General features: G+C 35.5%; 2 protein-coding genes across 2 annotated transcripts; both read right to left on the reverse strand.

Moving 5' to 3' along the window:
• Nucleotides 1-3,513: 3,513 nt before the first annotated feature.
• LOC149567702 (ferric reduction oxidase 6-like) lies at nt 3,514-119,612 on the reverse strand. The gene is made up of 9 exons (XM_089820962.1): nt 119,333-119,612; nt 118,223-118,313; nt 117,680-117,877; nt 66,942-67,176; nt 41,804-42,131; nt 41,177-41,450; nt 33,361-33,616; nt 32,779-33,226; nt 3,514-3,970 (listed from the first exon to the last, which is right to left on the reverse strand). The coding sequence occupies exons 1-9, from the start codon at nt 119,550-119,552 to the stop codon at nt 3,801-3,803; spliced, it is 2,220 nt and encodes a 739-aa protein (XP_089677088.1). The 5' UTR covers nt 119,553-119,612; the 3' UTR covers nt 3,514-3,800.
• On the reverse strand, nt 80,868-81,748 carry LOC149567703 (uncharacterized). The gene is made up of 2 exons (XM_089820963.1): nt 81,448-81,748; nt 80,868-81,329 (listed from the first exon to the last, which is right to left on the reverse strand). Exons 1-2 carry the CDS (start codon nt 81,611-81,613, stop codon nt 81,016-81,018), a joined length of 480 nt encoding a protein of 159 aa, XP_089677089.1. The 5' UTR covers nt 81,614-81,748; the 3' UTR covers nt 80,868-81,015.
• Nucleotides 119,613-144,179: the final 24,567 nt, after the last annotated feature.

Below are 144,179 nucleotides of genomic sequence, written 5' to 3' on the forward strand. Positions count from 1 at the left end.
AACAGGTCACAAAGTACTAAGTTACTGCCATTTGATTCTAGTTTTTTGTATTGTTTGTTTGTTTTGGTTCCTGTCGAATTTTGTGAATGTCTAGTTGTTTTTACCTTATTTGAAATTTTGTTTGAGAAGCAAATTTTATTCACTGAAAAAGGACAACAGGTGTTGAGCGATGTATGTCAAAAATGCGTTCTTTCTTAAGCATATATTAATGAACTTCAGCTAACTATTTAGTATTTGGTGGATACTTTCTAAATTGGGGGCTTTTCTAAATGCATATGTTGGGGAAAATATCTTGTTTTATTATGAATTTAGAATTTTAATTTTATACAAGTAGCTATAAATTACAAAGAAAACAAAATCAGATACAGTGGAATTAAGATTGAATAAGGCAGAAAAGATACGTTTTTCATTATGCGGGGCCAAATGTAGTTGTCTGTTTGGAAAGAGGTGAAATAATTTCAAGGAGCCATGGTTAATAAACATATTAGAGCTATACATACAGCCATATGCACATCTAAATGCTCTTTTCCAATCTATTAAATGTGTAGTTTTTTATGTTTATATTTTACAACAGTGTTTTGGATCAATCTGGTTTAGCCTGATATCTATTACACAAATACTACTGATATATAATTTTAACTTTTAGCTTTGTTGGTTTTATGGTTTATTCCGAGGTTGGGCAAGTGTGTATTTTGGCAATATGCCAATTGTGACTCTTGCCAACATTAACAAAAACACAAGCACAAATACTGAATTAAAATGCATACAATCAAGTAAACAAATGGTGCAACGATTGCTACTAGTAGAATGTCAATCTATTTCTTAACATTAGGAATTGGTCAAGGTAGATTTCTTGCAGCTACGCAGAGCTGAGATACATAACAGAATCATATTATTATCATTATTATTCTGTAAGGGAGTGAATTAAATTCACATTACTCAGAGATGCTTGTCAAGGGTGGGTTGCGACTGAACCATCTTTGTAATTCAACATTCAACACTACGAATTAAAAGTATTTTGCAGGACAAACTAATTTCCACAAAACCAATATTTGGAAGTTGATTGACACAATAATTTTAGCTAGAACGGAAAGCCCAGTTTAATGCCATGAGGTGCTAAAAGTTTGACCAATTTTCTAGCCAAATGGAGGCACATTATAGGAGGTAACTACCCTTCCATTGGTAGTGACGTTGAATAAAAAGCTCTTTTCACTGAGTTAACTAGTTCCCTTCAGAGTTGACCCCTTGGTTTTTATATATTTTATGTCAATATCAACCTAGAAACTTGACCTGGTGTAGCTACTCATCTAAAAGTCATTTCAGCTCATTTCAGCTCTAAATGCAGCAGTGAATGAGTATTTTAGTTATTGATCAAAAACCTCGCATTAAATCATAATATGTACATAGTGTTGCAGTGCTAAAAATATCATTGCCTGGCACAATTTAATTGACTCTATTTTATACTATGCTACTTTCCAAGATGTTTCTAATTCAGAGACACTTTTTAAATTTTGTGCTTTTGAGGTGACTTTTGACGATATTTATATTTCTCTGGATTCATGCACAATAGAGTTAAGAGGCTACTTCTAAACTCTTAATTGTTTTTAAAGATTTGACTCATGTGCAACACATTTTTCTTTTTCGTTTTTGTTGTAGTGGTTTGCACTGGAAAAAACTCTTGGTTTTGAAGTGTCTGATGATCACTTCACCCATGATTGAAGACATAAAGGAGTTGCTTAATTTTCTTGATCTCACATCTCAATTATGACCTTTGCTAACTAATTTAGTCTCAATATGTACTCTTATGCGATATTTGTTCAAAGTTGAGTATTTTATTTTACTCTTCCTTGGAATCCTCTTCAAATAATTATTTTGTTTTTATACTTTTGATTTTTTGTATTTCTATTCCTACTGAAATATGACTCCTTGTGTATTAAAAAGTCGATCGTAAGCATCATAATTCTGTTTCAGGGAATCATGTTCTTTTTGTTTTAGTCTATTTATGTGAGTTGTTCCCATATTACTCTCATGCATATTGAAAATGTCGTGAGTGTTTAATTTTATAAGTACTGTTGGTTCATTTGAATTAATGAGAACTGGATTTTCTGATAGGAAGATGGTTGTAAAGGAGAATCCTATTTCGTTAAGACACTATAATCATTTCTTATTAATCACTCATACTCATTCAAATTGAACTTTGCACCATGTTACATCCACATCTCATGCATTAGGCAGGGACTCAAGCTGATTACAGCTCTTGTTATATAAAGGAATCAACTATACAAGGATAGATGACATGCTTGAGATAGAAGAGCATAGTTGGAATGTGACGTATAATGAGCACTTTTAACAACAAATCTTTGTAGCCTCTACTCCTAAAAATGTACACAATGAGCCCATCAAAGTAGTTTACAAGGTTTATGATATGATTTTAAGGACATGAAATCTAGATGCTCGTTGATAGCTTTCCTAGAGTTGGTCTAAAAGATGCAATTACCTCTTTCAGAGCTTATTTCTATTATGAATCTATCGAAAAATTGGATGTAGAGGAAGACACATAATTGGCAAGGATATCAAGGGGCCTGTAATTGCTGGCTGGCTACTTCTTTGAGATGAAGCAACATGTTACTAGTGATGATAGTCCTGGTACTTCTGATGTGACAAAATAGAGTCCTGGTTCAATTGTTGATTTTTGTATTGATAATGAGAAAGACAGTTTACTCATTCTAAAGGAAAAATGAACTTTTAATGCTACCGATCCATGACAGAAATATTTATTTTATAAAGCTAAATACAGTTCAATGTCTTTATTTCTTATCAACACTTCTAGTGACTTGTGCTCCTTTGAGGCTGGAACCAAGCTTAGGTGATATGCTCTTTGGAGCTGATCTTTATCCATGTCTTGGTATTTTTTGACACTCATTTGGAAGACGCAAACTTATATTAACTTGATTCAATAGATTTTTAAAAAATTATGATGATCATTTAGAATCAACTTATGTCTGTTAGTCAACTCATTCGACATCTCCCCTTGGTAAGATTTACGCTTTAGCCAATATCTTCGACAAAAAGCTCTCTTTGCACAAAAACTTGTTTTCTGAATTTGTATCTTAATATGAAAGAGTTTTGAATGTTCACTTTGACCATGAAATTCAGTACTACTTAACTGTGTTCACCTTATGGACAAGCCATCTTTTCACCCATGTGCACTGTCAAAGTCCTAGCCTAGAAGACATTTCTAGATGGATTATGTTAAAGATCTTCCCTTCGGAAACAGAAAAGGCCTTCAAATTTAATCATTGATTCCCATATCTTGTGGAGATTCAAGACAAACTAAATATTCCTTAAAATAAAGGTGCACTACTATCCTCCTAAAGAAACTAATCTATCCTACAACTATTGCCAACTCTCCTATATCTTAAATATATCATGAGCGAGGACTTCAAGCATGCATATTTTTCAGTATTACCTTGACATAGATCCCTAGTGTCCTCTAATGGGGATTTGCTAAGATGAACAAAATGAGAATTATATTATAAATATATACACAGTTATTATGTCAATATTTTATTGTCACTGATATCTTTACATAGAGAGTGGCATTTATAGATAATATCCAAGCAATTTGATTTTCTTGAATTTAATACCTAACAGAACTATTTGGCATAAATAGAACTAAGAAATTAAGTCCGGAACGGTGCCCTAGGAAATAAGTCTATGGGGTAGATACACAATATAGATTCTAGACAACAATAATAGAGGTATAGAACACAAGAAATCAAATGCTCTTAGTTATAGAATCACAGATCAAAGCTATGACTGTTGAAATGAAACACAACTCTATTTTCAGAATTTTTCAAGTTATATGATCTGCATTCCCTTGCCACGCTTGCTTCCAAACTTTGTGGTCCACATACCATAACACCAACATCTACATTTTTCCACTGCTCTGAAACTTTTCCAAATATTTCTGCATTCAAAAGAGCATGAATAATTAGATCTTTCTGGAGATCAGTGATCCCTTGCAGTTTCATATTATATCAAAAAAATGAACTATCAGAAATATATGGTTTTTCGTGCTTAATTTATGCTGTAATAGTCTTAAGTTTGGCCACACAGACACCTCTAAAATACCAGCTATCTTAAGTCTGCTATAGGATAAAGTGGTATGGTAGTTGAGGAATAAAAGTACAAGAGTTGCTTTTAAAAAAATTTACCCTTTTAAAATATTAAAACATGTTTTGTGGCTTGTACAACAGCATAACTACACCTAACTTTCTTAAAATTTATCAATTGAATTGAAGCTACGATGCATTGTCCTTATCACTTTTGATCACCCACTTCCTAAGATGGGAAACAAGAGAGGGTACTGTGTATAGGAACCTACCAACTATCTACAATACAACAACTTGCAAGAAACACACTTGACAACAATAGTGGCTAAAACTTCACTCCTTCAGTGGAGTGTATAAGTATTAAGAACAGAAAAGAAACAATTTCATGCTTATTCAACGTAGTATGCAATTAAACTAAGCTTAGTTACTAGTTCGAGTTCAATTCGAAGAACCAATTCACTAGTACGACAAAATTTTGGAAAGGTGAGTTCATTTGTATAACATGTAAAAATTATAAATGTACATATTTATGAAGCCAAGAAGCATAAGTTAAATTAGAATGTCGCATAGCATCATTTAAACAACAAAAACACCATAGGCATAAACTTTAAACTTGTAATCATAGCATCATGAATCGTGATCATACCATAATATAATTCAAGTTCAACATCAAAGATTCAAAACATTAAAATTAAATCATGATTCATGAATTATACCAGCAAGTTCAAGTATCATTGTTTCAAGTTCAAGTTTCAACTAATGCATTAGAAATGTATTACTATTCTTCTTCTTCTTTTGCTTCTTCATCTTCTTCTTCTCCTCCTCCTAGTTCTTCAACATTAGTTGACTCGGCAACAGTGCTTGTAGTCGGCAGATTATGTATTTTGCAGCCGACAGGATGTTGTCGTCGGTAAAGATTTTGTTGTTGACGGGCCGACGGGTAGATTAGGATTGTTCTGTAGCCGACGGACCTCTTCTAGAGGTTTCGGCAAAAAGTATTTATGCCTTGTCTAATATCATTGTAAATCATTTTATCTTATCACCAGTTATGTAATCTATTGGCATATGCGAATAAAGGAGTACTGCTGTTCGTGTTCATTGTCTGTGTGCATTCCTTAATTAACCTATGCAGTAAACATTTGGCGGATTGTGTATTTTGTAGCCAACAGGGTGTTGTCGTCAGTAATGATTTTGTTGCCGACGGGCCGACGAGTAGATTAGGATTGTTTTGTAGCCGACGGACCTCTTCTGGAAAGTTCGGCGAAAAGTATTTATACCCCGTCTGGGATCATTGTAAATCATCTTATCTTATCACCAGTTATGTAATCTATTGGCATATGCAAATAAAAGAGTACTGCTGTTCGTGTTCATTGTCTGTGTGCATTCTTTAATTAACCTATTCGGTAAACAGAGCTAAGGCCAATTGGATCAGCAGCAGCAATAATAGTATGGGTATGAAAATCTTCAATTGTAAGCCATTTATGTTCACTTTATAGGGTTTTGGAGCTCAAAACTATAAAATAATTTCAAAACAACAATTTAAATGCCGTCTGCAGGGCCGAATTTGACGGGCTTCACTGCAAATTCGACCTGTTTATGACACATTCGCCCGGGTTCGTTTTTGCTTGGGACACATTCGCCCAGGTTCAAACCATGTTCCTAGAGATTGAACCCTGCAAGTATTTTTGGCGTATTGGATGAAACCAGGTACTCATTTGAACCCAAACCTGGTTCGGAGGGCAAAGTGACGAACTAGGTTAACTAAGACAATAACCATAGACACTCAGCACTTATTCAGCGGAGTGCGATCAAAGTCCACAAGAACTTCTTGCTTATTCAATGGAATGCAATCACAAAGCATAAGCACCTCTCACTTATGCACATGTACCTCTCTCTTATTCAATGAAGTGCAATTACAAACACAGACACTTCACAGTTATTCAACAGAGTGCAATCACAAAGCATCGTCACTTCCACTGATTCAGTGGTGAGTGAAATTACGACAAAATGCAAAGTTGAGATCACTGGTGATACTAACATCCAAAGTGTTACAACTTAGATCAAATGCATTACAAACATCGTATAGAAAAATTAACTGTCGATATGTACAGGCATAAAGTGTCAACTGTAAACGAAGTCTACTGCAATAACACCAAAGTGAACCATGTACCATGAATAAATCAGCTTAACAATGAAACAATAGAAGAATAGCTTGTATAAATGAGGCATAGTGCAAGTCTGAAAGCACTCAATTCTATTCATAAACTATCAAATCAAAATTTAAAAACCCAGAGCACACTGAAAACTGCTGATGATTGAAATTTGACTGGTTAAAAAATTATGAGATTCTTCAAAAACTAGAATTCACATTACAACGCAAAAGGTTTGAAAACCATCTAAAACATCCTAGACCTTATGCATGATATATAACTTCAAGTATGTACTTAAATGTTTATTGCACGCCTCAAAATGCACAGTATTAGACTAATAAATTCTAAGATGAGGATGCACAGCAGCAGGCTGCACACTGGATGTGAATGCGCTCCAGTCCAGGTGTACTAACTGGATGAGGTCTGGATGAGGTCCGTGTGGGCATCCATAGTAATACGCACCAAGCACATTTGAAGTGTATCCACAAGTGCAGATCTGCATTTTGGGTTCATGCAAAGCACATCTGGAAGCATCTGCACTCGGTGATGTTTTATTGACTTAAAAAACATTGCATAAAGTGCTTTTTAATTATTTTTTCCCCTGAAACCCTAAAACAGCCCTTTATGAGGCCATCCATAGTAAAAACATAATATTTAGTTTGCTATTTTGCTCTCATCTCATTCAGACTCCATATTGGCATTTCAAAGGGCAGGTGATTATTTTTGAAGGCATTCACTCATGGGTGCCAAATAGCTCCCACAAAGGAGATCTAAGCGCCTAATGTAAGCATCTGAACCTATTCTTGAGTTTTATAAGGATTTTTTAAAGATTTTGATGAATGTTTTCAAGTATGTGATGAACTTTTTCAGAAAAATTCAAAAAAAATATTAAAGAAAAAGAGAAACAAGTTTAGCTCTTTGTTATAATGTGTTTGCATCTTTATTTGCACTCGTATGCTTGCCTCTCTTTTTTTTTGTAATTTAAATTTATGTAACTTCTTATAATAGCAAGAAATCAGATTGCAAGAACGGCCAGTAGTCAAAGTAAAGTGGGTGGGAAAAGAAACCAAAAATTCAAAATTGATCAAGTATCCCCTTCATGGAGAAATGCCACAAGGATTTCACAAATAGCAGGAGATGGGGGATATATTTACGAGTGTAATTTATGTAAAATATAGAACAATTGCTCATATTCTCAAGTGAAACTTACACTTTATAAGCCCTGTTGGTAAGGGGATGGGAATATGTGCAGATCCAGATGAGAAGGGGTCTCCCACACAAATAGCGGCATTCGTGAAAGAACAAGCTGCTGATAAAATCGTTGCAAGAGCAAAACAAGTTGCTTATCCTGTCATAAAGAAAAAAAACATGAATTTATACATTGATACAGTAGTAGCCTCCATACATCCTTTCTTGCATGTCCCCTCCACAAAAGACGAAGATGAAATTCCCACATGTTAGAGTGGTCCATTGGACAAGGCATTTAAAATGGAGGTAAGAGACATTGCTGAACAAGAAATTGCACATTGCATCGATCCAATGGTCTTCCATTCAACTTGGTAAGATCACCATATTGGCATGGTGTCACCAATAAATAGTGCTGCGTGCACCTCTTGGTTTCACAAATCCTAGGTTTGAAAAGGTGTGTACCACCTTATTGCAAAGTGAGGAATTTTGCAGAGACCTCATTGAAACCAATTAGAGATTCTTCAATTGAAAAAGGCAATTCTATTATTTTGGAAGGATGGCAAGATAGAAAAAACCGTCCATTAATAAATGTTTTCACAATGTTCCCCAAAGGAGGAACATTTTTTAGGGTGATTGATTGTGAAGGGGAAGTGAAAGATGCAAAGTTTATTTTCAGAATCTTTATTGAATCCATATAGATGGTGGGTAATGCGAATGTGGTCTAGGCAATTATGAACAATATAAAAAATAGTAGGGGTGTAAGGCCTTTAGTTGAGGCAAGATATTGTAATAACCCTATACTGACAAATGATTAATATAAATGTATTCAAATATATATTATTTCATTCCTTATCTTAACATATTTAATAATATTCATCAATACAATAAAAATTGACTAATGAATAATAATGATATATCATATAATGAATAAAAATAAATATTTCATATGTTCAAAAATATTGACTTTCAACATCAATTACATTGACTAATTAATGTAAATAAAATTAGTTATCAACCATTTTCATTAATTGATTAATATATAAATTATCATAGATCAATACGCATTTACTATAATAAAGAGAATAATATTAGATAAGGGTAAAACTTATTATTAAATCATAGTTATTTTTAAATAATCAAATAAATAGGGGCTTAAGAAGTCATCGGCTTTAGAAAAGCCACGTCCCATAATTAGGCCACATAAGTTATACAAAGGATGGAGAAAATTATAAAGGAGGAATACATATAAATGCAAATTATGAATAATGCGGGATAATAACAAAACAAAAAGTGTTTCCATTAAATAGAACAAGTAGGGGGGGACCCACGCAATAAACAAAGGGATTACCTAAAATGGATTATTATGGGAGAAGCAAAAGGGCTAAAGAGGATAAGAAGGGAGTTGAATAACTAGCACGTGGATGGTATAATTAAGAGGATAAGGCATCTTAAGCTCTCTTTCTTCATATTATTATATGATATATGACAATAATATTTTATATATATTAATGTTTATGTATAATAGCATTTGAAGTATATACTCATTCAAAATGATATTTAGTTAATTTGATATTATGTTTGTTAAATATAAAGAATCAAATGATATTAATATAATTCTTTATGGATCTAAGTAATTGATTTAAATTTTCATAGTGCAAGTATAGAGTCTACAATCATCTCTATATGAATGGTTACGTGTTGGTGTAGAGTTTGAGGACATCTCTATATGAATAACTAGATGGAATCTCAATTTGCCAATGCAAGAGGTTAGTGCAATCCTCATATGAATAGACATCCTGCCAGTGCGAGAGATTAGTACACCCCGTATGAATTGCTAGATGAGTGATTGATAGAATCTCATAGTGTCAGTGCAAGAAGTTAGTACAATCCTCGTATGAATGGCTATCATGCCAGTATGAGCAATTAGTACAACCTTGAATGAATGGTTAGATGAGTGATAAATCAAATCTCATAGTGCCAATGGAGGTTAGTATGATCTGTTGTATGAATGACTATCATGTCAATGCAAGAGATTAGTACAACCCAGTATGAATAGCTAGATGAGAATTAAATAATGGCCACAATATTTTGATGATGTCAACATATGCGTATGTGATTAGCCTTGCATAGAGGATGTCTCATCCATAAAGAACCTTAAGGGGTGCACTCTAGAGAAGACAATGGAATAACCAAGGATTAGGAAACCCGATCTGCAGACGTCTTTAAGGCTGGGATTAAGATAGAGGGTATAATAGTTATTGTATAAATTTTGAAATTTGTTTTGCAGGTATTACTTGTGCTAGCTAGTGACGACTTTACAATGGTATCAGAGCATGATCTTGCCATCTTGTAGGGTAAAATGATAACAACGAAAAAGCTATTCTAAAGACTCTAAATTTATCAATTACAATATATAATTATAAGAATAAATCAATTATATAATACTTTTTTATCCTACAAACATGGTTTTGGGGTGAACTCAAATAAGCACCATTAGGCAATAGTCTAAATGCTGTGAGAACTTTTCTAAAGTTTATTTTTGGCAAAAACATATATCAAATTCAATATCAATAACACTATCACAATTTGGATCTTTGTGAAAAATATATCCTACTTATCAATATTGAAATAGAATAGTTGAATATAATAAATAAGTCTCTCCAATCATTTAATATTTGCTTGAGGACAAGCAGAATTGGGAAGGGCGAACTGTAATAACCTTATATTAACAAATGATTAATATAAATGTTTTTAAATATATATTATTTAATTCCTTATCTAAACATATTTAATAATAATATTCATCAATACAATAAAAATTGACTAATAAATAAAAATAATGATATATAATATATAATATATTCAACGAATAAAAATAAATATTTCACATGTTCAAAGATATTGACTATCCACATCAATTACATTGAGTAATTAATGATGATAAAATTAGTTAACCATTTTCATTAATTGATTAATATAAAAATTATCATAGATCAATGCACATTTACTATAATAAAGTGAATAATATTAGATAGGGGTAAAACATATTATTAAATCATAGTTATTAATAAATAATTAAATAAATAAGGGCGTAAGAAGTCATTAGCTTTAAAAAAGGCACGTCCCATAACAAGGCCACATAAGTTATAAAAAGGACAGTGGAAGTTTTAATGGAGGAATACATATAAATACAAGCTATGCATAATGAGGAGGATAATAACAAAAAAAAATACATTTTTCCATTCGATGGAACAAGAAGTGGGGGGCGACCCATGCAATAAACAAAGGGAAAATATTACATAAAGTGGATTATTATGGGAGCAGCAAGAAGGCTAAAGAGGATAAGAAGGGAGTTGAATAACTAGCACGTCGATGGTATAATTAAGATGATAAGGTATATTAAGTTCTCTTTCTTTGCATTATTGTATGATATATGACAATAATATGTTATATGTATGTATATTAGTATTTGTTTATGTATAATAACATTTAAAATATGTACGAGCATCCAAAAGATATTTAATAATTTGATATTTTGGTTGTTAAATATAAAAAATCAATTGATATTAGTATAATTCTTTATGGATCTAAGTAATTGATTGAAATCTCCATAGTGTCAGTATAGAGTCTACAATCATCTCTATATGAATGGCTATGTGCTAGTGCAGTGTTTGAGGACATCACTATATGAATGGCTAGATGGAATCTCATAGTACCACTGTGAGAGGTTAATGCAATCCTCGTATAAATGGTTGTCATGCCAGTGCGAGAGATTAGTACTGATGGAGCTCTAAATTTTTGCTTCCATTTATGACATTATGGAATGGGTCTTTTTTATGTCTTGATGAAGCAACAATGTGGAAAGAAAGCAAGTTAGATACTGAGTTCCAGATCAACCACCTATATGAGTACCATACATGGAAAATGTAATAGGGACACTCATTTCACCGTCTTAAAAGTCTCAAGCAGGTTCTGATTGTTCATGTATTTGATGATTCTTCCAATATCAAAATATTCGATGATCTTATTTAGCAGCAGTGAGGACAAAGATCATTACAAAGCATAAGAGCAAGTATACACAAGTGGGAGTATGAGGTCATGGAGGGAGTAAGTTTTAAAAGCCATGTACTTAATCATTTTTGACTCTGCACCCATAACTGATGCAGATTATAGTCATATTGGGTAGATTCAATCATCATATCAGGTTCAGCAATGCGTATGACCTCTGAGTTAATTTTGGATTGTATTAGGGAGTGTATGAATTTCAATTATCATTTTGAAGTGCCTAAGTGAAGAAGGTGTCAGCAGTTTGCTGTTTGTGCTCATAATTTTGGTCTTGATTCAGAAAATTCTTTCAAAGTATCATATTTACACACAGATGTTTTCCAAGCCTTGAATTGATACAGATCGCAGGCCTATCGTTAGTCATATTAAGGATATAGCAGAAAGAAATCGTTGAATATCTCCAGGCATCTAGTGTCCACGCTAGCATGAATAAATAGAATTAATTCTGAGAGATTCGAAGGATTTCCAGTTAGATATCAGGAGCAAGAGACATTTGAAACTAATACTTATTATTATGGAGAAACAAAGACTTGGAACGATTTGCTTAGGAAAGGAGTTCTAAATCATTCCTCCTTTTTTATTTCCGACTTTGCTTTCTTTGTTTGCAGGAAGCGTAAACGTTGTATAGAGCACTAGGGGCGGATGGAGTATGTTGACGAAGATCATGTATTGGCATCTGAAGTCGCGCTATTCCCGTGGAGCCCTTTCATTTAGAATTACGGCGCATACCAGAGGAGAACAGAGGAGAAGCTCATGCGGGTCTGGAGTGTGGAGTCTGCAAGCATAATACAGTCATTCTAGAGGGCTGAATATATGTAACGTATGGAATGATAGAATCCGGCATCGGATGCATCTGAAGAAAATGTTGATATTCGAAGAGATCTGGAGATATACAGCGGAAGAAAAGAGCAATATAAACGTGCTCTTGGCAAATACAGGTGTTCTCAGCACTTACGTGATACATCACATAAGCTTAGCACAGGGTTTTATTATATATATAAAATTATATTAAGGAAGTTTTATATCTTAATTCCTTCACTTTATCGGGTAGTTTTAAGGATTAGGCGCCTGAGTGGTTGTGTTCTTTCACTCACACCTTAGTCTATAAATGTATGGTCAATTCATTCTTGAAAAACAATCAATATAAGTCATATTCATTTTTAAATTTTTACATATACTATATGCACTTGATATATTTTATTTTTTCAATGGTAAATAAATGAAATTTTGAACTAAGCCTGTGGGTTCTGGATTGTCGAGCAAATTTATATGTGATTCCGGAATTGAAGTGCAATAGATAGATCATCTATAAGGAGTGTCTTTGTTGCGATTTTATTTCTAGCATAATTATTTATTTTACATTTTGGAGTTTTAAATGATTATTAAGTTGTCGTTTATAAATTTTTTTTTAATTAATTTCTATTAATATTTTAATATTCGGATAAGTGGACTAGGTCATTATTGCATTTTAAATTTGATAAACATAATAACTATTGTGAAATATTTAATTATTTTTGGATTTTTGTCTAGTTTGTCTCTGCAGGAGTTAAAGTGCATCCTAGACTAGTTTAAAATTGCATTCATGTACTTGATCCGTCACGTCTGAATTATTAAAATTGTTTATAATATATTGAACTTTATAAAGTTGTATGTTTCAACTAATAATATTGACTCTGATTGCCCATTTAAATAAGCACTGGTCTTTTACTCTTGATTCATGATCCATATGTTGGCAACTATTTCATTTCTTTCCTTTGAAAAATTAATATATTCATTTGTTACATTATTTTATAATTATTTTTTATTTTAAAATATTATCACATTTATTTATTAATTCATAATCTTCAAGTTTAAAGTTTTTCTATAGTTCTTGCCATTAGAAAAAATTCCAATACATTTGCGTTCTAATCAATTTGCTATAAGCGTCTTGGATCTAAGTGTTTTGTCCTGGATCAAGTACACTTGCCTTGGTTTTGCACAGCCGAAAGCGTAGGGAATTTCGATCAAGTCGACCAATCCCGTCAAGTTGGCCTTAACCGGTTGGATATCCCAACATCGAGCAAGCAAGGCTCATAGAATTCCAATCTACGGTTTTGGTAACCAACAAGTACAACTTCATATGAATGGCTAGATGAGTGATAGATACAATCTCGTACTGAGAGTGCAAGATGTTAGTGCAATCCTCTTATGAATATGGCTATCATGCCAATGCGAGAGATTAGTACAACCCCATATGAATGGCTAGATGAGTGATAAATGGAATCTCATAGTGCCAATGCAGGAGGTTAGTGTGATCCTTGTATGAATGGCTATTGTGTTAGTGCGAGAGATTAGTACAACACTATATGAATGGAGAGATGAGAATAAAATAAAGGCCAGAATATTCTGATGATGTCAACATATGCATATGTGATTAGCCTTGGATAGAGGATGTCCCATCCAAGAAGAACCTTAAGGGGTGCACTCCAAAGAAGACAGTGGAATATCTAAGGATTAGGAAACCCAATCTAGAGACATCTTTAAGGTTGAGGTTAGGATAGAGGGTAAAATAGTAAAGTTAGATTTATTATTATATAATTTTTGACATTTGTTTTGTAGGTATTACTCGTCCGAGCTAGTGGGGACATTATAGATATGAGCACATTTTTTGGACACCATGCATCGTACACTACCTCAACTTGGTGATGCAACAATTTGGCACTCAAATAGAGTGGGTGAAAGAAATACACAAGAGGGTGAGGAGATCCAGATGTATGCGACAAACCAACAAATGTCAGAAACAATATTCAGATCTTTCTCGAGATTGTTGTTGAAGGTAAATTTCATTTATTTATTTAATTTTATGTCATGTTCAATGTCAATTTGTATGTAAATATTCTTAATATTTATTGTTTTTTAATGTGTTATTACGTAATATGTATTGTATTAACTTACTATTTGTTGATGATTACAGCTACAATAGAGATCTTTATCTCTGATTTTTCTATATATTGATATTGAGATAATACCTATGTATTATGTTTACAGTTGGAGAAGATATTTATGATAATATTTGAGAAAATATTATATGAAAGGGACATTTGTCATGCAAAGAGGCATGTGTCTAGAAATATGAAGACTTGTTTTTGGAAATTGAAGGGACCTTCAATTGTGATATGAAGAGTCTCTCGATTCTATATATACATGAGTTTTCTTTGTGTGTAGGTACAATTGTATGAAGTGAAAAGCATTGTACTCGAACATTGATTATATCAATAAAAGAAGTATTTTCTAGCGTGGCTAGGTTTTCCCTTTCTAGCTAAGGAGTTTTCTCAAGATAAGTTCTTGTGCCTATTATTTTTATTATATTTTTCTTTACTATTGTATCTTTATTTATGGGCATTACTTTTAACACTATTAACATGATCCTAGGTTGTTGAGACTCAATTAGCACCTCATACAAGTGTTATGAGATGACTTTTGAAGGTGTGAGAGGCCTTGTCTCAAATGGTGTAATGTCCCCTTTTAGGGTCCATTATTATAGATGATTATTTAATCGATCAAAAGGTTCATATTAGTTATTTTAATTATCAAATGATAATATTATTTGGATTTACAATTGAAGGTTATAGATGTTATTCAAGTTGCCTAAACACCATCTATGGACTCCCTCAAAGTTTACAAGTCCAAGCCCGTTTCATGAAGATTTACGAAAAGCTGACCCCCACCCTCTATTGGGATAAGATCCAAAGATTGGATTCATACAAGCCCCTCCTTGGTACATTATATTCTTTTAGATAATGATAACATTTGGGTTTTATCTTTATGTTTTAATAAGGAGGCTTCAAATGTAATCAAGTTGCTTAGACACTAATCCTCAATAGATGTTCCCTCAAAGTTTACAAGTCAAAGACCGTTTTACAAATATTTACAAAATATTGATCCCCACCCTCTGTTGGCATACACCCATTGGTTGGAATTTATTCGACCCTCTCCTTTTGATTACATCAAAGCCTACATTTCTCAATACCAATTAATAATCATATAGAAAATAAATACTTATAATGACAATATTATAAATCAATGTTATTAACCTTCTTACCAAAATATATATATATATATATATATATATATATATATATATATTCTAAATATAAATATGGTTTATATATCATTATAATACAACTCTTCACTTTATGTATTTAATAATAATTATTCTCCTTCATACAAAATAACATGATACTTTATTTAATATAGAAAATAAAATAATAAAATTAATGTATAGAAAATTAAGATGTATCCATACCTTGGGTATAGAAAATCAGAATTGCATTGGACTTCATATTTGAGTTTCATATTGTCATCTATCTCTTAGATTGGTAGTGTTATAATCTGGAATTGTTGTTCATACATTATTGGCATCATATATTGAGGTTTCGTTGTACAACAATTAGTAATATTTCAGCCTTATTCGGTTACATGCCAACTGCTTGACAAAATTCCTAAGTTCAGTTTGAGGGTTTCATGGCCTTTATAGTAAGGGTCTTTACAGTGGTTTTATCTAAGAGATAGATGACAATATGAAACTCAAATATGAAGTCCAATGCAATTCTGATTTTATGACAGCAAATAGAACTGATTACAATGAGAGACTATCACAACTATGCACTTCTAATACATCAAGCTCTTGACAATGCAATGTTATGACATGAACAATAATCCAGTTCAGATTTGGAATGCAAATGACGAAACTTTTACAACAGTTATTAATGACTGGAAATAACTATTTATGCAATGACAGTGCTGACTGTTCTAATCCTTAACATGCAATATTTTGGCAATCAATATTTTGTGCACCTGGAATAGCTCCAATTTTGCCGGATATGAATGTTGGATTAATGCCACACGAAGACCTCACAATCTGCCCCAAACCGACTCACAAAATTGCTGTTGCTGCCCAACTGACAGGGCCGTACAGGTACGGCCTAGTACGGCTGCTAGATAAAAATATTGCAGCGTTTTTTGTCACTCCAAAAGCAATAAATCTGGGCGCCTAGGGTTGCTGAATAACCCCCTAAAATATGAAATTCATCTGTCAAGCCAATTAGGAGTTATGAGCAAAAACGTGGGTCCAAACCCTGGACTGGCAGTCTGAAAATAATGCACAACTGTGTCTTCAAACCCTGTTAATCAATCCACAAATGCTAGGGCACAACTGAAACCCTTATTCCAACCGAAGTAAACCCTTATAACTGAATCTCAATGAAGTCCAAATGAGATGGCTGCATTACCAACTCCTCAAATGCAACAATTCAGGTGATATTTCACACCCTCAAAGTCGCCAATCCAAGGGAATGATTCGTTCCCAAAGATTAAATAATAATTTGCAGACCCAAGAGACTACAAATTTGCTCCACAATGGAAGAAGTAGAAGAAATCTCAAATCCAAGCCTGTCCAAATGAGAGGCCCAGCCCTCTATTTATTCACTTTTCTAAGAAGTTGCTAGAACTTCTAGAAACATCCTTTATAAAATCTCATTATAATGCACTTTTTATGATAAAGTAATTTTATAAAATAAAAAGTGCAACTCAACTTAAAATTATAACATGTAGGCCCCAATAACACATAATAATAAAATATAACCTCTTAACACTTCTTCAAGAGCAAGATATGACCATCTGATCCGCAGAATTGACTCTCTCTCCACACCATTTGCCTACGAGAGTCTGGAATAGGCAAATCCATGATCAATGCCATGTCGAACTAAAGAGGGGACATTACAAGTACAAATATGACAACAGCTTTTATGAAACCTCAACCCTTTTTAAATGTTATAGCCTATCTTTAGTTTGTCTTGTGCCTCTCATAATAAGGTCAGCCTTCTAAAGATGTGTGGTGGTCCACTACTAGATACTAAATAATATAATCAGTGAAAACGATATGATTTCCTTCACTAAGATATGACATTAATAAATATTGGTATGGTTTTGCAATATTAATATCAAATAAAATCTATGTTGCCGATTCGGTTTCGGGGATGGATTCGGGTTCGAGTTCAGGTTCGTGGATTTGGGCCCAAAAAAATTCTCATTTGTGTCCGTGGGTGGGTTTATATATATATATATATATATATATAACAAAGAGAGAAATGCGCATAATTGCAAAACTAAAACATTTCATAGTATGAATATATTAGAAAAAATATTTAAAAATTGATTATTTAATGTTTTTAAGTTCACTTTTTTGGCCCCACGGGTCGTGGGTCCTCCTAGATTTGCGATGGGCCAAGCGTGGACCCGGGTGGACCCACAGTCCCAAGCAAGGACCTTGCATGGACCCATAGAGGACCCGGGCTCAAATCCGAACTTGGACCTGAGCTCCAAGGTCCAAACCCAACTTTCTAGAATAAAATATAATACTCTAAAAATCCTCCACAAATATGAGTTATTTTAAAATCTACAACAAAATAATTAACCTAAGCACAAAACTGAAACTCAAGTACCCATAACCTTTCAACGTAGTTGTGATCCCTAGGTGTAAGCACCTCAGATGAACAAAAGGGTTTTCATCCCCCACTATGAAATGGATACCATGAGGATGTTTATCCTCTAAATTGTTATGCTAACTTCACCCTTAGCCTTCAAGTAATAAGAAATAGGCTATAGATGGGAAGAATTTAAAGTTGGCAGATGACAAATCTAGAAAGAAGACTACAATGTTGGGATCGCTCAATCATACCTTCTTGGCCTTAATTCCCGAGAAGAGGAATGCCCAAGCGATGGGTGACTATAGGCTAATATCTCTTAGCAACACTATGTATACGATTGTCACCGAAGTCATGACCAATAGGTTGAAAGAGGTGATTTCGAGCATCATCTCAATCGTGCAAAGAGGGTTCTTGCATATGAGATTGATTAAGGAATTATAGTTCTTCATTAAGTCGTTCATTCGACACCAAAGACAAGGGAGGCAAGCATGATAAACTAACTAAACATCCTAGAAGTATAAAATTTAATTGGCAGAACTAAAAGTGTTAAGGACATATAGTTTTGGAGAAAAGTGGGTAAAGTGGATAAAAGAATACATTTCTAACCCTAGATTTTCAACGCTAATTAAAAAGGGCACTACAAGGATTCTTTTTTTGCCTTAGGGGGGCTAACGCAGGGGGATCCAATCTCTCCCATTTTGTTTATCACGAGGGCTGAAGCTCTAGGAAGGAGTAAGGCCTGCCGACTGTAGAAAGGAAATTGGATCAGCATGAATGTTGCCCCTAATCACACGTCAACAATTTGTAAGCAACGCAATGTTATTTGGGCACGCAAGCAGGTTGGAGGCAAGGGGGGTTAGAATGCTTTTGGAATCATACAGAAATGCGTCTAGATGAGAAATCAATTAGAAAAAATCAAATGTTTATTTTCTAATATTCAACCTAGCCTTCATATAGATATTGCCAAAATTCTGGGCTTACAGATTGCTGCTTTCCCTAGGAAATTTTTGGGGATGTTTCTGTTCACTAGAGTGAATAAAAAATGTTATTGGAAACACCAGATAAATAGTTGCAATAGTACAATGGAGTCTTGGAAGGGAAATGGCTAATGTCTACAGGGAGAATTTTGATGCAAAAGTTGTTTTGTCAGTGATACCTATATATTCAACGTCAAGTATGAGAATCCCCATATCAGTTGAGGATATTCTTATCCAAGAAATGAGGAAAAAAAATTGGAATGGGATGCGGGAGCAAGGAAAATTCCCATTAATTAGATGGACTAAGATTCTTTCAACCAAAAGAAGCTAGGGGAACTGATATTAGACAGATCACTCTGATGAGCTTAGCAATGGGAGAAAAACCAGTATGGAATACATACAAGCAAGGAGAACAGAAAAGGGTCAGAATATCAAGAAAGAAATATTTGGACTTGGATCATCCAAATAGGATTTTCACTATTACGGAAATTTTGCAGGGATTGGCCATTTGGAATTTCCATTGGAGAGCAAAGATATCATCGTAAGGCACATTAATTGGGAAATCAAGAATGGAGAAAGTGCCTCATTTTGGAAAGACTCATGGGAAGTTTCGGCAATCTTCATAGAGATTTGAACCTAGAAGACATATGAAAGGAGACTAACAGAGTCTAGGGCAACAAAGTGAGCAATTACAGAGGGATTGTCAATATTGGATGCCACAAAGAGTTGAGCTGGAAATCCTTATAGATAAATAATGCTCAGAAGAATCAGTAGGAGGCTATTCACAAAATTTTGCAAGCCAAGAAAATAATCCCTTCCAGGGAAGATGACATAATTCAGTGGTGCTGTTTTAAGAATGGTAGCTACAAGGTAAAGCTTGGTTATTGAGTAAAAGAAGCGTTGGCATGACAGAATTGGCCAACTTTACCTGTGGTTGGCTATTCAGAAAAAAATATCTTACCAATGACAGGTTGTAGAGGGTTGGAATCTAGGGACGAGGTTGGTGTGTAATTTGGAAGGAGACAGAGGAATGTGTGTATCAACTACTATTGAGTATCCAGATTGCAAATTACTGTTGGAAAACCTTAATGAAGAAACTGAACTGGTAGTGCCCATTGGTTCAAGACCTAGGGGATTGGCTAGTAATCTGGGCGACAAACAAGAAGGCCCTCTTTAACAATATTTCGGAGATTGTGCCTTTGTGTATATTGTGGGAAGGGTGGAAAGAAACTAACAAGAGGATTTTTTAGGATAAGGAATTTAAGGAATTGACAAAGGGAGAAATGGCAGACAAGATTAAAAGAATGGTGACTGAACTTGCAACCACTGCTGCCATGAACCAGAAGCTGAGAAGAATTGGGATGATGCGATGATCAAGCTATGCAAGGCTCTCAGAGTGCCCCCCCACCATTAATGGGGTTATAAAAGATGATCTTTCTATTTACCCACAGGAGAATCTGAAATGAGAAAGGGCGGAAATTGGTTGTATAAAAGTGAACATTGATTCCACTTCAAGGGGAAACCAAGGGCCAAGTGGGGCTGTCTTCATTGCGAGTGATCACAAAAACAGAATCATAAAAGAAATGTCTGAGCACTTGTAATGTCCCCTTTTTGGCTAACTTAGAAAATCAGGACAATTACTCCAACTTCTCACACTAATTCTATTAAATACTTGCACTCCGACTAAGCAATGGAGATTAATGATATACCAACTGATATTTCTGATGTAATCAATATAAAAAATATGCAAATGATACATATACATATCGATACACACACACACATACTGTTACGTCCAATATGCTGTTATGCGACATACAATGCGAAAGATGTTTCTATCACTTATAGTGATAGATCGATTTCACTATATTTGATATACAGTAAGACTACACAATTGATATTTATTGCTTTCAACAATGGTAACGTATCTGATTTGCTGATAATAATATGCAACTTGTAGATAAACTTGCTAGAAGTGATATGTGCTGTCTCTGATTATCGATTTGATACTTGCACTCAAGAATGGGCACTGTTTAGGATATATGATCTTCAAAATATGCAATCCCTTAGGTATTGTTTCTGATCTGTGCTCTTTATACTTGCGCCAGTAATGCCGTTAGGCAGTTTGCTCCAAACAGAGCAGATCCGATGAGGAAAAGTAAACAAGATAAGATGTATTCGATGACTATCGAAATGATGATCTCTATTCTTATATATATATCATTGAATTGTCACACCAGCCCATCCCTTTGCAAAGGATCACACCTCCTCATAATGATAACTGATTTTAGTGTGGGATAAGTATTAACTTCTTGTTAGTTTCTTCATAGTCGGTGCCCAACAAGCGTAATCCGAACATGCCTCTTCATATCGATTAGTAGACAGATATTATCTTACTTTATTTGATATCTATTGTTGGTTTGACTAATAGACTCCCTTATCACTGTAGCTTACATGGCTGCTCAGTAGCTCTTAATTGCTGCCTTAAAACTTTGCTTCCTTTATGGTATTTGTGCCATTAATCTGTTTTTCATTGATATATACCTTAGTTACCGATTCGGGATACGAATTCGATTCGGGCACGTGAATCGGATCCGTGGATTCGTGATTTTTTTTTTTTCCCGATTAGGATTCGTGGAGGATTCGTGAATATATATATATATATATATATATATATTTTTTTTAATATTACTGATCTTGCCCAAGCCCCGACTAGTAACAGATATATATATTTATTTATTTGTTTCTCTCATTTATTAGTATATATAATGCATTAAAAGGTCATTTTAGCACTAGAAAGCAAAAATATATATTTAAAAAAGTCATATTAAATAACTTAGACTCACTTAAACCTGTCGATCCTTGAGGATTCATGCTGGATCCTTGAGGATTCGTGCCTGGATTCGTGCAGATCCGGGCAAGATCCTTGTTTTACACAGTGGATTCGTCAGGATTCGTGGGCCACGAATCCTGACGAATCCACTGTGTAAAACAAGGATCCTGCCCGGATCTGCACGAATCCAGGCACGAATCTGGATCCGGATCGGACCCGAATCCGGATCCGGCCTCTAGGGCACGAATCCGGTAACTAAGATATATACTGATATTATGCTCACAAGATTATCATTAAGCAGTGTTTTCATTGCTTGGATGATATCTAACAATGTTTTCTGCCATCTAATACTTCCGTATTACTGCCAACAAATGGCATAGGCTCTTCAGTTTCAGTCTTCAATTAAAACTTATGAATTCACTTATCAACTTTTACGTCCCAAATTTGGGGACATTACAGAACTTAGGGGAACTACAAATAATGAAGCAAAATTTAGACCCGTTGTGCTTAGTTTAAAATGTGGACTTTAGATAGGAGCATGAAAACTTCATCTGGAAGGTGACTCCTTATTAATGATTAATGCTATTAGACAAAACCACACTCCACGTCAGGAACTAGATCGATGGTTGAGGTCAATCAGACAACTCAAGAATAATTTCAATGAAGTTAATATAACGCATGCTTATAGGGAAGGTAATCACAAGCCAAATAAAACTGCCAACAAAGAAAATGAGGTGGAGGATGAGGTTGATTAGATGGTGAAGTAGTGATTTGTACAACGGGTGGAAAGGTAATATCAACATTAGATGATGACAAAATCTCACACTTAGTGCACTGATGGGTCAATTCCCCTTTTGAGTATGATATGACCTTTATTAATGGGAATTGCATTTATGATTAATTGTGAATGCCTCTGAGGAGATTATTAGGCAGCACAATAACTATAAGGGAATGAGGTCGAAGTGATGGTGATGCCATTGAGACAAAGGCATATAAATATCCGGTTTGTCCCATGTGAGATAGCGATGACAATAGATTGTTACACATTTAGAGGGCCAAAATGGCACTTGACAGAAGGTTGTCACATGATTGCTAAAGGTCTTTTGGGATGGTAGGTTAAATAGAGCCATAGTGCTGTTTGTTTCATTAAGGTGCAAGGGAAAACTGACATTATGCTATGTTAAATGAATACACCTGCGAGATTAAGGTGTGGGAAGAGGCAAATGTCCTTGTGTTAAGTTTTTAAAAGGACCTTGACGAGTGTCTTTCATGCTGGTCATGGCTCGGTGGTGCATGTTGTTTAGAGACTTTGGGGTAATGAGTTTCTGGAATCTGAACATAGACAATTGGTTATTGCTGCCATGTTCATTCCATGTCTGCTTGATTCTAGGGAGGCAGTTTGCACCATGACTTTGGTTGTGAGAATACAAGAAAAGTGGTCAAACCACCTCTACAAAGAAATTGTGGTGTTGGAAGAAATATTATTGTACCAGAAGAGAAGTTGCATAGAGGGTTTCAGCCAAAAAGAAGGGATGAAAGTGAAAATGAAATTGAAGAACAAGATGAAGAAGAAAATTCTAAGCAATTCAGATTATCTGTAGTTTATCACCAAACTCTTGAAATGGATTAAAAACTTAGAAGAAAAGGCCTTGGGATCTTATTTTGTGTGGCCTACCTAAATGAGAATGAAATAATATTTTATAATTAACGAGTATCCTCATGTGTGCCCTAATCAATTCAAGATATTGGGTTGATTCCAATCTTGTGTAATGCTACTATGATTACTTAGCGAAATCCAAATCTGTTTTAAAAATCAAAATCTGCAATATAAAATGAGGTTTTGATAATTTAATAAAAGCACACATTTTATAGTCCAACCAAAATAATATTTTTCACAAATAAACCATGGTAATTGTTCTTTGGTTATTATTTAATCACATGCTTGTGGAACAATTTGACATAAATACAACATTGTCATGAACTTCCTTCAATTATTGCAAAGTAAATTAATCTAATATCAATAAGTTGGTAAAGTAGCTCCCTTAAAGTTTTATAGACCATGTGCTCTAGTATATGATATGTCTTTAAGTAATGATCCTTTTTAAACAATTGAGAATTACTGGAGGGTGAAATCCCAAAAGCAACCTACAAAGTACAATGTCTTAAATACTTATGTGTTCGAAGAATACAACTTCAATGTGGAATATTATGGTAAACCAATTTATGCTAAGCATCCTCAACAAACCCATGTGAAATAAAATATTCATTAACAAGCAGTGCTATAAAGAAAAGTAAATGGGACTGTAGTTCTAGTACCTAATTGACAAGGACAAGTGAACATTTTGCTCAAGGTTAAGTGACCATTTGTTGTCTTCCTACTCTTAGTACTTGTACTTAATTGACAAGAACAAGTGAGCAATTTGCTCAAGGTTAAGTGACCATTTGTGTTCTTGTTTGATAGCTTCAGTTGCATACAACTATTATATGTGTTCTTTATATTTGAGATATAAGGTTATTGTTAAATGAGAAAAATTAATATATAATATATATGATTAAATTTATTATTATTTTATTTTATCTAGGATACTGATTCGTATGGAAAGGTGGAGGCTTCCACATCGGATGCGGATGGATGCGGGATGCTTTCGGAAGCCCTATGGATGCTAGCCGGAAGCTAGCCGCAAGCTCTCGGATGCATCTGGAACTGGCTTCCAGGCACATCCGAGAGCCTGCGTTTTGGCCAGCATCCACAAGGCTTCTGGACACATCTAGGAGCATCTACAAGCCCAGCAAATGGAAAAGTGAACAAAAAACATTTTAAAACACTTAAGTTGCCCATTAAACATGTGTTGTAATTGCACTTTCAGGTTTTTTTTTGCCATGAAACCCTAAAATGACCCTAAATGTGAATATTGAAGCATTCACAACTCATTTTGAAACTTTGTTTGCACCTACAGCCACTTCTCATTTGGTCTCTAGTTTTCATTGTCATTGTGAAGCCAAGTTCAATATTTTCTAAGAGGGAGAGATAGCTTTCTCAAAGGAGTTTAAATCATTCAAGGTAAGTAATCAATCCTATTTCTGAGTATTTTGATGAATTTTTTAGAGTTTTTGATGATTTTTTTCAAGTTCTTGAAGATGTTTTTCAATTTTTTTGTTTTTTTGAAAGATTTGTATAAGCAACTTTAGGTATCTATTTTAGTAGTTTTTTTTCACTTCTTTCCACTTGTATGCATGATGTTCATAGTTGTTAGGAACTAATTAAAATTTATTTATTTTCTTATAGAATAGGTTGCAAAAAACTAGGCAAGAATGGATACCGGTGGTAGTGCTAGTCAAAGTTTAGTGGGGGCCCAAGAAGGGGAAGGTACTGATAATTTCAAAATTGATATAGGTTCTTCTTTGTGGAGACATACAACACGGATATCACAGGTTTCAGGAAGTGGCTCATACTATTGGAAGTGCAATTATTGTCAAAGTAACAAAGGAAAACCTTTCAATAGCTCATATTCACGAGTGAAGCTTCATTTTATGGGCCTTGCTAGCAAAGGATTTGGAATGTGCAAAGAAAAAAATAGTATTGGGATGACTAGTGCAGAAATAATTTCATTTGTAAGAGAACAAGAAGTTGTTGATGCATTGATCAATAAATCAAAAAAAAGCTACTGTCAAGGTCATTCCTCAAAGAGCAAGTTGAATGCACCCACTGAACCAATTGCATCCTCCCAACACCCATTCTTGGAAGTACCTATGCTAGGAGAGAATGAGGAAGAAGTGGGAATTTCAACCCGCAAAAGAGGCCCATTGCACACCGCATTTAAATTGGAGGCAAGAGACTGTGCTAATAAAGCTATTGCATGTTGCCTCTATGTGAATGGGTTTCCTTTCAACTTGGTGAGATCGCCATATTGGAAGGAAATGGTAGCAACAATCAAAGAATCAGCAGCTGACTACACAAGCCCAGGGTATGAAAAGTTGTGTACAACTCTATTGCAACAAGAGAAAACACATACAGAGAAAGACCTTCAACCAATCAAAAAATCTTGGAAAATTTTGGGTCCACCTATTGTGTCAGATGGTTGGAAGGATACAAGAAATCAGCCATTGATTAATGTTATTGCAGTTTCCGCCAAAGGGCAATGTTTTTGAAGGCTATTGATTGTGAGGGGCAAGTGAAGGATTCCAAATTCATTTCTAGAATTCTCATCGAGGCCATCAAGATGGTGGGTAGTGAGAATGTGGTACAGATGGTCACGAACAATGCCAAAAATTGCAGGGGTGCGAGTGCTTTAGTTGAGAATTGGTATGAGCATATTTTTTGGACCCCATGCACTGTTCACTCTCTTAACTTGATCATGCAGAGGATTGGCACTGAAGTAGAGTGGGTGAAGAAAATATGCGAAGAGGGGGAGGACATACAGATGTTTGTGACCAACTACCACATGTCACAATCCATTTTTAGAACATACTCCAAATTGGAGTTGTTGAAGGTAAATTGATTTTTTTAAATTACTAAGTTTCATGGATTTGTAATTTAGTTAAAAATTAAAATTTATAATTATATTGTCAATTGACATATTGTTAACTTTCTTAGGTTGGTGAGACCCGTTTTGCATCTCATACAATTGTTATGAGAGGTAAAAGCTACATTAAACCAAATGGTCATCGGTAATCAATGGGGTGTATGGAAGATCTCAAATTCAGAAAGAGCACAAAGGATCAGGGATTTGATCTTGAGTGAGAGTTGGTGGGCTCGTGTGGCATATGTATTGGATTTCACCGAGCCCATCATGACTATGCTCCGTTTTGCTAATACAGATACACCTTGCTTGGGGGATGTGTATGATGGCATGGACACCATGGTTGAAAGGTAAAACATTTTATACAAGCACATGAGAGTGACCCCACACAATGGAAAGCCTTATGCAAAAAAGTGCAAGCAATTATCCACCATCACTGGAATAAGATGACTACCCCATTGCACCTCCCTGCATATGCCTAATCTCCTAGGTACTATAGTGAGGAGGTAGTTGGTATGCCAGGTAGAGTTGCACCATTTGCGGATGAAGAGGTTGCTAAGGGGTGTCACAAAGCTCTTACAAGACTCTTCCCACTGGAAGAAATGCATGAAAAGGTGAGGCAAGAATTCGGGTTGTTTGCTTCAGGCTTAAGGCATTCTCCATTTGCACTAAAGAACCAAAATAGAATGGGAGCTATCACATGGTGGTACATGTATGGTCAACCTTTCAAGCATCTTCAACCTCTTGCAATCAAGTTCCTATCAAAAATAGTCTTTTTTATTTTGTTTAGTAAATTTGTTTTAAACTTTTATGTTTACACTTGTATTCTAGAATTTAGTGTTTCACACATTCTTTAAAATTAATTTTCTTTTCATTTGTATGTTTTGTGACAATTATCTACGTTGCTAGTTCTTCTAATGCTGAAAGGAATTGGAGTAAATACTCCTTTATCCATTCAGTGAAACGCAATTGGTTGGGCTCCAAGAAAGCAGAGGACTTGGTCTTTGTCCACACCAACTTGCGTCTTTTGTCACATAAGAATGATCATTACAAGGAAGGGGCAACAAAGCTTTGGGATGTAGCCCCTAAGTGTGCAGATTTGGATGCAACACTTCATGATCTTATTACAGTCGGAGATGGTGATGATGATAGTGTGGAACGTGGTGCATTGAGCATAAGTGGAACCATGTTTGGTTCAAATGATCTTTCAGCAATTGGAGATGATGATGAGAATTTGGATTTTCTTGCGAATCCCTATGATTCAAAGTCAAACTCTGATTGATTGAATCTTCAATCATTAACTATGTTTTTATTTTGTTGGAATCTTGAACATGACCTATTTGAACTTATTGTCTAAAACAACGCTAATGTTGGACAAGCACATATTGATATTCATATATCATATGAATTTTGAAATATCTTGAATTTTGATAAAGGGTCAAATATCATAGATTCATAGTCATACTATCAAATGATTTGTTTTGTATATTTCTTGCATTTCTTTGCATATATTAGTATATTTATTGCATTTCTTTTCATATATTATATATAATATATATATATACACACACGTTTCCTCCCGCATCTGCATCCAAAAAAAAAAAATCCCCAAATCTCGTATCCACTTTCGGAATCCGCTTCAAAATCCGCATTTGAATCGGTAGCTTAGTATTTTATTTATGAATAGACATGTCCTATGAAGAGACACGTCTATCCATGGCCTATTTGCTATATATATAAATCTAAGAGTATGTTGCATTAGAAACACACATACCAAGAGCATGGCGGTGCTTAGTAGATTTGTAGTGATCCTCAGAAAACTAACATGGTATTAGAGCCATGTTGCAAATGTAATATGAATATTGATTAACAATAGACATGGAAGTGGTTATATAGAGAAATATACAATTAAAAATATAACTTATTATCTCCTTATATTAAAAAGTGATCAGTAAAGCATAAGAAGATTGCGAATTACAGAGGAAAAAGTGTGGGTCAGAGCACATTTGTCGTACTCGCAAGGTGGACAAACTTAATAAGAGGCATTGACTATACAGAGAACTCTTTACTTACGAAAGAAGGTATGGATGATGGATAAACCAGATGAAGAAAAGGAATCTATTGGGGTTATCAAAGAAGAAGATCCAAAACCTTGTGAAATCAGCAATCTGTCGATACAAAAGGCAGACAGTAATCATCTTCTAATAAACAATGAAAGAAGTAGAAGAAGGCCAAGCAAATGTGAAAGAAACAACTCATACAACAAGAAGAACATGAGGGGAAATGCCAGCTCTCATGTGTATTGGTCTTATTGACTACTATCTATAAGGGTGCTTTAGTCCCTCTCATCATACATTGTCGATCGATAAAGATAGAAGTGCCCACAAGATTGAGCATGAAAATGGTCAATTACGAAGGACCCACAACATCGGATAAGGTGCGAACTGAACAGTCCAAAGCAATAGCGCATGGTCTTGCATTGTAGAGATAATAACCTGAATACATAATACTCTGCCTTGAGATGCGTGTCAACCGAGGTGTAAGGAGAGTAAATTAAGGACATCCACCCCTTATGGATCGAACAATATGGCCAACATCACCATGGGGAAAAACACATAACTCCTGATTAGCTTGACCCTTTTTTTTTCATACAAACTTATATGATGGGCAAACCAATTAAACCAGCCACTATACCCTATGAAGGATGTGAACAAAGTTAATAATATTAGTAGAAAAGAGGGAATACAAAAGAAATTATATATTACTTGATAGCCCTTGCTCCACATAGGAATAACTAACCCTACATCATCCATGGAATGGAGGAGAGACTACATAATTAGGTGGTAGTAAGACTTATTGTCCCCTTCCTACATATAACATAAGAAAAGTCAATCGAATGTGCAAGGGGAAAAGACGTAAGGTAAGCATAATAAAGGTATATTCTATTCATAATATTTATTTATTTCATAAATGCTCATGTTTGATATTATATAATACAATTAAAATATATAAATGCTGATATGTGTGTGTGCACACATATATAGAATATTATGATTTTTTCAAAATAAATAAGTTATATAAATAATGTTTATTGTAGATATAATTTAGATTTGGTTTTTTTTTAAAGTCATCACTATAATATGAAAAGTTGGAATAAAGATGTAAACATATAAGTGAATCAAAAGGAAGTGAGAAATATAAAAGTATGTGAAGTGCGGTTGTGATGAGGAACTCTCTTACACTAAAATCAGTCTCAAATCCTAATGGAATTCACCATTCTAGCATCATTCCTTGACTACATGAAAAAAGTATTCTTTTTGGCACAATTTTAATATTTAATAATGTAAGTCTCTCCCATTTGTTTTTCTATACGAGCATTTGCCCTGATCTTTTCCTTCAAGAATGTTATTGCACAAAAAATAGGAAGATTGAGAGGGAGACTGACATTTCATTAAAGGCAACCTTGAAAAGAGGGAACGGATAGAGAATATAATTCAGTGAACCTTTGGTGATCGCAATCATATTGATTTAGAGGGAGTAAAACATGTTGAGATGGTTTCTCTGGTGATCAATAAATTGTAGCAGTCTGTGATTCATGAATATACCTTGTGACTATGTGATTTTAATGGGCCTACTACCCCCTATGTACATCACGAGAAAGTGATGACTTCCAAATAATGTCATTTGTATATGCAGAAGTTACTGTAAGGTGATGATCTTACAATAACTTGTATTATGAGATTAAACAAATTGAGTACATGGTAAATGTTTTGCATCTCAACATTCTGAAAGGCCATTACTCAGAGTATTTGGTGAATACCATTGATATTGTGGGAGGCCAATACTTTTGATATCAGATGTGATATCAAACCTTATTTTGAGTATTTGATGGATATCATTAATATTCTAAGAAGCCAATACTCTTGCTATCAAATGTGATATCAAACCTTATTTTGGGTATCTAATGAATATCATTGATATTCTGGGAGGCCAATACTCTTGATATCAGATGTGATATCAAACCTTATTTTGAGTATTTGGTGAATATCATTGATATTCTGGGAGACCAATACTCTTGATATCAGATGTGATATCAAAAAAACCTTTTGAGTACTTGGTGAATATCATGTTTTGATATTCTGGAAGACCAATACTCATGATATCAAATGTAATATCAAATGGTGAGAATCTTCTAGGTTATCAAATAAGATATCCTTAAAATTGTTATTTGTAATATTACATTGAAGTTATATTTATTCTTATATGGTTATCCTTCTAAGCTAAGAGGGAGTGTTCATGTTTGATAGCTTCGGTCGGATAAACCTATTATATATGTATTCATTATATTTGAGAGATAAGGTTATTGTTAAATGAGAAAAATTTATATATATTATGATTAAATTTGTTCTTATATTATCTTATTAATGAATAGACATGTCCTATGAAGAGACATGTCTATTCATGGCCTATTCTCCATATATATAAGTCTAAGAGGATGTGCATTTGGAACACACATACCAAGAACATGGTAGTGCTTAGTACATTTGCAAAAATCCTCAAAAAACTAACAATTTGTTGTCTTCCTAGTCCTAATTCTAGTACTTAATTGACAAGTGAGCATTCCACTCAAGGTTAAGTGACCATTTGTTGTCTTTCTACTCCTAAGAATTTTGATCCATTTATCCTTCCATTACGACAGGTATCAGGGTTTCATTAATATTCATGTGTGAACACATCCACAATAAAACCTACACATATAACAGACAGAAAGGAAGTTTGTTCTTCCTGTTGAAAAAACCTTAATTGAAATGTATAATTGAATGCCCTTATCAAAATATATTTAGGTATAAATATTCATAAGGACGTATGGTTTAGACAAGCTTTAAAAAAAACACTCTAAAAACCTCAAATCTCAAGATCAGACTTTCTCCAATGCAGATATGTATACTTAAGCCAATGTTAAATTGCATTTGAACACAAATTGACCCCAAAAATATAATTCAACCTGTAATGTCCCCGTTTTGGCAGTAATTTGATTTAATTAACTTAATTAATTAAGTTGTCCAAAATAATGAATATTTTATGAGGATGACTAATTAATTATTTTTTAAATAAATAAGTGGTATTAAGTTAATTATTTATAAAGTTATCAAATAAATAAATATTAAAAAGGTAACTTTATATTTAATTAATTTAATAAAGTGACTTGAAAATATCTTATAAAGTCACTTAATAAATAAAATAAAAATAATGTTCTAGAAGTTTCTAGAAAAAGTGGAGAAAAAGAATAAATAGGCATCCTGGGCTCCATTCTCATCATCCAGTTTTTATCATTTCTCTTGACATCAAATTGTGAATACAATCACATGGTCTATTGTGAAGCCAAGGGTTTCAGATAGTCTATTGGTCTTTGGGAATGATACTTCCCAGTAGATCGCATAACTGAAGAAGTGAAAGATCTTCTGAAGGGTTGCACATTGGAAGTGGTATTCAACCATTTCATGTTGAGCCTCATTGAGTTTCCAGACTAGGGTTGAAAGTGAACATTTCTGGAGTCATTTTGGTGAAAAGATTGCATCATATTTGTTAGAAGGGTTTTGCAAAGAGTGGGACAATATTTATGCACAAATCCGATGCAGAACTAGTCATTTTCAAAGATCAGATTGGAAGCATATTTGGAGTCATAAATTCATCATACCTGGTTCGAAATTCAAGTTGCCAATTTCTTTGCATTCCTAAGACCTGGGCGATTCAGACTATGCATGATTTAGCACTGTTTTGAGAAGGAAATAATTTATACTAAAATCGAACAAGGCCGTACAGGTACGGCTGTACCTACAGACCGTACAGTTGCTGGATTTGGGACAGATTAAGGTCGCAGTCTGATCATTGTATCTTCAGCATATAGATAACATTATTGCATCATTTCCAGGTTCTTCTTTTCAATTACAATTATCTGAATACATGTTGTATATGAGAGTTTAATGAATAAAGTCACTGCTGTATATGCTAGATGCATTTCTAAATGTCAATTGTTGTTCATGTGACAAGAAAGATTATGAATTTAGTCTCTGTTTGTACCCAGCTGCATAGGACATTGGTATATCTTGGATAGTGATACAAAAGCATGTTTAATCCTTTGTAATCAGTCTTGTCAGTGCATTGTTTATTTAGTAGAAGACCATAAATTACTGGTAATCTGAAGTTGTGATTGATTGTAAGAGCGGCAACATCTTAATTGAATGTATATATATATATATATATATATTTTGGCACTGTTTGGGTATCATGGAGTAGTGTGGAATTGTAGCTCAACAAATATTTCCTTCAGCATATTATATTTCAGCAGTGTAGTTGATTGCTTGCCAAGTGTTTGACGTAATTACATAGTTCAGTATTAGTAGTTTTTAGTGACTTTTGAGTAAGGATCATTACACAACCATAAAGGGAGAATTCAAATTACCTTTGAAGTTGGGTCTATGGCCATATTGTGTGTTACTGGAGTTCACCAATTTCTCCAATCCTTCAGCAGCAACTAGCTTTTGATGACTATAAATTTGAAAGGTTTCTTTTGACTCTTCGTTATGATCAGCTTTCCTCTGGTACTTTGAAATTTTATTCTCCCTTGAGTTCCACAGAAGAACTGCCAAAGAACCAAAGATTGTGGTGCCCAGAAGCATGCATAAAATGACAGAGAGTCCTCTTGACCACCAAGAGGTACTCTCATTACGGTCAATGTAATATAATTTTGTTAGCGCCATTGTTACGACAAAACCAATTATGGATGAAATCATATAGATGCCGGCCCATATATTATTGCCACTGCCAGTGCCAACTAAATTTGACATTGGTTTTGTTTTTGTATCAGGATTATGGACAAATTGTACAATATTTGCATGGTTGCCATCTTCCTGCATGCAAAACAATAAGTTATGTACATATTCATCAATCCAAATAATGTAAATGGAAAGGTTTTGTAATCAGAATAAATATACAGAAAAATAAAGAACATATGGATTATGAATTTCCCGTTAAGTGAACTTACCAATTCAGGTTGTAATTGCTGTGTCACATATACTTGGACCTTTAGGGATATCTTGTTTGCGAAACCTGGACAAATGCATTCTGCATCGACTAAATCAAGAATGTAAAGCTCTTTTGAGTTTTTCACTACCCAAATTAGCAGCACGTTTCTTGGTAAACCAATCTGGCACTGTTTGATACGATGAAGAAGGTCCCGCAATATAGCAACAAAAGGTGAAATTCCAATGCCACCGGCAACCAGAATAAGATTATTGTAACTACATTAGCATGCAAGGAAATTTCAGTTGAAGTGATTAATTGAATTCAATGCACTGGAGATATGCAAACAAAATGTGCTAGGAAAAGAAAACGAGAAAACTAAAATGATAAGATCAGATCACAAGGTAGATTATATAATGTCCCAAAGATATAAGTTCCCTATGCTCAAATGAATTGGCTTCTCATGTAATGATTAGCATCCATGAGTGCCTAACATATTTCAAAACATTTAATTTTTTAATTGACAAACAATAAATCTATGGAGGAAATTATCGAAGAAGGAATTCTTAGAAAACATTTAAATGATATATCAACCACCAGGCTTTTAAAAAAGCCGAAAAGTTCAAATCTTAGATTTGGGTTCCCAATTCCTATCCATAAATGGTCCACCTCGGAGAATAAATTTAGAGCAAATTGATTGACTTTATTTAGTAATTCACCAAGTTGGATAATTCTAAGAAAGCTGGAGAATGATATATGTCAAGTCACATGATGGTGGTAGATAATGATGCTGATGGTTCTTCTTCTAGCATTAATACAGAAACAGACAGCACAGATTTCTAGCCTTGGTATTCTGTTTTGGTCTTCTGCTTTTTCTTTCTTTGTTGGTACTACTATTTACCCACTGTGGGCTTACCTCCTCTTCTTTAGATTTCGTAGGTTTTGAGTGAATCAGATTAATTGTAATCAATCGTTTTGTTATATGCATCTTGATTCTCAATATGAGTGGTGTTCTTAACTATTTTGCTTCGTATGGTTAAGCATCTTGACAATCATGGTATAGCTGATACACATCTCTGTTGATGAAACTATCTGTAGATGATGGTCTAGGAGGCAGGCTCTCACATGATCATTTTCTCATTGTACCACACTTGTTAAATGTACACTACATTTTATCAAGAAAGTAGAAGTTATCAAATTCTATGTTCTGTGCAATTTCTAGAATGCTTATTCTTCTGAAGTACATTTCTCCTCTATCACTTATCGGCACAACAATCCTAGCATCATTGCCACTAAGAAATTAGATCAAATAGAATCTACAATTGACAATAATCTTTAATGACACAACAGTATGGAAGTATAATTAAGAGTCAATAGACCAACTAGTTAAAGAAAAAAAAGAAACCAACCAGAAGAGGAGAAAAATTAACCTAGGACTTCACATTTCTTTAGAAGATTTTAAGAGAACATAGGAGAGGAGTCCCAATAAACACAAGTCCTTTATGTTCAAGTCCTTTATGTCAATAAACTTGATAAGTTTGATGGTTGCTTTCCTGATAACAAGGAAACCTAGTTACTACAAGTTACAAACACAACTTATAGACTCAGCTGAGTTTTTTTGCCAACACTACTAATCTGAAAAAGCTTGCAAGTCTTGTCGTCAACTCCTTTTTTACTTGCCTAGATTTAATAGACATAACATGTTTTGAGGGTGGCGTATAACATCAAATTACAACCTTGAACTCTATAGCACAGACAATTTGGATGCAAGACTACCACCAACTACATTAATTTCTACAATTTGGCAGTGTTTCTTTAAATCTGTGAAGTCTCCATTGGAAACAAATTTGCAGGGAATGTGGAACCAAGATAATAGTCATGTATGCCTTGCCAAAAGCCTTTATTATGGAGATTGGAAGAAATTGTTTTGTGAAAATAAATATTATTGGCGCTAGACTATGAATTCATTTGAATATATTTCATGTTTGCAAAGCTTTCTAGAATTGTGCAGCTTACGTGGAATAATATTTTAGTAACTAAAGATTAAAGCAGTACAAGGAAATAGATTTGGCGTCAAATTATTTTATGGTCGCTATATCTTATGTCTAGCATGTATAATTCAAGAAGCATCTCCTTCTGTTATTCATTCTAACTTTCTCCTGAACAGATATCTTTATCCATCGAAAGATCGATTTCAGAGGTGAATGAACACATTAACATTGGGATGGTGTGAAGATTAGAACCATGGTCCATTTCCTTGAACTACCACAGCCTCTTCTGAAGCCAAGAGTTATATCTGAGCATGTGTGGATGTCAAGAAAGGTGTATTGCAGTCAGGAAGATCGTCTTTCAAATTTGTGGTCATTAGCAAATTCACCATCGTTATCTCTCCAGGTGTGAATGTTCAGGTGGTTGCTGAGTGAAGCTTGGGAACAAAGAGGAAGGAGTTAATGAAGACCATGCAGAAATCTGCATGTTATTGTTTTCTTGTTCATTGCTGTTAGTGATACAAATATATTAATGCTAACGCCCTCTGCGCTAAAGCATTAATACGTCTAATATCGATTGGAATCAGTAGCTGATCTCCTTGCAATTTCTGTACAAGTCATTTGCTGATAATATAGGTCAAGTTGCCTTATTCTGAAATATCTTTTTGTTTCTGTGATAGGGTGTATTCATATATTTGTTGCTCTTCTTGTTTAACTGTACTATATAAATATTTCATGGCCTTCACATCAAACGAGAAAAGTACATAAACTGGTAAATCTGGAAAGCATTGAACAGCAATATCGAAAACTTAAGCTTTCAGAAATAAGAATAACAGAGGAGGAAAAATTTGAAGCTCTCTTGGAAAGACATCTTTACAGTAACGGGGGATGCAATTAAAGGCTTATTCATTCCTTTCTCCTCTCTTTAAGGAGAAAGGAGTTAATGAAGACCATGCAGAAATCTGCATGTTATTTTTTTTTTGTTCATTGCTGTTAGTGATACAAATATATTAATGCTAACGCCCTCTGCGCTAAAGCATTAATACATCTAATATCGATTGGAATACAGAGGAGGAAAAATTTGAAGCTCTCTTGGAAAGACATCTTTACAGTAACAGGGGATGCATTTAAAGCCTTATTCATTCCTTTCTCCTCTCTTTAAGGAGAAAGGAGTTAATGAAGACCATGCAGAAATCTGCATGTTATTGTTTTTTTGTTCATTGCTGTTAGTGATACAAATATATTAATGCTAACGCCCTCTGCGCTAAAGCATTAATACGTCTAATATCAATTGGAATCAGTAGCTGATCTCCTTGCAATTTCTGTACAAGTCATTTGCTGATAATATAGGTCAAGTTGCCTTATTCTGAAATATCTTTTTGTTTCTGTGATAGGGTGTATTCATACATTTGTTGCTCTTCTTGTTTAACTGTACTATATAAATATTTCGTGGCCTTCACATCAAACGAGAAAAGTATATAAACTGGTAAATCTGGAAATCATTGAACAGCAATATTGAAAACTTAAGCTTTCAGAAATAAGAATAACAAAGAGGGAAAAATTTGAAGCTCTCTTGGAAAGACATCTTTACAGTAACGGGGGATGCATTCAAAGGCTTATTCATTCCTTTCTCCTCTCTTTCACTCCTAACATCTGAATCCAACTTCAAGCAAGCCAAATGAAATTCTTCCTCATCTCTTCAAGAATATGTTGGAGAAGTTAGGGAACTTCTATGTTAGGAGAATGGAGATTTGCGATTTAATCAAAGAAAGACAGGAGATGCTGTAGCAGTTCTCTCGCTTAAGTCAGTTCTTTTAGTCAAATTAAATTGTAATAGTGCTTATAAGTAAAAGGAGTAGAATTCATTTTATGAGAGATTGATTGATGGATTGGATACCTTGGCTTGAGGTTGACTTAGACTAGGTTAGGGGGGCAAGGATGCATAAAATTAATTATTTTATAGTATTCAATTATTCCTTAAGTCCCATGTAAACCTTGTATTGCACACTTCTTAGGTGTTCCTTTTAAATATTTGTAGGAACCTTAGTGAGTAGAGGTTGAATTTATTTTATATTTAATGGAACTCAATCCACCTGGGCAAAATCAGTGGTGCAAATCTGATTTTGAGGTGTGATGTTTGTCATGGAATGAGTCACTTTGTCAAACCTAGTGTGTTCACTAAACAATTCATGAATTCAATAATTGGGATAATTATTTAATTAGCATCCCTTGTCCCTTTTATGCTGTGATGGCCTATTATACTCAACATTGCTCGCATTTTCATACACATCGTTATTGTGTTAGCCTATTTTCCAGATTATTTCATTTAGTATCACCATTGATCTCCTTGGGAACATCGTTGTATAAACTATGAATTGCATATGTTTAAAATTTCTTTAAAATTAGATACGCCTTTCAACAGATATTCTCCATGAACATATTGCAATCATGGTATGCTTGAGCCCATGTTTCTCTTGTGACCTTTTGTTAAACACTTCCATTGTGTTTCCTATGATTACATATCTTGCATGCAAAAATTATTCAAATTTTAAATTTCATGTTTTGAGAATACTTCTGAGAAACTCTACCAAATAATTTTACTGCATTCTCAGTGATTCCACAGTTTGCATGCATATCTTCAGAAGGCACAAACCTTTCAATATTTTTCTGCACATATCCTTTAATCATAGCACGATATGAGATCATGTCACTCTAAGACAATATTTCAAATGGTTTATATGCCTTAGCTACACTTCTGCATTTTACATTGAGGCATTCTGTCGAGTGGTTTACACGCTATGTCTGCAGTTATCCATTTTAAAAGTATATATCTACTATACAACCACAACTACAATATTTGATCATTCTCTATTGCAGAGGCTTGCATTTAAATTTCACATCCATTCTCTATGCTCTGATGGATACTCATACCAGCTCTGCAGTTCTCATGGTACCACAGGTTGGGAGTACGTTGGCATTTGCATTCCACCATGACCTGTAACTAGTGCAAAACCTTTTTCACAAACAAATCCTCATGTATATGTCAAACACTCATGCAGCTATTGAAATAGTTTGGAAAGCCTGTTGATATGTGACAAGGATGTGCTGGAAATGGAGATGCTATTTGAATCAAGAATGTGGGGAGAGAAATAAAGTCTTGACTAGAGCAAGTTCTCAATAATGTGAAGCACTTGAAAAACAACTGAATGGCTCTAATGAGATTTCTAATGTGGACCACTTTTACATTACAATAGTGCTGCTGGATAAAATCTTCCACCTACGTAATAAATGTAAAATCAAATGGCCGTAGGCTCTTGGTTTAGCATACTTAACAATTGATACGATAAAGTATATTTTATCCGATAATATTATGTATCAAGTTCCAATTCTGGTTCTTCCATTTTCGCTCCTCTTTTGTTTTTACCATTCTATGGACATAATTCAATACTAATTAAAACCGACCACAGATAATGTCCATACATTTCAGATTTTCCAAGAATGGGTATTCAAGATGTTCTCAAAAGTGCCGGAGATACAGGTGGTTTTCTTTCAGTATTGATATCTCTCGGTCTAGGCTCTTTCGATGACTTCATATCTCCACCTATCTGATCTTTTCTGTTCAATGGAGATGTTTTCCTTCCTGCCCCATGCCTTCACTCCATCGAAGTTTGTCCTTACGTAGCTTCTGCTTGATTTGGAGTGTTGTGTCGGGCACCCTCACTTCAACTGTGGCATCTCTTCAAGGTTTTCAACTGATAGAAATCGCTATTATCAACAAACTAGATCACTTCCTTAAGTAACTTGCTAATTACTTGTATCATTGAGCGCATTCCTTAGCTGAGAATCTACTGGTCAATGGTTCTTCCCCTCATCCTTAATCTGATCGGCTAAGTTCCTTTCTATTTTGTCAACTCTTGTAATTTGTGTATTATCAATGGTTCTTCCAATGCTCCTATCAAATCATAATCATAATTATTGCTTACATCAAAAGGTTCGAGTTGAGTTCAACAAAATTCGACAAGAAAAAATTGGAAAAAATATCATTATTAAATTTGTCTGATATAATGTTATTTATATAATATATATATATGTAATAAATTAAAGTTATTAAAAATAAAATAAAATTACATTAATATAATATGTATACAAATAATAATAAATTAAAAACTTAATTTAAATATTTCAATTATTAGATTTTATATATTAATAATAAATTAAATATTTTAGAATATATTAAATTTTAATTTTTCGAACTTAGACATTTTCAAATTATTAAAAATAAAACAATGAAATAAAATTGTCTTAAATTTTAATATAGTGTTCACATTTTTAATTAAAAACCAATGTAAATACATTAATATAAACTCTATTGTTATAACTTTAAAATGCATATTCAGAAATGTATAAATAAGTAAAACTGTCGGAACAAAATATTCAGCATAAAGACCAAGGCGTTGGGCAAAGGCATCACGGGGAAATCGGCAAGGGAAGACTGCTGCTTCAGACCAAAATATGTTGTACGGAGTTTTTCAATCGCAACCTCCCAACCAGCAACTAGCAAGCAAATATTACGAATTTATTGATACCAGGGTATTAAAAAATACTTTCTTGAAAATTCTTTAAAAAACATTTTACTGCATACGAATATGTGAACGGATTTTTACGAACATTATACTTTTTTTTTATATTTGCCGAATTTCAAACTCCATGGCCAAAATCTAACAAACCCTGTGACAGGTTATTACAATGATTTATACTATATACTATATAGTATTGTTATTTTACCCTTGTAATTATATTATATTATATTTATTATTATTCTTATTTATCAAATATTTATTTAATTTTAATATTTATTATTATTTTATTATACTATGATGTAAAATATATAATATATTTACTATCATATTTCTTTATTTGTTCATTAATATATAATATTGTGTTATATTGTCAATTAAAATATTATGTGCTTTAATTAATATATTAATAATAAATTATAGTATAATTTATTATTATTTATTAAATCAATAATTTATTTTGATATTTATTATTAAATCTTATTTGAGAAAAGGGGACATCACAAGGACCTTGGATGAGAATCTGATTCAGAAGGAGCAGAACCCATGTGGTTCCACAAAATGACAGATAAATTGTAGTTTCACTGCCGTGTTCTTAATGTTTGTATGAATCAACTAAAACTTTAATTAACTCTATTGTAAAGATTTACTAATGTTGGTCCTTTATTTGGATATTATGGACAGGCACTATATCAAAATACAATAAAAGAACTGGATTTTGGAATGAAAGGTCACGTAAATGAAATGCAAAAAAAGTTCTTCAAAGGATATGCCTAGTTTTATGGGAAATCAAATTTCACTCACAAGAACATATAAGCACTCACCTTATAGAATATGTGAAGTACATAAAAATTGAAGAATGATAAGGGCAATTTCTATTCTTTTCCATCTTAAAAAATTGGTGTATTTCCATCTTCTCTATGTATCAGTCCATTAATGAGCACAAATAAGCTTGTAGAGCATACTTTTAAATTCATCTTAGAAGCAAATTTCATTATGAAAACTTGAGTTTTTTTATTCTTGACGCATTACATGATAAGCATCTTCTGTACAGTTACAAGTTTCTAATCAGATAACTGTTTCCTGAAGGAAAAAATTCTTGAAGGAGTTGGATTTGATTCTTTCTCATTGTGTTTTATTCTATCTTGTTATCTTCGTATCATATAAGATCATTCTCTGCTTGAGTACTTACTTTTGTTAATCAACAAATGATTAAATTATACACACAGAATAATAACAAAGGTGAAAATATGGTATATAAGGAGAGAGTTACCTTAAGTGATAAGGTATTTCATTCCCATAGGGGCCCTCCACTGAAGCATTCAATTTATAAGGAAGGGCTGTAGATAAATCTGTTGGATTCTGTTCCTTGGTTTTTGAAACCATATTTTTCAGTTCATTTGTCCATTTTCCAAGAGGTTTGATTAGTATTGATAAATGATTTCTACCATCATATGGGCTAGAAGACACACTAAATGGATGCCATTGCAACCAAGATAAATTCCGTATCTGAAGGAAGACAAAGCTCAGAGCATTGTAGGATAAACCTGAAAGAGAAAAGAAACCATTTCATTGAATATAAGTATAATAGCAAGAAAGTTGAAGAAATGATCACCTTAAGTTTAGAATATATTGAAGTCTACTTTCTACAAATAGGTGCATACTAAAGACATAGCATATAAAAAGATGTATTAATCCCAATATAACTTTTGCAAGGAACTTGAAATGGAATATAATCTTATGTAAGCATGTGCAACAGCATAATCACTACTCTGTTGATGCAATCAAATTCCAATCCAAATTTGTGACATGCATAGATTCTAACAAGTCACTCCAATAATATAAGTCATTTACAGAAAAATAAGGACATCCAAAACATAGAATGAGGGTGAATTCATACTTGGCGGCTTTGATATAACTAATTCTACAGTTCCACAGGGGAGGCACACTGCTGACAGTATACCAACATCTTTCCGAGATTGACAGAATCGAAGAAATCGATCAAGTAGAAAAAAGAAGACTGGTACTGCAGCCATGCAAAATATAAAGTCGCCTACATGTAATGCTAGAAATACCACAAAAACAATGTACAGCTGATGTGTGTAGAAAAAGACTTCGAAATAGTGCTTGCGCACAAATGGCAGTGAAGTTGCCCACATGGCCAAGCCAGCACAGAGACTTATCTCCCCTGGGACATTTGCAATACCAATACTATTCCATTGAACCACCTGTACAGTCAACATTCAATATACATTAGACATGAACACTCAAAAACATCTGAAAAATATCAACCTACTAAACATGAGTATTCAGAGAATGAGGTCCATTTGATCTCAACCTTCTTTTGATTCTTTTTAATTGTTGCCTAGAAAAGATGTCTTTTTAGTAATAGCATTGTCAAAGCATGTTGATTGTAAACAAAAAAATGACTACTGTAAGCTAAACAATTCTTCTATAATACATTATAACTCTGAACATTACTACAGAGAGTTGTATTTCTAACCCTCTCTGCATTCAATTTTCCCTTGCATTCAATTTCCCCTTGCAAATGCTCCACATTGAGGAAACTTCAGATGACTGACAAAAAGTGATAATATGAAGTTTTGATGATGTCCACTATGCCCCATGATATTTTTACGAGTCTTCAATTAACTTTTTTAGTATTCATTTAAACTATCATATTCTTATTAAATAACGCTTTCATCCTATGAAGCCGATGCACTTCAAACTTACCTCAACCAATTATGTACAATGAATACCCTAACTTTAATTTTTTTCTTTACATTATTACTTTTAAAATCTTATTGTGTATGCAAGATTTATTCCCTTTAAATGACCCAATGAAGCGTGAAAACCAAAATAAGTTGAGAAAGAGCAACAAAAACAGCCTTTTTTTGGAATTGCAAAAGAAATCGTGTTAGTTAAATAAGGTCAATATTAGTTTGCAAGAAAAGAAAGAAAAACCCATACTAACATGTCAGCTATTAACTAGAAGTGCAGGTCATTTTCTAATGCAAAAATGACAATGAGATCTAGAAGTGATTTTCAAATTCTATAAGTTTTGGCTAGATTCTGTGGTCTAGCACTCCTTTACAGAGTCAGAAGGTAAATGGCTTCTTTAATTAGTACAAATTGGAGAGCCTGCAATATGATACAATCCCTATACATAGACTTCAATCTTTAAAGTAACATCAGACTTGGAAAACATCATTAGATAAAGATTTTGGACAAATAAGAAGTGAACATCTGATTTTGAAAACAAAGAAGAGAGAGACGTGCTGTCCCCTTTTTGGCTATCTTGAAAAGTTGCGAAAATTGCTCCAATTTCTCACACTTTCTCTATCAGATACTTTGCACTTAGATTAAGTAATGGAGATTATATGAAATATGCTATGTATATAATGTTCACTATCGCTTATAATGATTATACAATGATGCTATGTCCAATATAAACAATAAGAGTATGCAATTGATAATACTGCTTTCAGCAACAACTGCAATAGCTGATTGACAATGTTAATATGCAACTTGCATATTATTTCTAGAAGCAATATGTGCTTCCTGAGATTATCAGTGTGATGCCTGCACCCAACAATGGATGTCATATCTGATGTGAAAGGAGAAGATATGCATGGAATTATGAGTTACCTAAGTCAAATCTTTGAGTGCCTAAGTGGGGCACACCTCCCAACAAAGTAAGGGTCTCCAGTAATCCTCTTTCAAGATCACGACAAGGAGATTTCCTGCCAACTACCAAGGTCGGAAGCATCTTTTGTCTCCCTTGTATTTGCAGAAAGTGATCTTTACATGACTAAAGATCCTAGACAATATCTCACTTTTTAAGGGTGGACTCATCATTAGAAGTCAACATATCTTACAAGGAGAAGTTTGTAGACATAGAACCTACAATAGTGCAGCAATGTGGAAAAAAACCACCTCAAACGAATCAAGAAGTGAATTACCACACGAGAGAGAAGCCAATGCAAGGAAGCAAACTGGAGAGCATGGATCTTGCCTTTTGTCGATGACCTTCCCTTCCACTCCAACAAGGAAAAGAGCATATTTGCTCCAAACATTGAAGCAGTTGTGGATCATTAATGTGGAAATGCAAAAATGGAAAACAATACAAGGATGGAGACATTTGAGCTTCCAAGGGAAATTTAGGAGATGACCGTACAAACAAAAGAAGTCATGAAGATCACAAAGAAGCAAGCCTTGGTCCAAGATATTTTTCGAAAGAAGCAAAGGAGACCCAGTTTTGGGAGAACCTTGAAGCCTTATTAATTCTTTGAGCGATAAATCCTCATCTTAGATCAAACATTTGGTAGATATAAAACCACATGGGAGATTTGCATATTGACAAAGGAAGCAGCAAACTTTTTCTCTTGGCCTACAAGTCAAGGCAAAAGATGGTGAAAATATTGAGATGAAATATCCCAAATGGATATTTGCTCTGCTGCTACTATTTGTTTAATTATATAAATTATATTTTCCTGTAGATTTTTCTTTGATCTTATAGAGCTAGACAGAAGTTGCAAAAGAAGGTTGTTTCTTTTTGTATTTTTCAAATTATAGTTATTACAATGAATAAATAACAGTAATTGATAAAATAGAAGTGATAGAAATCATATGCAGCAATACATACTATTATGGAAATGATTCTAAAACCGTACCAGTAGAGTCTAATTTATTTCAGAATAGTACCAATACAAATGTACTTCAAACAAGGTTGACGTCAGCTGAAGATGGGAACCAGCAACAGCCAAACAAGTTTAAAATGATAGAGCCCAAGTTGCTGCAATAAAACAACTCCAGTCTGCTGTAAATAAACACTCCAGAATTCCTCCTGCAAGCTACTATAAGGAAAAGCCAAGCTGAACCAAAGTGGCCACCTTCCCAACAAATCCACTGCCTGCAAAGTGTGACTGCAATACTAGAAATTGATCCTCTGCCGTGATCAAACTGTATGCATAAGAACCTTCAAATCTGATATTGTTGAGGGCTACGTCCCAACAAATCTGCTCTTAACACTAGGGTTTGTGTCCTAGGTGAGGAATATTCTTCCAGAGCAATGGCATCCAAAATAGGTTGACAAAATGATAAAGATCCTCATCTTTAGGTTGCCTTCTCCTTATATCCCCTCTCCAAGGCAATTCAAACCCTAAAAGAACCCTAAAGTGGATTTCATTTGAACTTTATAATATAACATTATTTTCCCAATAAAGGCCTCCAAATAGAAGGAAATCACTACTTCATTAATGACAAATAGCTCCAAGCATCAAATAAGTCCCGACAAGTGATAATCAAATACTAGAGACTAAGCTCTTTCCAACGAGCTATCACACATAGGCAAATCAATCCAAATGGAGCCAAAAAACTCCTTATTACTCCAAAATGGCTAAACACTTAACCTTATTTAAATTATTAAAATGCTAACTTAGGAGAATATTTAAATATATTAAAATATTTCCCAAGTAGCCAAGGAACAACCCAAACACCTCTAAATCATGAAACTGAGTTTGTCACCTGCCTGTGACTAATGCCGGACAACTTGGGCCAACTGGCAGTCACACCCTCAAATCTAGGGATATTCCTAAAATATAGGGAACATACCCAAATCTCCTGAAACTAAGACCAGGGGGTGATCTCATTGAACCTCAGTTCTGGAAACGTCACCACCTCCTAAAAGGTAGGAATCTCCTCCTACAATCAAGGAACAACCTCTTAAAATCAAAGAACTACTCTCAACTGATCTACTACTGCCTATAATACCAAATCTGAACGCTAAAAACCCTAACTGAGTCCCTGATCACCACTGCCAACGTAGGAGACTCCATAATAGGCTAACTCTCATGTCACAGCTAGAGAGAGCTAAAAAGCAGACATGACATGAGACAAACACAAGTTATGTAGAACCTACATTTTCAAGAGGATGCCCCATCTGACATCTTGCTTGGCAAGGCTTCTATAAGTCACCTTTGGTCATGTTCATGCCAAAGCATTAAGTTGCACCATAAATTGAGTCAAACTAGCCTACGCACAATACATCGAAAGGTCACTTTTCAGAAAGAATAGTACTCTTAATCCATACCTCAAGGGTTTTCATCCCAGCATCAGTCAAGCCTACAGTGTATTTCCCTTATGTTGGTAGAAAAGAAAATATTGTTAAGAAACGAGAGTTACTTCAACATGCTGTTAATGGTGTCATTTAGTTTTCCCCCCTTCCTAGTTAGTTTACTGTATATAGGTTAGGTAATTATCCTTTCCAAAAAGTGCATCTCGCACATTTTGCATCCTCCTTAAGGGGATGTAGCTTTAGACTTTTTCTTTTTTTTCTTTTTTTTTTAGGGGGGTGGGGAGGGGGGTGGAGGGGGGGCGGGGGGGGGGGGGTGGATGTTTTTGTGTTTCATATAAGGTGTTCATGTTTTTTGCGTCCTTTTGGTCTCCCTAGTTCCTTCCTAGTCAATTTTGTGATAGGCTCGCCCTGAGGGGTGTTATGGTCATTCTCACTAATTCTATATAGCACTCTTTTTCGAAGGTAGTAGTGAAGGTAACAATTAGTCACAAGGTGGTACAAGCTTTCCAACATGTCTCTCCACGTCATTTGCCTATAGGTACTTCAATTCTACCATAGTCCTTGTATTGCGATGATCGGAAACCCATTCTAAGAATTGCATTTTATATTCATAGTACTCTCAGAATAAAATGCTATAAGTGGGTTATGCTTCCAAAAAGGAAAAAAAGCTATATATGCTTAAAATGGACATGCATGTGTAAAAAACAAGAATTGTTTCCATGAAATAACTAGACATGTAATAAATTCCACAATGTTAGTGAGAAACATTTTATGACAAAAGCAAAAAAGTATATATATTTGCAACCAATTGTGTTTCTATTTACAAAATTTATATACACCTACAAAATTCACCCCATGCTGCTATCAAGTGGGGTTTATGAAAAGGGAAGCCAAAAAAATTCATATACAAAAAAGGGGGTTGTAAACAAAGGTTCGTGCACTAACAAATGGGTACAATGGGAGTAGGGTTTTCAGTCCTTAAATCTAATGTCCCATTTCATGATCACTTTCTAGTTTGTGTTTGCTCTGAAAATTTTGAATAATAATCTGTTATTGTTGCTCCTCGTTTTTGGCTTGGAATAAAATCTTCTTTATACTTTTTTGAAAAGGTCACTACCTTTCATTAGAATTTAGTCACTACTTTTCATTGTTGCCTTTGAGAGTGATATGTTATTCCCCATATTTCTATCCCTTCCTTGTCCCTCAAATGAAACATCTTTCCTTTATATCTTCCAATGTGGTGAAGAGTTACACCTCTTCATCATGTCTACCCTTTGCAATGGTCATAACATTCTTACAATTACTACTCTTTTGAAGAGTGTCAAAACTTCATCATCATTTTCCTTTGGAAGAGTCACAACCTTTCATAATTACCACCCTTTAATGGAGTCACAACCCTTCATCATTGTTTCCCTTCCAAAGAATCACAAAATTTCATTATTGTTGCCCCTTTGGAAGAGTCACAACCTTTTAGAATTACCAACTTTTAAAAGACTGACAACCCTTCATCATGGTTTCCCTTCGTAAGAGTCACAACCTTTCATCACTGTTGCCCCTTTCAAAGAGTCGCAACCATTTAGATTATGAGAATTATCACCTCTTAAAAGAGTCACACCCTTCATCAACTCCTATGCTCTTTTATTCCTTTCTTCCTTTTTATATCTCATGTTTAAGGGAGTCAAAACTTTTCCTTTCATTTGACCCTTGTTAATTTAACTAAGTTTATTTATGTTATATTCTATTTTTATTACTTTGTATTTTAACTTTATTTTTATTTTTACTCTTTTATATTTTAACTTTATTATTATTATATCAATTATATAATATTATTATATTACTATATTTATAAGATATCATATTATTATTTATTTGTTTATTCTAATTTTATATTTTAATATTATTTTAATACTATTATTTATTTATATTGTAATTATATTATATTATTATTTATCTCTTTACTAATTTATATTTAATATTATCATATATTTATTAAATCTTCTTTTGTGGATGGTACATCACATTAAAAGACTAATCTTCCTCTAGCTCCTATATTTTCACACCACGCCCAAATAGGGCTAAGTGGGGTTACATTAGGTACTAGAAGTTCTTTCATCATTCAATGCAATAGATGCACTCCACACCCATAAACTTTATTAGGAATGTTGTTGCTGGCACAAAATGCTCAACGTGTACCTCCACAATAAAAGTTTCAAAAATCAACAAGGCAAGGAAGGAACAACTACATCCCAATCCACCTACACCCTCAAGTCGGTGACATTAGGAGTCTCGACATCATATTGGGCCACATTGAGAATTTCATCAAGCCCACTAGTGTGGTCCTCCCCAAACATTATCGAAGTCAATCAAGCTTATTTTGGGCTTCGCCTTGCACACGTCCAAAATAGATGCCATGAACCTGGACACAATGTTTGTATTTACTTTTTAGCGACCCTCACAAAAAAGAAAGTTTATGCATGATAGCCATTTGAATGTTGTGGTCACCATATTGTTCTCGCTTTCAATAGGCTTTCCAAACACTTATCACTTACAAGGCGAAACTTAGTTTTTCCTTGTTGGTAGTTAGCCTAATTGGAGTACTCATGAATTTACAAGCAATTTATCTCTACACCTAAAAGCTAAATTTGAAATGATCTATTAATTGCAAATCCCCTCAATTCCTAGGAAAATGTAACCCCTTTTACACAAGCAAGTAGTAATGGGCCTCAAAATTGAGGCTTACAACCTCTTCACACTTTATACCTCAGAAAACTCAAGCAATCTACATGGGGGTATCGTACTTAGCAAGTGTTCTCATCACTCCTCTACAAGATGATAGCAAGGATCACATGAGGTAAGTTTAACTCCTTAATTGAGCCAAGAATTAATCCCTTAATTTTGGAGCTTATAACAAGAGATCCATCTGAAGATTTACAGAAATCCACTTTAATTTGTGTATGAAAACCCTTCCAACTTGTCACATCACTTCAAATCAAACTTTCCACAAATTTAAGAATTAATCATTATGTTTCTAATACCTTTGCAAGACGAAGCCTAAGACCAGCTTGAATTTGCAATAAGGTAAAAATAAAAATCTAAAGGTGTCTCCACTACCACTATGGTTTCCATCCCTCTTTGTGCCACTTTATTGTTCATTAGATACAAGATTCAATAAACTTGTAAGCCTTCTCTAAGATTCTCAATCCAAGATTAGATAGTGTGGACAACTCTACCTAGGCTATGGACACTCGACTAGCAATAGAGTAATGCCTGAAATAAATCAAAGTGATGACCTTGCTAGGTTTATGGATTGGCAAAAAGGCTTTTTGTCCTAATTGGTTCAAGAGAATGAACCCACTATACAGCCTTGATGCGAATGCAATTCCTATTAAGTTCTCTCCAAAGTGTTGGGAATATTCAAGATATGACAAGTTACTGAGAGGGGAGGGGTGAATCAGTAACTTTAAATTCTTCCTTTTAAATTTGCCACAAATCAATCTATGCTACTGCATGCATTAATACTGAAAGTTAAAACATTCATCACAGAAAAGAACACAATATTTTGGTGACCTAGAAACCTTCCGAATAGAAAGTAAAACTAGGGTGGGGATGATACTCACAAAACTTCAATACTACAGCATAAAGTTGGCCTGTTAAGCCTTACATTGACCACTTCTAGTGATCTGCCCTATTAGGAGCACAAAGGACTGCTAGGTCCACCTTGTTAGAGGTTTTACAAACATACAATGAAGTATGCACTCAGTTAAGAGATTTGTACAAAGATTGTTAAGCCTACCTTGTTAGAGGATTTAGAAACTGATTCACCTGTTAAAATGAAGCAGTGGATCTACTTACAACTAATTGTTGATAAGATCCTTTATGCACTGATCACCTTATGTGATGGATATAACGTTTTTGCCTCTGTAATGACCTTGTTGTATTCCTTGAACTATTGCTGATAATCTTTCACATGTACTTCTCAAAAACATTTCATATTGCTTCGCTATTGCTTCATACATACGATATCTTACAATACACCTTACATATATACCTTTCAAATTTACAAAATTGCAGGGTCGGCCAAAACACAAGTGAACAAATACATTACAAATTCGGCCCAATAGTAAATAACTCGGGTTCACTGAACTGACTCGGTGACCTTCTGATACACGACGTCCACTACATTACTTGGCATCATCATGCACTCGGTAGAAGTGAAGGCTCGGTCCATACTAATCACTCGATGTAGTTCTGAACTCGGTGACCACTGGTGACTCGGTAGATGTAGTGTCACTCGGTAGATACTACATATGGAGTTTACCTTGCTTCACTCGGTAAACACTACTGCTTCCAATGCTCGGTTTAAACTTTACACTGAATCTTCATGACACAAGCTTACTGCTCGGTAGACACTATGAAGCTCGGTAGACACTGCGAAGCTCGGTAGACACTGCTGATCTTCACATTGCCTGTATTCGCTCGGTAGCCAATGTCTGCTCGATGTAAACTGCTGAACTCTTCAAAGCTTGGTTAACACTAGAATGCTCGGTGAGTGTAGAAAATTAAGTGTTGAGCTCGGTAGCTATACTGATATGGATAAGTGTTGTCACTAATGGCAATACTAACTTAATGCCAACAATCTCCCCCTTTGGCATTAGTGACAAAACACTTATAAGCCAAAACATATGTACATAAACTGACTCAATGAATTTTGATTTTTCAAAATTGATCTTTGTAAAGCTGTTGCATATACATTTCTACATATATCTCCTTGATGACACATAATGTATATACAAAGATACTTATGTACATAGCTATACACATATACATGCCAACTCTATTGAGTGCTATCTCCCCCTTTCACTTATACTGATATCTCTCTTGATACATTGAATTTCCCTTTTTTTTGCTTATACTGATATCTCTCCCCCTTTTTGACAGTAATGCCAAAGGGCTACATATACTATCTATATAGTTACACCAAAATGAGAGAGAAATTCTTGATGTACCTTAAGAATGAGGGCGAATGAGGTATCCCAATTCTCTTGCAAAATTTGGCAGGTGGAGAGAGCAATCTGAACTTCTGCTGATAATTTGTTCATGTGATCAGCCACTGAGAAGTTCTAATCCTGGACCAATGTCTTGCAATGAGCAATATGTTTCTACATTGTATCCATTATTGGCAAGATCATGTTCTGAATATCAATCAAGGTTGCTCTTATTCTTGCTTCTTCTCTTAGAAGTTCTGCTTGCACTTCTGCTAGATATTTCACCTTGGTGTGATGAGAGGAGCTAGAAGAGGGGTCAGCCTGCAACTTTGATGCACTAGATTTCATGTCAGCATCAATCGTATTTAGCTTCTCCTTTATTTCATTGGTAAAACCAGTGTTACATCCCAATTTTTGACCTAGCTTGAAATATAGACGTTGAGGTTCACATGAAGTCAGTTGGTAGTTTAATTTGATATAATTTGGCAAAATGGTAAGATAGTTAGTTGTTAGGACTTCAAGTGAAAATGACATGCCAGTTATTCGCAAATTCATGGAATTTTAACTAATGTGATTATTTATAATTTATAATTTGATTATAGAGGAATTCCTTGCAGGGAGCTTGTCGAAGAGGTGGAAGCATTGTCAGAAAAGAATTAGGCAGGGCATCACCATCACTGGGCAGACAGGTAAAAGCCCTAGCCAGAATACAACTGCGGGACTTGCATGAGTTATTTAATAATTTAATTAATAAATTAAGTTTAAATATAAAACGTATCTTAAAGGTTTTTTAATTTTTCGTCATATTATTTTAATAATAATTTATATACGTGCATTTAATAAATAAAATGATTTTTGGTACCATTATAATTTAATAATTAATAAAATAATTGTTGCTTGTGCTTATAAGATTTTAATAACGTTAGAATTATAATAAAATTATTATAATTCTCGAAGTATAACTTTCCAACTCTATTCTCCCAATTTAATATTATTTGTTTTTAAATGATAACACTTGACATTATTGATTGATTTAAACATTTGGCAATTTGAGTTTTAATCTTTCCAACTTCTTTTTCTTATTTTTAAATTTGAATTTTTGTGATGTATTCGTATAGTCATCTTAGGAATTCGAATGGGTTCTTTATAACTGCTGGGTAGCCGTAAGGTCGTCTTAAGTTTATTTATGCATTCTTTGTCGTGTATCGGAAACCAGGGTAGAACCATTATCCTTCTTGCACGAGTTTATCTCTGTTTCCGGAAAACTATTTTCAGTAGTGCCGAAGGTCTGGTTACCTTGCTTCCTATTAAGTCACCGTTGCATTCAGATTTGGGAGTCGAATTAAAGCCAAGCAAGAGTCATCATTGTATACTGTGACAGTGAGTCACGTAAGACGTAATCTTCTTCTCTTCCATTTATTATCTATTTATCATGCTGAGTCGGCTTATGTAAACCAGTATAGAATTCGCTGTACCCAATGATAGATTGCAAGATTATTGTTTTCCTCTTTCAACTCAATCTGTGTTATGGACAAACGCATAGCAGTCAGTTCTCTTCTTAAATGTTAAGAGATATTAGAAGAAGCCGACTACATATCATAATCTTAATATATCTTTCCAGGGTAATAGACTGCCATGGTTTTGTTTTTAGTTATAAGATTATCACCATCATAATACCTGAACATGTTAAACTCTGTAGACTTCTTGAAAGATTTCCTATTTGATAAACATGTATTGTAAGAGAACACATCAAATAAATCTGAGTTTTCCTCAAATGTAACGTCTAAAAGGTAACCATTTGGAATAGAAGTTTGATGGGAGACATTAAAGTAGAAATGCATTCATTAACTTTGTTGAAAAAGTCAGTTAGGGATAATGGATATGATCATCCACAGCACATGTATTGTTTTGGAACGTATTTGGTAAAGATTGTCTTAATGGACATCCATTATTATTATTTTTATGTGTCCACCGGTGCTCAGTTTATATTCATCTCTCCATGTTAACACTGATGCATGTTATATGCAGTATGAATAAATTATGCTGATAGATGTTTTAATATAGCTTTCTAGTTTGCAGATAGAGATTTAAACATAGCTTCTTAGACAAAATCCTTAGGGTATGATAATCATGTCACCTGGTGATTGTTAATTGGTAGAACTATCACAGTTATGAATAAGGAAGATAGTGATAGCCATTAATTAAAGATCCTGCCGAATTTATTTCTAAACTATCTTTTATTCATCATACTGAAATGTTAATATTATCATGAATTCATCGGCAATGTTGCCCTAAAATGGTGTAAAGGTGGAGTTAAAGGGAAATCAGTTATGATTATTATTTTAATTAAATTAAATTTGAAATCTGTTAATCATAGACTGTGAGATGCTGGATGGATGTAGTCTTCATGAATAAATTGATAGAACTGGTTGTTCTAAAAATTTGTAACTCCTGGAACTCACCTAGCTGTGTAGCCAAGAAAAAGGGGTGACAAGGTGAACAGAGGAATCTAAAGTAACACGATTCAAAATCAGTAATTAGTTATGGCAATTCAATGTTTATCGTTTAATATAAATTAATTAATAACTCATGCATATTCCTGTTATGATGATCTTCTACTGCCAAGTCGTATGGCGTGTTATATATCATGATGCCCAGTGATGATAAGATCTTACCTGCCAATTTTGGGTAGGGAGAGCCTTTCTCAAATAGAGATCGTGTGGGGATATGTTGTGGTCCGAGGTTGGGTGGTTAAGCCCCTGACAATGTTTCACCTCTCTCAAGACGTCGGATATGCGTCAAACACAGATAAGCCATGCATTCAATTGTTTATCGGAAACAGGTAATATCATTTTTGTTTATGAGAAGGTAAGATTAAATTGAAGTATCTCATTGTTATCATAATTTTAACTTTCATATAAATGAATATTGAATATAAGAATTTATCTAATCTTGAGAAATTGTCACAAATAAACAATTGGAAGGAAAAGAAATCCGAAGCCCTAATTGATTGTGTGGCAACTGGAACCTATATTGATATAGTGGTATTGGAAGCCCTAACTAAATCCGTGGTATCGAAAGCCCTAGTTGAATCGGTGGTTGCGGAAGTCCTAAACTGAATCCGTCGTCACGAAAACCCTAGATAAAATCCGTCGACACGGAAGCCCTAAATTGAATCCGTGGTCGCGGAAGCCTTAAGTGGTAAAGCGGTATCAGAAGCCCTAAATGAACTAATGGTAATTGATGCCCTAATTTGTAAGATGATATATGATGCCCTAATTTAAGTTATAGTGGTATTTAGTTGTATTCATCAAATGATTTTTGAGATAGCAGTCAATTTGAGAAATTGTTATAGTGTATTTGTGGACTAACCCGGGTGGTTGCAGAAGCATACTTAGATGATTTTTTAGTCTCAGTTTTCCGAGGTATGTGATTTCAATTTCTTAAGTAATTTCATTAAAAGCTATTTCAAGTATTTAGTTATGAAATTTTTGTTTAATTGACTTTAACGGTAAATCTTTTTCACATGAACATGAATGATGTAACTACCTTCTTACGAAATCGAAAATAGTAACTATGAACCTTGAGTATGTTGAATGTTAAATTAGACCCTTACAATCTGGATGTTACAACCGGACATATCACAAAGTTTGGCAAAACGTGATGCAAAATTATTATAAGAATTTTCAAAATTACCCAAAAATGTGGGCAACTCCACTTGTTTGATTGCAATCCGCTGAGCAATATGCTCTAGCACCTTGTTATCAAACTTCCTTTCAGCCTTTTCAATTAGTTTCTCTTGTCCAGAGGAGTCCTCATTATATTTCTGTACAGCCTCTTCTAACTGAATCAAAATATGTTGAGTGGAATCCACTTCAATACCTATAGCATCTGTAATTATATTCTTGGCATTTTCAATTATTCTGTACTCCTTATCCCTTTCAGACCTTAGCTGCTTCTGTGTAGCTTTCTTCTCTATGAGTTGACTGGCTAACCTCATTTCTTCAATAGTAACAGTCTCATAGTCAATCTTAGGTATTATTATCTCTGTGTCTAAGTCAATGTCTTCTTCAATTTCCTTTCCAGTGATCAGAAGTTTTAATGGTTGCCTTTGCTTTACTTCAGTGATGACTGGTTTGACTTTTGGGACAGACACAATAGTAGAGATAGAAGGGCTAGCAATGAAAAATGGAATAGGGCTTAAGGATTGAATGCCAACAGGAGTACTAACCGAATCAAAAACTGAAACACTTCCCAAAAATGGTGCCACACTTGGTAGAATACCCATAGAAGTGTCTGAACTTACTGGAATCGAAGTAGATGCAGACAATGCTGATGAAAACAAAACTGTAGAGCTTGCTGGAATTGATGAAGACAAAATTGTAGAACTTACTAATGCACTAACTGAAGATGCAGAAGCAGAGGGAGCTAACTCACTAGCTGAAGAAGTAATAGTTAGCTCATTAGATGAAGTGCTTGACACTTCTATTGCAAACACTTCGAGCTGGGAGGTGGCTGGTGAAGATTGAGCAATTGATGTTGTTGTTGTGCTCACAATCTCACTAGTAGAAGCTATCTCCACAGATGTGACAGTATGTGGTGGAGTGTGAGGAAGAGATGCAATTGCTTCTGCTGCAATTCTGACTAAATCATCTTCATCCTTTTCTTCCTCTTCTACTTCTTCCTCCTTTCCTTCTTCATCCATTTCTTCTACTTCCTCCTCCTCTTCTTCCTTCTCTTCCATTAGAGCATGCAATTCACCTTCCGTAACTGTGATGGAAGGAGTGTTGTCATCATCATCACTATCATCATCTTTAATTATAACAGTTTCATTTGATGGCTTGTTGAGATGATATACATCTCTCCAGACGTCTGAGGCATGCTTAACCACTGATTCTATGTTATTCATTAATATAAAACATGAGTTAAGCTTTAAAATCATTCTGTCTTCATGCTCTTTTATTGCCTTCTTTACTTCTACATTAGTTAGATTAGGTATTAACTGTCTCAACTGTTGTTCAAAGATGTCTTTTACAGTTTGCACCGTGTTCTCCCATCTGACTTGGATTTTGGTAAAAAGATCTGCATGGATTTGAGGTTGAATTTGAGCAGGGGAGTATTTCCAAATACCCATCTTCTCCATGACTAAGTCCTCAATCTCTTTTTGCTCAGCTGGAGGCCGAGTCTCATATTTGAGAACTTTGAAGTTACATATTCCTGCTCCAACTCTTAGCTGTTTCATCCTTTCCTCAAATGTAGGTGGGGAGCGAATGAATACTGGTTCACTTTTACCTTTCCTACCTCTCTTGGAGAATACTGCAGTTGGTTTCTTCTGAGGTTTAGTGATAATCACTCTACCTTTCTTCCTTGTTGGTTCCTCTTTCTCTGATTCTTCTTCTTCTTCTTCATTATATTCCTCTTCTTCATCCTCACCCTTGCCCTCAGTAAGCATTAGAGGACCTTCAGCTGTCTTCAATTTGGCAATTCTCTTCTTGCCTCTACTAAGAACTTGAGGAATCTTGATACTAAGCTCTATCCTCTTCTTGGCTTCCTCATAAGTGCCAAATGCAGGAAGATTTGGATTGGCTGGCTCATTTACTAGAGCCTCAATGATGTCTCTAGCTTCATCAATGTTAATTTCATAAGGCAATGGTTTTACCCATGCCACTCTTGGTATGATTGCTTGAATGTACACTCTGTCACAGTCCACCATGAAGCATATGTCATCCTTGTAGTCTTCCACAAGCTTGGGTGGGATTTGGTATCCATTGTTCATTTTCTCCTTGAATGCCTCAAAATAATTATCCAACACCCTTTCAAAAATTTCACCCATTTCTTCAATAAATTCATTTATCTAATAAAGGACAGGTGTGTCTTTCCTCCATACGACTGTGCCCTTAGATGGAAAGAATTTTTGAACATAAAAGAATAAACAAGTAAGCAATGAACCGAACTTGAAGGAATTGTTCTTGGAAGTCTTCACACTTTCAATGTTTTTGTTCAATTGCTTCAATAATACATCTGACAAATCAAATTCAAGGTTCTTCTTTATAACCTTGTATGCTAGGTCAACTGCCTCACAAGGAACGCTATTTGACCGACTCGAGCTGTAGATCTTATGTACAATGATATGGATGCCAAACCTAAGCTCTATGTCAATGACATTGTTTAGTTTCAAACCTCTACCATACCACTCGGCTAGGGTTTTCTTCTGCAATTCCTCCCGACCTAGGGTTTTGGTTGACTTAGCTTTGCTTAGTATTGGCAGACCCGTAACCTTGTGTACCATCTTCTTTGAAATCAGAATGGGTTGCTCCAACCATACTTGACCACTGTGGAACCGGCTCAATATATATCTTATCCATTTTACTTGGAAATTTTGAGGCATGTGAGGGATATGAGTTAATCCTTTAGCTTCCAAATGTTTATGCTCGGGTTTTAAAACTCCGTCAACACACATTTCTGCTAGGGCATTATCCATTTCCAATGTCCCTAATTCTTGAACAAAACATTTAAAGTGAGTTCGTATGTCGTTAATTAGAAGTACCTTAGGCGAGATTTGCGACTGAGCATCGTAAGGATCAAGTGATTCAGCAACGGTCGGAATGATCTTGAAATTTGGTGCTTTCCATTCAACACCCTTAGCCAACATTTCGGAACCCTTCTTTGGTTTAGTGCTGCTTCCACTGGTCGACACCATCATTGCTCGGTAGATGATAAAATTCGTGAAGATCTCGCTGCTAAATCGCTTGAAAATACTACAATGCTCTTTCAAATCACTCTTCTCTTCGAATGTTGTCGATGCGATGAAAAATGAAGTCGAAATTGCCCTTTTTGTTGAGAAATTTTCATAAATGCTTGGCACCATTATGACAAAGTGCATGACAGACTGTCATCCACTAACCTAACTCGGCAAGAGTATCAACTCGGCGAACAAACCAAATTTCCTTCACTCCCGACCTCACTCGATAAGGCCTACAACCAACTTTCCTCGGTGGAGTCTAATGCAACTCGACGAAGGATAACCTTTCTGTGATTCCTAGTGTCTCTGGAATACTTATTGGATCATTTGCATTCCTTATATTTCTTGGTACTGCTTATGATTTTCTTGCTGAGTACAGCTCCAATACATTCTTAGGAATTTTAGTTTGAGGGGATAAAGTCACCCACTTCTTGAGTGACTTCACTACCATGATTCAAGCTTGTATCCTCAGTAGATTTAGGAATCCATTGCTGCCTCATTTGTTTCCTTATATTGTCAGCCCTTGCTTTCTTTTCATCTTCAACTTTGCCTATATTCATGCAATTTTTAGCTATATGACCGAGTTCAGTGCATGTGTAACACCTTATAGTAGTATCTTTCTTTCTTAGGTGATGCTTTGCACAATTTATGCCAGTGTGTCCATATTCTCCACAATAATGACATCTGCACCAGGTATTGTAGTCCCATCCAAATATTGCCTTTACAAATTGTTCAGTTGGATTGAATGATTTGGATCTGCATTGAAATGCCTTGTGACCATGCTTTTTGCATTTGCGACATTTACCTTCAAATTTTGGTTCCTCCTTGCATTCATTGGCTTTGTGACCATGCTGATTGCAATTGTAGCACTTTCCATTGAATTTTGTTTTTCCATTGCTCCAGCATTTGTTTGATGTATGACCAATTTTCTCACAATGATTGCATGAGGGTTTTTTATTCCTTTTTGCACCTTGTTTGGAAGATTCACCTTGTTCTTCATTGTATCCAAGTCCTGCTTTACCTTTTTTCCTATGAAGATTCTACTCATTTTGTTGATTCAATTGATTCATGTCTTCTTGTGATTTCAACATTCTCTCATTGATTTTTTTCAGTATTTAGGTCATTCTTCAATTTTTCAACGATTTTCTTTTCACATCTCAGTTCTTTGATTATTCTTTCATTAATTTCCCTTTCATAGTTTAGATCACTTCCTTTCATTTTGTGCTTTGAGAATCCTGATTTCTTCATTTGCTCCAGTGATTTGATCAATGAGGTCTTCATGCTAATTGGATTGATTTTGTTCTTCATTGTTTCTTGTTTCCAAGTCTTCATTTGCCTTATTCCTTTGTTCCAAAATTTCACATAGCCTGATTGATTCGATTTCTTGTTCTCTTTTGAGTTTCCTTACTTCTTCTTGCAGAGAGCCATTCTTTGCTAGGAGTTCCTTGATTGCCTCATTAGCTTCATCTAAGCTGCTTGATGGGAAAAAGTCTTCAATCTTTTCTTCAACATACTGACGGTCATCCATTTGTCTTGCAAGTTCCTTCCTTCTTTTCAGGGATTGGGAAAGATGCTCCTTTGCTTCTTTGAGTTGAGCTATGGCCATCTCCAGATCTAGCTTTTCATTTTCAATTGCCTTGTCAAGTCTGAATATCTCCATTTGTCCTTAGATCTTTGCTCAAGCTATCAAACTTTTATCCTGAGAACCACAAAGCTCTGATACCAATTGTTGGGAATATTCAAGATATGACAAGTTACTGAGAGGGGAGGGGTGAATCAATAACTTTAAATTCTTCCTTTTAAATTTGCCACAAATCAATCTATGCTACTGCATGCATTAATACTGAAAGTCAAAACATTCATCACACAAAAGAACACAATATTTTGGTGACCCAGAAACCTTCCAAATAGAAAGTAAAACTGGGGTGGGGATGATACCCACAAAACTTCAATACTACATCATAAAGTTGGCCTGTTAAACCTTACATTGACCACTTCTGGTGATCTGCTCTATTAGGAGCACAAAGGACTGCTAGGTCCACCTTGTTAGAGGATTTACAAACATACAATGAAGTATGCACTCGGTTAAGAGATTTGTACAAAGACTGTTAAGTCTACCTTGTTAGAGGATTTAGAAACTGATTCACCTGTTAAGATGAAGCAATGGATCTACTTACAACTGATTGCTGATAAGATCCTTTATGCACTGATCACCTTATGTGATGGATATAACCTTTCTGCTTCTGTAATGACCTTGCTATATTCTTTGAACTACTGCTGATAATCTTTCACATGTACTTCTCAAAAATATTTCATATTGCTTCATACATACAATATCTTACAATACACCTTACATATATACCTTTCAAATTTACAAAACTGCAAGGTCGGCCAAAACACAAGTGAACAAATACATTACAAAGTCAGTCCAATAGTAAATAACTCGAGTTCACTGAACTGACTCGGTGACCTTCTAATACACGGCGTCCACTGCATTACTCGGTTTCGTCATGCACTCGGTAGAAGTGAAGGCTCGGTCCATACTAATCACTCGATGTAGTTCTGAACTCGGTGACCACTGATGACTCAGTAGATGTAGTGTCACACGGTAGATACTACATACTGAGTTTACCTTGCTTCACTTGGTAAACACTACTGCTTCCAATGCTCGGTTTACACTGAATCTTCATGACACAAGCTTACTGCTCGATAGACACTGTGAAGCTCGGTAGACACTATTGATCTTCACATTGCTTGTATTCGCTCGGTAGCCACTGTCTGCTCAGTGTAAACTGCTGAACTCTTCAAAGCTTGGTTAACACTGGAATTCTCAATGAGTGTAGAAAATTAAGTGTTCAGCTCGGTAGCTATACTAATATGGATAAGTGTTGTCACTAATGGCAATACTAACTTAATGCCAACACAAAGAAAGTAAAGAATGAATCGCACTGAACACATGGAAGTGAAAGCTTCGCATGAGGTAGTGTAACAAGCCATTGGGTAAAGTCGTCTTAGCCAAGCAAAGCTTATCTCAATAACTCTTTTGGGAATTATCTTTTTCAAGAGCTCACAAGGTTGATGCCAGTTCTCCTCATACTTTTTGAGCAATGTTGCCTTCTACTCTACGTGTGAATTTGGACCTTGGTTTACTTCGTTGGCTTGTTGATAGCCTTTGAGATTGTCATTCCTCATTCATGCATGTTGGCATGTGCCTCCTATATTCGAGCTCCTTTCTAGTACTTTTCTTTTCTTACTGCATTTCCTAAAGCCTTGCCTTCCCTATAGCCGTTGAGATTCTATCTCGGCCTTTCTATTCTTAGTCCCTTTCAAAGGTATTTTTCACTAAATTCTAAATTTTGCTCTATTAGAGCTAATGTTCGTCTAATATGCAAAACAGGGAAATGGGTTTGAGAAACCTTTCTTGTTTTTACAAAGCCCTCGGTAATTCATCAATTTTGCATTTGTAGGTGGTAAAAGTTAGACATTCAAGCACTTTGTAGCAATTCAAAGGAACGGGGATGAAGCTTAGCATCCTCCTTACCTACTTACTTTCATGAAATTCACTAGTGTGTAGAGCCAAAGATTTAGGTTCTTCTTATGCAAATAGAGGTCCCCTTTGAGTCGCTAATTGTAGATGTCATCTTCTACAACTTAGGCCAATGTAACATTTGACCATTTATTTTGATGCTTCAACTCTCCAAATCATATCAACTCTTTAACGCTCCTTTTTATTCTATGTGCATCTTCCTTCACTTATCAGGTTCAAGAGTCATGGTTGCCACATTTTGGGCTAGCATTTGTAGTGCTTGTTTAATGTGCAACAAGGGTAGTGGATTCGCGCTATCCTTCTTGTTTTATAGAGCTCCTGATAATTCATCGCTTTTGCTTTTGCAAGTTTTGGGAGCTAGCCATTCTGGCGCTTTGTTGTGGTTCCTTGGCATGAGGGTGAGGCTTAGCATCCTCCTTGTCTTCTTTTGTTCATGAGGTTCACTAGTCTACAAAACCAGAGATTTAGGTTCTTCTTCTATAGGATGAGGCCCCCTTTGTGTTGCTAACTATAGAGGTCATCTACTGCAACTCAGAGCGACACAACAGTTAACCATTTCTTATAAGGTTTTAATTATCCAAGTCACATACGCTCTTCAACATTCCTTTTTATTTTACACAAATATTCCTTCAACTATCAAGTTTGGCATTTGTGGTTGCCAGAGGTCACACTCCACTCCTCCCCTCAAGCTCATGAGTGGTTCTCGCTTCACGGTGTTTTGTGTTGATATGTGGCAGCTTCCAAGATCCTTAGATATTGCAATCCTTCTTTAGGGAATTTGTTTTGGGGCTGCTATGTGTCTCTTATGCGCTTGCATGGGCTCCCTTTTCATTATCAAGCTATGAGGGGTATTTAAGAGGGTGCTCTTTACCTGTTCAAAAGGTTTCAAACATCCAATCTCTAGGACTACTCAAATTTCCATAACTAAGAATTTCCTTTCAAAATAAAGAACCAAAATAACACAATATGTAGGTGTAATTTTAATAACTATCACGAGCAGGGACTTGAGTCCAAAAACCCTATATCATGTTACATTCTTAATATAAATAAGTGTATTAGATTGTGCATTATAACCTCTACCATGTATTATCTTCTATTATGTAATATTCAATATACATAGTTTGTGTAAAGAAATGAGTCTATTTACTTCTCTCTCAGTTATTCAAGCTTTTGTGTTTATTATTTTATCTATGAAGAATGTATTCATAACATGGTCTCTTTCATCTCTTAACAGATATAGATCATAAACAGGCTATGCTTAACCAAGGAAAGAAACTTAAATTCTTGTAAAAGCTTGGCATTCTAGTGCATTACCTCACACAGCCTTCTTTTGCTTCTATATTTTCATATCTATCTCCCCATCTATGAAGAGTTGGCTTCTAAATCCTAGAGGTCATTTCACAGAGTGTGCCTAGTCTAGTTAATCAAGCTTTTGTGTTTATTATTTTATCTATGAAGAATCCATTCATAATGTCGTCTCTTTCATCTCTTAACAGGTATAGATCATAAACAGACTATGCTTAACCAAGGAAAGAAACTTAAATTATTGTAAAAGCTTGGCATTCTAGTGCATTATCTTACACAGCCTTCTTTTGCTTCTATATTTTCATATCTATCTCCCCATCTATGAAGAGTTGGCTTCTAAAATCCTAGAGGTCATTTCACAAAGTGTGCCTAATCTCATAGTTGCGACGCATCTATTATTGCCCTCAGAATAAGCCTAACAGCTTTGAAGGTCAACATGTACTACATGACTAACATTGTTGCATAAGTCTATCCAATTATGATGGTTATGTAGTTTCTACAATTAGAGACCCCAAGATTCATTAATAGGATATGTAATATAGAGAGACCAAGACTAAAGAAAGCCTAATCAGACAACATTGAAATGCTTTTCCAAAGGGGAGCTTCAAGAATCCACGCGATATTTGAGAAATTCCACTTGGAGGCCATGATAATCTACTACTCTACTAATACATAACTTCATAATAGACCTTCTAGTATTATCTATAAAGAAAACTCTAGAGCTTGGTTGTGAAGTGGGGACCATGGTAGTAGGTTTGTCTAGCACATAGTTTGCAAACTCTGAGTAATCCCCAAGTTGCTGAGTACACTAGTTTTTTGCTACACGAGTACTCACAAGTTTAACTCTCACATTTTTATAGACAGAAAAAACCATGGGTAAAAATGTCGATTCAGGTAAAACGTTGGTTAAAAAGTGTTTTACAGTGTTCTTTTTACTACAAAACCCATGCATTTTCTCTTTGAAGATGTCAAGTTTTTATTTAATAAATTATGTAATTGAAGTTTACATAAAAATGTTTCTTTAAGAGATTTTAATATTTAGAAGTTATTGAGTTTTTGCTGACTTTTTGTTAAGATGAAATTTTTGGGCTTGCGGAATGCTCTCCAAGTTTGAGTCTGCAAACTATGGTCTAGCACATTGTACAATGAACAAGCATAGGAAACCTACACAATGTGACCAATGTCAAAAGCTATATTTATGAGCCTTTGATGGAGAGATTCACATTCATCATTGTACAATTGGTTCATAGATCAAGATCCATGGAGGTGAGCTAACCAAGGAAAATGTGTAGTGTGGGACAAGATTCAAGGGCAACATCCTAAATGGCTTGATGAAGGAATTCAAACAGGGAATTGACAATGGGTAGAAGGGAGTAAAAATCGGTCAAGACAAGAGAGAGAGAGAGAAGAAAATAATCAAAGGTCTGCCATTATTGAAATGGATAGAATTGCACCTAAGTATAAGAGATGTGATGGGAGGAGGTGGATAAAAGGAGTGAGAATTAGCAAGAAGGGTGAAGGACGTCATGGTATGATAATCAAGTAGAAGCCAAGGGGAAATAAGTAAATCTCAAATGCAAGAGATGAAGAACCCTGTAAGTATGAAAACAGACCACAATGCGAGCACCACCACCATGAGGAAAGCAAGTGAATCTGCCCAAATCAAGGATGTAAGTGAGCTTGTTAAGAATGTGGATGCTCTAAGACTCTGCTAAGTGGAGAAGATATCTCTAGTAGGTCGTGCCAAGAGCTTAAAAATGCTCATCTGCAGTCTTGGTTTGAATGTAAAGAGTCGTCCATTAGTGTCCAAGAATTCTCAAGAGAGATATCATTCGAGTCAAAAGATTCAAGTAAGAATGCGTAAATTGCATGTAAGGGATGAACTAGTTTAGGTAGGCCACATACAGAAACGTGTGATGCCTTGATATTATGGCCCTTTTCTTCTGCAAACGTTGCTCGGGCATCCATTTTCACAAGCAGAGGTGTTTATTTGTTCAGTTCTTATGAATAGCTGTGATTTCTTGTAGAAGGTGTCCATATTGATTGGCAATCTCTGATTGCTTGTTTATAATTTATAAAACCAGTTCATTAAATTGTTGGAGGCACAGAGAATCAATTGGAGTTAGGTTTTGTCAATTGTAATAACCTGTGCTATCAAGTACACAATAATATTATCTTTCTCCCACTGGAACAACAAGATGACAGATTTCAGAAGATAAAGCCACAATTCCCCACACGCAGCCAGAAATGTTTAAATATTTCAATTTGAGAGTCAATGTCTTCTGATGGTGAAAAGTTGAACATTCCTACATAAGGGAGAGCTCTGTTCTGCATGGCACTATTCTTGATGCTGAAACATGCACAAGATGAGAAAGAGAACGCATAAACAATGCCCTAATCAAGATTATTAATGTGATCCTAGCTATCTTCAATATCAAAGATCCCATGTAATTGAAAGACCATAAAATTCCGTAAGTCGTGACGAATTATTTGAAGAACTAGCCATATATTTGTCCTAAAAAGTCCCACATGGTCTAGGAAAATCCACAAGTTATTCAGCAATTGATGCCCAAATTGTACAACCCTTTTGCCCATTATGCATGCCCTAGTAGCTGTAGAAAGGGAAGGCTTACAAAATCTGCAAACGCTCTCCCAAACCGTAAATTGTGCTTAAAACTTAACCTCGATTGGAGATAAATGTGTCTTCCTAAAGAAGTCTGTGCACAAGAAACCCTTCCTTGACGTACAGTACAGAGTATGCCTCCCGTCTTTTTATGGTATTACAATCAGGTGCATTAAAGTTCTAATTTGAAGTCTTCTGTGCATGCCTGTAGCTGCATCCCTTATAAGCCAAAAGGCCCATTGTTATAAATATTTAAAAAATAATTTGGTGCAAAATGAAAACAAAAACAGTACACTGCAGTAGGTTATGCTGAGGTTTTTCCTTGGATTGCTTAAATAATTAAATTGAAAACATCTTTTACAAGACAGTGTATTTACACTCAAATATCTGTGAAATGCATGTGTACTTTGCACGTTTGGAGATGAGAAACTTTTGTGAACCCCCTTGGTTTCTATACCACTCCAATGTATGCTTTGGTTTGGCATTTAAATTTAAAATTTTAATACTTTATATCATTGTCTATAACTTTTGTTTTGCTTTTTTAGTTTTTCATTCTTTTCATATTTAATTTTTAAAGACAAAAAATTCAATTCTAGTCATTGTTTTCACTTTAGTATTGTCAATTTTTCTTTCTATATATTTGATTGAATAAATCCATTTTAGTTCATTTTTTATCAGAGTTCCAGGACTCGAACTTGGCAAGGTTGACTTGACTTGTGACTCTGCTACAACTCGGCAATGACTTGACAAAATGAAAAAAAACCCTTCAAATTATATACATTCATAATTATATACGCAAGAAATTATATATCATATTCTGTCAACTCGGACTACCTGCACGACTCACAAAGAGTCATGGAAATCTGGTTTTCATACATTTTTTTATTTTAAGTTTTTTGCATTTAAAGTTTAAAATGTGGTAATCTTGTTTATTTATTATTTTTTATCTTTATTTTTTATTACGTAAAATATAAATTCTAATCATTACTTTCACTTTAGTGTTTCTCATTTTTGCTTTTTCAGATTTTGATAACTTTTTTATTTTAGCAAATTCTATATATATCTATATGACATCTCCGAAAACTCATCTCCCACTTTAAAGGCTACCAGTCTCCTGGTAACTATATTTGCCTAACAGCAAAATCAGAACCCAAACAAACAACAGAAAATTTTGGCCAAACAATCGTAAATGGTCAATTCATATTATTCTCTTGTGTCACTGTTCATCTTGCCAATTATGAGAGATATTTTGTGATTTTATTGATTTATTGATTTATTTCTAGCATAATTAGTTTTTCAGCTTCCAGGATTCTTTTGGGACTCATGGACATTAATATATTTTTATTCTATTCTTACTAGTAGCTATTATTTTTATCTTACTGAAGCGTATGTCATGCCTATTCAGAGATAGATAAAATAGCGGAAAATTTGGAAATTGATAACATAAAAAACAACACAAAACAAAATTTATCAAAGCAAAACTGGAAACTAGCCAATTAAAAATCATAATCTTAAAATACCCAAGCCTTTAAATACTTTCAATTCATGTAGTTGTATTTAACAGGTTCGCTTAATTTATTATGCAGAAAACAGGTTTTTATAGACAAAAGTTACTAAATATAGTCAACAATCAACAGGTTATTTTAATTTACTATGCAGAAACCAGATTTTTATATAAAAACATACTCAATAATCAACAACTAAAAGTTGAGAGCAATAATATAAAAAAACTGATTAGCATATCTTAAGACAGAACCCACCTCCTGTATTAGGCGACCTTCTAGGCTCCATGCAATGAGATAACAAAGGCCATGACCTGTGAAAAGTGCCATCATAACATGACCCAACCACACATGATATTTTGCTGCATGTTCAAAGGGGATATCTATAAGGCGTAGAAGGATTGATCCCCTTGCCACTGGAAGAAAAAGGAACCCCATACAAAAGAGCCCAACTGAACCAAGATGAAGCCCTACAAATTCCACCATCAGCAACCTGCAAAGCAAAGAAATGTTTATTACTCGACAAAATATTTTAGAAAAGTCACAGTGCTTCATGTTTTGCTACTAGATATGAAAAATACAAATACTAGCAATACATATTGTTCACATCAATCGTTTGCATGTGTGTGTGGGTGTGTATTCATGTCTACCATGGTGACATTTGCAGCTACAGTGCATGATAACAACATTTTCCATGGCCTTTAAGAGGTGTCCATGCCTCAGGATATGTAAGTGGTGAAGCAAATTACATTGCACATTTCCATTATGCTTTTTCTCATTATATGTGGGAATGGGAGTTCAATGTGCAATTTGCAATTTGCATTGGCAGTTCTTGATATTTTGCAACTAGATATGAAAAATACAAATATTAGCCAGACAGATTGTTCAAATCAAATATATGTGTGTGTGTGTGTCTTAATTTAGATTAGGTAAACCTGTATTCATGTCTACAATCGTGACTTTTGCAGCAATAGTGCATGATAACTATTAACTTTTAGAAACATAAACAATTACTAGAACTATTAACAAAATTTCTGATGCGCTTTGAGTGGAATCGATGCCTTGCAGGATACAGAAGTGGTGACAATTTACATAATTCTGCACTTGCACAAAGAGTGCACATTTCCATCATACTTTCTCTCATTATAGGTGGGTAGGGGAGTTAAGTTTGCAATTCGCAGCATTGGTATGGATAATAGCTGCAGGGGCAGGGAGGAATTCGTATGTTTTTAAGATATGTGCACATCTCAAATACACTCAGACATATTCTTTTGTTTTTACCACCTTCGCAAACTTAGGAAGGGCTGGCACATGAATATATTTTGCAAGCTTTAAAAATGTGTGCATATATAGTATAAGTCTGCATGCTCTCCTATATCTTGACCACCTTCACATACTTATAGGGCATTAAAGTGACATATTTAGAATGAAGATATTTTAAATCTTGTGACTTGCCTCTGCCAATAGTCAGCCCATAAAGGGCTATTTGAATTGCATGCATTTGCATTATACATGTTAGTTTAGTAGGATGGCAGAGACCAAGTTCCACTAGGCAAAATTTTATGATTGCTTTGAAATCCACATTCCCGTCACATTAAACAAGGAATTTGGCTTGTGACTTTTATGTTTCTCATTATAAAGTAGGCAGAAAAGAGGAAAAGGAATGCAATTCAAAAAAAAATTGCATGGTTCCATACCAGTCTAAAATCTCTAAAGTGATTAGGTTGTGAGGAGTATACCAGTCTAAAATCTCTGAAGTGATTAGGTTGTGAGGAGTGGAGGCGACAGTGAAATTAGTTATTTTGTTTTTTTGTATACTATAAGTTTTATCACCTTATATTTAGAATATGATGAGCCTTGAAAAGTATTTATCTTTTTAAGTAATGTCCCCTTTTTCTAGCCATTATTCTCTGATGCGTCATTAGTCATTTTCACCATGGTCTTGTGGACTAACCAAGACTTTACAGGGATCAGTATGAGATTTGGCCAAGGCATTTTCAAATTCAGGTGGAACGAAGTTGATACAGCAGGGGTTTCTAGATACTTACTATTTATAGTTATTAAGAGGGGGTTCTTTTTTCTGGTTTTTCAGTATGGGTCTTGGAGCATCTCACAAGAACACAAACGTAGAAGACAGTGTACCCAAACCCTTGTACAAAGGGGCAACCTAGTGAAGCCAGCAAAAAAGTAAAACAAGTGATGAGTAAGGAACGAATAACCTCCAATGGAACTGCCAGCTACGTCAATGTCATTGGAGTTAAAGAAGAACATACTTCAATAGGTGCTACAAACCCATCAAGGCGGCAAACCTTCAAACTATGCCTCAACTAAGAGTGGCAATTACCAAAATAATCGGTGGCAACACACTTGGCCAAAACCAAGGTAAGCCACAAGGCGAACTAATGACAAAGTCACCACTTAAAGCCAACCAAGCCACTAACTACATGTTGCTAGCAGTAAGCATTGGAAGGAAGCCAATTGTCATCAAGATGGAAATAATGAGGAGAAAGATGTCAAATAGCATTATCAACAGAGGTTTGAGAGTCAATGTACTACTAGAGGAAACCTGGAATTGCTTGGGGAAGCCAACACTCTGGACCAACCTTCTACCCGGTAGGTTCCTACCCATATGGCATAAGTCCTTGCGAACATTGATGGAAAAATAGGTCACAATTAGCACACGGTGCTTTTCTTTGGATTTTGTAGTTTTCCCCTTCGAAAAAAAGGCATATGATGCACTTTTTGGGAGAGGTTGGTTGATCGCCACCAAGGCAAAATACATTATACACCAAAAGTGATTGAAGCGCGTCATTGACTTGGGGAACTAGGTAGTGACCATGAAGTATTTTCGCCACTATCTAATTTTATTGAAGTTGCATGTGATGTCCCCTTTTTAGGTTGGTCATGATTGACATGTATTTAATCAATCATACTATAAGTATATATAACTCTTAAGAATATATCCATAATAATAATTTCAATTACCCAATCATGATACTATTTGGTTTGTTTCCTAGCACCAACTATGAACTCCCTCAAAATTTACAGGTTCAAGTCCGCATCTTGAAGGCTTGTGGATTGCTGGCCCCTACCCTCTATTGGGATATGATCCATTAGCTTGGATTTATACAAGCACCTCCTTCGTAACACCATACTCCTAAAGTTATCTTTAACTCTTATGTTCAGCCTTATTAATATTCCCGCTCATTACAGAAGAAGTGAGTGTTACCCAAGTTGTCTAGATACCACCATCAATGAATTCCATCAAACTTTACAGGTCCAAGTTCGTATCACAAAAGCCTACAAAACACTGACCCCTACCCTATTGTTAGTCTGAGTTTTTGAGTCGCCATTGTATGCATCTTCTCTCTTCGTCTCTCTTCAAACGCAAATTTTCTCAGCCTTATCGTCTCATCTCTTTTTCGTCTCACTTGCCAAAGTTTTCCTTTCATGAGTTATGTTGATCCCTCCAAAGGTATTGTGTCGTTCTAGGTGTATAGGATTGAATCTATTGTGAAATGCCTATGATCAAGTCTTTCGAACCACTTTGTACCAAGGTTCAAAGGAGTTCAAACCGGTTCCATTGAAGGTTTTGGATTAACACTTGTTTTGGAGGCGGGACCTACCAAATATGTTGCAGGTTGCATCCGAACCACTTTGCACCAAGGTTTGAAGAGGTTCAAATGAGTTCCAACATTGATATCATTTTGACTGGTAAGCAATTCCTTGATTGGGCTGAGTTGATAGCTAGTTCATTAAGAAACCAGCTCAAGCATTCACAAGCCACTAGGCAGGAATTCTATATGTCCTCCCATTTAACCTATTAGCTTGCATGCATGTGTAATCTCACCGCAATTCCTCAAAAACCATGGAGCGAAGACATCACAATATATCAATATTGCCCTATGCTAAGAAAAGATAGTATTGGAGGATTTCAGAAAAGTGCACGATGTTTTCTTGGGAAATTTACACATCAACCTCGCCAAAACTGCGATGCAAAGAATGTCTCCAGAAGCCCAAGTTTTAGTTCAAAAATATGGAAGTTTCTACATTCAATTCCCCATATTCACTTACATAAGAATAGGGGGTTTTGAGTAGGAACCAATCAAATTGCCAAGGCATGCGCTAGATTGTTTTGTTCTTGCCGAAGTATGCAGGCAAATGTTTTCTGTGGTCAATGACAATCTCCCCGAGGAAAAATGGGAAACCATGTTCCCCATTAAAGTAGGTTCTCTGGCTTGCAATACCATGATCAATGCCTCAACAATTGGGAGTGATTTGTTGAACTTAAATTTCGGGTTCTATCATGAAAGAAGGAATTTTGATAATAAAAACTTTGTAAAACTAGTGCTTGACCTGGGGGATCAGATTCAGTTAGTGCCTCACATTGAAGACCTATGGGAAAACTGTAGCAGTGAGCAAGAAGTCATGAAAAGAGATCATTCAAGGTTAACCATTCCTCAAATCACAATGCTAAAATTGAAACTCAAAACAGAAGGGTTTGTTGAAAACGGTTTAGAAGTCATCGAACCAAGATATGAAGAAGCATTTGAACAAGTCCTCCCTGAGATTGATTGGAGTAGAAATGAGGAAGATGGCATAAACTTTAGGTCCGGTTTCCTACTAGAATGCATGGACAATTGGTTGCAAGAGAAAAGACTCAAACCAGCCAGTTCAATGCAGATTGAGAAACCCACAAGGGTGTTTCTTTCTCACAATCTCCACCTTTAGACATTCCCATTTTATCAGATGATGCAGGTAGTATTTCCACAACTAAGAAGAAAAAGGGAGTGGCCCCGCCTAAACCGGCAACCAAGACACCCCAGTTCATCCAATGGCTCCTAGAACGAGATCTAAAACTAAGTTCGTGGCACCGATTCAGACAGTAGTTCAAGAACCTGACCTCATGGATTTAGAACTAGATAAAGAAGACAACCTTACGCTACCAGAAAATCAAGGGATGGATACAAAAATGTTGGATTGTATAAATGTGATTCAACCAAGCTTCATGACTCCTACTAAACAAGGTGAAGGGGTGACAATTGCAAGCACTATTCTTCCCTGGTTATCCAATTCAATGAACAAAAAACGTAGCTTAAGGCTTGTCTCTTTGCCAATCAAGGACATAGTCACTAAATACGCCACTCGCACTCCTAAAAACAAGAAGGTGAAAAATAATGCTCGCCTAACCAAGGATCCTACTACGGGAAAGGTGACCGCAAAATAGCCACTTATAAACAAAAAGAAGGCGTATAAGAAGTGGAAGCTGAAGATTTCAAAGTCACAACCATGGACTTGGGAGTCCTTGACCAGGATACTGGTAATCATCTTTTTAATTCTCATCTGATCACATGCTGAATCAGTATAAGAAAGAAAACCTAGAAAAGAGGGAATTAAAGCGATCGTTCGTCCCTATGGCTGAATATATTGTTTACCTGATGAATGTTGGGGCACTCCCTATTAAGAGAATATCTTATACTTTCTATAATAGTCGACTACTTGTCTGTAGTCTGTCTTTCAGTCTAGATAGGAATGTTTCCTATCCCGTTTCTTTTTTCTTCAGTTCAGATAGGAATGTTTCCTATCCTGTCTCTAGTTTTATTTCTAATTCCCTCTTCAATCTACATTGTTTCTTTTAGAAACAACGTCCTTGTAATTCTTTATAAGGAACACATTTGTACCTCTGTTAATCAATCAATTATCCGGAAATCTATTAATCTGCCAACTCTTCTTGAATCTTGTAACATGGTATCAGAGCTATTACTTAAATTTTTTCGAAAAAATTTATAATTTCTTCGTGAAATTATTTGTTTAAATTTTTTCAAAATTATTTCTGTTGAATTTCTCTAAAACCCGCTTAGGGTTTTTGGCCTAGAGAAATTCCCGAACTCGAGTCTGCCTTTGTTTGTTCAGCACACTCTAGCCCCATTCGTCCATGCACATCGATCCTTGAAGAAAAATCTGCCATTTTTTATCAAGAAATCTGAAGTTTTTTCAAGCTTTTTTCAGCTAGGGCCATTTTTTTTCAAAACCCTAATTTTTGGGGTCGAAAAAATATTTTGTTTGCCGATTCTTGATGGGTTTTTCAAGAGCTCAACTGGGTTGTCGTCCGTTTGTTCTGGGTGCCTCGATTTTTGTGCCTCGATTTTCGAGCCAGCAGATCCAAAAAACAACAGCAAATTCCTTTTGAGTTTTTCGATCTCTCTTCTGGGTCATTCTCTGATTCTTCTGGGTCTTCCGTATTTTTGCCTCGAAGAACGTGCCTTTACAGATTTTCACAATTTTTCATTGAAAAATGTGCCATGACATCTCTGACAAATATTCTACTCGAACATAATTCCAAATTCAATGGTCGCAATTATGGAACCTAGAAGCAGCGCATCATCGCAAACTTCGAATATCGAAACACCAATCAACTTGTTCTGGGTGTTAGGCAACGTCCGACTTCTCCGGGTCCTGATCAAGGCAAAGCTGCATTTTTCGCCTTCTGAATCTGTTTCTGTTTTTTATAGGTTTGTTGATTTTCTCCACAAAAATCATTTCAAGTTGTCTGTAATACGCAAGGTTGTGTGAGATTCTGGGTTTGTTGATTTTCTCCTCAAAAATAATTTCAAGTTGTCTGTAATACGCAAGGTTGTGTGAGATTCTAGGTTTTACCGTTTTTTCCACAAAAACGAAGTTTTGTAATTGCAACTTATTTTGAGTCATAGCACTCTTCTAGCAAAGCTTCTTGGTTTCAGCATTTTGTAGATCCAGGGAGGGTCTCAGTTATCACAGAATGTTCCGACATCCGTACGTTGACCATTAAGGGAGGGTATTAAGATAATATCTTATACTTTCTATAATAGTCAACTACTTGTCTGTAGTCTGTCTTTCAGTCTAGATAGGAATGTTTCCTATCCTGTTTCTTTTTTCTTCAGTTCACATAAGAATGTTTCCTATCCTGTCTCTAGTTTTATTTCTAATTCCGTCTTCAGTCTACGTTGTTTCTTTTAGAAACAACTTCCTTGTAATTCTTTATAAGGAACACATTTGTTCCTCTGTTAATCAATCAATCATCCGGAAATCCGTTAATCTGCCAACTCTTCTTGAATCTTGTAACACTCCCCCTGATTCAGGCTCCCCAATCATTTGATAAATTCCTCTAACAACCAACAACTAGTCAAGCAAATGCAAAGGGGAAAACTCTCCTTAGAAGCAATGAACAGTTGGGTGGAGTCTGTTATAGAAGAAGGAAGTAAGTTCATTCTAGAATTCACTGCCACATATACAGAAGGGGAGGTTTTGCTTGGATAAATCCAAACCCTTGTACTGGTATGGGAAACAGATGAAGCTACGTCCTGGGTGATTGCTTTTCAGGTGCAAGAAGTTGAAAAGTATGGGATGATTAACTTCCTTACTGAAAATCCTATGAAAACTATAGATCCTTGCATGCTTTTTATACTGAAAAGCAATATGAATTGGAAGAACTCGTTGTTCAAAGCCGCCATAGAGGAAATATGAGCAATTCAAAATCAAATCAAAGAAATGCATAAAGAGGTCCTAAAAGACATGCAGATAATCAACTCCATCGGTATTTTACAGTTTGAGGATGGAACTACAGATTCAGATACTTTGATAAAGACTTTCCAAGATGCCATGGCTAAGATCAAAGACAGTGATAAGCCTTCTCCTCAAGACTTCACCACGGTGGCTAATGTGGAGTCTATATTATACCTGAATTGGGAGCATTTACACAGGCAGAGCAAAAGAATTAAAGAACTCAAATGGCAAAAGGACGCCTGCAGGGAAAAGTTACTAAGTCTGAAAAATCCACATTCTCACGCAGCCCAAGAGTTTGCAAGCGCTTTTAGGCGCTGGAAGCTGGTTAAGCAAGTCACGTCAAGAGAAGATAAGCTCGATGAGGCAGATAAGTTGCATAGCAGTTGTCTTTCTGAAAACTTTTTATTTCAAAGACTATTTAAATTAGTTAGTTTTCATAACCGCTTTGTAACCGAGATGGTTGGGTTTTGATGGAGGCCTCTCGTAATTGATTCTATATATGTTGGAGCATAAAACTGGTTAAGGGCTAGATTTTAGATAGAAAAAAGACAGCTTAATAGTAGTTTTAACTACAAATGTGCTTTTTGGTTTGGTCGGAAGGGAAAGTTTGATAATCTGAGTGTTCATTTTGATACTTTGAGCTCGAAGACATACATATATGCATCTTTCAATACATAGCATGATTTGAAACTATGTGTTTGAACTTTGGTATAATAGTTACTTTGTGGATTATTATATCAGTTGCTTTATGATAATGATTGTTGTTTATCTCAAGTTATCATTCTTTCACTGTGTCATTTAATATCTCTAAAATATCTCTATTTTTCAAGCATTAGATGATTTGAGGAAACTTTGTGCTTGTCAATTTACTCCAACCTTTTGTAAATTGTGAATTTTTCCTTCATACTTAAAAGAATGTGAGAGATCCTTAAGTACTTTCCTGGAAAAAGTACACATGTATGCATTTCTTAAAATACAAATTCATTGAAAATCTATTAAGAGGGAGCTGTACCTCTCAAAATTCAGAGGGAAATGATTAATATATGTTTTCCCAACATGGGGTATAGAGTTTTTTTTTTTGTGAGACAATTTTGTTCACCAACACCTATCTTGGGAAAAAAATCCATTGCTTGGAATTTACACAAGCCCCTCCTTTGCAACACTTTTTGTCTTCCCTTCTTAGCCAAATAGTAGTAGGATAGAAACACACACACACACACACACACACACACACACACACACACATTTTTTATTTTTCTTATTTTGTGATATATTTGATATTACAATCTCATTATTATAAATGATATTAATACTACAATAGTTTTACTTATCGATATATGATCAACATTCATATATATAATATGTATATCATATTATTTATTTCCTCCTCTTTTTGAGAAATCTCATTGTATTTATATTCTCCTTTATAATCATAATCCATTTGAAAAGTCACACCCCTCATAATTACAATCCACGTGAAAAGTCATAGCCATTCATAATTATGACCTTTTTGAAGAGTCACATCCTTTCAATATCATTGATACCTTTTGAGAAAGTCACTTCCTTATTTTTTCACATTAATTTCCTCTTCCATTATTCCTTTTTTTGCTCCTATATTTTCCCCCTCTTCTTCCTCCCCTTTCAAATGAATTCTCCTCCCTTTCATATCTTAATTTGAAAGAGATGTGTCTCTTTATTATATATCTCTCGACTTCTTATTAGATTTTGCTAATTTATATTATTCTATATTATATTATTTATTTACTCATTTATTTTTTGTTCATTATTATTTATTATTAGATCCTATTTAGAAAGGTAAGATAGTTTTTACAATATTCTCTTATAGTTAATTTTATTTACTTATTCATTCATTGTAATCTTATTCTTATTTAATTATTTTCAATCTTATTTTAAATATTATTTTATTATCATTTTTTATTAAATAATATTGTCTTATCTCATTATTATTAAAAGTATGTCTTAATATGGGGCCATGACAGTACAATCTTCGGTGAAGAAAAATTAATGAAGTACATATGGTTATGGATGATACATCTATAAGGATGGTCCTTGTTGGTGAAGAGAAACCAATGAAACTACATAAAGTTATGGACAATACATCTGCCAATATAGTCTAGGAAGGCTTGGAAGGTTTGCACACGAGGGCTCTACATACACCATATGGTCTTAAGGCACCCAGTGCAAAAAAATAATTAAAATCATCCATACGGAAGTTGGTCTTAATCGATGAGGATAAACTATATACAAAGAAAGAAGTCACATTCACACATGCCTAGACCGTACACCACAAAGGAATCATACCGTAAGGGGGCATGTCATATACAAAGGATCTCAACAAACAGTACGAAAGTGTTATCACATTGTACATCAATTTGTATGGTAGAAGAAGAAACACACAATCAAGGTTGTACGGTAGAGTAACCAGGTCATACAAAGGAAGATAAATAAAATCGTACATAATGCTAGAGGGGTCATACAAGGAGCCACAAAAGGAAAAGGATATTGTCGTACAAAAAGCATCAAACTGTTCCTCAAGTTCAACAATCATCAACACAAGGTTGTAGATGGGGAGTACACCGTACAAACAATTGAGGAGGATGTCGTACAAAGAACAAATAACTAAGCCATACGTGAACTTCAAGTCGCATACGAGGAAATGATGCAGGTTGTACATAGAGGTGCCACCTAGGCCATGTGGGATAAATCCTACCAAATACCATGCAGTACCAAATTTTGGTTTTATGCCATACAATCATCTCAATTATGACTTAAGCATTTAGTGAAACATGTCTTGAAAGCTCACTCACAAGTATGGTTTGATCCTAATTTTGACATGAAATCTCTATTTCCTAGCTTCTTCAACATTGTTCCTAGGATCTTAAAAAGTCAAAAAAATGAATCACACTATGGAGTTTTGTGTGACATGAGGAATCTACGAGGGATACTAGCTCTCAACTCCACTAGGGGTGTTGCCCCTTGACCTTGTTGTAGGCATTGCCCACAAAACCCCATTTGATTTTTGAAGTACACTACAATGTTGAGTTTCCACAAAGAAAGCCATTGTCTTCACTCTCGTCATTAATCTTCCCAAATATTACTTGATGTATATTGTTGTCTAAAAAACGATTTTTTCATTTGGGTGGATGACGTAGTCAGCCTACAATGCCTATTATGTTTGATAATATTGGTTATTGTAATCGACATATAATGCCTATTCTTATGTTTGATGCTATTGGTTATCCATCAATGTATTAAGTTTCAATGTATTAATTATTTGTTGGTTATCACTCTGGGTGGTTGTAAGTATCAATTAGTTGATGATTGTGTCTCTCTTGGCAATTGTCGAGTCATTTAAATATGTTGTGTGCCCCAAAGGAAGGGGGATGGTAGAGTCGGGTAAATTGTAATGTCCCCCACTTAGCCAGTTTGGAGGTATGTTGTCGTTAGCCCATTCTTGTATGGTCCCAAGGGCTAACTAGGACTTCAAAAGGGATCCTGAGGTTATTTGGCCTAGTCAAATTTAATTACAGGCCAAACGGAGTTCATTTGTTGGGTTTTCAGAAACACTTACTATTTTTAGTAAGCCAATAGGGGGATGCAGTGCCTTCAATTTTCAGTGATAGGATGAGATGCGTTTTGTTGGGCTCTTTTTGATGAGCTATTATATGTGGGATTTCGAGTTTATTTGGTATATTATTTTAATGTTTGAAGTTACAACGATAAAATGACTATTTAAATTAAATATTATAATGTTTCATAAAGTCACTTTATAAAAAATCGAGAGTCCCCCTTTAAGTACATACATGGACTTTGTAAAAAGAAAAAAAAGAAGTAATATTAAAACTCATGTATTATCCCACATTGGCAAGACGGAAGTGTGGAACAAGTGAGGAAGGGATTAAAAGAAAGAGGATAGCTCTCATTTATTCATGCTTGAAAATATCAAAGAAATTGGGGAATTTTCTGGAGATTATATCTCAATAGTTTGAAGGACGAAATCCCTTCAAGCTGGAAATCTTGACGCCATTGAAAGATATGGTCTTGAGATTCAACATAGTAGCAATCCGAAAAAACAGATACAAAAAAGCAGTTCGAAAAAGCGGAACCGAAAAAGCAATCCGAAAAAGCAGAACCGAAAAAGTAGGCCAAAAAAAGCAGTTCGAAAAAAGCAAAGCAAAAAGGGCAGCATTGAAGGAAATTATTACAGCCATCTACAACCAGGTTCTTTTGTTAGTATTACTTTTTAGGGTGTTATAAGCTTTCAGCTGTAAGTGTGCATTGTACCAGCATTATCATTTTGTAATCCATGTAAATGCCAAAGTCTTGGCCATATTTCATGAGCATTGTAATTTTCATTGCAATTAAGAAGATAATAGTTGTTGGTGTCATTTAAGCAATTTAATATCATTATTTATCAACTAGTTAGTTTGCATACCAACTGTTTGTAAAAATGCCAATTGGCTGTAAGTGTTCATTTCTCATGCTTAGATCATATATATGCACTGAATATTGTCAAAATTAGTAGCACACTCATGTTAGGTCATTGTGTAGTCCATTGTAGTCTTCTAGCACAAGATTCTCATTGATGCAAATTGAATAAAAAGTCATTTGAAGCCAGCTGAAATATTATATCAGTCATACGTCCCTTGCATGTGAATTGTTTGATGAAATTCCTTGAGCTTTCATCAACATTTTTGAGAGCAGATTTGAGGAGGGTTATTACAGTGGTATCAGAGCTATAAGTTCTGCCATCCTGTGGAGGTCTTATAGGGAATTTAGAACAGCCAGATAGAGGGGAAAGTGTTTGACGAAATGTCAAAACACTAAAATCAGAGCATTTATGTTTGAGCATGCGACAGGGGCCTTATAATTTTCGCAATACCAGAGCAAGACAAAATAGGATTTCAAACCTGTAGAGCAAACAATCTAGTTCATCCGTGCAGGTGGACATAGAATCCAGTCATACAAACACAAAGGAGGTATTCTTTGATCAAGACGGCAATATGGGAGACAGGAATGCTCGGGATCCTGGAGAGGAAAGATTCTTACAGTTATTAGAGACCTTGGCACAAGGACAGCGATTAGCAAAACAGAGGGCACAGGAACAAAATCAGAGAATGGAGCTTATGATGCAGATGATGGCTCGTCAAATGGGGTTGAATGCTAACATGGGTGGAGGAAATAATCAGAATGGTAATAATCAAAATGGTAACAATCAAAATGGGAATAATCAGGATGGGACACATAATGGAGGTGAACAAGTTGGGAACAATTTCGGTCATGCACCCCAGCAAGCTAGGACAGTGAGTTCAAGGCCCATGATTCCCACATTTCCTCCTAGAGCCCCAGAGCAACCCGTACCAGAGCCCCAGATCACTGATATACAGGACCAGTTGAGAAGAGATTGGGAAGCCGGAGGTCCAGATTTTACTGCTGCAATTACCTTTAGGGAGTATATGGATGTGCGGATGAAACATATGCCACGTGGCCATGACAGGAACCAGAGCTATGAGCTAAAGAAGAAAGTAGGAAAACTTCAATTACCATATTATGATGGCTCGGGGAAGCCTACAACAAGAGCTTGGGTTCAAAAGCTTGATACATACTTTCAATTGAACCCTATGCCTGAGGAAGAAGCTATTTAAGTATGCAGCAATTCATCTGGATGGGTTAGCACACGAGTGGTGGCATCATGGTATGGTCACTATGGGTCATGCACACATTACCTCGTATGTGGAGTTTACGGAGAGACTGATTGAATGTTTTGATAGGATCCAGAACTACATTTCAAGGAGTTAGCTCAGTTTAAACAATGGGGATCATTGGAAACATACATTTCAGAATTTCAGAAACTTGCAGTGTTAGTAACAGATGTATCTGAACCAGTGTAACGAGACTTGGACTCGGCTCGGACTCGGCAAGGGTAACTTGACTCTGTGACCCGGCTCTAACTCGTGACCCGGCTCGGCGATGACTCAGCGTTGACTCGGCAAAGTGAAAAAACTTCGAAATTTTGAGATTTTTTAAGATTTAAAGAACATTCCATGCACCCATTATTGAATAAAGCATAAAGACACAATAACATCATTAAATAGAAGATAATTTGATCATAAATTATAATGCACATGCCACATACTTAAAGTTAAAAACTTAAAACTTAAAAGTCAAACATCGATTACATATGTACAATACTACAAACTACAAAGTTACAAACTTACAAAGGTAAATTGCTAAAAGTAAATACTATATTACTAGTAATTAAAGTCAAACTAAGATAAATCCATGCAAACCATCAAAATGTATATGTATTATCATTTATGCATTATGAAATCCAACACATCAAGATTCAATAGTCATCATCAAATTCAAATGTTCCAAATGTTGATCATATATTAAGTTACTGTTAAACTGTTAAACAAAAAGTTAAAACAAGACTATAAGTCTACAGCTATGGCTCCTAGTCGGAGTCCTCATCATCATCCTCATCCTCATCGTCATCCTCATCCTCATCCCCAACCTCAGCCTCAACCTCAAGCTCAGGCTCAATATAATCTACAAAATGCCTCTTAGTAAGGCGTCTAAGGTAGGTCCTAGATGTCTTAGTAGCCATAGCATCAGCTCATGAGGTGCCTCTAGGATCAACTGTACTCTTTGCCTCTGGCTCTGCCAATCTCTGTGAGCTGCCACTAGGAACAACTGGAGCTCTCTGGTCCTCTGTTGCCATAGCCACAGCCTCAGCCTGGCCCTCTCTATCTGCTTGGTCAAGCCACTATAGGTCCTCATCATCAAAGACAGGATCAGTAGCCTCAGTGATCCAATCAGACTCTGGATCAACCTCTTCTAGAGTAATCGGAGAGGTGTCACTATCCAAAATCTCCCTGATCCTAATGCGCAGGTTGTAGTGCACAAAGACTAGACTATTCATTTTCTGCACAGACAACCTGTTACGCCTCTTCGAGTGGATGTGCTCGAACATGCTCCAGTTGCGCTCACATCCAGAAGCGCTACTTGGCTGGCTCAAAATGCGGATGGCAATTTGCTGAAAGTTTTTGGTTGAAGGCCCAAACATTTGCCACCATCTATCTAAATTTTGATAAAAGAAAAACAAAAAAATATTAGTCTCATTTCAAAATTTGAGCTTTAAGTTTAAAGCTAGAAATTTATAAACTGGATTGTATAAGGCTTAAGCTGCAATCTTTACCTAGCTGCAATTTTGTACGACCTTCTTTGCAAATTTGATTTGAAAAAATGGGCCCTGATGCATTATTATAGGCATCCATCTCAAGCAATATATCTGTGGGATTAAGAGACATCTTCGATACCACTGTGTATAGGCCACTAAGAACCTCCTCATCTGCCGAAATCATCAAGGAAACGGTATGCCGGATTGAGGTAATAGGTTGTTGCGTGGATGGGCTTATGAAGCTGATTTTGCCATCTCCTATCAATTATGTCCCAAATAGGGCCATAGTTTTCCTCAACTCCTACATATTTGGCCTTAATAGTCTCCTTGACCCTATCCATGCCCTCATAAATATAGCCCATAGAGGGCTTCTCGCCATCAGCAACTCGTAAGAGGGCTACAAGGGGCTCGGTGATTTTCAAAACAATTAAACAAAAAAACAATTTAGTGAATGATGAAACTTTGCAAAGTTGCACAATAAATATAAATCAAAAATATGTATGAGACAAATTAATTTATAAAATTTTAAGACTTAAGCTTTTAAAATTTAAAATTTAAATTTTAAATTACCTCCACAATCTTCGAACATGGCTCCCAAAAATCATCATCATCATAAATGCATTTTGTTGCATCTATCCCTGCAAGGTTGCTCGCAAAGGAGGAGGAACTCCATTCTGGACCAACAAACATGCACCTCAACTCTAACCTTGAACTCAGCAAGGATTTTAGTGTCATAAAGTTAGAGGCAAATCTTGTGATACCAGGACGAGCCAACTCCTTTCCCTTCGTGTATTTCCTCATAGTGCTGAGGACCAAGGCATGATTATAGATCAACTTACAAAGATTTTTGGCCTTGGTAACACATGATTTCACCCATACAAGCTTGCCAATATCCTCTAACATGAGGTCGATGCAATGGGCCGCACATGGAGTCCAAAAGATTTTTGGGTGTCTCTCCATCAATAGTTTTCCTGCAGCAATTTTAAATTAGTTAGTAAACAATGAAAATTTTTGATGTATTAAAAAACTTTTAATTTTCAAAATTTAATGAAAAACTAAAACAAATTTTTTAGAAGTAGAACTTAGAAAGTTAGAAGTTCAAATTTTACCTGCAGCAACATAATTAGCTGCATTATCTGTCACCACTTGGAAAACATTGTCTTCCCCCACCTCCCTTATGACCTCCTCAATAGTCTCACATAAGAATTTTGCATTTTTCACACATGAGGAAGCATCTATGGACCTCAAAAACATGGTGGATCCTGAAAGTGAAAATTAAACTAAAGAATTATCATTCAAGAATCAAGAATCAATACTCAATAAAACAAAATTTTCGTTATTCAATAATAGTATACATTAAATTTTAGACTTCAAGAAGTAGAGCATGATGAATTACCTCTGCTAGAAACAAGAAAATTTAGGAGGGTTCTAGACCTCCTATCTGTCCATCCATCTGTCATGATGGTACACCCCTTTTGGCTCCAAATCTTTTTGTGGTCCTCAAACTCAAGTTTCATCTCCTCAACCATATCTAGCAAGAGGGAGCCACTCAACTCATCTTCAGTGGGGGCTTTGAACCCCGCACCACAGATGGAAACTGCATCAATCATCCCCTGCCAATAAGGAGTCCTATTACATTTATAAAAACATTTTAATTAGCATATTTCAAATTTTCAAAATCAAGTTAAAAGTATAAAATTGAATATAAATTTTAAAACTTAAAACGTAAAACAATCAAATATAAATGAAGTTGAAAACTTGAAGTACCTGGCTGCTATAAATGGAATGTCGCAAAAAAACCACAACTTGCAAATTGCTCTTACTCCAGCTTCATGTATCTCCCTATTCCAGCCCATGCTCTCAAGTGAGGGTTGCACACCAGGAGTGGTACGCAGTACAAAAAAGTTGTCCAACTTACTAGATTTTCTGACTCTAGGACGAAGAAGAGCAGCACTACTAGAAGGGGCAGCAGCAGTAGCATCACTAGAAGTGCAAGGAATAGATGTAGAAGAAGCACGAGCAACAGAAGCACTAGGACGATAGGGGGGACGGAAAGAACCTTCACCAACACAGCCTACTGACTCAGAAACATTTGCAGATGAGCGTGGAAGGGAACTAGAACCAATCAAAGCTAACTCTTCTAATTTTATTTTTTTTAATTCTTTTTCTTGTTCATATTTTTCCAAGGCTACATAACAAAAACGTTGAGCCTCAAAAGATGCAACTCCACAAGGCTCAATATCATGACCACGTAAGCCAGCAATATGGTATTTTAATCTATTTATCCCCCACTATTAATGGTTTTGCAAAATAGGCATTTTGTTTGAGTTCTCTTTCTACCTGGAAATTCTATGGTGAACTTCCAACACTCATCTTTTTTGTTGCCTTTAGAGAGCTTGGGTTTTTTACCTCCAGAAGCCATTATGACTTAATTAAGGAACAATGTAAAGGTTGCTGCAATAAGACATTTTAGACCAAATATTACCATTTCAGCATTGCATTTTATGAAGATCTAAAGTAAAAAAAAAACTCATAAACAAGCAAAAAAATTCATGCAAAAAACCCATAAGCATAGACAAAAAAATCATCAAAATCTAAACAATCAAGTTTTACCTCTTTCAAATGCTTTGGGAAGTGTTGAGAAGAGCTCCTATAAACTCCTCGATGATCTAAATGCAAGCTCCAATGTCACAAATGCAAGCTTTTCTCCTCCTCCTTTCAGCTGGTTGCAAAACAAGAAACCTCTATTTCTCTTCTACCTCTTTCTCTCTTTCTTCTTTTCACTATAGACTGTTATGGGAGCCCTTTTAGGGTTATATGAGTAAGATATGTAAAAAAAAACATTAAAAAAAATGCAAAAAATAATATTTTTATGGCCCGGTTTCTTGCCCGTCGCGGCCGAGTCAAGAAGGCCGGGTCACGCGAGTCACTCCTCGTGACTCGCCGCTCGCAAGTCACGAGTCATTGTGACTCAGCGAGGTCAGCGCGGCTCGCTGACTCGCCTGACTCACGTGACTCGCGGCGAGTCACGTTACCCTGATTTGAACGGAGGATACTGGTTCTATTTATGGATGGGTTAGCTGATCCGTTGAGAGGGTGGATTAAAGCTCTCAACCCTCCCACTTTGCAGGAAGCCATTAAGAAAGCTCGTAACATGGATTCCTCTTCAGCTTCTAAAAATAAATTCCAGGCAAAGAGTTTCCCTTCGAGGAAAGATAAGGACAGTAAACCTTTTCGTAGAGAGGGTCAGCCACCTAAGGAGGAAAGTAAGAGGTTGGACAATGAAACACTTAATGATCTCAGGAAGAAGCTTTGTTTTCATTGCAGGGAGCCTTGGGATTTGTCACATAAGTGTCCATTGAAAGAAAAAGACAAGCAAATGGAGTACTTTTCAGTCGAAGAGTCAGTGAATGGAGATTCAGAGCAATCATCAGAATCAGATGGAGATGATAATTCTTCACATGAGGAAGCACACAGTGATAGCATGATAGCTCTGTTGTCCAATATACAGGAGGCCGTCACTTTCAGAGCTAGGGGAACTTTGGATGGACAAAGATTTGTGGCACTCATTGATACAAGGGCAACACATAACTTCATTGATGAAAAGTTTGTGACACGCAGAGGGCTACATACAGAAGAGCATAGGGGATTTAAGGTGATGGTTGCCGACGGCTTCAAAATCGACTGTACCAAGAAAATCTCCAACTTGCAGCTTCGTTTGGGAGATTATGACATGGTGGGAGATTTCTTTGTTGTCAACATTGGTGATCAGGATATGGTGCTTGGGATGAATTGGATGAAATCTCTGTAAGAGTTTACATTTAACCTCCAGAAAATGGAAATGAGGTTTGAGGCAAATGGTAAGAAGATAGTACTCAGAGGTTTGTCAGATGGGGGGCTACGAGTGGTGTCACTCAAGTGGATGCAGAGTTTCTTCAGACACGACCAGGTGCAGTGGACAGCAGAGTTCAGAACAATGCCTGAGGTGACAGAGCAACATAAATAGGAGTATCCACCCGATTTACAAAAAATAATAACCAAACATACTAAGGTGTTTGGTGAGATACCTCCAGGAAGACCCCCGGATAGGGGAATTGAGCATGTTATTGAGTTAGAGGAAGGGGCTAAGCCAGTCATCATCACACCCTACCACCATCCAAAGAGATATAAAGATGAAATAGAAAAGGCAATCAAGGAGTTGATTGACATGGGGCACATATGACCAAGCAAGAGTCCTTTAGCTTCTTCAGTAGTATTGGTGAAGAAGAAGGATGGTACAATGAGGATGTGCATTGATTATAGGGAACTAAACAAGAAGACAATCAAGAACCGATACCCTATTCCGCCATCGATGAGCTTATTGATGAATTGCACGGTGCCTGCTACTTCTCTAAGATTGATTTGAGATCCGGCTACCACCAAATACGGGTTAGAGAGGTGGATCTAGAGAAGATAGCTTTTAGATGCCACTATGGACATTTTGAGTTCTTAGTCATGCCCTTTGGGTTGACTAATGCCCCCGCCACTTTCCAGTCCTGTATGAATAGAGTATTCAGAGATCAATTGACGAAGTTTGTGTTGATTTTTTTTGATGATATACTGATATATAGCCGTACTTGGGAGGAACATTTGAAACATATTGATGCAGTGCTCAGCATTTTAGAGGGGGAGTCATTGTATGCCAAGATGAGTAAATGCGAGTTCGGGATGACAGAGTTGCTCTATCTAGGGCATATTATTAGTGCAAGAAGTGTTCGGGTTGACCCAGACAAGATCAGGGCCATTCTGGATTGGCCACCACCGAGGAACACTTCGCAACTCAAGGGATTTCTTGGGCTTTGCGGGTTCTACCGCAGATTTGTGAAGGGATTTTCACAGAGAGCAGCACCACTTACAGATTTGACACGGAGAGACAGTTTCAAGTGGTCAGAGAAGGCTCAGAATTGTTTTGACAAGTTCAAGGAGCTGATGAGTACATGCCCTGTTTTAGCCATTCCAGATTTCACCAGGCCTTTTGAGCTGCAGTGTGATGCCTCGGGAGAGGGCGTAGGAGCTGTCCTCATGCAGGACAAACATCCCATCGCATATGAGAGCAGGAAATTACGAGGTGTTGAGAGAACTTACAGCATCTATGACAAAGAAATGCTAGCAATCATGCACGCGCTAGCTAAGTTCAGGCAATACTTAGCAGGGAGCCGATTTACAATAAAAACAAATCATAATAGCTTGAAACATTTCCTTGGACAGAAGGATCTCAATGACAGGCAATAGAAATGGGTGAGTAAGTTACAGGCTTATGATTTTGACATAGTCTATGTCAAAGGGAAGAAAAATATCGTCGCAGATGCTTTATCCAGAAGGCCTCATTTGCTTGCTGTTGGGATAGTCATGGATGATTGGAGAGAGTTGATCTTGGCAAAGTATGCCAAAGATAGTTGGGCATCTAGTGTTATTGAAGGAACTATTCAGGATAGTCGATACACTGTTGTAAATGATTTGATCATCTACAAGGAAAGGATTTATTTAGTACCCGAGTCTGCTATGAAGCAGAAGATTTTGAGGGCATTTCATGATTCACCATTGGCAGGACATCCCAGATTCTTTAAGACATATCGGCAGGTGAGAGAGCACTTCACTTGGAAAGGACTCAAAACAGAGGTGCTTCAGTTTGTTAGGGAGTGCCCAGTATGTCAGCAGAACAAACAGGAACATTCCTTTCCAGGTGGTTTACTACAGCCCCTACCCATACCAGAGAAGAAGTGGGATAGCATTTCCATGGATTTCATTACAGGCATCCCCAAGGTACAGGGTCGGGATTGTATTTTTGTTGTCGTAGACAAATTGACGAAATTTGCACATTTCTTTGCGATTTCGTCCACATATTCAGCAGTACAGACAGTAGAGCTATTCTTTCGAGAGGTATTTAGATTACATGGGATGCCACGGAACATAGTCAGTGACAGGGATAGTAGGTTTATGAGCCACTTTTGGCAGGAGTTGTTCAGGTTGTGTGGAACAGAGCTAACTTCGAGTACCAGTTACCACCCTCAAACTGATGGGCAGACAGAGATAGTGAATAAATGGGTTGAGGGGTACCTTCGAAACTACATTGCAAGAGAGCAGAAGACTTGGGTGAAGTGGCTACATCTAGGGGAGTACTGCTATAATAGCTCTTTCCATATGTCTATTCAAATGTCCCCTTTCATGGCACTGTACGGGTATGATGCTCCTAATTTTCTGGATTTGTTATTTGGGGACAGTAGAGTGCCTAAGGCCAAGGATATATTGCAGGAGTGTCAGGACATTATGCAATCCTTGAAGGAAAATTTGCAAAGGGCACAAAATCAGCAGAAGCAATATGCTGATCAGCACAGGGTTGAGAGATCTTTCGAGGTAGGAGACATGGTGTACCTCATGTTACAGCCGTATAGATAGTCCTCTCTCAAGAGGAGTGGAGCAGAGAAATTGAAACCACGCTACTATGGACCATTCAAAGTAATCAGGAGAGTGGGTAAGGTAGCTTATGAGTTGGAGCTGCCTGCAGACAGTAAAGTGCATAACGTGTTCCATATGTCACGCCTTAAGAAGGCATTGGGGCATAATGTGGTGCCTTCAGTAGTATCGCCACCTCTTGATGATGAGGGAAAGCTTATCTTGATTCCCGAGGCTATAGTTGACTCCAGGGAGAGGGTGCTTCGCAGGCGGACTATCAGGGAGTACCTAGTAAAGTGGAGGAACCTACCAGTTGAGGATGCGACATGGGAGGCAGAGGAGATTATTTAGCATCCTGAGTTGACATTGCTTGGGGACAAACAATTTCAAGAGGGGCAGACTGTAATGTCCCCCACTTAGTCAGTTTGGAGGTATGTTGTCGTTAGCCCATTCTTGTATGGTCCCGAGGGCTAACTAGGACTTCAAAAGGGATCCTGAGGTTATTTGACCTAGTCAAATTTAATTACAGGCCAAACGGAGTTCATTTGTTGGGTTTTCAAAAACACTTACTATTTTTAGTAAGCCAATAGGGGGATGCAGTGCCTTTAATTTTCAGTGACAAGATGAGATGCATTTTGTTGGGCTCTTTTTGATGAGCTATTATATGTGGGATTTCGAGTTTATTTGGTATATTATTTTAATGTTTGAAGTTACAACGGTAAAGTGACTATTTAAATTAAATATTATAATGTTTCATAAAGTCACTTTATAAAAAATCAAGAGTCCCCCTTTTAGTACATACATGGACTTTGTAAAAAAAAAAAAAAAAGTAATATTAAAACTCATATATTATCCCACATTGGCAAGACGGAAGCGTGGAGCAAGTGAGGAAGGGATTAAAAGAAAGAGGATAGCTCTCATTTATTCATGCTTGAAAATATCAAAGAAATTGGGGAATTTTCTGGAGATTATATCTCAATAGTTTGAAGGACGAAATCCCTTCAAGCTGAAAATCTTGACGCCATTGAAAGATATGTTCTTGAGATTCAACATAGTAGCAATCCGAAAAAAGCAAATACGAAAAAGCAGTCCGAAAAAGCGGAACCGAAAAAGTAGGCTGAAAAAGCGGGTACGAAAAAGCAGTTCGAGAAAGCAGAACCGAAAAAGCAGTTCGAAAGAAGCAAAGCAGAAAGGGCAGCATTGAAGGAAATTATTACAGCCATCTACAACCAGGTTCTTTTGTTAGTATTGCTTTTTAGGGTGTTATAAGCTTTCAGTTGTAAGTGTGCATTATACCAGCATTATCATTTTGTAATCCATGTAAATGCCAAAGTCTTGGCCATATTTCATGAGCATTGTAATTTTTATTGCAATTAAGAAGATAATAGTTGCTGGTGTCATTTAAGCAATTTAATATCATTATTTATCAACTAGTTAGTTTGCATACCAACTGTTTGTAAAAATGCCAGTTGGCTGTAAGTGTTCATTTCTCATGCTTAGATCATATATATGCACTGAATATTGTCAAAATTAGTAGCACACTCATGTTAGGTCATTGTGTAGTCCATTGTAGTCTTCTAGCACAAGATTCTCATTGATGCAAATTGAAAAAAAAGTCATTTGAAGCCAATTGAAATATTATATCAGTCATACGTCCCTTGCATGTGAATTGTTTGATGAAATTCCTTGAGCTTTCATCAGCATTTTTGAGAGCAGATTTGAGGAGGGTTATTACATAAATGGTAATCTTTAGCTAACCATCGCTAGTCTTCCTCTGTGTGATGAATTTATGAGCAAAGAAAGATAAATTTTACTTCTATATCTAGTATGCACTACCATCTATTTATTATTTCATGTATGTAATTTACCAAGTATCACAGTAAACATTTGGCATTGTTGCCTTAAAAGAAATCAAGTCAACGTTTTGTGATTCAAGCCCTTGGATCCCAATAAAGGCAAGAAGAGGCCACAAGATGTTCAAGACCAATTTAACAAATGACATTTAAGAATTGCAAAACAAGAATGAAAAAGATTACATAAGATTACCAGAAACTTAACCCCTAACAAAACGTTCCTTGACAACCATTTATACAAACACTATCATATGGGTACAAAGAAGGAAATCTTGAACTGACAAACATAGGCATTGAGAATTTATCTTAGAAGAGGCCATCATTAGAGAATTTGAACCACAAACCCTCAGATGGAGGGAGTACAAGTACAAGTTAGAGCCTGAAAATACTCAAGGTGTTGGGGATGCTAGAGGTGGCCATATAGAGGATGTGCATGTAGCCAAGAATGCAAGGAAAGCACAAGAACATAACGATCAAAACAATCCACCTAGGTCTCATGCACAAGGGAGCAAGTTAAAAAATAGTGACTCCTCTGACAAGTCCAAATGTGGTGTTGATTCCCAAAAATACAGATTGAAAATCCAAGAGTTTTGCCAATTATCCTATAGGATTGCTCAATCAATTCTGGCCAATGAACAAGAATGACATTAATTCTTGCACATTAGGCTTCGCTACACTTAGGCGGGTATACCTTTTATAACATCCACATTTTCTTTGTCTTAACTAACAACTAACATATCAAAGAAATACAATTATTACTTCATATTTATAGGAAGACATGTTCATGGGAATGAGATTAACGGTTACAATCAGTTAAACGGAAATCTCATAACTAACAATTGAAGACACCATCAATAAATTTACCAAGGAATTTAAAATCTAAATAACGTAGAATTCAAACCGAAAATCATCTAGGATGCTTCTCCAAAACCCAAGTTAGTCCATAAAATACCTTTTAAGCAACAAATGGCTATACTACTTTATTGTAATGACAATTACCAATATATCATCTAGAGCATCAAATACCACTGTATCAATTAGGGCATCAATTACATTGGATCATTTAGGGCATCACATACCACTGTATCAATTAGGGAATCAATTACCATTGGATCATTTAGGGCATCACATACCACTATATCAAATAGGGTATCAATCATCGTTGGATCATCTAGGGCATCACATACCACTATATCAATTAGGGCAGCAACATTCAGTTAGGAAAATATGCTCATATTCATTATTCAAATAAATGGAAGACTGAAATAAAAATCTATCAAATAAACCTATCTCTTGCATATAGATATATTCCATGTCTAGTTGGAAGATCAACCGATCTAACTAGTTGCCAATTACATTAACAATAAGAGTTGCTTTCATTTAGAGAAATAATTGAAACGATTATATATCTCAATCCATCTTATCTTCTGTTTAAAAAAAATTTTAAAAATGTAAAATACTTGTTACCAATAAATGTTTGAATGTTTATCTTTGTCTGATGCACGTACTAACATTTTGTGGAGAGGGGAAACATTGTCAGAGGCTTAACCACACAACCACAGACCTTAAACTTATCCCCACACTTTCTCTAACTAGGAAGGCCCTCCCTACATGGAATAGACATGGAACACCTTGACAGCCACTGAACTAAATCCCACCACTCGATTTGACAGTAGGATAAATTAAGTGGACATGCATGAGCTATTTAATGATTTTTTAAAAGTAATAAATTCATTGGATCGCTTCTACTTCTGGTTTCATGTTCTTGCATATTTTTTCACCTCTTCACCCTCTTTCTTGGCTATCCAGTCGAGTGAGCCCTCGGTGTTAAAGCTCAGAGTAATTCAAATCCTTCGCTGAACTTCAGCTGGTGAAAAGAATAATATAATCTCATTATTTGTCATAATACAATTCCTATAACCCGAAAACTTCTTAAGAATTTAGAAGAAATAGATTGATTATGGATTCCGACTGGAAACAAGAGGCGTCTTGGCATAACATATACAATTGATCTCGATTTAACATGGAAAGAATGGACTCACCGACTGTCTATTTCGATTTTGCAATTCAACAACGATTCTTGGAATGTATTGACACATCTTACAGCTGTAAATTCGATTGCAAATATTTATAAAACAAAATACGACTTGGAATGGATGACCACATAACCTAATCAAGGAGACGTGAGTTTGGAGTAAACAGTGACTACGATTTGTCCTCAATCATTCGTAGCAAATAATGATAAAAGAAAACATAAGAGAGAGAGCTATATAATGCAGAACACCCATCATTGGTTCTCTCGACCTGTATATAAAAGGAGGCATTCAAAAATAATACAAGCTTCCAAGAAGTTGTGATTCTTGAGCAATTATAAAAAGAAGAAGAATCATCTTCTTGAGTCCCCGATAAAAAAAAGCCCAATGTACATTCTCACCTCTTATAAGGAAATAAATAAATATGAATGAGAACTCAAAGATTACTTATTCAAAAGGATAATTTATAAAGTTATATAAATATATATATATATATATGCACATACCTATATTATTATGATGGCATCATATTTAATATTTATCCAGGGTTGTACCCCACTAAGAAATGCATATATAAATTCGTGTATCACCTGGAAGATTATTTATCTCCATATCTTCTCCAGGTGTACATATATTTAGATCTACGTATTTTAAAAGATATAAGCTTGTATAAATTAATTCTATGGTGTTACCTTATTTTTATATCTATGTGCACGTACATATATATGTATTATATTGAAGTGATGAAAATGTCAATCATAAACCATTAAAGGTATGTGTCATCACAAAAGCTTGCACCCTTGCCTAAAGTTTTTACCTAAAGGCAACCCCGTGAAACATGGAAACAATCTCCAAGTTGTGGGACTTAAACTGTGAGATTAAGTCTCCGGAGAAGATTGGCTTCCTTACTATCAAGGTGCATCTAATTACTCTTTGAGAGGAAAAGGGAGAAGGAATGCATGAAAGCAAACTACCTAATCTACTCTAAAGGGGGTGATACACCAAAATAGTTTGTTCAAGCTTATTTCTACCTAACAATGCACTATTCATCAACATATTCCCAAGATACACTGATTCAACCTTTGTTTCAATCCAACAGCCACAAACAGATCAGAAACCAAATGAAATGCTACAAGGAAGGAACTTCACTCTATAACACCCAAGGCAAAATGGATATTGTTATGCAAATTGAAGGACAAAAAACAAAACATCAACAAAGGCAAGGAAGTTTTGCACTTCTATTAATGGGAGAATGAGGTAAGACAATGAATACATTCATGCATAGACAAAAGGAAAATTACAATAGCAGAGCATAAAATGCAATACCAATGAATCAGAAAAAGGCCAACCCCTAGAAAGGGTACAAAACTTTCTTTTATAGTTCAAGCATAACTCAAATAGCTTCTACCCTAAGGCAAAACTCAACCACTACCATTAAGGTTACAGAGAACAATCACTGCAATCTGGGGAGGATCTAATCTTGGTACACATCCAAATGCAAGAAAATCGTATCATTCATCAAACGGAGCCTTGAGAAGATAGAAACAGGAGCCATTAATGCATAACCAAATAAATGGATAACCACAGAGCAGCAATTGAATGTCCTTTACGTTAAAACAGGCATGGAGAATGATGAAAGTGGTTGCAGAAAATCAAAAGGTCGATTCACCATTAAAAAGCTTCTTTTCTCCATGTTTTCGATGTGCCAAATCAGATATATCAGCAAGTCAAATAAATTCCACCTTTGCCTTTACCACGTGACCCAATGATAACAAAACATTCTGCCACCTTGTTTAACCTTCTAACTTTATGTTGACCACTGACTACCTACTGGCACAACTTCGCCACCTTTTTTCTTCGAGTTCTCTTACCATCTCTTGCTGACTTTTCAACCTTCCTGGAGCATGCCACATGGCGACATTTGGTTTGTTTTCCTCTATTCTAGCTTTACCACCCGGGCCTACGAGGACACATGTCAACCTATCATTATGTTGCTATGAATATTCATCATGCAACTTTCCATAGCGACGAAGTGATGACTCTCAATCAGTTTTCAATAAGACGATGGAGGAAATACAACACCTTATGAACTATGATGGGACTATTTGGACACGTGTTGCATCGTCACTATCTCACTATGTATTTTCATCGTACAACTTTCCATAGCGACAAAGCGACAATCGTTGATCTTGGAAGATCGAACGGCCATTACAAATAATCCTTTCTCTGTGTTTATATCTACAGCGAATAGGAACCTAACAACTGGAGCTTCATTTATGGCAGAAAACCTTTGGCAACTCCTTGCATGCGTTGGTCCCGCCACCTCCACGTAGCAAGCTATCGTTATGTCGCCATGGCTAAAGATCTAGCAACTTTCTATAGTGACAAAACGACAATCGTAGATTTACTTCGAGATCAACGGTGGATGAGGGCACATTAAGAAATTGGTCCGCTTTTGTAAAGCACGAATAAAACTCGAACAGTTGTCATTTCCTCTAACATCCTTACAAGCCACAAAAAGAAGTGGCCCACTGGGACACGTGGCACACTGTCAATATGTCGCTATGAATATTGATTGTACATCTTTCTATAGCAACAAAACGATAGCTGTAGATCTATCATCAATCTGCGGTTCCTAATGTTTCACTAACTATTGCACATGACTCGAAGCAAGAAGCCCCACCTAGACGCATGTCACATTGTTGTTATGTCACTACGAATATTGATTGTACATTTTTTCATAGTGACAAAGCGACGTTCGTTGATTTCTTTAAATCGGATGGCTGAGAAGATGCAGGCCTGCTTAGGTGTTTGTAACATGAAATGGTTTGAAGACTTCGGATATAATGCACATGACCAAAGTTTAAATATATCTTTTTCACGTATCCAATATTTGAAATTTCAAATATCTGACTGTTTAATTTTGGCGAGAGGGGCAAAATGGGCAATAGTATGTACTTTGATTAAGATAAAATGTTTAATGTTTTAAAGATTATCCAATAGCTCATGCATGTCTAATGTGTGTATTTTGTTATGTAGTCACTAGGTCCTCAACCATGGTGATTCCAGATCCATTTGCCCAGTAATGGTGATGTTCTTGTGCCCAATTCTTTTTTGACAATGCTTACACCCTTTTGACGTGCTCCCTACAAGGAAATTCTCCACAGTTAAACCATATTACGATAACAAGTTATCAATAATAACGGCTAACTGTCTTTTCAATTCCATGAATTCATGATATATAATCAACTAGCATGTTATGTTCATATGCAATTATAACGACTAACCATTTTACCATTTCACAGGATTATAACAAATTTTAACTGTCAATTGACTTCATGTGAACCTCAACAACTATATGAACATTTTAAATTGGATCAAAAATTGGGATGTAACACCTTCACCTTAAACTCGTAAGGCTTTTCGATAACAAATTTAAGCTTTGAGTTCTCCGGCTAGCAAGGTCCTTGAACTTTTTCAAAATAAAGTTGAATGTTGAGTGTTTGAATTGATTGAATGTTTGTGTAAGGTTTTCAATAATTGATTAGATGTTTGCAAGAAAGAAGTATATAGATTTCCGACTTCAATTATGAATCCAATAATTATAGTTCAATGATTTTAACAGACCAATGCCTCTGCTTATCCGAGCAACAAAGTCAACTATTATGAAGATTATTATTTGAAACTTTATAAGACAATACTTATTTAAAATATCATCAATTATCCCTATACTCCAAATGCAAAAGATAATTCGTGTATGCAATTCAACGTTAGTCTAAAAGGAATTTTAATTTCTCTGGCGGAAAGTCCAAGTAGACAGAGATGAGGAAATACCTAAATATTTAACACCTATCTCAAATAATCGAACAAAGAATGCGGGAAAAATCCAATGCATAAGTTCTATCCCAATAATCTACTTACTAATCCTAAAGGTCGAATCAACACTATAATTGTAATCTCTATGCCTTAGGTAAAAATAAACATAAGGGCATTATTTATAATTGAAATATAATATTTGATTTAAATTACAAGTCATGCTTTATGACTCATTTCCCTTTAACAAAAACTGAATATCTCTTATAATAACTGTATTGCTTCCCAATATATCTTCTTTTGAATCACTCCATTTGCCTTTATATTCATCTGAAAGGATAAGTCTGAATAAATGTGTCTTTTCATATTATAACCAATAATCATTGCTTATGTTAAAATAATCCTTGCTCTCCATTAATCGCACCTCTTCAATACTTTAACAAATTACTTTTATTAATACTTTTCTAGCCTTTACAGGGCATGAAATATTTCATTACACCTTCAAAACTGGAAATTCCCCGTCTTCAAAACTGAAAATTCCCAAAGGCATCGCGCAGGAGAAATGGTTCTCTAGGTAACATGATACATGAATTGCGATTCACTCAATATCTTTGAAATACATTTCCGCCATATATCTTGCTGAAATTGTACGCTCCAATCTACACTACCATTGATTAATGGTCCTGCCTTCAAAAATTTGCGACTTTAATAGAAATTGATCAGGGCTGTTATTATCATTGGACGTTACTGAAGCAAAGTCACTTACTAAGAAAAATTACTATATTCCTGTTAGCGTTTGAATATACATTATTTCTCTGTAAATATAAATCGATATACATCCATACACTCAATGAGAAACTTCAACCATCATTCGCACTTCTCCTCCATTTCCATGGAATTCACACACTGCTCCTTATCGCTAGTATGCTTATGCTAATGTCGTTTTTTAAATATTCATTTCATAATACCACATATCGCATGTTCATTACTGCCCATTATCATTATTTTCTGACTTTTTTATTGCATTCTTTGACACTATCCACCGAAATAATCAGTATTAGGGAATTTGACATTAATGCAGGCATGTCAATGCTGAGTGAGCACGTCCATTTCTGGTCTCCCATAATCATCTTCAATTGATATGTATTTGTTTATGTTCATTTTGTGCGTATTGGCAAGTTTGATGTGGAAACTTATATGATTTGGTATTGCAAAGGACAGTTTTCTAGTAGAGAAGGGAAATCAAAATGCCCCCAACATCACACTTGCTGTTACATTCTCAGAATCTCAGGCAGTGATTCATATACAGATAAAGTATCTGGTTAACAAAGGTCATGACAGTTTGCATTGGCATTTGCATTCTCTGAAGAGATTTCAATAAAATGTTTATGATGGTGAGTACATTTCTGTTCAGTTGATGTTTCCTGTGCCACTCTTCTACTAAGTATAGGGAGCCAATGACATTCTACTATCTTTGACTATTAAGGCATTCTTGCAGTGGATTCACAGCTGTATTTGTCATCATAACTATAAGACAACTATCTTCAGATGCTATGGCTGTCATTACTTAGCTCTCAGACAAAATCTTTCACTGCCTTCATTATTTTGGAATTTCCTTAACTGAGTGAATCATATCTCCAAACAATGACTATTATATGCTGCCTTAATTATTTATGCAACTCCTATATGCTGCAGTATATTTGCCCATTGGATGAGTGTATCCATCTATCACTATTTCTATGTATACATCGTGTAGGCTGCAGATGTTTTATTTACTTTTGCCACTAGTAATATTGCCATTTATATTCATAATATCTCAATAAGTTTGACAGTTTGAAAATAATCTCCACTTCATTCGAACAGTAAGTTTAGCTTCTCATACTTTTGACATTAATGATTATCTTTCCACATGAACGTTCAATATTGTTTCACAAATGGAGGCATAAATTTTGGGCTCCATCATGTGGATCAGCAGAAAATGCCCAAGTTCATGGGGAATGCGTTAGAAGACCCTACGAAGCACTAGAAGACGCACGTGACTATCTTGGTAGAAAACAGCCAAGTTGAGAAGGACTAATGGTTAAAAGCATTTCCAACAACGCTATAGGGTATACCCATCAACTAGCTTAGCAAACTAGATGCTTCCTCCATAGCCTCTTGGGACACACGCAAGAGGGTGTTCAAAGCTGAGTTTTAATTGCTACGAGATGACAATTAGATTGTTAACAAAATTTATAATACCAAACAAGGGAAGACGAGAGTGTGAAGGTTTACAATCATAGGCTCAAGGAATTGTTGGGTAAGTTCAATAATCATCCAGCTGATGGGTTGAAGAAGAGGTGATTCTTCGAGAGGTTGATCCCCTTCCTATGCAAGAAGAAGAAAGTGGTGCCTCCACCCTTGTCTATCAATACCTACAAATGGGCAACAAACATTGAGAGTGGAAACAAGATATCCTACCAAGGGAAGAGGAAGATGGATGATGACGAGAGCACTGAGGGTGATACTGATGATGAATCGACAACAATCCAAGCCCTATGGCAGGACATGATAAGAATGATGAAAGAATTGGAGGTTGAGAAAGCAAATAATAAAGAAAGTAACGAACAATGGTGTACTAAGGGGAAAATTGAGGGGCACATGAAAGGTAATTGTCCTAAAATGATGTTCTATGAGATTCGCCAAGTGATGGGTCAATCAATAAAGAAGTGCCCCTGTAATTTGAAAACTAGAAATACACAAGTACTCTTACTCAGGGAGAGCCCACTCCATCAAAAGCACAAAATGTATGGCCAAGTGGTAATGGGACTCAACGAGGAGGACAAAATCATATAGAGTATGACTCCAAAGGATGTCCCATCATACAGTGCCACAAAATCATATAGAGTATGACTCCAAAGGATGTCCCATCATACAATGCCAGCAATGTAGGGAATGGGAGCACTTTGCAAGAGGCTAGCAGAATAAGAAAGACAATGTACATTTTTTGTGCAAATAGTGTGTACTAGGTGACCGTGAAGACATGAACTACCCAAAGAAAAAGAGTAATAAATTATCGGACATAGAACAAGACAAGGCGATTTTGGTGATCACAAGAGCACAAACAAAGAAGGTAGTGTATGATGGAGAGACTCTGAGAAGCAAGAGTAGAAATAGAACAAATGATAACAATAGAACAAATAACTTCCAATGAAAAAACTGCAAGTATGTGATTGCAATCGTAGTCAAAGAAGATAATAGTTTAACCAGTGCTACAGACAATCATACCCATTAAGGTGGCAGACCTTCAAACTATGATGCAACCAATACTGTCAATGATGACACACTTAGCTAACACAAATGCACGCAACAAGTCGAACCAACAACAAAGTCACCACCCCAAAACATCCATGTGTTGTTGACGATGGGCATTAGAAGAAGTTAGTTGTCATCGAGATAGAGATAATAGGAAATCAGTTGACAAACAGTATCAGCGACAAAGGTTTTGGTGTGAATGTACTACGAGAGGAGACATGGAAAGTATTCAGCAAGCCAACACTCTAGCCATCAACCTTCCATCTAGTAAGTGTTGACAAGCACACCATTAAACAACCTGGGGCATTGATGGCACAAAAGGTCACCATTGGCACTCAACATGTTTTTTGGATTTTGTTGTCATTTTATTCTAAAAGAAGGCATACAATGACCCCCTCAAAAGCGGTTGGTTGGTCATGGAGAAGCCAAACCAAAATTGGAAGAAGAACACACTCTCCATCAAGAGTGATATGAGGAAGTACGTCATCAACCTGTGGAATCAGGCAGTGAGCCAAGAGTTGGCATTGGACTCGGAACTTGAGGAACAAGACTTTGGGTGGAGGAGGGGAAAGTAATGGAACCCAATGATGAAGGGGTGCTTGAGTTGGAAGAAGATTGTTCTAAAGATGAGACAAGATCCTTGAATCGATTGTTGCACTAGCAAGTGGACAACTATAAGGTACACCCATCGGGGTGTAATCTTCTTGAAGCTACAACGCTTGGCAAAGAACAAAGGATGAAAGCAAGTAATACATCTAGTAGTATGGAGATAGAAAATGAAAGCAAAAAGAAAAAAGTAGCAAAGATGGAAAGAGGAGCTAACAGTAGGAAACAATTGCATCCGAATGGGATAGGTACACACCACTGGACAGAAACACCATAACCCAAGAACAACAGGGAAGCATCGCATGGGGGGGAAATCGTACAACAATTGTAGACACCATGCACAAGTTTCTTGTCATTTGTACAACAGAGCACATTAGTCATACAGGGAGGCACAACCATACAAGGGAGCAAAGACATTGAAGGTGTCATATAGACAATGTCCCTTTATGAGAGTGTTGTACAAACTATGTTTCTTGTTGAGAGTGTCGTACATACAATGTTTCTAAATGAGAGTTTCATATAGGCACACTTGGGAGACAAGGATACCTATGTGGCCATGCCATGTGTGAGTTGAAAGCCAAGAAAAGTGTATGGAATAGTCAATGAAACACTATACAAGATATTAGATGTGGAACCATACACTAGATTTAGAGGTCATAAAAAATAAAAATTGTACGGTGCTACAGTGGGAGTACTAACAAGCTACACAAAAACCTTTTTGTATAGCCAAGGAAGAATTGAAAGTTCCTTATGAGAGAACACAAACTTTTCTACAAAAACTTCGCTCAATTAAGTAAGAATAGGCACAATAATGACAAGGAAAACATACTTTGAACATAAAAAAAGACATGAAATTGTACGGGATCAAGCTTTACATATAGGGAGGAATTAGTAAGGTGTATGAGAAAAACAAAAAACACAAACCATACAAGAAAATTGGGAAAGAGTCATATGAAGGAGACTACACCCTATGGACAAGTGGGCACATTTTAAGCACCATACACCACTCTCTATTGTATTTAATGAACTCGGTTACCTTTAGTAACTCGGTCACAACACGCTTCCAAAATTGCTAGAGTGACATAGTAGACTTGATTCATACTTGGGCAAATTATCTTCACATTATAGGTATAGCTAACTCAGTTACAACTACTAACACGTGATTACCGACTAGCTCGATTGAGCTCAACTGATTGCAATATTCCATACTTCATAAATTGTCCTAGTGCACGAAATATAATGTTGATATCAACTTCCTTCCATTTTAATCTAGGAGCTTTCGTTGGATTTTTCAATGATAATACGGTTGCTAGCCTCCTTATGTGTTTTAGTTAGAGGGGGAGGTTTCACCTAATCCACTAGATTAGGTGTCCTCATTTATATCGCTTAATGTCTCATTTTCTTCTGTCTTCCTTGCCCATTTCTTGTTCATCTGTTCACACATTTCATTGGCACCTATTTTTCCTTTACCTTTAGGATTTTCATCACTTTGTGCTAAGACTTGGTTTCTATAGTTCCTACTTAGATGACCAACATTGCGACAATTATAACATGCCATGCCAGTGTTTCTCCAGTTACCAGATCTTCCTCCAAAATATAATCTCATGCAGTTTGCAGCAATATGACCATACTTTCCACATGCAGTACATGAATACCATGTCTTGTAGTCCCAATTCATAGTAATACCCTTCTTTCTCGGTTTCCAATTAGAATTCATCTGCGATCTGCAATTTTGTGACTTATGTCCAATCTTGTTGCAAGTATAGTGTTGGTTTCCAAAACCATAGATTAGAATCCTACGAGCCTTGCCTGCTCGATGCTGGGATATCTAATCGGTTGTGACCAACTTGACAAGATCAATCAATTTGATCTAGATCCTCTACGCTTTTGGCTCTACAAAACCAAGGCCGGTACACCTAATCCTAGACAAAAAACTTGGATCCAAGACGTTTATAGCAAATAGATTCAATGCAAAGATAGTTTCCTAAAATGGCAAGAGTTTAAGGAAACTTCTAGACTGTTAATAGTGAGTATTAATCTTCAAAAATACGATTACTTTAACAAACTTGTGAATGCTGAAATAAGATTAAAAGTGAATTAATAAAACAAATAGATATCAAACCCTTAACAAAAAGAGATTAGAATATTGCCAACATATAGATTGAAAATCATGAGCAAGTTAATGATCAGTGCTGAAATTTAAAAGGGCAATAGAGTCAAAACTATATGTTTTCACATACAACTCTATGATATTATTTATATTAAATCTATAAACAATTCAATTATTAGGATGTGTCAAATTATTTTGTATTTATGCATATTTAAACCAGTCTATAATATTTTAACCCTTATAGAGACAAAATAGATACAAATAAGGAAACAATTACAATATTTCACAATATTTGTATTTATCGGGATTAAACAGCAACGAACAATTTGATCCACTTATCCTAATAGCAAATTATTAATAGAAGATAAAAATTATCACAAAGGACAAACTATATAAGAATTTAACTCTAAAGCAAATAAAAATCTTACTGATTATATTGTAGGAAAAATCGTATTGAAGACACTCAAATATTGATACTCCACTCAACGCAATTTTATCTCACACAATATAGAAATGTATGCTCAATAATTCAATATTCAGAAGCTTGGTTCAAAATTCAATCTTTCCCAAGAAAGAAGTTCAAATAGCACATATGCTTCAAAAGTGCAGAGAGTTTTTAGTATATCTGAACGATGGCCTTTGTTTAGTTTTACATCATATATTTATAAAGAATGAAGAGCAATTCCCTCAACCGTCGCATCCCCTCAAAAAAACGTAATCCCAACTTAATAACTATAACTGCACTAGTTATTATTATTTAAATTTTGTATTTGTTTTAAAACAATAACTCTTGGGATTATCGAGTGACTTAAATCATTCCAGAGCAACCGCCAAACTCCTTGATATATTTCTTCTGACATTCGGAGGGAATTTTTATCATTTTGAATCATCCACAAATGCCAATTCGTCCTTATATCTGCACTCTAGTGGCCCAAAGAAAATCCGAGTCCATGCTCAAACCTGCAATACACAAAATACTGTTAGATTTTATATTATTGAAACCATTATTTACAACGCAAGAATGTGATTCATGGATCCCTTTGCCAATCTTCAAACCCTATCGAAGTATGAAGGTAATTCCGCCGGAGCAGATACTTGTGGGCTGGACAAGTTCATAACTCTTCTGCTGGAGACAATATTGATTTTTATAAATAATTGGTGTTTTTATCATCAACTGTATTTTTCCTTGCTTTTTAAAACCGATTAAATTGACGTTTCACATATATTACTGTCGCTGCTTTTGCCATTCGATACTCAATTCAGTTTGGTTTTTTCAAAACATCCATAGTGGCATGGCAAATTTGACATAGCTATGCAATATGTGTTGTTTATATTGATCGTTGTCTAAAATCTTTGAACACAATTGCATTTCTCAAATGGTTGCCACAGAGATTATCACTATTGCTTTTCTTTGTCATCTCACATAGATTTCACATGTGGTATTGTCCAGAATACTTGATACCTATCACATGCTTTAGATGTGTCTTCTTCCACGGTGAGGATGCAAACGTCTATAGGTTTGGAATTTATTGTCCTCGAATTTTCCTTACACGGCATCTGTTCATGTCTTTTACTACCTTTGTCTGCCTTGAATAAGAATGAAGTGAACATTTCTTCTAATAAGGATCTCAACTAAAGCTCACGGGAGTTCATTCTCTCAATGCCTTTCAGAAGATGGTGACTAAACTGCTTTCTCTATTGGCCACTCTTGGTCGTCATTAGGATAGTTATACCAGTCTGCATCAAATTCTGGACATTTTTCATCTTGCAACAAAGCATCATGATCATCTATACTTGATTTATTAGTTTCCAAATTTAGCTTCCACTTCATATTTCCAGCATCAGCAACCTTTCCTTTCTGAGAAGCCAGTGTATTAGTGTGCTTTGCAGACTTGTGCAAACTCGTAATAATTTTGCTCATTCCTTAGCATTTAAATTATTGGATGCTGTAGTCATGATTCTTGTTTTGTAATGATTCTACATTAATCCACTGACTGTAATACACGGGATCTGCTTGGCATAGGAGAGTATAAACCAGGACTTAGTAAGTCTCATTGATAGGTCCAGTGAGGATGTTTGAATACTTCATAAGTTCGTAGGATGTGAAGACCAAGGAACAAATTTGCAACAATGTTTTATGTTGCATCTCCAATTTAACCTGTTCAACTTTCTTCATAGGTTCAACTAGTTTTCCAACTCTCTACCCAAAATCAGTAGTTAGCTTATGTATCTCAATATTTAGAGAGACAGATTTATAACCTTGACCCACAAGTTCTGCAATGAAGTTACTCAAGTTTTGTTCTTTTTTTTAGCAATTCAATAGTTTTATTTGCTTCCAGATCTACCTCGAGCCTATTTGTTACTCCACTCATTTGCAACACCTCTCACTGGTATTTATATCATTATTACCTTCATATTGACTGGTAGAAAAAGTCAGAAAGTATTACTGTAGGTGTTCAGGCTATACAACTATCCAGAGTTAGATATGCTTCAACTCTTTCTCTCAGCAAACCATTTAAATTGTACCCATATTGATATCATGGAGTGGATTAATGATCTAGGTAAGTCCTTTAATCCTGACTTTGCATAACATATGCTAAAATTTCCTTTGACTAATGAACAGGCCAGCTACATCAGATTAATATTAGTACTTATCCTTTTGACTTCAATATCTGATCAAGGAGCTCTCCATCTTTACATAACTCCGTCAGTTCGTGAACACAGTCGTCATCATCTTCAAGTGCATTGCAGAAATGGATTTTAATCATGGAGGCTAATACTCATAAAATATGCTCAAATGGATGCCTTAAAATTTTGAATTTTAAGGCTCCATCATATAGCAGTAACCATTAAATGCATACCTCTTAGGTGTTTGGCTAAACTTGGATCTACACTCAGATGCTTGATGTCCATACTTGTTACAATGATAACAGTAACCATTGAATTTGGAAGTAACATTGCTCTTGCCATTTTTGCTCCTACATACGTTTGTCGTGTGTCCAGGCTTTCCACAATGATAGCATGTTGGTTTCTTTGGCTTTGGATTGGTGTTCTTATTCCTTTGCTTGTCCTACTTTGATGATTCACCTTGTTCAATAGTAGAGTACTCGGTATAGCCAGGGTCAGATGTCTCTCGATCTCCATTGTGCTTTGAGTTGTTCATCCAGTAATTTGATACTTTCTTGTGATATGTTCATTCTATCCATCAAATCTTTCTCAGCCTTCAGTTCACTCTTAAGTCTTTCATTTCCGGTCCTCCGTTCAACAATTTCTTCCATTTTCTTGCCAATTTCATGGTTTGCACCAAGTAGTTGGTCTGTCATATCAAAATGATTTTGTGTCAACCTTGAGATCTCTTCATCTTTTGCATCCAATCTTGCAGCTATTTGTCTCTTATATTCTGCCATCATATTCTTGTCATCTTCATCTTTTCTTTTCTGCTCCATTAGTTCATAGTACCTCATGGAATCAACTTCATGTTCCTTTTTCAATATTTTCACTTGCTTGGTAAGACTGTGATTCTTCTCAAGTAGATCAGCAATAACAGCATCTGTTTCATCAGATGTGTTTCGATCAGACAATTCGTCAATGATTTGCTCCTTGTAGGTTGTCTCATTAGTTTGTTAAACAATTTCCTTTCTCCTGTTCAAGGATAACTTCAGATTGTTCTTCAATTCACTGATTTGACTCATCACCACCCGTAGTTCCAATATCTAATTCTCAATAGTCTTATTCAATTTGTACTTCTCCATGACTCGGATCTTTTACTCTCAAGCAATTAAACCTTCAACAAGAGAACACAGCTCTGATACCAATGTTTGGAAATACAAGATAGATAGGATGCTGAGAAGGGGGGGTGAATCAGTATCCTCTAAAACTTTTCTTTTTACCCAAATAATCCTTTCTTTGTTCTCACTGTTACTCAATTAACATTAAACATATAATACTTTGCTTGCAATTGAAAGTAAATCAACTAATCAACTTCAACACATAAACTCATGAAAACATAACACATAACACATTCATTTTGGAATCACACAAACCCTTGGTCAAAGGGAAAATTGTGGTAGGAATGGTACCCACAAATCCATCACTAATGCAGGAAGAGATTGCCTTGTTAGGGTTGCAATGTTTGTCACTTTTGCTGACTTACTTGGTTAGGAGTATATAATGAGATATGTAAGGATCTGTCTTTTACAAGGATTTAACAACACTCATCAAGTGTGCACTTGGTTAAGAAATTTACATACAAGATTGTTAAGTCCACCTTCTTCAAGGATTTAAGAAACTACTACAGTGGTTAAACAATAGCAGCAATGACTATAGTAGCAACTTACTTTGCTTGATTAGATCCTCTTCTACTCTGTAGTTATCACCTTCCTATGATAGCGCTGCAACTCATTATAACTTTGTCTCTGTCCTCTCTGACCTCTGATTGTGACCTTGATTCCTTCCTTGTTGTAATACTTCCTTCAACAATTCTTCTTCACCAAAATTCTGACCAACAACTCCAAAATGTTGTCAACTACCCCTTTCATCGTATTCTTCTGTTGTTTCACAGCTTGACCTAATTAAGGTTTCAAAACCTTCTCGATTTGATATTATTTCATCGTGAACGATGAACAACATAAAAAAAGTTTAATATTATTTCATCGTGGACGATGAAAAACCTAAGGGGGTGGGTATGTTACATCCCAATTTTTGCCCTAAAATTTTTAGGCTAAATATAGCCATTGAACCAAAATAATTTTTCATGTTCAAGTGAAATTAGTTCATAATAGCCATTGTTTTATCATGGTAGTTATAGCCGTTGTTTTATTTATTCATGTTCATGTGAAATTTAAAACAGTTATCTTTAGTCGTTGCGTCGATCTAATTATCATATGAAATTGAGTCAGTTAAATCTAGCCGTTGTGTTCATGTGAAATGAAGACAGTTAAATTTAGCCGTTGTACATTTATGATGAATCAGTTAGTATTTATGATGAAATTTCCTAACAATTTTATCTAACAAATTATGAATCATGATTTGATGTTTTGGCGAAAATGTTGTTTTAAAGTTGCAGGATGAAGACTTGAGAAAGAGGGGAAGCATTACAAAACGAGGTCATCGGAATGGGATGATCATAAGATTCAATCATCAAGAATAACAGGTTTGACCTAAAAATCGCTCTGGCTAGGTCATCAGGACTTGACAATAAATTTCATGGTGGAACTGCATGAGCTAAAAATTTAAAAAATAATATAAATAATAAAATAAGCAAAGTTATTACCTTTATTAAATTTATCAATTAATAATATCACTTAATATTATTTTTACTCTTTTGATTAAGTTCATAAATAAATAAATACAAAGTGGCACCATTACATTAGAAATTATTAATCCAATGATGCCACCTTGCATATACATACTCATAAATTTAATCAAAATAATATAATAATATAAAATGATATTATTAAACAAACTCTTCATCTTTCCTTTTTTCTTTCTTTTTCCCTCTTTCCTTTCGTTCTTTCAAAGATGATCGAAATCAAAGAATTTGAATATAATTCTTGTAATGGTTGGAAGCCGTAAAGACAATTCTGAATCCATAAATATGTTGGGTCTTGTCGTAATTTGGGACACTGATATCCGTCCTTCCATCTATTTCTGCAAAAACCTTCTCTTAATTACCTTGCTCAATTTCGATACCCATAGCAACTAAATCATTACGTTTTGCCTTTTCCATTGTAAATCAATTTTTGGGGAGATCTGGAAGAGCGATCCGAGTTCAAGACATAGTAAATCAACTGAAGAGCCTTGAGTCAAGTAAGGCAACATTTATTTTAAAATCTTTCTTCATATCTTATACGTAATTCTTAACTTTCTAAGTCGGTTTAATCCTAGTCACAAGTTCTTCTTCATAGTATTAATCATGCTGTCTTCCTGTAATCTGAATACTCGTTTATGCCCTTTGGACTGTATTTTTGTCTGGTGTATAAAAACATTTTGAGAAAGGTCGACTGTGAAGTAATATAGTATGTAGTACTCTTTATTACTTTCCAGTAGTAACCGTCTGCCACAAATTATGAATTTTTTTATAAGATAATCCCATCATAATACTGTACCTGTTAAACATGCAAATTTTCATGAAAATGTTTTCTTCAACTATATATGTTTAACAATATACAATTCTGAGTACCAAGGTAATACACAGGCTATAGAGCCAGAATCTTGTGAATAAGTACATGTTATACTAATAAAGGTTAATGGTTCAGGCACCAAAGATACACCAGCACGATGGCCTGTTAATGGTGTGGAGGTGTAGATGAACCTATTAAAAAGAAAACAAGAAAAGAAATCAGTAATCATTACTATACAGATAAATCTAAAAGCTCATGCAATTCCACTTTTGAAATTAGTTGTCAAGCCGAGTGGTGGAGATCAGGTTTTAAACCCATCTGAAAATCCTTGGCTAGGGTGGTATTTAGGCAGACTTGCCACAACAAATTGATTGCGTTGTTGTCCCGATGCTTCAGTTATTCTTCCGAATAGCTATTGGGACCTCAACCCACCTAAATACTCCGATGACTGGATCAATGAACGTCCCAAGCCCAACCTCGTGGTAGGGAGGGCCGTTCTATTAACTTAGAACTTGTGGGGATAAGTAAAAAGGTCCACAATTGGGAGGTTAAGCCTATGATAATGCTTCTCCTCTCACCAAAGTCAAAGCTTGGACAACCAATTTGAAAAGTCTCTCACTAAATCAGTATGTTCTATTTAAATTTTAAAGTTAGTATTTTTCCTTTTCAGCTGAAAGTTTCTTTTACGGAAAAGTTAGTTGTTATCTTAAAAATCTAGTTAGTTAATCTTGAGCATATGAATTTCAATATACATTTCATTTCAGTAATTAGTTTAGATTTTATTTTCAGCTGATTATGTCAATTATCAGTTTATGATAAACTTGTTCGAAAAAGAAAAGCAATGTAGACTTAAATTTTAGTTAAGGCGTTTTATTTTGAAATCTATGTCATGTGAAAATGAAATACAATATAGTTAGTTTAATGATATAGAAAATCCAATTGTTACATCTCTGGTTATGATTAATAGTTCTGGAATCATCTTTCCATCAATTTATTTCAACTTTATTTTCATTGGTTTATACTGCCTTGAATCATGATCAATCAATACACAATCTTCAATAAAATCTTTACCTCGATTCATGTAAACCGTTTTTCCTTGCTTGGTAGAATCAAGTAGCATTTGAATCTATGCCAATTCAAATGCTGATGTCATTCTTGTGACACTCGGTAAATACATTGTTCTTTATTTTTGACACTCGATAAACATTAACTCGGCATCCTCTATGTAACTTGGTAAATTTTGTGCTTGGGGTACACTGTATTCTTCTCTGCTCGGTGTGAATATAATTACTTGGTGTGGCTTGTAGCTTCACTTAGACTCAGTAGATAAAGTATCACTCGGGTTCTACTAGAGCTTGGGTACAACTGTAATAGTCTTCCATTCCTCCATTGCTTGGTCAACATAATGACTCGGTTGTTATGTGCATTTTGACACTAATAGGCAATATGATTCAACAGGAGGCACTACAAATGTAAGATTCCTCTAAACCCAAGATGCTCTTGCATCACGATTTTGTCTTGGCAATGGGGCACTACCCCTCGACTCACATGTATTGTGACAAGGAACGTGCCCTGGGTGCTGCCCACAAACCCCCACAAGGAGCACCACCCCTCGAACCTGCTCGTGGCACTACCCGTTGACTCTACATTTGATTTTTGAAGTATACTACAATCTTGTGTTTGCACAATACAAGTTGTTGTCTACAATCTGGGCATTAATCTTCCCGAATATTTCTTGATGTATAATTGTCATCTAAATATGACTTTTTCCTTTTGGGGGGTGGGGGACGATTGAAATATCCCTAGCAGACCGATTCACTGATCTGCTGTAAATTTATTTAAATAAATAGAATTCTCCTGCAATTTTTAAGTGTTCTTATAGAGTAGACAGAAGTGCAGAAGTTTGGTGTTTGATTTTTGATATTTTCTCTTCAAAATAGATGTGTTACAATATCTACTAGTAACAGCAATATTTAAACAGCATACTAATAATCCAAAACCACAGCACTTGAAAGCTAGCAATACCAAACGAACCCAATAATAACTGTTACAAAAATAAAAGCAACCCAGTACCTTAGCTACAGTCAACGCTAGATATGGATAGGCAGCCAGTTATAGGTCTGCAGCAGATCTGTTATTATTCCAACGCCCAATGCTGAAGATCAGATCTGAGATGGCGACTGATGCTAAAGATCAGATAAAAAGGGTTGCCATTGCTGAAACTGCTTGCTTTCTACCTGAAAATAGTACTGAAAACTTGCTGAATCACAGCTGCTTGAGGGTTACGTCCCAAACAGTTTATCTCTCAACCTAGGGTTGGCGTCCTAGTTGGAGGAATGCTCTACCAGAGCCAAGTGCCCAAAATGATGGATGAATAATGTGAAAGATAATCTTTCCTTCCTTTGCTTCTCCTTATAACTCCCTACTAGGCATTCGAACCCTAAAAATGACCTAATATGACTTAAGTGGAAACTTTGGGTTATAATGTTTATTTTCATTATTGGCGTCCAACATAGATGAAAAAACATTATTTCAATCATGGTAAAAGTATCAAGCATCACAGAAGCTCCTGCAGCTGAAAATCAAATAGTAGAGGTCTAGCACTTTCCAACGGACTATCACAACCCAACACAACTGACCAATTGGAGCCAAAAATCTCCTTATTTCAACCTAGTGGCTAATAAATTAGCCTTATTTAAATATTTAATTACTAACTTAGGGAAATATTTAAATATATTTAAATATTTCCCCAAGAGCCAACTAATAGCTAGATCACCATCAAAAGGTGAAACTGAACTTGCCACCACCTATGACTGATGTCGGATATCAAGAAATAATCAACATTCTCATCCCTCAAATCTAGGGATAACCCTAAAAAGTAGGAAGACCTCTGAATCTCTCGAAATTGAAACAAGGGGACGGTCTCTTATAACCTCAATGTTGGATGAATACCTCCACCTCCTAGAAAGTAGGGGTCTCCTCCTATAATTAAGGAACTCCTCTGAATCGTGCCCTCACTATCAGAAACTTCAAATCCGAACACTATAACCCTAACTAAGCCTCTAAACACTCTTGCCAGCCTACGAGACTCCCTGATAGGCTAACTCACATATCACTGCCAAAAGGAGCTAAAGAGGGGACATGACAGTCCTCCCCTCTCGGAGATGCTTGCCCACAAGCAACTGCAAACCTGGATGCTGTAAAATGGACTCACTTTCCCATGTGGCATCCTCAATAGGGAGGCCTTTCCAACGGATCAAGTACTCCCGGATCGCCCTTCTCTTCAACTGGTGTTCCCTTTCCTGGAAGATTTGCTCAAGAATCAAAATCAGTTTTCCTTCCTCATCCAATGGGGGTAGATCAAGGGATGCTACAACCTGCTGCCCCAGTGCCTTTTTCAGGCAAGATACATGGAATACATTATGAACTCTGCTATCTGAAGGTAATTCAAGCTCATATGCAACCTCCCCAACACGCCTGAGGATCCTGTAGGGTCCATAGAAATGCGGCTTGAGCTTTTTAGCTCCACCCTTTTAAGGGTGCTCTGTCGGTAAGGTTGCAATCGTAGAAAGACCAAATCATTCACTTCGAACACCCTCTCCACTCAATGCCGATCAGCATAGATCTTTTGCTGATTTTGTGACTATTGCAAGTTCTTCCTGAGGGATTTCATAATGTTTTGGTTCTCTTGAACCCAGTCCTGTGCTAGAGGAACTCTGCTGTCCTCAATGGCCAAGTCTACAAATGATAAGGCATCATAACCATAAAGGGCTCTGAACGGTGTCATAGAAATAGACATATGATGGGTAGTATTGTAACAATACTCGCCCAGGTGTAACCAACACAACCATGCTCTCTACTATCCTGAGACATAGTTGCATAAATATCTCTCCACCCATTTGTTTATAATCTCAGTCTGTCCGCCTATTTGTGGATGGTAGCTGGTACTAGGTGTCAACTCTGTACCAGTGAGCCTGAAAATTTCCTACCAAAATGAACTCATGAACCTACTGTCTCTATCGCTCACTATGGTCTTGGGAAGGCCATGGAGTCTAAACACCTCTCTGAAGAACAACTCTGCTATCTGAGATGCAGTGAAGTCAACTGTGATAGGAAAGAAATGGGTGTATTTGGTCAATCTGTCAGCTACCACATATATACAATCTTTCCCCTATACTCGAGGAAGACCTATAATGAAGTCTATGGAGATCCCTGTCCACTTTTGTTCCGGTATGGGTAATGGCTGCAATAATCCAGTAGGGAAGGTATGTTCGGACTTATTCTGCTGACATGTCAAACATTCTCGAACATGACGTAAAACATCATCCTTGAGTCCTTTCCAAGAGAATCTCTCTCACAATGCCCTGTAAGTCTTACTGTACCCTAGATGCCCTGCTATAGGGGTGTCGTGGTAAGCTTGCAAAATTCGCTCCTTCAATTGAGAACCTGGAATAAGGAACACTCTGCCCTTGTAATAGATGATCTCATCTACTACACTATACCTATCATCTAAAATCAGCCCATCCATGATTTCACAAGCCCGCTGATCTTTGGAGTACTCGACTAAAAGTTGAGCCTTCCAATCTGCTGAAATCTCGCTCAATGAACATATGGCAACGATAGATAGTTTTTTGGAAAGTGCATCAGCAACCGCATTATTCTTCCCCTTAATGAACTCTATGTCAAAGTCATAGGCTTGGACTTTGCTTACCCATTTCTGTTGTCTATCATTGAGTTCTGTCTGATCAAGGAAGTATTTCATACTGTTGTGGTCCATCCTCACCACAAATTTGCTACCAACAATGTACTGCCTAAACTTGGCTAATGCATGCATGATAGCCAACATTTCCTTGTCATATGTAGAGTATAGTCTCTCATTATCCCTCAGTTTTCTACTCTCATAGGCAATGGGATGTTTATTCTGCATCAACACTGCTCCTATGCCCACACCTGAGGCATTACATTCCAGCACAAAAGGCTGTGAGAAATCAAGAAGTGCTAATACTGGACAGGTACTCATAACCTCCTTGAGTCTATCAAAGACTCCCTGTGCCTACTCTGTCCATCTGAAAGCTCCTTTCTTTGTGAGATCAGTCAATGGTGCTGCTAACTAAGAAAAACCCCTCACAAACCGCCTGTAATAAACACACAGACCAAGAAACCCACGTAACTCAGTAATGCTCTAGGGGTAGGGCCAATCACAAATAGCTTGAATCGTGTACTTTAACTCCGTCAGCACTGATCAAATGGCCCAAGTACAAAACTTCTCTAAGTCCAAATTCACATTTGGACAACTTAGCAAATAGAGACTGGTTCTCCATGATGCTAAGTACCTCCTCAACATGCCTGATGTGGTCATCCCAAGTTTGGCTGTAGATCAAGATATTGTCAAAGAACACTAGAACCGATTTCCTCAACTGCTTGTTGAAGATGTGGTTCATGCATGACTCGAAAGTAGTCGGTGCATTAGTAAGGCCAAAAGGCATCACCAAGAACTCATAATGTCCATAATGGCAGCGGAAAGCCATCTTATGTACATACTCTGATCGTACACGGATATGATGATAACTTGAACGTAGATCAATCTTAGAGAAGTAGATAGCTCCATGAAGCTCATCTAGCAACTCATCAATGCGTGGAATAGGGTATCTGTTTTTTATTGTCCTTTTGTTCAGTGCCCTATAATCTATACACATCTGCAAGGTCCCATCCTTCTTCTTGACAAGTACCACAGAAGAAGCAACGGGGCTAGAGCTGGGGCGTATGAAGCCCATGTCCAACAACTCATGAATGGTCTTCTCAATCTCACCCTTGTATGCCCTAGGGTGACAATATGGAGTGGTGATCACTGGTTTAGCTCCATCCTCCATTTCTATCCCGTGCTCAAACCTTCTATCTGGAGGTACACCAAGAAATATGTCACCAAAAACTCTCCCATGTCGGTCCATTACTGACTGAATATCAACATGAAATGCTCTGCCATCCTGAGGAGTAGGTATTTTGGACTTCACAAAACAACGTGTAGCCCAAATCATATCATCATGTCTAATAATAGACTCCATCCTGCAAGATGTCACCTCCTTAGGTCCACCGTCTGAAGCTGCTCTCAGGATCACCTTCTTCCCCCCATACAAAAACTCTAATTGCATGTGGTGGTGATCAATAATATACCTTTTGATTCCCTGTAGCCACTGCATACCCAAAATAACATCATAATCCTCCAAGGGTAGAATATAGAAGTCATCTGTCGAAGTGAAATCCCCCATCTGAATACTAAGCTGTGAGATCCTCCTAGTGCAACCCAAAATTGCACCATCTGCAACCTTTACTCCAAAACCCTCAAATATCTTACATTGTAACCCACGTTTCTCAACCAATTTCTAATCAATAAAGTTGTGTAGCTCCTGTATCGACCAAGCTCATGATTCTCTCGCCCTGTAATGTGCCTTTTAGCCGAAAGGCATGGAATCTGGGATAACCAGATAAGGTAGCCATAGTCACTTTTGCTACCGCCAATGACTCTGGCATGTCCAATTCCAACTGAGATTGCTCCTAATGAGTCTCCTCGGGACTGTCCTCAATGTCAGTGTCAGGTATCTCCTCATCACCAAACTCAGATGTCACCTCAATCAAATGAACCTTGCCCTTACCCATACAACGGTGCCCGGGCTCCCAAGATTCTTTGCATGAAAAGCAAAGCTTTTTCCTCCTCAAATCATTCTGTGTCTCTGGTTCCATCCTAGGGGGTCTAGCTAACTGTCCGTCCCTATTCTGTGAGGTGTTGGCCTTCTATGGACGTCTTGCGTCCCTGAATGGTCTCTTATCAGACTGATAAGTAGGAATAACGTCCAATCTTAGTGTTACATCAATGGCATCCTTAAGGGTGGTTGGTTGGAATGCTCGGACCAATCCCTTAAGTCTGCCATGCAACCCTTCAATGAATAACATCACACTCCGCTTCTGGGGCATATCAGGTACCATCACAGCAATGCGTTGGAACTCATTAATGTAAGTTTCAACCTGTCCTGTCTGTCTAAGATGGGCCAATTCTCTATAGTAGAGCTCTATGTCTTTCCGATCAAACCGAGTAATAAGCTGCTCAGTAAAATCTATATAAGAGTGAATCAATCCATGATCCTGGGTGATCAACCCATGATGCAACCAGTCATATGCAATCCCATTCAAGTGTAATATAGCGAACTATATAGCCTCCCTCTCTAGCATCGAACATAAAGATAAGTAAATATCCAATTTGTGCACCCAAGCTCGTGCACTAGTACTACCCGTACCATCATAAGTGACTAGTCAGACTTTCCCAATAGCTCTGTTGAGATCATTATTTTGCTGTGGTCTAAAACCCCTGTCACCTCTGAACCTAGTAGTATCCCTACGCTGAGAACAGTACTGGGGAAGAGGAAAAACATCACGGGACTCAGGAGGTAAGGCCCTCCATTCAGCTGCAGCTTCCATAACAGATTCCTGAAATTCCACCTGTAGTGGATCTGCCTCTGCTCTACGCTCTCCTGGTAAGAATTGTGGAAGCAAGGGTCTGTCTCCAATAGGTGTATGGGGGCGTTCACGCCTATGGGAATGAAGGGAGCTCCTTACAGAAGGATGAGATCTGTGGCTTTGCTGACTCCCTACTACTGACACAGATCTACTGCGTCCCTGTCTACCCCTGTGCCTATCCAACTCCATCCTTTCCAAGTTATCCTATAATCTCTCGAGGGCTTGCGCTATCAAGGGTTGTGTTGTGATGAGTGTTTGTATCATTGCTCTTTCCTGTTCTTCTACTTGGTTCTGCCTGGCATTTCTCTGTTCATCGGCCATAGTGTTTCAATCCTAGATTGCAATCAATTCATAGGCTGGCAAGATCAGGCTCTAATACCAATGAAATATCCCTAGCAGACCGATTCACTGATCTGCTGTAAATTTATTTAAATAAATAGAATTCTCCTGCAATTTTTAAGTGTTCTTACAGAGTAGACAGAAGTGTAGAAGTTTGTTGTTTGATTTTTGATATTTTCTCTTCAAAATAGATGTGTTACAATATCTACTAGTAACAGCAATATTTAAACAGCATAGTAATAATCCAAAACCACAGCACTTGAAAGCTGGGAATACCAAACAAACCCAATAATAACTGTTACAAAAATAAAAGCAACCCAGTACCTTAGCTACAATCAACGCCAGATATGGATAGGCGGCCAGCTACAGGTCTGCAGCAGATCTGTTCTTATTCCAATGCCCAGGTGTGCAGAAAAGGTGGCCCAATGCTGAAGATCAGATCTGAGATGGCGGCTGCTGCTAAAGATCAGATAAAAAGGGTTGCCATTGCTGAAACTGCTTGCTTTCTGCCTGAAAATAGTACTAAAGACTTGCTGAATCACAGCTGCTTGAGGTTTACGTCCCAAACAGTTTACTCTCTCGACCTAGGGTTGGCATCCTAGTTGGAGGAATGCTCTACCAGAGCCAAGTGCCCAAAATGATGGATGAATAATGTAAAAGATAATCTTTCCTTCCTTTGCTTCTCCTTATAACTCCCTACTAGGCATTCGAACCCTAAAAATGACCTAATATGACTTAAGTGGAAACTTTGGGTTATAATGTTTATTTTCATTATTGGCGTCCAACATAGATGAAAAAACATTATTTCAATCATGGTAAAAGTATCAAGCATCACCGAAGCTCCTGTAGCTGAAAATCAAATAGTAGAGGTCTGGCACTTTCCAACGGACTATCACACCCCAACACAACTGACCAACTGGAGCCAAAAATCTCCTTATTTCAACCTAGTGGCTAATAAATTAGCCTTATTTAAATATTTAATTACTAACTTAGGGAAATATTTAAATATATTTAAATATTTCCCCAAGAGCCAACTAATAGCCAGATCACCATCAGAAGGTGAAACTGAACTTGCCACCACCTGTGACTGATGCCGGATATCAAGAAATAATCGACAATCTCATCCCTCAAATCTAGGGATAACCCTAAAAAGTAGGAAGACCTCCGAATCTCTCAAAATTGAAACCAGGGGACGGTCTCCTATAACCTCAATGCTGGGTGAATACCTCCACCTCGTAGAAAGTAGGGGTCTCCTCCTATAATTAAGGAACTCCTCTGAATCGTGCCCTCACTGTCAGAAACTTCAAATCCAAACACTGTAACCCTAATTGAGCCTCTAAACACTCTTGCCAACCTACAAGACTCCCTGATAGGCTAACTCACATATCACTACCAGAAGGAGCTAAAGAGGGGACATGACAACGATGCAGTCAGCATATAATGCTACTATTATGTTTTGATAATATTGGTTATCCGTCAATGTATAAAGTGTCCATGTATTAATTATCTGTTGGTTGTCACTCTCAAGTGGTTGTGTCAATTGGTTGGCAATCATATCTCTCTTGGCAACCATTGGGTCATTTAAACGTTGTGTACTGCCAAGAAAAATAAGTCAAGCGAAAGCCTTGTACTTGAACATTTTTATTATCTATAAAAGAGAAACTTTGCTGGTGTGGCTGGGTTTTTCCCTTCAAGTTGAAGGGTTTTCCCAGGATAAAAGTTATGTTCTTTATTTCTAGTTTTGTTCTTCTTTTGCGCTGTTATCAATTATTTTCAGGGTAAAACTTGACATTAAGAAGAGTTAAATAACCAGGGGCAATTTCAAATACAACAATAATTGAAGCCATTTAATTAAATGCTTAATGGATGAATTCTTTTGACTTAATTTTTGCAGCATTAACCTTATTTTGTCAATGGAAAAATCTGAAGTTTGAAACAAGTGGTAACTTTCTTTTCATTTCCATTTAGAATTTTCAGAAAGATATTTATGGAAATTAAAGGCAGGGGTTCTCAATCGCCACCATGATCCAGAGTCTTTTCAATGAAAAATGGTTATAATAAGGAAATCTTTATCAGTAATATGATTTGCTTAACCTGAATTTCCCAATTCTAGTGAACGGAAAACCCAATACCACGTACCTTTTTTCTGCTGAAGCCCACGGCAACTCTCCAATAACTTTGCTGTCTCTTAAAATATATGCAGCCATCGTCCCCAATATGTATACCACAAACAATACTATCACAGCCAGTTCAGCAGCAGAGACCACACCAAAGGGTCCATCTATGAGAGCTGGAAGTGTCCATAAACGAGGCCGAAGAGACTTAAATTTCTTCTTCCTGAATATGTTACAACAACCAACAATTCTATTTCAAAAAATATCAAAACAATAAATCCTATATACTGATGTGCTAAATAAAATTTCAGTTTATTTTCTTAGATAAATATAACTGGTGTGTTACAACTAGAATTTAGCCAAGAGGCTTGCACTATCTCTAGTTAAGATCTGCTTTCCACAGACAAGTGGCCTAAAACGTCAACTGAATACTGTACTGAGTTTAGATATCTCTATAGACTATTAATAGAGTTTATCTAAACACTTAAAAGATATTACATGTTATTATAAGGCCCGGAAACAAATGACTCTGTATCAAGACATTGACGAGAAAGAATAGAGGACAAACTTGTTCCACTCATTGGAGGATATCTCAATGTAAATAGTCCCCAGTAATGCAATAATCACCAGAGGAAGACCAAATAGAAGTAATACGCCACCTGCAACAACATAGAGCAATTGTTTTTAAAATATGAAATATTAAAATGTAATAGAATGTTAACCTCATAGAACAGGAACTGTCACGTCAGCGCTAGTCTACATGCAGAATCATCCCTTGTGATCATCTTGCTTAATTCTAAAAGAATGTATATATTATGAGATAACATCATTTATGATATATCTGCTCACTAAATTCGAGAGAAATATTATTGTTAATAATTAGACTTAATTACGTTAAAATATACTCTACTTCTCTCTGCTCTTATGTTTGACGTTTATCCATCAATTAAATTACAAATAAGGTGTCTGTGATATTATTCTCTTTTGTAGCACCATAGGGATTTTGGGTATTGTAAAACATACTCTGTCTCTACTCTTGAAGATGAGAGCAATTTTTCCAGTTAATTGAAAAAAAATCTAAAAAATTATAAGATTACTTATTTAAAGGAACCCTCTCCCCGTCTCGCCTGCTATGAAGTGTACTTCCTGTGTAATTGTGGAACCTGAAAGCCCCTGTGAGGAAACTCGTAAAATTTTCAATAAGAAAAATCTATGACCAACGAATGTTCTCTATCGTTTTGGGCTTCCGGAAAAAAAAATGTTCATTTCAGATTGTTCAAATTCATGTTAGAATACCTTTATAGAAAAAATACAGTATTGTAAACAAGAGATATATGTCGGGTCAAAGCATAAAAATGTAATTGCAATTTGTTTCCGCCGTTCCCCTGGTTGCAATCCATATACAGTTATTGCGACTTGTTCTCGTCTTGCCCCATTGCAACCGTTTACATTCATGAGAAAAACTGTGTAAACAGGAAGAAACAGAAGAGACAACTACAGACATCAATTGAACTTCAACAGAATTGCTGATACATATAAAAAAAAATTTAAAATCTCTATAAAAAAAACTCCGGCATGAGCCAGAACCGGCCATAATGCAGAAAATTTCGACAATGTGAAGATGAGTATTTTGACCCAAAAACATCAGGTGGCATGATTGCTCGAAATGGAAGCGTACCTGTTATTCCAAGGGCTGTAGAGTTGGCCTTCTCCAGCAATTGGCTCACCAAGTGCGTAGGCATGAGAACTATGAAAGCAATCCACAACACAAACAGTGCCCACATGAGAATATAGAGAATCCATTGCAGAATGATTATGAAGCTCCTGTAGCAGCTGCTGCTGCGACTGTTCTCAAGCAATGGCGTATTCAATGTCTCAGCAAAATCGGTGTTTTCCATTTCCTAGCTTCACAATTCGCACAATCTGTATTGCTGACTTCAGGTGGCGCTTACTTCCGTGGTAAGCCAAAGAACCTAATACGAGTTTAAGTAGGAGATTATCCATGAGATCAGCAATCTCGTACGAACGAAGAATAATCACTCAAAAGTTTAGAGGTTCATTTGCCAGGTCTGGTCACTGTCCGCGGACAACCTATCCAGGTCGTTTTCGTCTTCCAGGGTTTTTGGCGGTTTAGACGCGTATCTTTCTCAGTATATATTTATATTTATTTATATTTATATGGAGCGTCTGTTTTCCCGGTGGCCTGGAGTAGGCCTGGTTAGGCAGCCTTTCGATTCAAAATTGTAATATCCAATGAAATAAGTTTGAGCCCAGCTGAAGCTGAACTTTTATTTTATTTGTCTATTTGTATGGTGTTATTTTTTAACTATATTTAAGATTTGTTTTAGTTTATTTTTAAGTTATTCTATTAGGATCTGGGCTTGATTTTTGTTTGTATTTATTTATGTGATTGAGATTGTAGATAATATTTAGAAGAATATTAATGTATTTATTGTGTATTTATTAATTTGTCTTATTTTAGATTTTTTCAATACATTAAATTGACCTAAATATTTTATTAAGATAAAAAAAAATTAAAAGAATCATTTTGTCTTAAGTATATTAAGAAAATTAAAAGAATTATTTTGCCTTGAGTATATTAAGTTCTATTGGTATTATTAAGAACCAATTTTTTAATATAATAGAGACATTGGCGGCGCCAGTCCCGTCCCTATGGCTCCCCCTCCTATAGGCATAAGAGAGACAAAGAACAAGCTGGTGATGACGTTGTTGATGGCTAGACTGTTCCTAGTCCGTGATCGTGATGAACCACCTCCCTCAGTTAGCATTGTTTTTGCGGCCTAAGGGAGTTGCTTAAATGTTTTTTTTATGAATAGTTGTCGTATCTGGCTTCAGCCATGTGAACTCTCGTGGGGTGATCTTGTATCCCCCAACCTCTTTTTTTTTTTAATTTGTAACTAATATATTAGTTTATTAATGGAAAGGGACTATTCATCAAAAATTATATCTCTATTATAAGAAAATGTCTTCTTGGCATATCAAAGCTACATACCCTCGTCCTCTTTATCATTTTGTATTGCATAAATATGTATAGTTTATATATTTAATTGCTTTAATTTGTGAGGCCTCACCTTGGCCCATCATAGCATATCATAGCAGTTTATTTGCATTTCAAATACTTTATATTTTGCATTACAGATACTTTATATTTTGAGACCTTGTTATATGTTGGACTATTTTGGACTATTACTCAGACTATTTGATACTATGGGACACTTTACTTTATGGTAATTGAATGATCATTTTGTTATAGAAATGAATGCCCAAACCATTTAGGTATTCTTGGAGGTCATTTTTACAAAAGATTTAATGGTTTTTTAGTGTCAGTGATATGATATATAGTCTAGCGTTGTAAGTGTCAACCAACTAATTATTTTTAGCAAAGATAATTACCAACAACAATATTCGACAAGCATAGATAATAATTGCAATATTAATGATGTTAAAAGGAATATTGTATCTTGACTTCTTGTTGAGGGATATATTGTCGATAATAAACCATTCAATCGCTATGATGATGCTATCATAAAAAAATGATCACAACATGATTATCTATGAATATAATAAGTGATAATTATCAAACCATTTTGAAACCCCAAAAATTACAATACTGAAATTCACATTATTATGAGGAAAATGATGATGATAAGAGTTATATAAAAGATCATCATGATTATTTTTACCAATAATTTATAAACAACTGAATCAATATGCAAATGATAATACAAAATAACATGCGTAAAGTTATCAACATACATAGATTGGAACATTATGATAAAGGATATCACAACTTTTTAGGAGAAGGGTCGAGGATGGTTCATGAGGTTTTTTATGGCAAGAGAGCTTGAGCTACTTAATCAACTTTATGGGTTTAAGGAATTTAACAAGATCGAGGTTCTAATGGCTACCAACAAGGTACACATTCTTGATCAAGCTCTTCTTCGATCTCATCAAATTGACATAAAGTTAAGCTTCCTAATCTTAATGAAGAGATACAAACTACAAAAAGTTCAAAATATTTTGCACAAAAACCCTAAACTTAATGTTTATCGCCAAATTGGAGAGACATTTCAAGAGGGTTGCAAAGAAAAATCTTTATTTTGCAAAAGTATATTAGGTTCCCAAAATGGAGAAGGGATAATTTGGGTGAATTTTATCCAATATCTTAATATTGAGGTAAATTTTTCAAAGGAGGGGAAAATCATAAAGTTTGTGATCTTAATCTTTGACTAATAAGTTATTTTCATTTACATATTATTGAATATTATTTTGCATTCAAAAGTGGAATACGAGGAAAAATGTTTTTCCTTAATAGAGGAATGTTATTTCTCAAGGAATCACACACACACACACACACACACACACACACACACACACACACATTTATATTTATCGGTAAAAGGCATATTGCCTTGTATATTTAAATACAAGAATATTTACAGATGTTTTTTGTCCCTGTTCAAAGTGTAGGCATTGTGGGGAAAACAATAGGGAAGAAAACTCCCAATATAGGCCGAGACATTTTTAATGTCCAATTTTTATAATGATACATTCACCTTTGATTTTTATCGAAGAACTTTGAAAGGACATACCTTCTCTTATATTGATTCCTTTACATTTTAATGAAGCATTAGGAAGGCATTCTTTCCATTGTAAATATTCTCATGTTTTACAATACATTTGATGTCTTATTACATCCAAGGTAGAATGCATTTCTAGTGTTTCTTATAAAAAGAATCTTTCATTTCTCTTTGGTATCATTTTTTTATTTTTGCAGTAGATGCAATAAAACCTTGCTTTGGCTAAGATCCAAGTTAGTAGACACCATAACTATTAGTCTATCAAAAGATGAAATAATAATGATTTCATTCAATTATCCCATTCAAAACATCTCATCCATTTATTTATGATCAGAATTCTCCTATCATTATCACTATTTGTATTTAGTGTTTTAATTTTAGTATTTCCCAGTTCCTTAATTACTTTCCATAGATTGAATTTTAGATTTTGATAAGGTCTGTAGATCCTTTTTAAAGCATTGTGAATATGATTCGCATTTGTTTTAACTAGATGAAAGGGAGGGGGGATGGAAAAAGTTTAATAAGGAGTACAAATCTCCAACTATTTATAAAAATTTGAATAACAAGGTTAATCAATAAAAGGAGAGAAAGCTAAAACTAAACTAGGAAGTAGAGAGACCAAAAATGTAGCCCATCACTACCTAGAGAATTAAAAAACACCTAGAATAGAGAGAGGACAAGAAACCACCACAAGGATAAAAGCCCAAGCTAGGGAAAGGATCAAGGGCTGAAGGAGTTCCTTGGGAAAGAGCCAACAAAACAAAAAGATAGTTCAATCAAACACTACAAAACAAGAGGAAAGATAAGAGAAACAGGGTGGGGGTGGGGGAGGAAGCACATAAGGAAGAAGAAAGATGAAGGCAAAACAAAGGGGCCAAAGGCAAGGATGACAGGGAGGATAGGCTAAAAATGGAGCAAAGAGAGAAAACAAAATATACTATAAGATATATGTAATAGAGGGAGAGATCCTTTATTATTACCTTTCATTTTCCTATAGTTCGTGTAGATAATTAATCTTTGGTGTGGTATACATTTGTTGAATATCTTTCTTATTTCTTGAGCTCTTCCTTCGTTTAGGGTTCATATTTGTGTATTTTATCTTGTTATCTTGATTAGCGGATAACTAAATTTCCTATTCAAGAATTACTTTGAAGCCAATCTTTTAAATTGCAATATAAGATCATATTGAAGTACTAGTACAAGGAAAGATTAAAATCATAGTATTTGTCCAAGATATCAAAGATTCTTAAATAAACTTTGATTATATTTATACTATCATATTGAAAGTGTACAAATTGGTTGTTTGATCCGTCTTGAGTAGGAAAAATAATACTGGACCCACTAACATTGAACGCAAATGAACAAGGAATGAACATATTGAAAATAATTTACATATGAAGGAACAATTACTATTATTTGTTTAATGAATAATTTTCCATCAAAGAGTATTTTTCACCTACATTGGATATATTTCCAAAAGGGAAATAAATACATATTTGAAGATTAATTTATCTAAGGGGAAGAATACATATAATCATTGCTTAGTTTCCCTAACTTTAAGAATCCTACAAAGAGAAACAAGATATATTCATGGAATTGATAGAATATAACTCCTAATTAAATTGGAAGAATATGAATATAAAATATTATTTTTAGATGTATTCATCAAGAGCAAAAGTTTTTATATTATTCTTCTAAGAGGTAATTCTTTATTTTATGAATTGATAAGGGTACTTGATTAATTTATTTCTTCTAAATGGGTAGGATATTATACACGTGAAAGTCCTTAAAATAAAGGATTATTTGAGTACTTATTTAAAATATATTGGACAGGGAGTATCACTTACCCAAGAAAGTTCAATATAATATTTTAATTACAACAATATTTTATATTAAAAATAATAATGAACCACAAATTATTTTGAGAAAAACCTAGATATTATTTATTTTAAATTTTAATATATATCTGATTAATTTATTTTGTGCAGGATCTACTTATTAGATAATTGGAAATTGGGCTATTGAAAATGATCAGCAAAAGACCATGATAGAATTTAGAGAAAATTTATCACTTGGACAAAATATTTACAAACAATTATTTTATTTTATTGTAAATAAAGTGAATCAATTGCAATTTATTTATTAGTTAGAAATAAGCACGATGGTTTGAAGCTTGCGTTGGCCTAAAAGTATCAAAGACTAACTGGTAAGAAGACCAATAGACTTAGTCATCAATGACATTGTCATTGCTAGAAACACAACAAAGAGATCTAATTGGTAGATTAATACAATTGGTAAAGACACCCTAATGTACAATCTTAATCCAGAAGGGAAGGAAGGAAAGATGAGAAACCAAGTGGAAACAAATGAGGAAGGTAATCCACTTAGACATAGCATGCCATGTGCGCTAAGGGAAATCCACACAAGAAGAAGACAAGTTGTAGGAATGGTAAACAGAGTAAAAAGATGACTCAACATTAAGGACATGAAGCGGGATACCCATTACTACCTAATCATAAAGAAGGTAAAGAGTACACTCAATGTCGCATTTAATGGTGATGGGAGAAAGGATTAAGGAACAATATAACGAATTCAAAATTTGAATTCTTTCTAGCAAATACAAGTCACCAAAGACACATGGCATATGTGACTCTTGTACAAACATGCCACAACCTCACAAGAGTGACGCACCACTACAATGGGTTACTGAGTTGGTAATATGGAGGGAATTCCAATTTTGAATTCTAAGGAGAACACTTCCAAGAAAAGTATAAAATAAAACATAACTGAAAGTGAGAAGGTTAGATTGCCAAGTGATTTAGCCTAAGAGCCAAAAGAGCCAAGCTTAAAGTGGAATCTCACAAAGAAAAGAAGAATGATCAAGGAGAGATCAATCCTTCAAGGTGACTGCTATGTCGAGAAGAGGGGAGCAAGCCTCAATAGCAAAAAGCGTGTCTTGTACATGAAGTGAAGAAAACATGCAAGTGACCAGAGATTAGAGTTTAAGAGCTGAGAGAATGTAGAGCATAGTTGCATAATGGTCAATAGAGCCAACCTATGATCTATACCAAGTTAACTTTAGTAGCTAAACTATTACATCATTTTTCATTATTGTTTACTTACCTTTGCAACAAAAAATCCCGTCGAGGATGGACCTTTACTAATTTTTTTTATAAATCCCTTTTTAGGGTGATGCATTAACTTGTGTTTCTAAACCCTTTAACTAAGTTGCTCCTAGCAAAGCAAGATCCTAACAAATCTCATCAAAATGCCCTAATAGGGTGCCACCTTATAGTATCTTTGTAATATTTTAACATGGATAAGCTCTTGACCAGGCACACTTTAGACGAGTACAAAATTGTGAGGATTGGCTCAGGTACTATGGTTTTCACCCAGGTCAGTTTCCACGAGATAAATAGTGTGTTGTGTGTTGGTATTTTCATGTCATGTATTTTTTCTTTACCCTAATTGGTTAATTTATTGTTGTCACTAACCCATAGATAGAAGAGAAGCAAGATCTATAGTGAAAACCACTAAGTATACTAATTCACCCCCTCCTCTCAGTATACTAACTTGAAGTTGGGACCAACAATTGGTATCAAAGTGATTTGATTAGGATCTAGGACCATTACAGAGGAGTTCTTAACATAATTACATAAAGTTAATTCAAAGCATTAATCAACAAATTAACATAACTTAAATGCTAAAATGAATAAAGTATAATAAGGTAATGACTGAAAGAAAGAGTAGAGAAATGGAAGACGAAACACAATTGATAACAGAGTTCACTCGTGGGTCAAACTACGTCTCCAAGTCTTGCTCCAATAGAGGGACTGATCTGATTAGCTCCAAACAAATCAATTACAAGTGTTAAAGATATTCCCTTCAAACACAATGGCAACATTATTCTCCAATGTGCAGGAATAATCATCAAGCCTTCAAGGTCATAATTTTCTTCTTATCACCTAGATGATTTTCCAAAGCCTACTACCCCCTTTTATACATGAAATTAGCCACAATTAGGCTTTAACCATCAAAACAAAACAAAACATCTCCCTTGGGAAAATAATCCCCAAAAATATCTCCTTTGCCTTTTTTTTTATCGGTAAATAGCTGAAGCCTTTGATTATATTAATTTAATAAAATTAAAAATACAACAGAGTGTCTCCATTCAAATGGGCATTGGTAGGAAAGAACAGAGAAGAAAACCTTTAGTCTTGCCTAGGACCATAGTCTTTTATTATTACATTATTAAAAGGGGCATACCCCAGTTACCAATTTCCAATTTTTGTTATTGAGTACAATATAAATGACTGCGTCCTTCTATAAATTATAAAAGCTCCAATGATCTCTATAATGATCATTTGAACTCTTCAGTGTCTGAGGTGAGAGTGCCCGCTTCTAATAGATCTATATATTCTTTATAGTTGACTCTTCTTTTGCAATCCTGGATGGAGTGATAACACCTAGTTAACCTGCTAATTAGTAATGCAACTCCAAATGAAAGTTACTACTATTAATTAAAAACATCAATTTAGATATCCCTAAATTCTTGGGTGGAGATTCCTATGTTTCTTTCCTTTACCATTATGTCAAAGATTATTGATCAGTTGTACATTTTAAGAATACTCTTACTTAAATTCTAACATAATATCCACCTATATTACAAACTTGATCCTAACAGAGTTGATTAGTTAAGATTTTGTCAGCTAATTTGAATCCCTATTAAAATTGTTTTTTATTTAAAAGCCTTATACTTAGATGTAAGGTTGTGGCTTCAATCTAATGATCAATAGTTTCCTAATGACAAATAGAATCCTGCCCTTACATGTCAATTTAAAGCCAGATCAATTAGCATATATGAATTTGTATACTTTAGAATTGAGTCTATAGTATCCTATACTAACAAATTATGCATACGCTAGCTTTTGAATATCAACTAACCCCTTGTTAATTGGTTTAAATCTATAGACATTACTCAATTTTGAACCTAAGATTAGTGTAAATCATGAATTTCTCTCACATTCTAGTATCAAGAACTCTATCACATCTAAAAAATTAACCCAAAGAAAGCATGGCCTATTTATCTAGCTAGTTCATAATGCAAATGAATCATCCTTGAATATTTAAGCCATGTCGATAAATCAAAAACCATTCTAATGATGCAAAAATGAAGAAATAAGCCCAACACATTGATGGAGATAATAACATTATATGTATTTATAGTCTCCAATATTTACAGAAATAGCTTTCCATAGAAGGAAGATCCTGAGCTTCTAAATAGGCTCACATTTGTTTCCATTCTAATAATGAAGCCAAAATAGACTTAGCATGGATAGGGCAATATACACCGTAAATACCTAGTCGATATAAATAGAAAACTAAAGCTAGTTCTTTTGCCATCATCACTTGATGTCAGCTAGATGACACCAAATAAATTTGTGATAAGATTTAGCTTGGTGTCACATAATGATGATAAGAGCATGGGATACATAAAGCCCTAAATGTATTAATAAATCCATGCCTCTGAGCAATAAATTAGGAATATAGATTAATAGATATGATTTACTAATTCCTAATTCATACATAGAGTTCCTTTTCTTGATGTTCGAGTTATTATCTAACTGTTTTAATTTTTTTTAAACCTTTCTTTTTTGATTAATTATTTTTAGATTGCCTTTTATTCTTTCAAATTCTTGATTAGTAGCTATACATTTTCTCCCACTATCCCTTTGATAACTATGCGGATCAAATTTTCCAACGACTATAAGTCACATTCAACTAGATATATAGATTTTACATATGTATATTCTTGAGCCAACCTTTGTACCCTTATAGAAATAGATATCTAAAGGTAATGTGGATGTATCCTTAATCTCTTACTACTCCTTCAAATCTTATTTCACTGATAGAGTAGTTTTCCTTAATCCCTTTATATTAGTATGGCTATTTGATTCCTATTTACATTATTAATCCTTATATATTAAAATATTTTAGCCATCAACGCCCTTATTTGCTAGTTGATTTGCCTTTTTCTTACCTTCCCTGAAGATACAAAGAATATGAATATCTTCAAAGCAATCCAAAATATTTAGTACTTCATCTAGTTTAGAGTTTAAAACCCAATTAATCGTCTTCCTTTTCCTAATGGAATTTAGTACAATATGTGAATCTCTTCAATAATAAGTTTTTATACCCCTAGATTTAGGCAAATTTTGAGAGCTTCTTGCAGAGGTTCTAGTTCAACAAGGTTGTTAGTGGTTGATCCTATGGATTTAGCCCTTTTGGTAATCCACCTGCCAGAATCATTGTTAATTATACATCCTATTTCAGTAGTACCAGGATTTCCTCTTGAGGCTCCATCAAAATTTAATTTGGCCCACCCAGTTGGTGGTGGAATCCATCTACATTTGTCCCTCACCTCTTTATTCTTCATTTTATAAATATGCAGAGGATTAATTAGGTTTTGTTAGTGTAAATAATAATTATTTACTCTTTACTTAAGTTTACTTAGGATAAATGCATTATTTTATTATTTATTAGGTTAGACACCTAGGAGTATGTGTACTCATATGAGTTGTCATGTTGACAACACAAGATTTAGCAACTCTATTTTAGCACATGGTGTCTACAACACTGGAGTTTGCATAATCAACTGAGTTGTCATGTAGACAACATAGTTATTCACACTCTAATTAACCACATGGTGTCTACAACATAATTTTATGTGACACACCTATGTAGGCTTATCCTCTCATCATCACACTAACTCCTATTGTCAATGGAGGATAATCCACTCTTGGTGGACATGTGCTTAGTTGTGAAGCTTATCATTTTGCTAACTCCTAGTCATTCTAGAGGCCTTTATATACTGGCACTTCTAGTGTACTTGTACATCAATTCATTTTCATATTGTTATTCTGATCATACTTTATTGATCCATATTGTGCTAGTGTTTGAGCTTCTTGATCTTGGGCGATTCTTCCTTAAGGAAAATTCTTACATGGTATTAGAGCCATAGGAGCATCATTTCATAGCCATTGGAGACCATTCTTACTTTACCTCTCGGAGGACCTCAATTTAGATCCGGAGTATAGCTATCATTGGGAGTGTCTAGAGTCAAAGTGGACCTCACTATTGTGTCCGGAGTGTTGATTCAGTGAATTTTGATTATAAATTTGCCTATGTTGGGCAATAGTCAAAATTGAGGCAAACCTTTTTTGCAAATCGACACTTGAAGGCTTGATTTGTAGAACTTGGTATGATCTATTAGATCTACGAATTTATTTTTTTAGATTTGCAATTTTAATTTCTCTACAATTATTGTATTTTTTGAATTGTTTTTTCAAAAAAACAAATCAGCCTATTAGGCCTATAGAGATTTTTTTTTTGTAGGCTAACTTGGTGGTCAAACCCAGTGCCTACGAAATATTCCTTAATATTTTTGACATATTCCAAATCATGTTGAGCTCATAACCATAGTGGACTACATTTCACCCGACGGTTACTGCTCAACCCACGGTCAAAACTTCATACAGCTCGGTGGTCATTTCACTTTACATGGCAATTCACAATAACCAGTGGCCTCTAAGCCACTATACACACCAATGACCCCAACCTTTATTCAAATCACAAGCTTCATATTTGTTGAATGTGGGATTAATCCCACCACTTTCCACTGACAAGTTTCCTTTCACTAATGCCGATCTTTTTATCGTATCGGCTGACTTTTTTGCTTCTCCAACCACCGTCGAGAATTTCTAGCATCGGTGACTCTTCCACTAGCATTTAAAATTAACCTCTGACTGACCATCTCCCACCATGTCTAGGCTCCACATGGCAGTATCTATGGCCTCCACGTGTACAACCCACCAACTTAGCCCCGTACACATCATCAAAAAACACAGTTAGCACCTTGACAAGTCCTCCACATCATCAGGACACCTCTGTAGCCACATCATAGAATGTTGTACATCGACACTCTGCCACACAGGAATTTAGTACAATTTTTTACACCACATCAACAGTGACATCATTTGCCACGTTAGCTAGGCATACCCTATTTTGCTGACATAAGCATTTGATGAGCTTAAATTTGATGGTCATTTGACCATCACCAGCATACCAGATTGCACTGCTGTAACAACCATTTGGACATCAAATTTAACATAGTGTTTTACTGATCAAACCCCTCACTATATTCAGTTTTGATTTGATAGTCCGACTTCAGGAGGCCATACTCAGTCATCAAAATTCCAAATTAGGTACAATTTTTTTAAAGTTTGGCTAGAATTTCCTGAACTTTTCAATGGTGCTATTATTTTCTAGTTTTGGTGCACGGATTTGTCTGAAATTTTAGTTCTAAGTGACTGTGCCTGTCTAATCCTACATTTTGCAACTTCAAACGCTCTGTACAAGCTCATCTGGACACATTTTCAAGTTTCATTTTTTTTTTAAGTGAATATCTTTTTGTCTACTTTCTAGATCTACAATCATATTATAGGCTTGTGCGGACAAAAATACCACTTTCAGAAGTAGGTCCTTTTTCACATTGTAATGCTTTGATAAAACTTTAAAATTGTTGTATATCTAAGCTACATTGCTTAGTTCTAGATTTGAACTCCAAGAGGAGACTATAAACAACAAAATCAGAAGACCACTAAGGCCAAAGTTGGCAAGTGGCTATTGTAATCACACTAAGTATAAAGTGCCAAAATCTTTCATTTTTTTTTTTTTTTTTTGGGGGGGGGGGGGTTGGTGGTGGGTGGGGCGCATTCTTCATTGAGTGAAAGGGGGGTGTATCTTGGTGTTGTGTTCCTCCCTTCTTGTTGTTATCTTTCCTTTCTTGCATGTCCCCTTGGTGTTGTGTTCCCTTTTTGTGTTGAGAATCTTGGTGTTGTGTTCCCTTTTTGTTGTGTTTCTCAAAAACCTATATGGTAAAGTGACTGAGGAGGATGTCTACAAAATTGAAGATGAGCTTATCTCCCTAGATCCTAAGAGCTTTGATTCAATTCAAGATTTTCTCATTAAGGTGAATGAATTAAGAACAAAACTCACTGATTATGGTAGTCCCATTAAAGATGACAAGTTGATTTATCTCATTCACAATAAGCTGCCATTCAAGTACTCCACATTTGTCTCTTCTTTCAACACCACAAAGGCTACTCTAGGGTCTTCTTATCAAAAACTCATTTTTGATGATTATGCTTAGTTGTTAAAGAATGAACAAGCTAAGTTGATAACAATGGGGATTCTCAAGTCTTCAAAGTCTAAGGCATTGGTGGCTAACAATGAGAATTCTAAAAATTCAATTGGTCAAAGTTCAAACAAAGGAAAGGGAAAAAAGAAGAAGTAGAAAGATAACAAACAAGGGGATACAAAAAAATCAACATCAAATCAACAACAAGGCAAGTCTTCTCCTAATACCAACAAAAAGAGGGACACTAATTAGGAAAAGAAGAAGTGTTCCTATTGTAAGAAGATGGGTCATGATGAACATCAATGTTATCATAAGTAGATTGATGAGTTGAAGAACATCATGAAGAAACACAATGTTCCATTTCCTAGTGCTTATAAGGAGAAAGGATCTTCATCTTTAGACTCTAAGGTTAAAGGTCTAGCTTTACTCACAAAAATTGTTAGTCAGGGAGAATGGATAATTGACTCAGGTGCCACACATCAAATGGGTTCATCAAAAAGAAAATTTTCTTCCATGACACATTTAGAGGTACTTCAAATCTTTGTAGGAGATGATACTAAAGTGGAAATTGAAGGTAAAGGTGAAGTTGAGATGGAAAATGAAGTATTCAAGGATGTTCTCTATGTTCCTAATCTTACCTCCAACCTTCTTTTAGTCTACCAAATCACTCACCATGGAGGTGGAAATAAGGTTGAATTTCTTCCTAATTTAGTGGTAGTGAAAAGCATTAAGGATGACTCTATGGTTGCAATAGGAGAAGCCAATCATGATTCAAGGCTTTACATTTTCTCTTCCTTTGTGCCTAAATCAAATGCATAAAACTTGTTACTACATTCAAGTACAAAAAGAAAATTATGGTATGAGAGATTCAGACATCTCAACTATAGGTATCTTCATCAGCTTAGCAGCAAGAACATAGTTCATGGTCTACCTAAAGTCCAATTTTTAGAAGGCATTTATTTAGGTTGCTCACTTGGGAAACATCTAGAAAAAATGTTTGACAAGGGGAAGTCTTGGAGCACAATGTGTTCTTGAATTGGTTCATAGTGATATGGCTGGCCCATTTCCAGTGCCATCATTTGGCAAGTCTCGCTATGCACTCACCTTCATAGATGACTACTCTTGCTTTACTTGGGTCTTCTTCATGGCTCATAAGAGTGAAGTGTTTGAAATATTTCTCAACTTCAAGGCTCAAGTAGAAAAACAATCAAAGAAAGCCATCAAAATTCATTGGGGGGAAGTATGTAAACTCAAGACTAATAGATTTTTGTACTTAAGAGGGAATTGACCTTCAACATTCAATACCATACATGCCACAACAGAATGGTGTTGCTGAAAGGAAAAATAGAATCCTCGAGGAGATGACCACTTGCATGCTACTACATAAGTCTCTTGATCAAGCCTTTTGTGCTAAAGCAATGAATTGTGCTAACTATATCCAAAATAGGAGTCTTCATAAAGCTTTGGATGGTATAACCCCTTTTGAAGCTTGGACTGGTAGGAAACCTTTGGTAAAGCACTTCAGAGTCTTTAGTTGTCCAACATAGGCACAAATACCTCCACAGAAACACAAGGCATTGGAACCACAAAGTAAACCTTGGATCTTTGTTGGATATGCAGATTTACATAAAGCCTATAAGTTGATGGATCTAGAGACACATGACATATTCTATGAGAGGAGTATACATTTTGAAGAAAGTTGTCCAAGCTTTACTTCTTCAAGTCCTCCTTCTTCCTCCTTCATTGAAGAAAGTGACAGTGATATCAGTGACTTGGAAGATGTTCATCCACAAACCAAATAGAGGCATCAACCAACAGAGGTTGAGGATATACCTTCTACATCTTCTTCCACTAGACCTAGATGGGCTTAGTAGACACTGGATGTAGTAGGACCATTGGGAGGGAATCCTTCAGATACTAGGAGGACAAGATCACAACATAATTCACTCCCACATGCGTATATTGTAGTTGCTTCTGATCCACAATCATTCAAAGAAGCATCAAGTATTCCAAAATGGGATAGAGGAATGGAGGGAAAAATATAATTCTCTTATGAGAAATGATACATGGGACTTAGTCTCACTTCCTAAGGGAAGAAAATTGGTTCGGTGTAAGTGGACCTACCAGACTAAGTTTGCAATGGATGGAAGTGTTGATAAACATAAGGTGAGACTTGTTGTAAAAGGTATCTCTCAGGTACTTGGCACTGATTACACTAAGACTTTTGCAACAGTTGCAAAAATGAACTCCATTCATTTGACACTAGCTATAGCTACAACTCAGAGATGGGTTGTTCATCAGATGGATGTGAAAAGTACATTCTTGAGTGGTGATCTTTATGAGGAGATTTATATGGAGCATCCATCATGATTCTACCTTGGTTTGCAAATTGAAAAATTATATCTATGGACTTAAACAAGCTCCAAGAGCTTGGTATACCAAGATGTATTCTTTCCTTCTCTTAGTAGGGTTCACCAGATGTCATTTCAATCTGAATGTATACATTCTTTAGAGGGATGATTCTTATTTTCTACTTGTGCTTTATGTTGATGACTTGATCATTATAGGAAGTACTGCATCCATCATTGACAATGTCAAAGCTACTTTGCAAGATAGGTTTTTGATGACAGACTTAAGTCTACTTCACTATTTCCTTGGTATCGAGATACATCAGTGTTCATCAGGGATCACATTATCACAACTCAAATATGCTCTTGATCTACTTGCTCAATTTTGCATCAGTGACTGCAAGGCTACATCTACTCCATTTATTTGAGGTGTTAAGTTAGAAGCAAAGTGTTCCACTCCACTTGTTGATGCAACTTTTTCTAGACAGTTGGTTGGAAGCCTCATCTACTTGACACATACATGCCCTAACATCTCATTTACAGTTGGCATGGTTTCTCACTTCATGCAAAAGCCACATGAAATTTACTAGAAGGCAACCAAATGCATCTTGTACTATATCCATGGTACACAATCATATGGGATATGCTATGTAGCTAGTACTAGACTACAATTAGTGGGATATACAGACTCAAATTGTACAAGGGATCTTGATTTTTGCAATTCTACTTTAGGATATATGTTTCATCTTGCTTCTGACCCCATTTGTTGTTAGAGTAAAAAATAGAAAACTATTGCTCTTTCATTGACTAAGGTTGAGTATCGAGGAGCTGTGAATGCGACAACAAAAGCTATTTGGTTGTAGTAGATTATGAAGGAGTTTGGTTTTGATCTACCTAGACCCACAATCATCCATTGCAATAATCTGAGTGCCATTGGAATCTCAAAACATCTAGTGCAACATCAACACACCAAACACATTGAGGTTCATATGCACTACATCAGAGAGTTGATTCATGAGCAGGTCATTGGATTGTAGTATTTTCCTACAGAGTAGTAGATAGTAGACATCTTCACCAAGCTCTTCACGGAGGTCAAGTATCTTCATTTGTGAGATCTCTTGGGGGTGAGGGATTTTTCATTAGGGGGGTCACATAACTCTTCTCTTCTTTATTATACATATCTCTCTTTTCGGGGGAGGGTTTTTCCCATGATGTTTTCTCTCTTTCTCTATTTTTAGAGAGATTGCATTTCATTGCATTAAACTGTATATACAACATTGCATTCGTACTTAGGCACCTGACATGGCCTAGTAGTCGGGACCCATTATGCATTTCATCATAGATTTTGTGAACTTAAGTGCATTCCCCTAAGTTTCACTTAGGGAGGAGTATTAGTGTAAATAATTATTATTTACACTTTACTTAAGTTTACTTAGGATAAATACATTATTTTATTATTTATTGGGTTAGACACCTAGGAGTATGCATACTCATATGAGTTGTCATGCTGACAACACAAGAGTTAGCAACTCTATTTTAGCACATGGTGTCTACAACACTAGAGTTTGCATAATCAACTGAGTTTTCATGTAAACAACATAGTTGTTTGCACTCTAATAAAGCACATGGTGTCTACAACATAAATTTACGTGACACACCTATGTAGGCTTATCCTCTCATCATCGCACTAACTCCTATGCTCAATGGAGGATAATGCACTCTTGGTGGACATGTGTTTAGTTGTGAGGCTTATCATTTTGCTAACTCCTAGTCATTCTAGAGGCCTTTATATATAGGCATTTCTACTATACTTGTACATCAATTCATTTTCATATTGTTATTCTGGTCATACTTTATTGGTCCATATTGTGCTAGTGCTTGAGCTTCTTGATCTTGGGTGATTTTTCCCTAAGGAAAATTCTTACAAGTTTTTCCAATTCTTTTTCATTAATCCATCCCATAATGAAAATGATCCTTCCTCTTTTGGGTTTTCCTCAGGTGAGTGTTTAAAGTTTCAACTATACATGCCTCAATTTTTTTAATAATCTCATCTTTCGTCATGTCCTTGTCACAAAATATTCTTTTGTTTCTTTCTTTCCATATTTCCCACATAAGGATGGATGGACACAAATTCCATAATTTTCTATATATACATTTACTATTATTTGTTGTCTAGCCCTTAAGAAGATCAAATAGGGATCCTAGCACAGGGGTGGTCCAACCCAGCATCTATTTGAGCCAATCCCAACAACATTGAAATATGGACATCAATATAAGATACGATTAGTATTTTCATTGTCATGCTTACATAGCATAGTCTTGATGGACCCTCTACTCATCTTACTAAGTTTGTCAACAGCTAGGATCCTATTCTAAGATGCCATCCACAAAAAGAATCCTGCATTTGGCAGACAAGACAAATCCCAACATAGTATAAGTGGGATTTTCACTTCTTCCATCTTTGGGAATGCATGATTACTCTATATCCATTTTAACACTATACCTACCATATTTTGATGCTGCTCAAATGATTTTGTCATTTCTCTCTAACTACTTTATTTTCCTTTTCTAAATGATTCGGTTTTATGCCTTTTTTACTATTGGTTCCACATATATATTCTCTACAGATTTCCATTCCCATCTTATAATTCTATTTTTTTTTTTTAAGGTTTATAATTGCTGACCCTACTACCCCAGAGTTTAACTAATTTCTCTTTGATGCTAGTTGGGATCCCCATGCTATCTACTGAGGGGTAGCCATCCCATGAATCCTTTCAGAAGAGAGCTTCGTCACCATTCCCAACATCCCATGTGAGATATTTACTAATAAGGGCTCTTCTTTTTGCTATAAATTTCCAACTTTCAGATCCTTTAGGGAGGGTCCTCATTCTAAACGCATAATAGGGATCATCTGCATTAAGGTATTTGTTATACATAATTTTAGCCCATTTGTGATCCCTTTCTACAAAGAGACACCAAGTAAGTTTAGCCCCTAATGCTTCATTTTGCTAGCTTAAGTTTTCTATACCTAAGCCTTCTAATTCCTTTGGCTTACATAAATTTTTTCATATAATAAGCACCAATTTTTTTAAATTTTTTTTGTTCGTCAGTGTCATTCCAAAGAAAACTTCTAAGTTTTGCCTCATGCTTGTTATTGGTGTTTTTTGATAAGGATAAGTAGAAAAGGGGATATGTTGGGAGGGTGGATAAAACTACTTTGATCATAGTAACTTTTCCCACTTGAGTGAGCCATTTATCTTTCCTCTCTCCCATCCTTTTATCCATTTTATCAAGAATATTATGCCATCCTTTGTTAGTTTCACTGCCTTTTTAAAAATCTATATTCATAAGTATTTACATGGGAATGTACCTCTTTTATACCGCATAATATTACAAATCTATTTTTCCATTTCAGGTTTGGTGTTAATGAAAAATATTGATGATTTTTTCGCATTCACTTTTTGACCTGAAGCTTCCATATATTGTTGAATAATTATCTTAATGTTTAAGGCCTCATTTATTGTGCTTTCTCCTAGTAAAATGGTATTAGCAACATATTGTTGATGGGTTATATTAGTAACATTCTCGATAACAGTAATTCCCCTGATTTTTCCATCATAAGTAATAGCTCTACCAAAGGCTTCTACCATAATAATGTATCAGAAAGGGGATAGTGGATCTCCTTGTCTTAAACCTCTAGATGTGTCAAAAAAGCCTTTGGAGGTCCCATTTATGAGAATTGATGTTTTAGATGAAGATATGCATTGATAGATAAGATTTATCCATTGGTGAGAGAATCTGAAAGCTACTAAGGTTTTACATAAAAACCTCTAGTCAACTATATCATATGCTTTTTGAATATCCAATTTCATGAACATGCTTCCCTTTTTATTTTTATTGGTTGACTGTAATGTTTCTTGAACAATGAGTATCTCATCTAGTATTGATCTTCCTGGTACAAAACCCATTTGTTCTTCTGATATAAGGTTAGGAAGAAATGCTTTCATTCGATTAGCTAAAACTTTGGATAGGATTTTATAAATGGTGTTGCAAAGAACTATAGGTCTAAAATCCCTTGGATTTTTGGGATCAAATTTTTTGGGTATCAACATAAGAAAGGTATAATTAATTTCTGTTAATAATGATCCACCATTTCTTGATGCCTCAATGGCTTTCCAAAGATCGGTTCTAATAATATCTCAACACTTTTGATAGAAGAAGGCTTGGAAACTGTCTGGTCCTGGAGAGCTATCCAGATTCATGTTGAATAACACTTATTTGGCTTCTTCCAAAGATATGGGTGAGTTTAATGCTTTATTATCTTCTATGGAGATCACTTTTGGTATATTTTCCAACATTTTCACTTGAGCTATCATGTTCGAACTCGTAAAATTATTTAATAAATTCTTTAAAAAATCTACAAAAGTCTTTGAAATACTATTAGGATTCTCAGTGATAGCACTTGCAGCATTTTTTATTTTACTAATTTTTCTTTTAACTCTATTGATTAGCGTGCTATTATGAAAAAAAATTGTGTTACATTCTCCCTCTTCTAGCCATTTCTCTCTTGATTTTTGCCTCCAAAAGACTTCTTCCTTTGCTAGAATGTTTTCCCATTTAGCAAGGAGTTCTTTTTCTAAAAAGATGTTTTCATTGTTCATACCTTCTTTAATTACTTCTATGTTTAATTTCTTTAAACTTTCTTCTATGTCTAGTTTTTCTTTAAATATATTGTTCAAATGTTCTTTGTTCCACTTCAATACGTTTTCTTTAAGCATTTTCATCTTAGATACAAATATATACATTTTGGAACCTTTAAAATTGACTTGATTCCACCATTCTCTAATGAGATCAGTAAAAATTTTGTCTAAAAATCACATTTTTTTGCATTTAAAAGGGTTTCTGATAGGTTTATGGGGTTTAGCAAATTCAATCCTGACCAGATAGTGATATGATCTTGCTATGGGTAGGATTGAGGCTTGAATATCAAAATCTATTCCTCTTAGTTCTCCTTTGAGGAAGAACCTGTCCAATTTCTCAATGATATATGAGAAATCTTTCCTTCTATTATTCCAAGTGTACTTACCGTTATTAATAGGGATATTAACTAGTTTATTAAGGTCTATCCATTTTATAAATTCCAAAGATGCTTGGGGAATTTGCTGGATACCTCCAAAAATTTCATCTATATTCATGATAGTATTGAAATCTCCACCTATTAGAATAAGTTCATTGCTGTGATTTTTTATAAATAGACTTATTTCTTCCCATAATAGTTTTTTATCTATTTTATGGATCATACCATAGATGTTTATTAGAATTAACTATAAGTTAGTCTTTATGCTTTTAATTCTACTGCCCATCCATGAATTGTTTGAATGTATAATATTTATATTTACTTTCCTAGGATTCCAAATCATTCCTAATCCCCCTAATGCTCCTCTACATTCATGTAAGTTGATGTTCCAACTACCTAATTTCTTTGCTAGCTTAATTCCTTCTTCCTTATTTAGTTTTGTTTCTTGTAACATTATAATTTTAGAATCAAATTGTTTTAAATTTTGTTTTAGTAAACATTTCTTGCTAGGTGCATTTAAGCTCCCAACATTCTAGGTAGTGATCTTCATGCTGCTATGGGAAGGATCTTCTCCTTCCTAGGTTTAAGTAACTAACATATATTTCGCTATTCTTTTGCCTAACCATCTACTTCTCTTAGTTCTTTTAGAGACTTCCTTCCTTTCTTAGCTTTCTAACTACCATATTTAGGGGTGCTTATCCCTTCTTGATTCATTAGAATACCTAAATGTTCTATGTTCTATTATGCATTTACTACACTTTTTGATTGCTTATCTTCTTTCATATCGATCTTTTTTTTTCTAATTCTATCGCTATATGATCAACAAGATTTATCTAATCATCTGTACTCATATTAACTGCTAAATTTGGTATATTTCCTTTTTTACTCACATTTGTAACATCCCCTTATTCTAAGCATATTTTATCTTTGATTGACTGTTCCATTTTATTATTCTTATCTCCATTATCAATGATTAACAAATCTCTTCTTAAATCTTCATAAGGTTATTTATCTCCTCCTAGTTTCAAAACTCGCTGAATTAGTTCCTCTTTTTGTACATCGTTGTTTTTATCAATATTATTGTGGTTAAAAACTTGTATCAATTCATCTATTAATCATTCAAAGTTTTCTTTTTAAGCATCATCTGTCATTGACATTTCTAGATTATCATTCTCCGACAACTCCTTATTAAAGAAGTCATGAAAATCTTGTATTGGTATTCCTTTTATCTTACTTTGATCATTCTTTCTTACACTATGCCCACTAATATTATTATTTGGAGATTCTTGTGTTGTATTTGGTGTCTGCCAAAATTTGGTACACTTCTTGACTACCTCTTTCTCGGGTTCTATGGTTTCCTTTATAGTCTCTACTTTCTGTAGCAATGGGATCTCTAATACTTCTTTTGTGTGTTTATCCTTACTACTCTTAGGAGATGCAAGAGAGAATAGACCTTCATTTTCAATTTCTTCAAGGCTTTTGGTAAAGTTATCCAAAATATATTTTTCCTAAGACCTAGGTTCTTTCCCTGATGCTTTTTCTTTCCAACCAATTTCTTCTATAACATTCACTGTCTGAGCTTTTTTTTGTTTCTTGTTATTCCTTCTATATCTATTTGCTATATTTTGTATCCTAATATAAGTTGTCTTAAGTTCTATTTTTACTCCATCTCTTCTATTGATAGCTTAATTACTTTGATCTTCATAGGTTGGTTCATTTCCCCACAATGGATTAATGCCTTTATTTTGTTTTATATCTGACATATCAATCATTTCTTTACTATTATCTAATATTGAAGACTTTCCCTTTTCTTTATTTTGTGCTTCCTTTTCTTCCGTTTCTTATAGATTTTCTATAAAAAAAAATTATGATCTTTGTCTCTAATATTTGTGATTTTAGTTGTGACTGTTGTTTTTTCTTTACTTGTTTTACCAACTTCCAACTCTACAACTATTTTCCTTGCTGTAAAATGATTGCACTTTCCCTATAATTCTTTTCTATTTCTTATACACATCATAGGGAAGATGTCTTTAAGCTCAGAGGTTGGTTGCATAGTTTTAAATGTGATCTTTCTTTCATTATTTAATCTGATTATTTCAAATATTTTGCCTTTAAACCTATGATGATTTAAGTTATAGATAGATTTGTTGGTTATTACCTTAATAGGTTGGAATTCAGGAGTATTAATCTCATAGTTAATAAAAAAATTAATGTTATTATAGTATTTGTATGGAGAGTCTATTCCTGTTAGGTTCGCCATTGATGAACCTATATTCTTGAGAATCTCTATATGCAAAAATTTTGGTGGGAGCGAATGAATTGAAACCCAAGTTGGAATAAAAAAGTTTAACAATTTTTCCTTAAAATATGGTATCCATTCCAAGAATCTAACAACATAACCATTAAAATAGAAAAAGAGGTAAAGAGAAAATCTTTTTTGACATTTTCATCCCTACACTAAAGCATATTTTGTATGATTAAAAAATAGAAATTGCTTGTCAAGGCTATCAATAGAAAAAATGACATTAGATCGATAGCTTTCCTTATTCACAACTGGAGCAATTTGGTTTGAAAATCTCTAAATTGTGTTGATATACCTATTTGGATTTATCACTGCCCAAACCCCTATCTTCTCTATGTTGAATACAATTGGTTAATTGAGTGTTGTCTTTGATGTTACACAAATGTCATATCAGTCATCAGACAGAGTCTACCGAGTTCAGAAGGTAAGCATAGTAGTTTACAGTCTACCGAGCGTTGCTATATATTACACCGTAAAGATAGCTTCTACCGAGCTAACTTGGTTAACGAAGGAAGTTCAGTACTTACCGAGCTCACTCGGTGATCAAAGGAAACTGTGACAGAGTATTTACCGAGCTGGGAAGGTAAGCGAAGAAAAGTTAGTATTTACCGAGCCAGGAAGGTAAACGAAGGATTTAGTATTTACCGAGTCAAGAAGGTAAACAAAGGATTTAGTGTTTATCGAGTCAGGAAGGTAAATGAAGGTTTCAGTGATTACCAAGACAATTTCCACTGAGCTCACTCGATCATCTATGGAAACTCAGTACTTACCGAGTTCTCTCGACGATTGAAGGGTTGTCACGGAGTTCGCTGTATTAACCGAGCTCAGTCGGTTAACACAGGAATTATTTTATGAACAGTATTAACCGAGCAGGGTTAGCCAGTAAAGGGATTTGTTAGTTTGTAATTTTAATTATTTCTAGCCGACTATTGTATATTGTTTGATTATTGGTCAGTGATTTGAGCCGACTAAGATAATCTGGAAGGTATATATGGTCACTCAAGTTGCAAATCAAGAATAGAGAAGTGTGATTATGAAAAAGTTATGAATGTGAATTATAGTATGAAGAAGCGAATGTTGAGAAAAGTCTGATGGAGGATCAGATGTGTTAAAGGAGCTGCAAAGTTTTATTTGATGAGTAAGGATCCAGTCAAGCATAACAGAGATCTGCAATCAGCAAAGATAAGTTTCACACTATATCAGGTCATTTCATTGTTGCTTTCTAACCATTGTAACAGTGAACTCAAAATCTCTTAACAGAGTTGGTTTAACAACCATTCTATAAATCCTCTAACAAGGTGACAATTCAGTTGAATTGTTCTAAAGACCTCTAGCAAGGCCACTCCTAACAGGGTGATTAAATCCTCTAACAGGGTCACACCTAACAGTGTGTTTTGTAACCTTTAACAAGGATGGCTCCTAACAGGGCTCACTTCAGAAGAGTGAAAAATAGTAACTAGTTACATTGGTGGTTTTTCCCATATTGAGTTTCCACGTTAAATCTGGTGTCTCTAGTGTTCATGATTGCTGAATTGTTTTGGTTATCAGTTCTTAATAATTATTAGTATTTGTTGCATTATCAAGTTTCAGTAATCTGTAACTAAGATCAAGATTTTAGACATCTAAGGGACTATGAAATGTTTTTGTAGTAACTGATTCACCCCATCCCCCTCTCAGTTACTCCATTCTCATTTCCAACAATTGGTATCAGAGCTTTTTGGTGCTTGCAGGAAAGGATTTCAAGGTTCTAAGCCAAAGATCAAGATGTCTTACAAAAGAGAAATTCCAAAACTTAACAGAGATAACTTCTCAGCATGGCAAGAATTGATGAAACTTCATCTGGCTACTGTTGGTGATACTGGACTAAAATACCTTGAAGAAAAATATGAAGAACCTTCTGGTACATTGTCAGTTAATGATATTGCTGAAAAGAAGACTCACAACAATATGATGATAGACATAGCATCTGCTCTTAGCTATGAAGAATTTGATGACATTAAGGACTACAAAATTGCCTTTGACATGTGGAACAAGCTAAAGGAGATCTATGGAGGGGATGATAATGTGAGAAGAGCAAAAGCAGAAAGTCTAAGAGGACAATTTGATCAAATGAGGATGAAAACATTGCAAAGTATGTTGAAAGAGTTAAAGCATGTGTAAGTGCAATCAGGGCAGCTGGAGGTGACATCAAAGGAGAAACAGTTGTAAGAAAAGTTCTCAGAACCTTGCTTCCCATTTATGCAATCAGAGTCTCTATAATATAGGAAAGAAGGTGTGAAGAAAATCATAAGATAAATCTTGAGGCCGTAGTCGAAAGACTAACTGCATTTGAACTAGATAACTTTGGCAACTATGTTCCAGCCTCCAAAAACATTGAATCAACATTTCAAGCTAGGCTCTCACTCAAAGAGAAAAGCAAAAAGAAGATAGAATCACAGTCAGAAAGTGAAAATGAATCAAGCCAAAGTTTAGACAGTGATCTCGAAGTGATTGAAGCTCTACTAGCCAAGAAATATTCTAGAGGCAAAGGAAAATACAAAGGTAAAGTTCCTCTAGTCTGTTTTTCTTGTGATGAAATTGGTCATATTGTAGCAAGGTGCCCAAACAAGCAAAACAATGATGAAAAGAAAGATCACAAATGGAATGGCAAGAAAGACTTTAAATCATCCAAGAACAGAGGTAAGAAATCATGTTTCATGGCTGAAAATTCTAAGGATTCTAATAATAGTGAGGATGAAATTGTTTATATTGTTGTTAAAGATGACTCTGATAGTGATGACAAAGAAAAAATGGCTCTTATCTCTCATGTAAGTAAGAATGATACATGGATTATAGACAGCGGTTGCTCACATCATATGACTGGTGATAAAACTAAGTTTGATCAGTTTGAAGACTATGATGGTGGTAGTGTGAGGTTTGGTAATAATGAACCTCGTTTCATAAAAGGAAGAGGAAGGATCTGTCTATCCAAAGAACTTATATGTAATAATGCCTACTG

Source organism: Cupressus sempervirens, chromosome 3, assembly GCF_028749045.1.
Source record: "Cupressus sempervirens isolate cs-2001-9-10 chromosome 3, ASM2874904v1, whole genome shotgun sequence".
NCBI lineage: Eukaryota > Viridiplantae > Streptophyta > Pinopsida > Cupressales > Cupressaceae > Cupressus > Cupressus sempervirens.

What these genes read in the sequence shown, in the direction of transcription:
- LOC149567703 (XM_089820963.1), bottom strand. Translation starts at nt 81,613, where the DNA reads ATGATTTCGGCAGATGAGGAGGTTCTTAGTGGCCTATACACAGTGGTA. An exon ending in TCGTACAAAATTGCAGCTAG is followed by an intron (nt 81,330 to 81,447) that starts GTAAAGATTGCA and finishes ATCAAAATTTAG; the next exon opens with ATAGATGGTGGCAAATGTTT.
- LOC149567702 (XM_089820962.1), bottom strand. Translation starts at nt 119,552, where the DNA reads ATGGAAAACACCGATTTTGCTGAGACATTGAATACGCCATTGCTTGAG. An exon ending in AAGGTCGCCTAATACAGGAG is followed by an intron (nt 42,132 to 66,941) that starts GTGGGTTCTGTC and finishes TTGACTGTACAG; the next exon opens with GTGGTTCAATGGAATAGTAT. An exon ending in CCATAGACCCAACTTCAAAG is followed by an intron (nt 3,971 to 32,778) that starts GTAATTTGAATT and finishes TTTTGAATGCAG; the next exon opens with AAATATTTGGAAAAGTTTCA.